General features: G+C 37.8%; 2 protein-coding genes across 4 annotated transcripts in view; both read right to left on the bottom strand.

The window, feature by feature from the left end:
• GRB14 (growth factor receptor bound protein 14) overlaps positions 1–36,389 on the bottom strand; it is a 58,039-nt gene extending 21,650 nt beyond the window's left edge. Inside the window, exons 1-3 of one of the 2 annotated variants that reach the window (XM_036387162.1) lie at positions 36,259–36,389; positions 34,489–34,621; positions 3,409–3,565 (exon numbers count right to left, since the gene is read on the bottom strand). In XM_036387162.1, the coding sequence (XP_036243055.1) occupies positions 3,409–3,565; positions 34,489–34,621; positions 36,259–36,389 (421 nt within the window). Of the gene's footprint in view, positions 1–3,408; positions 3,566–20,751; positions 20,838–34,488; positions 34,622–36,258 lie in introns of those variants that run through there. The other variant, XM_036387163.2, reaches the window with a different exon arrangement.
• Positions 36,390–50,006: 13,617 nt separating this feature from the next.
• On the bottom strand, positions 50,007–124,489 carry COBLL1 (cordon-bleu WH2 repeat protein like 1). 2 transcript variants are annotated; one of them, XM_054515472.1, is made up of 14 exons: positions 124,412–124,489; positions 84,218–84,397; positions 79,610–79,811; positions 78,504–78,732; positions 76,802–76,840; positions 75,819–75,913; positions 75,459–75,698; positions 68,362–68,506; positions 67,329–67,397; positions 61,826–62,084; positions 59,256–59,341; positions 56,314–57,926; positions 55,494–55,676; positions 50,007–52,780 (listed from the first exon to the last, which is right to left on the bottom strand). In XM_054515472.1, exons 1-14 carry the CDS (start codon positions 124,453–124,455, stop codon positions 52,694–52,696), a joined length of 3,471 nt encoding a protein of 1,156 aa, XP_054371447.1. In that variant the 5' UTR covers positions 124,456–124,489; the 3' UTR covers positions 50,007–52,693. The 2 variants fall into 2 exon arrangements, with proteins under 2 accessions (XP_054371447.1, XP_054371448.1); XM_054515473.1 differs by lacking the exon at positions 124,412–124,489 and adding an exon at positions 90,914–91,059.
• Positions 124,490–144,179: the final 19,690 nt, after the last annotated feature.

Below are 144,179 nucleotides of genomic sequence, written 5' to 3'. Positions count from 1 at the left end.
TCACAGGTAGTGCTTTATGAACCTTCCTAGCCTTCACAGACTACCTGAAAGAATGCAGAGCGAAATCAAAATGAGACTGAAAGATACTGATGTGCCTGGCCAAGGCACTGCCCTCTACTCAAAGAGGAGCCCTAGAAAATGTGTGTTCAGCTGCAGAAGCAAACAGAAAACTGTTTACAGCCAGCAGAAAAAATTCTCAGTATACAAGGAAAAATTTTCTGGATGAAGATAGTACTTCCTTTACAAAGGAGAGCAGTTATGGAAAACTGTTCTGTTTTCAGAGCCTGCCCTGCTCAGGGGAACTGCAGTGGAACTATGGGACTCAGCACCAAGGTACTTGGTGGTAGGGATGACATGGCATCATCCAAATTTAGGCACACTTCAGCTGCTTTCAATGATCTTAGACATTGTGAAAACCATTCAAGTTAAAAGAACACATACCAGAAATATATTGATTTATAGAGCTGCAGGAATTGCTGAACTTCAGATATTCAAAATAGAACCCCCACTACTGCAAAACTTGGGAGGTAGGGAAGAAAGCTGAGCTTCCTGGCTGCCAAGGCAGCAGCAGTGAGGGCACAACCATCCTCGGTGTTCAACAATAGAGCTCTGCACCCAAGGGCACATATGTTTGTGAAAAGTGAAATATAGAGACCGTGGGTTTATGCTTTGCTCTAGGTGGGAGTTTTGTTGGGATTTTTTCCTTTTTAAACGTTCTCAGCAGATACCTCCACACAGCAATGAAGGCACAATCCAGCAATGTAATTAATGTCTGTCTTGATTAAAAGTAGAACATTGTGCTCAGCTCACTAAGATTCATGCAATTATATCTAATTCAGGAGTATTCAGACAGCTGTTAGATTTTAAAGAAAATGTTCACTAATTGATGGATGAATTATTAATCCACATAATCCTGAAATTTACACAGACACACACATTTGCCCACAGCACTTCTCCTTTCAATACCAATTCCCCTAACTTATGAGATGAAAAGACTTTCCAAATTTACATGGGTAAAACATACAGCAGTAAGAAACAGAAAACAATCCCAAACTAACTCATCATTTGAAAAGTATTTGTTCAAACTACTCTTCCAGTGCTTAAGAATATACTTAAAGCAAGTCAAGATGAATACGTTAACTCTTTCTAACAAAACCGAATCTAATACAGCATCATTAAAGTAACTCCATTATTGTTCAGTACTCTAAAAATACAGAGGGGATATCTCAAATTGTTCCTTTCCTTGGCCAGTAATGTTGAATTGCCAACCTCATCATCTAGGAAACTATTTTACTTTTAAAATTAAGCATTCACCTTTTTCTAGAACTACACTGAAAGCAGCTGAGTAATTATAAGACTGCATGGTGAATGAAGGTCTTCAGCAATTTCAAGAATATCATAATATTAGGAAAATCAATTTCACTAATTATTTGATATTGAAATCTTCCAAGAAATTCTCCAGATTGAAGAAAACACACTACTTGTCAAAAAGTGTACTGTGCAAATACAGAAAGCTGGAGAAACAGTGCCACTATTGTTCTGGCATGGTTCTCAAAGGCATCTTCTTCAATAGTTACGACACTACTTGAACACCAGCTACACTACAGGAAACAGAAAACACTTCTGCTGTTTATATAGCACTGTTTTCTAAAGCCATTTTGCTACCTCTTCTTCTATAGCAGTCATTTTCAACCTCGACCCAGATTTAACTCTGGCCTTCCTCTGAGTTGGAAGCATCTCACAGCTGATACATTCAGTGCAAAAGGTTACAAATATCTTTGAAATTTTACAAAGCAAGAAAAGAAATTTGAAAAATGTTTGTGTCTGCCTTCATAGGATAAAGGAGTATAAAAGGGCAGAAAATAGTTTTAGCTTTTGTAGTTCATCCTTAAACAACAGCTGATAAAGATAATTGAGTCAGAGATGCACAGTCAAGTTTATTTTCAATAAATGCACACGGCTGGATTCCCTAGATACATCCAGAGAAAGAAAGGGACTCTAAGAATAGTTTTCAGCCATATTTAAATATCTGGGGGGGAAGGAGAGAGTGGTCAGGGAGAATGTGGGGGTGTTTGATTTTTGTTCCTGCTGTGTACATTTTTTTAAATCAACAGCACTGGGGTTACCAGGTACCAGCACAGTCTCTTTTGAGAATTAAGAACTCCATGGAGTTTTCTATATATTTTAGAATGCAGGAAGGCATCCAGAACATCCTCTTTTTCAAGCCACACTTTGCACTAGCAGATGGAACTGCCCTTGAAGTTGCAGAAGTACTACCTTTTTTAGCTCTAGTACAGTGCCAAAGTTCAAGAATAATATGGAAATTTTGAGTGATGTGAAATTATAACCATATTTCTTTGGCATTTGTCCTCTAGTAGATTTTTTTCTAACATAATTTCCTATCAGAAGCATACACAACACAGTACTGAAACACCGTGCTGTAAAAGCAAGTAAGATTGTCTAACTTGAGATTCAGTTCTATTACTTTCCAGCAGTGGGCTTCTAAACTCCTCTCTTGCTAAGGAAAGTCTTTCCTGTATTCTGCATTTTTTACATCTCTGCAAACATCCCCTTTCTCCCTAAAATGAATTTGCCTTATGTTTTTTATACTGCAAAAGTACACATATACACTTCAAAAAGGAACAGAGATCAGATGTTCTATTTTGAAACCACAGATTACACATTTTGAACTGTATAATAGAAAAAGAGAAGTTTTACTACACTAGAGGAACACTGAAAAAGTGAAAGAATTTCAGAACATCTTGCTACCAGCAACTTAAAATACTACACATAGCATTGCCTCAATGCAGCTCACTGGTCCTAAGTGGAAGTTTGGAGGAATGGTTTTGTTTTCCTTTTAAAGTAGCGCTGTCCCAGAGTTCACCATAAATCTAGCCAAAGTGAATGCAGTGAAGGAAAATACTGACAGCCCACTCTGATATTATTTCTGAAAACCAAATCCTATAGTAAAGATAAAATAGCACTGGGTAACCTCTTTCAGTCCCTGATGTCAGATATTTCACTCAGGTGTGTTAGGAACAAACAGGATTTTATTTCTGACAAAAATAACCCAAGTCTTTCTAGAGATAAGCAGGAAATACCAGCCATAAGAGAGAAAGAGCTGCCAGATAAAAACAAGGAAGAATTTTCAGTGAGAACTTTAACTGTTACTGTCTTCCAAATTATTCTTACAGAGGCAGATCAAGCAGTGTGAAGCAAATGTACCATGAAAAAAAATCTAGTTTATACCTATGCTTTCAAAAATAATCAGAAGCAACAACCCCAAAAATAAAAAATTCAGAAGAAACTTCCCATCATTTTGCTTCCAAGCCTTTCTATTAGAATTGTACTTCCATGTGAAAATGAAAACCAGACACCTTATTTACCATTATATACTATTAATCTTACCTAAACCTGTGTGGGTAAGTTGTTCAAAGAGAGTCCAGCTGTGGTCATCAACATAGTGGTTCTTCAATATCAAGAGCTGACACACATCCCTGGCTGTTATATCACTTGGTACTTCCAAAGCTCTGCTAGTATCATCTTCACTATACACTTTGATTACCTGCAATAAATACAAACTCTAAAATATCCGTAAGTTTAATCTTTGCTTCAGTTACTCCATGTATGTTGCTCTCTCAGCTTCATGACTGAGACAAGAACCCACACACACAGAGTGCAACATGAAAGGCAGCCACTCCTCTTTAGTGCAATGGCATCATTGAGAACAAAACAGCCAAGCAAAGAATATTCCACTACTAAATTTGGCCCCAGGATATCCCTTGCCACAGGACACTGGCCAGATTGGTACATTAGCTTAAAAAAATCATTAATGGAGAGATAAATAAATGCAGTGAAACTGTACATTCTTAATAAGCTGAAAAAGAAACCACACAGCATAAACAGTGAAACTCAAGAATTCTCCGACTGCAGAACTGTAGAAAGATTTGATAAAGGAGTTAGTTCAGAGAATGGCAATCAGACTCAAGATGCTCGCAGTTCTGTAGAGAGTAAAACAGGAGATGTTACAGAGTGGCTTCAAATTTTGACAAACAAGAACTGGAATTCTTGCACACACATCCTCAGTTTAAAGGGTGCCCAAGATGCTTTTAACTGACAAAATACTCCTCTCAGTTTATTGCATTTATCCATATTCATGAGAAAGCAAGACAAAACTCTCCTGAATTTTATGCACAAAACCTAAATACCATTGTAAATCCCTCATTAAACAGCAAGATACAAGTTCTCACTTTAAAGACAAACAAGCCTGTTACTGTCAGTCATTCCTAACAGCTGCCTTACCGAATACACGCTCATTTCAAGCATCTAATAAACAAGCAGGAATGTACTGTGCCCTAACTTGTCAAGGCAGCTCCCTCTCTGGTTTGTGCTGAAGTTGGTAGGAAAGTGAGCAGGAAACTCCAACTTGTATCTCCTACCACCTGCATCTTCCCACCAACAGTGGTTGGTTAATATTGCACCTAATCAATGTTCACAGGTCAAGAGTCCCATACAATATTCAGCCACCCTTGCCACAACACCAATCTTCAGGATATGGCAAACATTAAATTCATGCTCCTAAAGTGCTGAAAAACCTCTCCCTACATATGAATCAACTACCTCAAAGCTGAGACTCTCAAGGGAAATAGAAGTCTTCAGAGAAAGAAGATCCAATGTTTCCACAGGCCTAAGCCCAGTATTTCCATTTAATCAAAAAGGCAAAAAGACCACATTGCTACTGAATTTAATACTGCCAAAGCAGCCATGGGGGATGGCTGTGGTTGGTTTTGTAAGACATCTATGCTTTGGCAGTGTTCCCACTGCTAAGCAGGAGAGACCAGCAGCAATGCAGCCCGCTTGCAGCAGAGCCTGGCTCCACACACACAAAGTCCTACTCCAGTCACACAGAAATGATGTTTGGCCATTCAGGATAAACCAACATGAATTATTTAAATTCCTGCAATATTTACAATGATTCAAAGATGAAATCAAAAGATGTGTCTGGCAGGGTGCACTGTGAATGCAATGGAGGGCTGTAGGGGTGACTAGAGGAAACAGCATCCCATCACCTTAAAATAGGTCCTACTGTGGGCAGCACTGAAGGTCACAGACAGCTTCATTAGTCTGTCCAGCAAGTCTATGTCAGGCTGAACCTAAAGGATTTTACAGGCTGAAATGCCAGAAAGGAGAGAGACAGTGGAGAAGATGAAAGCAAAGGTAAGAATTGAAGTAACTTTCCAAGTATTGACAATTGTTTTAAGTCCCTTCCAGCTGAAATATTCTATTCTGTTTCCCAATATTCTTGCAATAAAGCCAGGGTGGGAATCCATGTGAGCATGCTGGCTAGGGACTCTATGGCACAGAGCAGCAACTGCAGTTTTCCCCAGGCACTCATCAAGTTCAGTGATATGCTTATTTTACAGCAAGAGCACGTACAGCCCATGCTGAGGCTCTTGACGGATATTTTAACAGAAATTCTTTTTAAAAGGGTTAAGAGTCGCAGTGCAGATGACTTCACTCTTATTGCTAGAGAAACAGAAAAAGAGTTTTTAAAATGCTGGAGACAGCAACACAAGTCATGATAATGAGCTGCCTGTGGCCATTCAGCTCAGGGAGTGGGAAGCCTTGGAAGTGGCCTTGGACTATTGGAGCTCAGCTAAAGCAAAACAAACAACACAACAAAAAAAAACAATGAGAAAAAACCCAGTTTATATTCTCTGTGAGTATTCTCAGTCAGTTTTCTCAGTATAGGGAAATAAATCCTGCTCAAGTCTAGGAGAAGAGATCACCCCAGCTCACAGCTACGATGGAGTACCTTACAAAACACAAATGCTGTGACCTTTTTCTCTTCCTTGCAAGGGATTCAGATGCAGCAGGAGACAAGAGTCACCTAATAGATACTCATCAACTTCTGTCACACATTTTGCTTAACAAATTGGTGTAAATCTCATCACTTAGAGTGATCTTTGAGCGGTTTTTTTAATTAGAAGTTGCTCAGTATGCACTTGGTGTTGTGTTTGAAGCAAGTCTCCTGTAAGATTGCTAGGAATGTACTTATTCCAAGAGGAGTGGATCAGATGAAAAAGGATAAATTCAAAATCCCATTTTTCCTTGGAAATATGTTGCAATACTTCTCTTCCTAGAAGTAGAAAATGCTTTGAGAATTAAAGGGTGGCAGAGTTATGCTAAAGATGCAGCTATGCTGACTTCCTACAGAAATGAGCAAGCTTGAGTGATACCTCTACTTTTATTAGTGGCTCTCACCATGTATTTGACTGGCCAGTCATCTCCACTTTTTTCCATTTTTTTTCCCCTGAAAAATCTGTCTGAGAAGTAGCACACAAGAAAAGAGCTGCTAATTGAGACCAAAGTCTCATTACAGTTTTCATACCCTACATTCTCAAACTTTGCTCCAAAGCAAGCTGTTTCACTTCCCTTGACTATACCTATTACTAGGCAGAAAAACTTGTCTCAGCAGCACTGAAATCTTCTTTCCGGTCTAGTTTATAAATACAAGGAGATTTTAGTTCTTCCCAAGGCTAGAAAAAGAAGCACCTCAATAGCTTATATTTAAGTCACTGGAAGTAAGAAATAAGCAGCTCCAAGATTTTCCTATAAGAGGAAAACTCCAAGCTCAGCATGACAAGCATTAATCATTTTCACTGCCTATGGGAGCAGGCAAGGAGGTACAGCATTCCTACATGTTCTCTTTCAGATTTTCAATATATTAAAAATCAGCCAAGACCCCAGAATTATGTGCAGTGTATCTTTATCCCTCCAAAAATTATTATTATAAGAAATGTTGCTTCAAAATGAAATATATTATTTTTCATATTTCACTAATCAAATTAACTCAGAATGTAAAATAAATGGTGAAAAATACAATCAAATATTTAACAAAGGAAAATAGAAAGAAGACCCTTGTTTTTACACGAAAAAGTAACCAGAAGAAGCAAAAAATCAGCAATTTTATAAAAGAATAAGTAAAAGAGCACATAAGGTAAGCAATGTGGGAGGAGGGAGGAGCAAGAGAAGCAAAGCTGGACTCTACTCCCCCGAGTCTTCTTCCCCACTCAACCGTCATCTCCACTACAATAATTAAATTAAGTGTTCATAGACTTTTAAGAGAGGGTGTCCAAGTCTGATTCTTCAGAATCTTCATGCCATCTGTTTCGGAAGTTCCAATCTGCAGAAACAGCACAAACATATGCCCTGCACTGAGGAATTTAAAATTTCAAACCAAAGTCCTAATGTGTGAAAAAAGCCAGGTAGAAACCCACAGAAAAAGAACCAATACCACACAGATTCCATATTTAGGTGCCTACACCAATATGACCTGACATTTATATGATTCTTAATGCTTCTGTTTAGCCATTGACACAGTGGGTAATGAGCACCTTTAAAAAAAAAAAAAGGGGCCACGTTTATTTATAAAGATAAAAGCCCCTAAATTTAGCTTATGATTTCTAAAATTATTCCCCCCTTTCCCCCAAATAAAACACTGCACATTTTTGTAATTACATTATCATTTCTGTTACATTTTTGTTAAATGCAGAATTATTGTATGCAAAACCAGGCTTTGAAAATTCTTACACTCCCAGGGTGTCACACTTCTCCTGAAATGCTGGCCTGATACTCTGCTAACCCCTCTCTATAGTTTAACAATCAGGCTTTTTGCCTGCAGCATTTGTTCTCCAACTCCCAACCCTTCTGCCTGCTAGACAAAATTTTTTGCTTATTGATATTGGCAAAGGGTAGAGGAATTTGGAGTGTATTTTAACTACAATGGAAGCGCTTGGAACTTCTAGCATTTTGAACTGGTTTATGACTTCTAGCAACAGTCTGTCTTGGTTTAGTATGAGTCAGCAAAATTCTGCATTCATAAAAATATTTAAGAAGTTAAGTCACAACTGTTGTTAGAAACAAATAGCATGTTAGTAAAGTTTACTGTGTTCTTTATCAGCTGTGAATGCAAGATAAAATGTCAGCTTCCAATATTTCCTCCAAAGGGAAGATTTCCAGGCCAAAAGGATTCAAGCAGTTTCCAGAAATTTACATCTGTCATTAAAACAAGGTGCATACAATGTCTAATTGTACACGTCTCGACTTCTCATTTGGAACACAGTATAGCTTCAAGAGGCAGAAGGAACACAGCTCCTATTTTCTGTCTTGCAATGAAACCAAAGTGCAAAGAAGGAAGAGCAAAGTCTAGGAAAATTGGTCTGCCTCTCCTTCCACAACCTAGAAGGACCTCATACTTTTTCCATAATTTAACTGTTTTTAAAAATGACATTTCAAAGAGCAAAACTAAGGTTAATTTCCAGCCTTTATTCCAATGTAAGATGACGGACAAGGTCAGTTACTCTAGCAATTAAAAAAATTTCTTGCCTCAAAACATAAAAAATTTTTTTAGACCTAAATATTCTTCTAGAAAGTATTTAAAAACTTGTTAAATTTCATGTTAAAAGTATGCCTATTTTATCAGTTAAAACAATTTCTACTTATGTTCTGTAATGTTCTTCTGTGGCAATGTGTTTACTATGGCACTATGGCAACTGTCTGTATGATGCAGACCACAGAGCCACTCCCCTACTTTAGACTCCTGGTAAAAACTCCACGCCCTGCCTAATCCCACCACCCATGACCATCCCAGGAATTAGAAAATTACACCAAAAATAGAAACTGAATAGCAATGCAAAGAAGTAACAAAAAATACTTTGTATTACGTACAGGCAAAAAGGTCCAATTCTTACTTTCAAAAGACATACTTGCCACCTGACTTTGGGCAAGTCAGCATTAGTGCCTCAGTTTTGCTTTAAACAACATGAGGCAGGGGAAGTGAAATCTGTTTCTGTACAGCAAGGTAACAGACTGAACTCATTAAGATTGGTAGAGAACTTATACCTCCTCACTTGACTGCTGCTTTAGATGTGTAAGTATGTTGTATTATAAAAAGGGAGGTTAAATTATGCAGATCTCCAAATCGTAATAGGCTATGCGTAAAAATATACCAGCGAAGTTCTTTCAAACAAAGGTTATGACAATCACATCATAATACTGGAAAAAATGGCAGAATGAGGACAATATGACTTGCAATCATGGCAAAGACAACGTCAGTAAAACTGAAGAGAAACAGAGTTTGAAAGACACAACAGGGAAGCTAAAATACAAATATCATTACTTAATCCTGAATTTGATGTATTCAATTTAACAATATTGGTCAACAGAAACAAAATGTAGTTAAAGATAGTAATAAAATAGTTACAGAAGATTTCATTTCCCTGCATACAAAAAGGCAAAGTCTAGAAAAAGCCACGTTCACGTGTTGGAAAATTAACTCATAATACAACTACTTTTAGAGCAGAAAATGAGAGTCTTGTAAACTATATGATAATTAAATGACACTTGGCCCAAAAAATTACAATAATTGAAGAATTAAATAGCAACAGCAACACTGTGAAGTTCAACATCCTGTAAGTAGGAATGGCAGTAACAAATAGATTAAAAGTGAAAGATCTATCACCATCAACAGCCATTACCACACAGGACCAAATCAGGAGTGAGAAATACAAAGAGATCTACAGAAGTAAAACCCACAATAAACTCCTTAAAAAGAATACACATTATTTATAAGGAAAGGTAGGGGTAGATCAAACAATTTGTTTAAATTGGGAGTCCCAAGTTAATCTACCTTACCAAATTTTTTTTCAAACTTTGGAGATTCCAGACAAAGACAGTGAAAGATACTTCAAATACAACTATTAAGATGTGTGTAAATAACTAGAAAGTTGTGCGGAAATTTAAATATTATCAGCAAAAATTTCAAATAATACCCTTCCATGGAACATCAGAAATGAAAGAAAATTAGCAGACTCACCAAATGATTAAGCTGTTGAAGGAGCACTTATACAAGATAAACACACCACAGAGAAGCTAAATCATTTATCTGCATTAATTATTCACAATAGGTATGGAACAGGTTCCCAGATCTAGTCTTTATAGGTGAAATAAAATTGTCTGTTTAAAATGGAAATAAACTGGAAATAAAAAGGCAAATAGTTAACAGGAGGTTATACAGTCTAGCATTTGAATTGCAAACCTCAGCTTATCCTAGCACCAGTGCAAAGGGAGGCTTAGGCTCCATCTATCACTTCATCTGCTTGCACTGAGTATAAAGTTCTGCTCAGACCTGAAAAAGTGGAAAAGCCCAAGGGCTACTGCAGCAGATTAACTTTGGGTATCGCGTTGCAAATTTGTGAGTCACCAGTGCCTACCACCAGGCAGCTAAGAAAGAATCTACTAACATTACCTAAATCTGTCTCTGCCTGGAAGGAAACCTACTCTTACATTTATGAAAACTTTTTTCCATTTTGTTCATTGCAATTCCTGAAGTGATTTAGACTAACCATCATAATTCTGAAAAATCTCAGTGGGGTAATGCAGTTTACAGTGACTGGTATCAATAACTTTTCCCAGGTCCTTCAAAAAAAAGAGCTGAAAATTAAACAATTTTGAAGAAATAGACTACAGAATAAAGGTAAACTTGGAATACACAGTTCATTTTTAGAATAGCCATCTATAGTCAAGTAATTTCAGGCTCTTACTCATATTAACCCTCTAAATCAGAATGGAAGAACCATGTTTTACTAGCCACAATAAAAATAAATCTTAGTTATTTTTCATTAAAATATTATTAATGCTAACTTTATACATTAACACCTGACACAAGGCTATTTGCAAAACTTCTTGGTGCAGGGAAAGGTAAATGGCTCCCTATTCCTGTCCTCTTAAGACTACCACTTAAAGACAGCCAATCCAGCAAAGGTTCCCTCTCATCTCCAGTGCACAGTATGCATGGATTTTCAACTAACCTAAACACAATACATGGATGATCAGGAAGGCAAGAGAGTTTTACACCTTCTGAGCCACTAAAAATAAATTAATTAATGGTTAAATTTCCATGAAACTTGGGTAAAATTCTATATACAAGGGAAAGTAATTTGAAAACTCAGCTGAGACCATAACATAATCCAACCACTGCGTAAATGTACACAGGTTATTCTCCCTTAAGCCAAGCATCACCACTTGGTCTTGGAATCACAATGCTCCTTCATAGAGTTCAGCTCATACAGTCCTCCTAACAGAGCTCAGTTGTTTTGGCTAAATGTACATGCTTTATGACCCATTATTTTCATTCAGATCTTCCTTATTATTTCTCATGAAATCCACAGAAGATTGCTAAAAAAACCAGCAAGGTACAAAAATCCCCTTGGTAATAGCTAAGAGTTTTTAACCCTCAAAACAAGCCCTTTCTGATAAAGGTTCAAAAATCTTTTTTTTTGACTGAAAGAGATTAATATTCAGACCAAACTTGATTATTCAGGTTAATAAAAGTGTACGTTCACATGAACTTTTCTTCATGAAAAGTTAATTCAGTGGAGCTGATCAGCGTATTAGCCTTATTAGTAAACTTATGGTATTACTATCTTCAGTCCTTTGTTTCCACACTGCCTGCAAACTCCTAGCTTTAAATAGATTCTATATATTTAATAGTAATATGCAGGTTTACATTTTACTACATACAAAAGCAATAAATAGAATGCACTTAGCATAGACAGATGGAAAACATACAGTTAGACTAACTGGATTTAAAAAGAGGGATGGAACAATCATACTGGTGAATTCAAAGAATCTGACTTAAGAAGGCACTTTAGTATTTCATTTTTTAAAAAAAAGTTTGTCAAACAGAAAATGAACAGAAAATGAGTCATGTCTGAAGACAGAGGAAGAAAGAAATTTAAATACTAAGCCACTAAAATATACTTCTGTTTTTTGTATTCTGCGTACAACGAAGATGAGGGCAAAATGTTATCAGCCTCATGTTTGTATAGCTTGTCCCTATTTATGTCAAGGCACTAACATTATTTAAATGAGGCTTTCTGTATTTAATAGTGCAGTTTGTCCAACATATCCTTCGCTTGTCAGAGATAAATAGAATGCTGTGTTCCAGCACAAGAGAAAGCAAATCTGTTACTGCCGCGTTCTGGCTGCAGTCTATGTTTCTGAAGAGATACCAGCTATAAAAAGAAGTACCTATTGTTTCTACCAGGTTTTTCACACCATGTTGCTGGTTTCTCAGTAGAGCAGATCTCTTGCAAAGCTGAGAAAGACCAAGTCTCTGAATAACACTGTTAAGAGACCAATTAGCTTCCTATTTCCTTTGCAGCAGTCCTGAAATAGATCTTTTAAATAAGAAAAAAAAAAAGGAGAACAGATTTTTTTCTTAAAACTCTCCTTCACTTTGGCCATTTTAAACAGAAGCTTTGGCTTGAACTGTAACACAGCTTAAAACAGAAGAATGCCTTTATCATCAACTATATCAGCTGTGTATTCCCCTGAATATATAGAATATATAGAGGAGAAAATCATGTAGACTCCAAGACAAAGCAAAGTTTAGATTTTTAGCTAAAGATACAGTTTGAAAATTTTCTCTGTATTTCTGAAGTGGTACAAGGAATGTCCAGACCAAATACGACAAAGGCCATGTAGAGTAACCTACGGTAATAAATGGTTGCTTTACGATGCTGAAATACTTTGCCACTTGGTATATGACAAAAAAACTTGCTTTGCTGGGTCAGTACTGTCATCAGTCCAGTACTGTCATCTCTGGGTATCTGTTTCTAGCCATCAGTGGAATGTAAGGGCAAAGTTTAACTGTTGTAGGATAGGTATTCTGACAGAAAATTTTATTTCTCAGCACTTCTGAACATTTTGTTTATTCACATAGCATTGTTCCCTCTGGCCAAAGCATAAAATCCAAATAAAGAGTAAATCCTGCAGTAAATGTAGTAAGTCTACTCAAACCATGTAAAACCTTCAACTATACACTATTGTGTTATTACAGATTTGTCAGCAGGCTTTGTTGGCAAATCCAAACCCATAAAGGAACAGAATAAAAGACAAAGGGCATCTAGGCATGGAAACCAGCTCCTGTGACTGTTGGCAAAAGTGTAATAGTCACCACGTGCAGCAGACTAAAAGAAGGGAACCAAATGAAAAGGAAGATAAATAAGTAGGTGATGTAGTTAAAAGGGGGTGATAATTTCAGAAATTTAGTCTATTTTGATTATGTTTACCTCTAATCATTTGTTCTAAAATGAAAATGAGATACATAGACTGAGCAGTCTTCAGTCCCACAGGAAAACAGAAGCCAGCAGCACATTTCCCATCTCTACGCTTGTTGTGATACCCTACATCAGAGGTCTGCTAGGTTGTCTGGCTGCTGCTTCGCTTGCCCACACACAAACCATGTTCATATTACCATAAATATATGCATTTTATTTCTGTATGATCATCCTACAAGTCTTGTCAAACAGATACCCAAAAAGATGGTGACAGACACCAATCCAACAAGTTACAATCAACAGGACCAAAGGAAAAATAACAACATTGAGGACTTGCATATGCAGCTGATGGGTATGATGAGCTATTGAAGCCTGGCTTTTGGGCCAATACAAGAAAAGCTGAGGGCTCCAATTGCTATTCGGTCTAGATATCATTTAATTGCTAACCTCTTGGAGAACAGGATTGACTAGCTCAGAAAAGCAGTCCAACTGGCCTTAAAAAAAAGCACAACACTATGTTAGGGCAAAGGTTGTCAGTAGAAATTATACAATAGGCAACAAGAGTGATGAAAAGACTGTGAAGAAATCATGCACTAAAGAATAGTGGGAGGAAAAAAAGAGGATTCCAGTAGAAAATAAAGGAAAAGCATTAAGGGTGTAAACTGAACACCTCTTCCCGGGTCTCAGTCCTTTATATGAATTTTAGTGGTGCCAAAAAAAAAGGTATCTGCAAAAACACCAATTGCAGGAAGCAGCAACTGCAGGGATGTGCAAAGCATGGGAAAGAAAGGAAAAAAAGATGTCTCTCCAAATTATCATTTTTGATGCCCAAGCATGAGTTTTGGTGAAGATATTGGTCAGCAGTCCAAGACAGCCATTTGGATCTGCCAGAAAAAGGAGATGAAATATGAGAACTATGATGAAATATGCAATACATGCCAAGAGCCTAACAACTCTGGGTGAAGAACGTGGATGTGTATTCTTGGAAAGTGCAACTTCAAGTTTGACTCGCTTTGCTTTGTACCGTTCCCAAGGCACCCATTATAAACTGTACTGCAGCAGAGTAAATCTGTTCTTATATAACTACTTTAAACTGTGAAAAACTGGTTGCCTTGAAATAATGTAAACATAAATAAAGGGTTGAAAGCAACTGAATATGGACAACTGCAAAACAGAAATTTTAGAAAGTCACTACTAATGGAGGAGACTTAGACAGACTGGAACTGGGCTAAACTTTCCAGTGTTACCACAGAATTGGATCAGTTGAGGCATTTTGATCTGTGGTGGGTTGACATTGTCTAGACACCTGGTGCTCGCCAAAGCCACTCTATCACTTCCCTCTTCACCTGGACAGAGGAGAGAAAATATAGCAAAAAGCTTGTGGGTCAAGGTAAGGATGGAGAGACATCGTTCACTAATTACCATCACAGGCTAAACAGACTCAACTAGGAGAGACCAGTTTTATTATCAATCAAACCACAAATAAAACTTAATCTTCTAACACATTTCCCTACCCCTCCGGTCTCCCCAAGTTCAATTTCACACCCAATTTTCTCTACCCCCTCCCTGACAGTGGTGCAGCAGGACAAGGAACACAGGTTGCAGTCAGTACATCACAGATTGTCTCTGCTGCTCCTGCCTCCTCAGGGGGAGGACTCCTCACACTCTGCACCTGCTCCAGCATGGGCTCTTCCCACAGATCCTGCCACAGCCTGTGCATTGTGGGCTTTCCACAGTCTCAGCCTGCCTCGGGCACTCACCTGCTGTGGCTTGGGTCCTCCAAGGGTCTGCAGGTGGGTCTGCACACCCCCATGGTCCCACACGGGGACAGATGTCTGACCATGTCAGCACCACCAGCTGTGGGGGAATCTCTGCTCCAGCGCCTGCAGCACCTCCTCCCTCTCCTCCACTGACCATGGTGTCTGCAGGGCTGTTCCTCTCACGTGTTCTCTCTCTTTCTTCTGTTCCAGCTCCACAACAACCTTTTTGCATTCTTAAATAAGTTATCCCAGAGGCACTACCACTGTTAATGATGGGGTCAGCCTAGGAGCCAGCTAGCATTGCCTCTATTGGACATAGAGGAAACTTTCTAGAAGCTTCCACAGAAGCCACCCATGTACAGCTCCCCTCCCCCTGTTACCAAAACCTTGCCATGCAAACCAAATACATGATTAAACAGTCATAACTTCTTTAGATCCTTAAGGCAGCTGTTGTTTTATTGGGCTGGTCTTGCCTCTGTTCCTGACCAACAGGCAGAAAAACAAGGAGTGAGGCAGAATGGGGCATGGGCAGTGCCTATAGCAACTGCATGAAAATGAGGAAGAAAGCAAGTCTAAATATGAATAATTCCTTGGTTCAATGTGATGAGTTTTCTTTGCATTCAGTGATGTAACTTCAGTTTATCAAAAGTAAAGAAAATTTCTAATTTTTCAGGCACTTGCTTATGCATGTGGAAAGTAACATGTAACAGACATAAAAGTAAGGGAAATTTGATCTTTTGCATAAGATTCACATCAACACCTTGTGTGCCATTTGTTGAGTTTCTCCCTTCACATACAGCAATGCAGCATAATCGGTATGGGGTTTACTTGAGCAAAAATAGCTATTCAGCAGTAGCTCTTGATACACTTCAAGGCCAGATAACACAGTCTGAAGGTCAAGTTCTGACTTCTTGAAGCCTAATTTATTCAAGAGGAGACTAAAGTACTAGAGCTAGAAAATGGCCAAGCACTTTCTTCAATTGATAAAAAAACTGGGTTTTTTCCAAAGGATTTCTGCCCACAGAAGAGGATTATGATCAGAGTAGGGCACTAAACACTGCCAATTTCCTTGGTTACTGTATGAAGAATGTTAGATGTTCAAAGAAAGCAAGAAGAAACTGAAAAAAACATATCAAAGATCTGTTCAAGAACTGAAGACAGAGAGGAGACAAAGTGCAACGTTAATTGTACCACTAAACCCTGTCAAACTATACAAAGGACAAGTAATGGCCAAGTGCATTAAACCACTGAGATTTTAAAGGACTTTTAAAAAGCTCAGTGCACTTAATACTCACCCTCTCATAGGCACATACACATATACATCTCTATCTACCCTTCATGGCAACTATGCAGCATAATGCTGTACATTTTAAATTTCAAGATCACTGATGGTTTTGTGTACAAAACACTCTAAAAAATCTGATTGCTTTTAGAGACTGGAATCCCAAAAGATAGAAAAAAACTCTGTTTCCCTGCCTGCACCTGAACCATAAGGACTGCTAAATTTAGTTCCATTTTGATTTCATTTATACATGTGGGATTATTTTTGCACACAATAAAAACAGAAGGAAGTTTTACTGGTTTCATGCTAGTCAAAGCAGGAACTATGACTGGTCAACCAATATATGACGACTTTACCAGAATCCATCTTTAAGTGCATGCTTGAATATAAGGAGTACATATTCAGTGCAAAAATTGGTCTAAAATTCTTTTCAAGAATAGTTTCAGATCTAGATTTATTTGGCCTACATCATAAAAAGGGGATGAGTGCTGCAATACCCTCCCTGGAGGAGGCTCTGTTTTTCTGGTTCAAAACCTTTATTCAATTTGTAACAAACTGCAGATAAAGAAGTAGCCTATTGTGATGTTTTATCCTAGTAATTTATGTCTAAGACATAATTCTGTACTGAATTTCTAGTCACACCCATTCTAATGATTTACCTGTGATTACCCCCATTATCTTCTCTCAGACCCCTCAATAATTCATTAAAGGAAATATACCATTTAAATAAAGACTTTAAATTAAAAAATTTCACCTCAACCACCACAGTTTTTCTGACCACTGCTCCTTAAGCCTTTAAAAGCCTTTAAAGCCCACTCAAGTCCATCTCCTACTCCCTCCATCTCCAAGAAACCTCTCAGCTGTCTTCAGAACTTTGCAGGATGCTATCCTTACATTACTGTATTATAGAAACATTTTATTACTGTATTATAGAATCAAGGAATCCTAGAAAGGCTTGGGCTGGAAAAGACTTTAAAGATCATCTAATTCCAGTCCTCCTGCCATGGAGACCTTCCACTAGACCAGATTGCTCAAAGCTCCAATCCAACCTGGTCTTGGATTATATTATTTATTATTGTATTTCTTTTATTTCTCTTACTGTATGAAAGACAAAAAGGGCACTGGCATTGTTTTTGTATTTTTAAATTACTATTTTTCAAACTGTCCTTATGAAGAGATGTTTCATACATGAATGCTTGGTTTGTATCCAGTAATTGTATAAAAGGTATCCTTTTAATGACACCATTATCATGTCACTTAAAGTGCCTTATGTAAAATTCCTGGATTAGCACACTGGCCTTTCATCTCAGGGGTCCAAACGCAAAACTGAAAAATTACTTTCATGCTCTTAGCCTTGCAGACAGACATTACTAATTCTCAGTACAATTTGGCTTAAGTGACCATTTTTCCTTGGGGGAGGGATAAGCATTGATTAAAGCAGCATGTGATTTTGGGCCAGAAAAATAGATGGAATAAAGATGCAAGAATATATTGAAATTTTCATGCCCAGTCCTAGATCTGAGCAATCTAAAATCACATCTTTCTTTTGTCATATTTCTTTCAATTAAAAGACACTATACAACCTCTATAAGAATTGCTGGAAATTATTAATCTGCAATACATATTGACTGTGTACACAATGCTTTTGAACATCATCTGACCTAGTGTGTTATGAAGTTCACAGCTGTTGTGGAAAAAAACTGCAAGTCTCTGTTTATACACCTTGCATACAACATCAAGTGCCTAAGTCTTCTCCTTACCATGTAACAAATCTAATAGAATTGTGTTTATATTGAAGAAATCTTTGGTCTTTGACTGTAAAACAATGTCTTGAATGCATTATAACCTTTCAAATCTAATTTTTAAGTACTTTTAGAAGAGTATGGAGTTATTCATACAAAAGATAAAATCATTTACTCTGACTTGGATTAAGTTTATGTCTAGTCAGTACAAACTATAAATCTGGTTGTGATAGCACTCAATATACATAATTCCCCATGTTCATTAAGCATGTGATTTTCCCATCTGTGTTACAAGACCCCTTGAAACCTAAACAAGACTCAGTAGCTTTAGTTAAAAATATATTACTTAAGAACAAAACACATCAACTGTGATAAGTACTTCACATCAGACTTCAAAAGAGAAAGTATAAAATAAGTTTGGACAAAGTATATTAGACATTTTGAATGAAAATGAGAAAACCTAAGTGCTCAAGAAGTTGGCAGAACAGATTAAGCACATTGACAATGCAAAATTTTACCTTTTGTGAGATGTGAAAATAAAGATTTGCAATTTTTGTAGTACTGTGATTAAACTAGACTTCTTACACAATTACCTATTCCATGGATTTAAGAATAATTCTTTGTAATGACTGACTCACTAAAAGAGTATTTCATGAGCTAATACTTAAGTTTCTCTTGACTATGCAGTGTTAATGTAAAAATCCTACTTTTCCAGGTCCTTCAAGTGCAACAAAAAGTAGAAATTACACCACTTTAAGGCAAAGGTTCTAATGTCCATGAGAAACACAAACAAATTTACACATGAACATATGTCAGCCACCCCTCACCAGCATGGCTCTTTCCTGCCCACCTTCCCTTCATGCAGTATTCTAGTTCTAGAAATTAAGGCATCGCTATAGAAATAACAAAGCCCCTTCTGTAGACAGAAAAGATACTTTCAGAAGGAATTCTACATGCCTAGATACAACTATCACAAGCTTTAACAAGCCTATTAAATTTGGCACACAGTGAGACCTCAGTGAGGACACATGCCTTCAAGAATTTTTCGAAACAGTGTGCAACCCAATATCTACCTACCTAAGGCAACACCCTATGCTGCTTCCTCCTACTGCTTCCATTAATTTTATTTTGGGCTTACAAAGTGCATAGATAAAGAGTAGTAAAGCCAATAACTGTTGGCAGCTAATTTGATAACAGCATGGAAAAAAATAAGAGAGAATGTGCAGAAAATTATCTTACTGTGAATTTGTCAAAAAACTTGTATTTTGTCAGAGAATTATTAACTTTCAACATAAAAAAAATAAATCCTCTGAAATATACACTACAGTTAAAACTGAGTTTCCCAGCCTTCTGAATGCTAGATTGAGTGAAGTTACACCTCTCCCCTCCCACACAGCACCAAGTACTGCTGTGTGCATACCACAGGAGTCTAACACAACTACACACTGAAAGAACAAAGACCTTCCTCTCCTTACATACAATTAACAAAACCCAGACAAAAATAAAATAACTATGACAACTCAAGATCTGAGCTCTAAAGGGGTGTTAGGGGGAGGAAGACAGGACTGGAAGGTAACCACAAGATTGAGAGAATGAGAGCTGAGAAGTTAAACCACAATTTTTAAAGGAGTATTTTTGAGAAGTGTAACAGAGATATTGCAAATTGTTAGATAAAACCATGTTGACACTGTGAACATCTTGCACATACCTAAATGTTAGAGTTTTCATACCAGAAAAATAGTATATTATCATGCTAGTGAGACAGTAGCATAATCTAATCTGCACCAATCAATCCCAATTATGCTCACAGGCTGCCCCTCCAACTCAAACAATGAAATAATATAGATGAATACCATTTATAACACAAATCAATAGAAGTTATGTGTTTATATACCTCTTTAGAGCCACCAGACTAATGCCATAAATATATGCTGCATTCCACATAAACTGCTCATGAGAACCATTTAATACTGTAGCAATATTTCAGCGAACTTTCATTTTTCACAATGCTGGTACATTAAAAAGCCACTGACTAACAGAAGAGTCTATTAACAATGAGTTAAGCACATTATGCAGCAATGAGGTTTTGAAAAATATCTCCACAATTACAAAATAAATCGAACTAATTAATAACTTACAACTTGTTTGAAATAACTTCTCATAAGTTAACATATCTGGCTCAGCAGAGAGTCATATTTCTGTACTTCATTTCCGTGTGTATTTTTAACTTCACAGATACCCCCAACGCATTGAGTTACACTAGGCAATCCTAGTGCACACAGATGTAATCATTTTGCACTGCTTACACTTTTTATTGAGATAACAAATAAAGGCAAGCAGCAGTGGCTATGGAAAAACACTGTCCAGTGTCACCCTGGTTCCCAAAATACATGATGGGCCATCCACTATAAAGGCATTAGCCAGAACAGGTCAGCAAAAGCACATTGTGTTTAAGGCTGATGCAAAACATGTGGAAGCAGACTCCAGTAATCCTTTGTTAAGAACAGTATCGCAGCCTTCAAAAGAGGCATATTTTAAAGCAATCATGACATTTTAAAAGCTACATTAATCTCTAAGAAAAATAATTTCCTCCACAAAGTACAAAATTATAGTTACAGAGAAAAGAGCACCAGTAAAAAAATTCAATTGTGGACACATATATATTTATAAGCAAACATATTTCACATAATGAAATCAAAAATTTCTACATTTATCAGAAAAGAAACATTATTATTACACTAGAGAAATTTAAGAAAAGGTGAAAAAATAAATACAGCCATGTTTAAACATTGTTATCAACCCATACTAATGTCAGAATTAAAAGACTGATTTAAATGCCATACCCTTTTCTGTAGAGTTATTGGCATAACTGCAGGCAATGTTACTCTTCTGGAAGACAAATTCATGTCTGCTTTTCACAGAACTTGCCAGCCTTCATCCAGGTGATAACACGAAGCAGAACAAAGTAGTTAGCAATATTTCTTGAAACCTAATTCCTCATAACTAAATATTGGGGAGTCAGCACAAAGACTCAGGCTCTAGTAAATGTCATTCCATTTATGTGAATTCAGTCCTACTCAAAGCCAATGACAGAACACACTGGGGTAGGACAAAATAGAAATCAACCAACCAAAGAGCTTGAAAACTTGTGTTCTGTCCTTGGAAATGCCCACACTATCTCTGGCAATAAAAATAAGCAGAACAACATGCATTTCTATCACTCAGAGCTTTGTCTTTACTGTCAAAACAAAACCAAATCATTAAAGACTGCATTCTAACACCTCACACTGAGTGGTTACAGTCTTGGGGCTTTTTCTCCGGCTTTTTCCAGGGAAAAAAATATTCTTCAGTGCTTCTGATCTTTGAACTCCAGACAAGTAACTGAGCACAAGAATAGATTTAATGAATCCATGGAGTTTAATGATATGATTCTTAACTACCTTTATTCAAAGCAGAAGCAAAACATCCCTTTTACTTTAAGTAATGCAATTACTACCTTTCCAATGCAACCAAGGCCTGAAATAATGATACATAAAATGTTACATGGAGTGACATTTAAGACTGTTTTACGAACCCAAGTTTTTGATCACCCCCATTCACATAATTATTTTATGTATCAAATATCTGCATAAAAAAATCTGTTTTCATTAACATGATATGACAAAGGGAATCTGGATTTTTTCTTTCCTCCTTTGTCAAAAAGGCAACATTTTGTATTGCTTAAATGATAAAGCAAGCTATAATTCTTTTTAAAGGTCTCATAATGCACTTAACAACAGAATTTTTTTTCTGCTTTTATGCAGCATGACTAAGCAAAATTCTTGTAGTAAACCAGATTATTAAACAGATGTTAGAACTGTGATATTGGGTATTTCTTTTATAACTCTTGACCAAGCAGTTCCTATTAGAAACATTGCTTTTTCATAGCTGAAGATTGCAGACATTTCAAAAAAATTATTAGTATTAAGCACTCACAGCTTCTTGAAGAATAACGTGTCAGATATGCAGGCTGCTGTATTTCATAGGCAGTCACTGCAAGCATATTTTGATTATACACCTGATGTATAGGTCCTAAAAGTATTCAGGACTGACTTGGTAAATATTACAATAATCCATACTAAATTTCACAAGAACATATTTATAGGGGTTTATTTTTCCCCCAGCGGAAATGAGCACAATCTGTATTAATCCCAAAGTATCTAGAAAAGAATCTCATCTCCAAGACATAAGAAACTGTACAAGGACGAGTTAAAAATAAACAATTTTATTTCATGGGATTTTCTGATTTGAGAGTTTTCCAGGTGGGAAATACATAACAAGTCTCTGGCACCCTGAGACACTTCAGAATCTATGAATTCAAAGCATCTCTTTTCACGCAAAATCACCCTTCTCAAATCCTAAAATCAGTAGTACCTAAATAAGTTCTGCTGATGAACAAGAGGAGCAAACACCATAAATACAAAAAATACAACTCCCTCCAAAAACTAAAACCTGCATTGCACTGGCATTTTACCCCCAGCTCTCAATCAGTAATAAAATACTGCCAAGGAATAGGAAGTAAAGATAAATATTTTCCTAAAATTTCAAAACCTGTTGTCCTTGACTGAGACACACAGGAAGGAAAAAAACTGGTAAGAAACTTATGCCAAGTCACAAAGATAATTTCTTTAGAGACAGACATTTGATCCTCGTTGTTAGCTTTAAAACAAGAGCTTCTAATAAAACCATATACCAATTAAAATACAGCAATGTTATTAAACAATTCATTGCCTTGCCTCATAATAAAGGTTCACTTTTAACTTTGATTCCTTTTACATTCAGTTTATAGCAGCAAGAGATCCATAGCAACTCATCTTTTAGGTTTAAGGTATTTATTTCATTTTATTTTTGTCCAACTCCAGTCCAAAATCTTTATGATTGTTTTGATAAAATAAAAAAGTACTTCTGAGATCAAGTTTAAAGTGTTACTTACGTAACATTTAGAATTAACATCCTTTTCTACTAGAGATAGCTATGATAAATGTCAAGTGTTTGCAATTAGGTTTTTACCTTTCAGGCACACAGTTTTTATTTCCTGTGGGAGCATGTTTTCAAAATTCTATAATATAGCTCCAAAATTTTGCTGTAAGAGCCAGGAAAAAACTTGTGGTACCAGAGCCTGATCCCACAGGCGTTTTACTCAAGGAATATTAGACATGCACATAATTGCAGCACCAGGACAAAAACTCTCTCTACTCTTTTTCCCTCGGATCTTATGAAAAAATGTTTGGGTAATAGCAGCTGTAGAACTTGCAGCATTGCATTAGTGACTTCACTGGGAAAGAAACAAAAATAGCCCAAGCCATTTTTCCTTACCCTTGGGTACTGAAGGTCCTTGGCTCTTGAAAGCATGTGCAGCTTTTTGCTCTATGAATAAAATTGACCCATTTGTCTGCAAGGTGAAGCAAAGGCTCATTTTCCTCAGTGCAATTATCTGTATTGTATCTTTTCCAATCAGATGAACAGACCAGACCCATTCAGAAAGTAACCAAAAAATTAAGTGTTGCATTTGACTTGGTAATAAAAATCCAATATTCAAATAATGATTAGGTTTAAAAAAAATATTACAGTAATTTATGTATACTAGTGAAAGTAAACATGGATGCATCCAAGAGTACTAAAGATAACATTAATTAAAATATTTTCTTTTTTTAAATTTCACAAACACACATTTAAGAAAATAAATGGAATAAAACACAACTTCTAAGTGCAAGCCTTGTAGAATCACTTCACTACGTCAAAGTCAAGAGGACTTCTATTGATAAATGTGAGATACAGAAAGGCTTTGAAAGCCAGATATGCCTTCAGATAAACATATGACCACTTCATTTTTTTTCCTACAGATAAAAGATTTTCCTTGTCCATGGCAGGTCTGCAAGGAATTTTGCTGGTGCTGGTAGACAGGAAGGAAATAAGATCCAGCTCACTTGCTGAAATGACTATGTTTATGCAGCTTTTCACTCCTATTTTTGTCACTAAGCTACCAGATACAGTTGTGAAAACATTGTGCAGATACTTTTTAGACACTTCAAAATATAAACCACTTCTACTTCTTGCCACTTAAGAAAGCGTGACTAAATGGAGTGGGCAAGAATTGAAATGCCCTTAGTAAATTAGTAACTCCAATAAGGGCTTTAGAAGAACACATGGAATAGAGATCTCCTGCTAGAAGAGGAAGGTCAGTGATGTCCTTAAGGCACTGAATACGGAGTCACAAGAGCTGATCTATTCCTAGCTCGGCCAGATATAATGCAGGAATGTGAGCATTTATACGTAACAAGAACAAATCACACTCAGCTTTTGCTTCTGTAGATAAAAAAGAAAAATCCAGATAATATAAATCCAGTAAGGTTTATAAAAAATTTTAATGCTATTTTTGGTACTTGTCTTTGAGCTAAGGCAGTAGTTTATTACACAAGACCAAGGTAAATCAGGTAAGTTATTCATGGTGCTATTTGCCCTTCCTTGTGAGAGCTCCTGTCTGCCTGGCACAGTCACTTTGTCTCTTTAGCAGAAGAGCCCTTTAATATGTGACCATAGAAACACACACAGCATGTTTTTTGCACAGGTACATTTACATACACTTGACAAATAACTACTTACTTTAAAACCACCCCACAAAAGAGAGGTTTCAAAGTGATTGAGGTGTTTTTTTTCTACTCATATAGTCTCTTACACAAAGAAAACTAATAGGTCATAGTCTTCACACAGAGCATAGAGTACATGCTCCTGGAGGCTCAATAAGGACTGGTGCAGATGCAGTTGCACTAACACAGACTGTATTACCTGTAAAGCAACACAGACATTACAATGCACCTAGGAAATCCACTAAGTATGAGCCACAGGGAACATAATGAAGATTTTCATCCTTGCCAATCTTCCTCACAAACCGGGGGGATCTTGAAGCATTGTTACACATGCTCCTTGCAAAGCTTTTCAGGTGCCTATTTTTGTGATCAATACGTCCAAGCCTGATAGAAAAGCACACTGATGAAGTTCTGTCAGCTGAGTTATTTTAGAAAACCCTCTTGCATGGGCTTATTTAAGAAAACCCTATTGCATGGGCTTCCCTCTCACTACATAGCAGTGAATTCTAGCAATTATGAGAATAAACTCTTGCGAACTTCCAGCCTGTTTCTCAACAGCTGATACCATTTCTGTGCCATTATCAAGAGCTTGCAGCTGTTCATAAACACCAAGTCTTAATGCAATCAGTAACAGGAGTTATCATAAGATAACTAATAAAAAAGGCTATTTATAGCCCAAGAATGCAGTAATTGAAAAATCCCATTCTGATCACAGGACAATCTCGTGTATATTGATTTCCTGTGGATATAATAGCAAGTGAAGAAGCTAAAAGACAGAGCTACCAGTATGCAGTATAAGCATATCAGAAACAGGCAGGAACACCTCATCAGTATCCTAATTAGAAGTACAGGCACACAACTAAGATAACCGATATATGTTTCTCTCTTGGGACTTCAGTATTAAATATCATGTACACTATTGGGCTAAAATATGAGCTGATTAGCTGCAAATGAATGTTCTGTGACTTGAAACAAGAGAAAAGTAACTTCACATTGTTACTAGAGCAGAGGTCTAATTTCTTCTCCCTCTTAATTTCTCCTCCCACAACTGCCCTTCTTGAAAGATTTTTGTTGGCCTGATTAGCTTTTTCTTTTTAAATATTCCCATTTGAGGTGACTCCCATCAGGACTATAACATGAGAGGCATGCTTAAATACTCTGGCTTGAAATTCTCCCTTTCTGTTCATTCCCAAATCAAAAGCAGTCATAAAAATGTGAATGCCTTTAGAAGTTGCAGCTTTAAATATGCTGAAGACAAACACGGAGAACATGGGCATTGGTCAGCTGTTATCTCTAACTTATCATTGCCAAGTGACATACAAGTGACATCTTCTTTGTAGGAATAAGCAACTGCTAGAAAAGTTTGGAAACTCTGAGCCCTGAAATCCCCAGCTGGAAGCTATATCAGTTACTGCCTCTGCACACACACAAAAAGAGATCACCATGAACTGTCCATAAGAGGATGCCCTTCCACTGCCTGGCCATTGTTGTTCCTGCTATACAAGCAGCAACAGACAGCTATTATCCTAAAGACTCTCATCTGAGTGATCTGCAGATGTTAAGACACAGATATAAGCTGTCCTCTACTACAGAGTGTGGTAGGAAGGGTGAGAGATCTCAGGGTTATTGACAGTTTCTATAAATTTCTTATGCAAGGGAAACTGAAAGCAGAGAGTGAAGCAGAGAGTGAAGCATGATATCAGCAGGCACCTGAAAAAACTGAGGAGTTATTTTCCTGTCCTGACAGTGACATCTCTAATTGATCCAGTTTTCATTACAACTCTAGCTTGATCTGTTAATTACACTTATCACAGAGTAAAGATTACCACTGCAAAGAGTTAAAAAGAGCATGAAGCAAAAATCACGGGGGAACAACCATACTGTATTAGTGGCTCTGGAATTATCATGTGAAAGAACAAGTAAGTCTTCACTTATCTACTGTAAATAGACACAACGAAATATGAATGTACAAAGAGTATTAAATTATTTTATCAATCACAAATATTCAATACTATTCTACATGGATGATCAAGTTAATTCCACCTAGTGAAAACTGACCGGGTTTAACAGTGGTGTTTTTATGGAGGCATGGGGCTTTTTTAATATAAAAGCTAAATTATACTTATTGTGCCAACATTTATGCACAGAAGTAGGATGGGAATATGCCTCTCCTTGTTTCTATAGTTCTCAAGCTCTTATTTGAAAAGATAATAACTCTCAGAACATCAGAAATGCAGTAATTCAAGGATAAGCTAAAACTGCACCAAAACCCCTAGGAAAAACTGATCTGAATTTGAGGGCCATTCTTCAGTTAATGCCCCAACACTAGATTAACAAAATTTTATGCTGATAAAATCATGAAAATTCAATCATCTAACACACTTTTTAGTACAGTAAGATGTATGATAAAGTACCTTGTATTTTATCCTTCTGTTGCACACCTTTTCATTCAAAAGGGGTTGTAAACCTTTATTAAGAATCATCTAAGTTGCCAACTTTACTAAAACTGTATAATTTAAGTAATTTAATTATTAATCATTGACTACCCTAGTCTCATTCAATGCAACTATAAACTGTTTATGATATAAAAATAGCAGTAGCTGATATAACACAGGTGTTTAAAATACTGGGCAATGACACCACAAAAGTAGACCAGAAAACAACAACAGAAGTTTTATAAGACCAGAAGAGAACATTGAGGAAAAACAAAATGGAGGAAAAAACCCTACAAAATACTAAAAGCTTCATCTAATTTCATGACTATTACTAAATACTATTCTGATTAATCTAGACTGTGTGTCCCAGGAAGTCAGAGGGGAATGTGTATCTGTTCTGATCAAACACAGTTCAGACAATGGTCCATAAAAGGAACATGCCAATAGTGTTCTGCTGTCACAATACTGACCTTTGCATGCCTCCTTAACACAGCCTCACTTACTGATAATGCCATCACTGAGAAGAAACCTCAAAAAAGATCTGTCAATAAAATATTTCTTTAATCATGGATCTGTCTATGGCAGGTATGGAGTGGCTACAAAATGACCTGAACTTTCCAGCTCTCCAGTCTAACCCTAAATAAAAGTACCTGTCCCTGGGAGCAATTATAAATAAAAACTGTGTTAGTATCCATCACATCTCATTTCCTTCTGAAAATTATGAGGATTCAAGCTCCATTCACAAGAGTTTAATCTTTTAATGTCAAATTCAATAAAACTGAATTATCAAAAGTGACTCAGCAGCATAAGAGAGTTCCCTGCAGTTTCACCTGGCTTTAACTGACAAGTCTCTTGCATATTCAAAGAAGTTGATAATGTTTGTATCATCATCTGCTCTAGACACAGAGACATGACAGGGCCAAAATACCAGGTAGTCAACACAGAATTCAAGAGATAAATATTAACGGTTCACTTCTTGGAAAAATCAAGGTTTCCAAATTTACAGAGGTTTTTCTAGACAAGTTATTAGCTCTACTACAACATCACAGAGGTTTCTTGTTCAAAATAGAACTTCCCAAATGGCAGTTTCCTGTATCGAGAAAATGGGCTTAAAAAAAAAGATAAGCAGCTTCAGGTTTGACTTTTAGGCTGATGAATCCAAAACAATCAAAATCCAAAGGATTGTTAAAACCATTTCAATCTGACAAACACTGGCAATATGTCTACCAAAATCTTTGACAGTACTGATGATTTTTTTTTATTTTATAGAAGTAAGAACTGTAAAACTTAAAGCCTAACACCTTCCTGATGTTACAAATTAAGCAAAAAGCTTGCAGAGGCAGTATCTTAGTAACCACAAAAGTTACTTGTTTTCTTGCCTATTAGAATGGGGGGAAAAGTGCTATTTTTGTGAAGTTAGAATGTTTACAGTCTTAATGTTTACAGTCTTTGTTTGAGTTGTTTTTGGACAGTAACAAAGTGAAAGGAAACACTGACGTGAAGTTTCACAGAAAGCAACTAATTTCAATGTAAAGAAGATAAAGTAAAATACAAAAAGAAACAAACAGGTGATTATTCTGAAGTTTCCCCAGGCTGATAAATCACACAGCACCTCCAGTATAAGCCAGGCAATACTCCTGATTGCTAAAAAAGAAACTGTCCAACCTTGCCTCCTGATTTTTACCTTTGTAGACAAGTGACTGTCACAGTGTTAAGATGACTGCTCAAAGTACAAAGGTACCTGCATTAAAATAGCAAGTTTTAATAGGGCTCTAAATAATTCCAATCTACTGCAATAAATCTTTCCTTGGTGGACAGGTACAACCATGTCAATGAAGAACAGAGCACAGGAACTGGAGCAGACCACCAAAAGAAACATCACCAAAAGGAATCCAACTGAATCCTTTTTGCAATCCTTATATTAGAGACTTCATTGAGCTCTTTAATTCAGTTCTGCACAAACTGTTTTTACTGTTAATCTATTAACTGGTTGGAAGGAGTTTTTCCTTTCCCTTCTGACTTTAAAATCCTAAGTCTTTTTTTGTGTAATTTAAGGGAAAGCCATGGGGAAAACTGATATATGTTTAGAGGCTGTAAAGAAGAAAAGATTTGAGAACTTATAAAGGAGGACATGTGCAATTGTCTCCAGCTTGGAAGGAAATCTGGTAAGAAACACACAGACTGGAATTATAGAGTAAATTCAAGTAATGCCTCTTTTGGTTGGAAAAGATGTCGCAACCCTTGGAAATTGATGGGAAATTTATGAATCACTGCATTTAAAAAAAAAAAAAAACCCTTTTTGTTTTTGCACTGTTTGAAAGTCAATAGTAAATAGATATTTCAGACAAAAAAATCTGTCATGAAAACATTTAAGTACCAAAGACTTAGCCCTGTATGTCTGCTAGTAGAATTATATGCAGTTTTGGAAAATGAGGCTCCAAAGCAGATACATTAGAAGACCCTGAATTATACCTGTAAAAAAAAATAATAAATGGTGCTCCAATTACAACAGTCAATGCTCAATAGTATTCATAAACTTAGAACAGTACAAATTTTTAAAAACTCTGCCCTTAAACATAAAGTTCCTGTTGGCTCTTCTTTGTCAGAGCTTTACATTAAAACCTTTATGAATACAAAAAGTAAAGTCAATTCCACTACAATCACATGTATTTGAGGTCTCCATACAACTGATTTCCTGGAAAGAACATTGTGGGAGTACATTTGGATTCTACATGATAAAAATATCTACTTGTTTAGAACATCAAGAAAGACAAAAGAGGCAAGGTAAAATTTCCGATTTTCTTCACCTTGAGATTTACTTGAGTTTTATTTTTGCACTTCTAATTTAATTTAAAGAAACAAGGCACTAATTACCTTGAACTACTTTTGTCATGAAACACTTTTTGGCTTATCCTTGAGCAGGGCAAGAGCTGACACTGCAGTGAAAATATTCAGGTTTTGTTTTCAGAAAGCAAAAAACTAAGCTTCCATAAAGCTACAGTAATGTCTTCTTAGTTCATTTTACCAAAGACAACAAGAACAGAATAAGTTTCCTTACAATTCATACTTTTCCCTACTAATATTTATTTTAATCATAATTAAAGCCAGAAGTGCAATGTTTTATATTTGCAGTTCCTTGTAATTTCTTAGAGAACACAAGCTTTGAGGCACAATTAGATTTTCCATGCAAGTTCATGGATTCCACCCAGAAGCAGCAGATGCTTGATTCCTCAGAGGAAGGCAACATTTCCCACCATCTACCAAACTGACCACACTGTGTTGACATGAGGGGAAAAATGGTATTTTCTTGGCCTATTCAGATAAAAATCTACTACCTGAAACATGAACTTCAGTTTATCTGAACACATTTCATAGAATCAGAGAATGACCCGGTTTGGAAGATACCTTTACAGTCACCCAGTCCAACCATCAACCCAAGCACCACCACTGTAACCTCTAAACCATCACCCAGCACCAGATGCAGATACCTCTGAAACAGGGATGGTGACTCCATGACCCCACTGGGCACCCTACTCTGATGCCTGCCCACCCTAGCAGGCATTTTTCAATTATCTAATCTGAATTTGCCCTGCCTCAGCTTAAGAACACTTCCATGTGTTCTCTCACTGCAGGCACTGTAGAAGAAGCCAGCCCCCACCTCACCCCAATCTCTTTTCAGGGAGCTGTAGAGAGCAATGAGGACCCTCCTGAGACTCCTTGGGACTAACCAAAGCCAGCTCCCTCAGCCACTCCTCACAAGACACATTCTCCAGTCCTTTCATGGGCCTTGTTGCCCTTCACTGGACACTCTCCAGTATCTCCATGTCCTTCTTCCAAGTGAGGAGCCCAGAAATGAACACAACACTCAAGGTATGGCCTCACCAGTCCCTGGCCCTGCAGGAATCACTATTCCTGATACAGGCCAGGATGCCCTTGACCTCCCTGGCCATCTGGGCACACACTGGCTCGTGGTCAGCTGCTGCCAACCAGCACCCCAAGGGCCTTTTCTGCTGGGCCAACTTTCCAGCCACTCTGTCCCCAGCCTGTAGCACTGCATGGGGCTGTTGTATCCGGAGTGCAGGACCAGCAGTTGGTCATGTTGAACCTCGTGTCCCTGGTCTGGCCCATCCATCCAGCCTGTCCAGGTCCCTCCACAGGGCCTTCCTGCCCTCCAGCAGATCAAAATCTGACCCAACTTCCATGGTCTTTGAATTTGCTAATGGTAGGCTCAATGCCCTCATTCAGACCATCAGTAAGGATGTCACACAAGACCAGGCCCAACGCTGATCCCTGGGGGACACCTCTAGTGACCGGACACCCGCTGGATGCAGCAGCACAATTCATTATCACTCTCTGGGCCTGGCCATGCAGACAGCTCCCAACCCAGGGAAGAGTGCACTTGTCCAAGCTGTGGGCTGCCAGCTTTTCTGCATTTTTTTTGGTGAAAGGGTTGTCAAGCACTGGAACAGGCTGTCCAGGGAGGCAGTAGAGTCACCATCTCTGGCAGGGCTCAAGACACTAATGGATGTGGCACTTGGTGCTATGGTTAATGCAACATGGTGGTGTTTAGTCAAAGGTTGGACCCAACAATCTTGGAAGTCTTTTCCAAACTTAATGATTCTGTGATTCAAAGATATAACACAAAACTCTTCCAAACTGCAAGGGGAGAAAAGAGATGGACAGCCATGTTGGTGAGGCAGACCAAATAATGTTCAGAGACATGGACATACCACTTCCCAAGCACAGAGGCAAATCACTATTCTGCTACATGGCTTTTACCAATTTGCTTTTATAAACTTATTTTCAGTGAGTCAACCCTACAAACATGCTGTTCAAGCAGCATGTTCAACGTTTTGAGAAGCTTACAATAAAAGATCATTAGAAGACAGTAAGAATTTCAGCTTAGAAAAACAAGAATTCAAAATAACATTAATAATCTATTTAGAAGTAGAAAGATTTTAGATGTCACAGGTGCTATGAATAAAAGAGAAGATATTCATGACAACTTCTTTCTTCTACAGAAGCAGAAAATCTTTTTTGGAGAGAAAAACAAGACAGAAGAGGCATCTTTTCTTTTTTTTCTTTTAGAAACACCCTTTTTGATAATAGCAATCTACAAGACATAAGTAGAAATTCACTCTGCAATTTTCCTGCCCTATGCTTGAAATTAAACGCAGAGAAGAAAAAGAAACTAAATCAAAAGCAAGCAATCTAAAAGAAGAATCACTGAAAACATATGTAGATCATCAGAGGAGAAAGAATTCTGGCAGCTGTCAACGCTATGCACAAAAAAAATTCTTAAGAGTAGCTGGTTTCTCTTAAGAGTTATGAACTATCAAAATGTAACAGTAATATTCATGAAATTTTTGTATACAGATACATATTTGCACACAGAGCTGCTACAAAGTTGACAAAATAAGGACAGGGGGTGGAAACACAACATTTCCAAGCACAGTTCCACAGCCACCTGTGGGAAGTCAAGTCACAGCCAGTTCACTTCTCTTTGCACACCTGCTTAGCATTCCTCTCTTTTAAAACCTGAGTAATTTTTTAACCTATTAGAAGACTTCAACCTGAATTTCAAGGATAAAAGTTTAATTTGACCATTGTCATTTCGCCCTAACTTTAATAATTTTAGATGAAGAATGCAACAACAGTCATGCTGAGTCGGAAAAATGGTCTGCTTGGCCAAGTATAATTTCTCCTTATAATTTCTCCTGTTTATGGCAGTGGCCATAAACAGACACCTAGGGGACACAAATCATACTCTTGTTAAAATGCCTCCACAAAAGTAACAGGAATATTTCTCTCCATTTTTCTGGTAGCTGAAAAACAGGTCAGGCCCTCCAACAGACACCAGCATTATGTTAGCTCACTTCTGTTAGGAAACCAGTTGTTCTTGTCCCTGCTTTTACCAGAAGCACTACATTATTAAATAAAAATCCAGGAGAAATTGAAGGACTGCAAGCAGAAATCATCACAAGAAGTACCTATGAACCTTTAGGAAGAAGCAGAAGTAAAGTCAGTGAAGATATGAACTTCAACTTCTGGAAGACTGGAGCTGATTTAACCAATTAAGCCGGTCGGTAATGTTAAATATGACTGGCCACAGAAGCAGTTGACCTTTGTGTGTTAAATCATACTTCCCAATTTCAAGTCCAAAGACTACCACAATGACTGCAATTTAGGCCTGCAACTAATTTAAACTATCTTTTTAAAAATGTGACTTTGAGTCCTTTTGTTTTTAAAGATAATATTACCAATTCAATGTTTTTCCTGCCTCTGCAGAGACAGTCAATGCTTCCACCTTGCCCAAGAAGATGAAACCAGAACAGTTTTATCCCACTGTGGTCAGATGCACCACATTCAGATGGACACTGGCCAGAATGCATCAGATTAGTATTGATATTGTAGGATAAGTACTAAAAGCAATACAAGTAGTCCAGAAAAACACCATAACTTACAGAGAGACACCATGGTGGACATGCGAAATATGGCAAGATCGAATCAGGGCAGTTTCCCAACGCATACAGGTTTTTCAGAAGTGAGGAGAAGGTTCCTCCTTAGGGTACTAGTCACAATTTGGCTAACAAAGTTCTCTGACAGGTACACAGAAACAGCTGTGGCAAGTTAGCTTCAGAAAAGTTAATACAACTACAAGAAACTTCAACTTCCAAGCATATTTTTCATGCAAATCTAAAAACGGAATAACCATTAAGGTTAAGTTCTTACACCTCCAATATCACCCTTAAAACTGTTAAAACAGGAATCATGCAGACCACCAAAACACCGAGTGTGAAGGAGGGAGTACTCTTAATCCCACAGATGTTCCTTGTCAGAACTCTTTCCAGTCTCAAGAAGAGCAAAGAGAATGAGACAGGTAAGCTTCCAAAGAGTGAAACTGATCTTCAACACCAGTAATCTCCAATAACTGGAAACTCTGTTTGAACAGTACTGCCAGGTCTTTCTGCCCACTCAGATCTTCCCTGGTTTACAGTTTAAGGTCGTTATGGAAATATAGTAACATCAGCCACACACAGATAAACACACATGCATATAACATATAGCCAGGTACACAGCATCTGCTCCTTCCCCATCCATTTAGGTTTTTCCCATTATCCTGGCAAAATCAGAACTTTAGAAAAGCTGTTCAGTGACTGTTAAAACCCTCTGTTCTGTAACACTGATGACAGTAATTGGAGGTGGGGAGGAAGGGAAAAAAGAAATTAACTTCTCATTTAAGGACATAAAATACTGCCTGCCTGCCCCTGGTTCCACTTAAATTGAAAAATCTGCAGAGCCACACATACACTCTATGAAAGAACAGTCATGTCTTAAGTCACAGATTCCAAAACCTCGTTTTCTACAATCATTGATGACCTACAGAAAAAATTTCACCAAATTACAGAAATATGAACACCTCTATTTCAATAAAATAATTTAATAGGTAACTGAGCTTTTCCTCAAGATTTCATTTAACCAATTTAGGAACTGTCAAACAATAATTTATAAATCTTACCTGCTTTTTTCTTGAAGTTGCCTTGGGCAACAGATTGGCTGACAAAACTGATGCAAACGGCGAGCAACACAGCTCAGGAAAAGGATTTGGAATCGATGGGCTCTCCAAAACACTGTCACCTTTCTTTTTTCTCCTATTTCAACAGAATACATAATATCAAGCAATAATTGTAACAGCTGCTGTTAAAATTGCAATATCCAACCACAATATATTAACTACTGAGGCACTAATACACGATGCTTCCTGGTTGCAGCAATTAGCTTTCTTTTTTGGAGTTATTTTATTTAATCAGTAGGCTGAATATATTAACATACAGTGCCTAACACTACTTGAAAGCAATCCAAGTATTCAGCTCTGAATATAAAGTTGTTTGAACATGCGTAAGTCTTTGCAGAGTAAGAGCAGAGATATATTTATATTGGCTTCTAAGGGCATTAGTAAATATTTTGTTGTCCCTCTGTTTATGCCATTCCCTATGTACACATATTACAACAGTAGATGCATGTAACTTCTCAGCAAAACTTTCCAAGTATACCACAACAGTATTTTAAACAAATGGAAACTTTTTTTTTTTAACTAGAATCGAATCAAAGTGACTGGCAAGAGAAAATAGTGCAAAGCAATCCATTCAATTCTGTTTTCAGTTAGTTTTGTATTGGCATCTCTGCAGCTCCATCATAAAATGAATGTCTCAGTTGTTGCTGTCTGCTGAAACAGACAGGTTTGTGTCAGAAGTATCACCAGCCAGCATTTGCAGGAGTAGGGAAGGTAATCACCACTGTACTTGCCTAAGAGCTCAGTTATGCACGGGTTTAAAGTATCACATTAATAATGTGGTTGTTTAGACTGCTGTGTATATTACAGTGCATGGTTTTCTCACATAAAATATTGAAGAGCACTTTGTCTACTTGATTTCATCTGAAAACCTGCACTCAAAGCACTTGCCAACATTTGCATCTGCCAACATATTACAAGAGTTTTCTACATGTGTGAGTTAATGCCCCCAAGCTTCATATTTTACTTTATTACCTTCTTTATTATCATTCCAGATTTCATATTTTAATTAGCACAAAGTGGGGAAAACCATCAGAATAAGGTTGCAATACAGAATGAAGATACTTCACTTAGGAAAAATCCTCATCAAACTGGTGAGGATTCATTTGAAGTGATATTTTGCTTTAGGAGGAGAAAAAAAATCCTGTATTGCAGTATTTTAAGATTTTGTAAACTTCAGTCTACCGAAACTCATCAGATGCTTCATGAAAAACCCAGCTCATATCTTCCTTTACTAAGAATAGAGACCAATGCCTTTAAGAAGAGCCTGAGAGGTAGCAAACGGGGTGCACACCGCTGACAGCGGCACTGCTCCCGGTGAAGCGGTTTTATCTCACCAACACTCGGAGAAAGACACTGCAGGGATAAAGTAGCTGCTGGCTCAGCCTGACAAGGCAGGCTCGGCACTGCCGGCTCCTTTCACCTCAGGCTGACAAACCTCAAAAATAAAAAGGGAGGTGGGGGGTGGGACACGCACGCATCCGCAGCGGCGGAAAGTGTCTGCAGGGCCGGGAAACAACTTTTGAGCTCCGGGGAAGCGCGGGCCGGTCCAGAGCCAGGCCGCCCCCCTCCTGCGCTTCGCCCCCTCCCCAGGCCGCCGCACCCCGGCCCCGCCAGCCCCGCGTCCCGCCCGCAGGGCGCCGCCCGCCCCCCGACGGCAGCGGCGGCCCTCGAGGGAGCGGCAGGGCGGCGGCGCCCGCCGGGCTCCGGCCTTACCTGTCGGGGGGCGAGGGCGGCGGGTCCCGCCCGGGGGGCCGGGGGAGCGGGCGGGGGGAGCCGCGGGGGCCGCCGCCAGCGGGCTCCGCCGCCCGCCCTGCGCCGGGCGCACCGGGCAGCGGGGCGGCCATCGGCGGCGGCGACGTCCTGGCGGGGCGGCACGGCGGCGAGCGGCCCCGGCGCTGCCGGGCGGAGGCTGCTCTCGCTCCCGCTGCGGAGGAGGGGGAGGCGACGGGGAGCGGGGGGAAGCGCCGCCCGGGCGGCACCGAGCGCCTTCCCCGGCACACGTGCGAGGGCGGCGGCGGCGGCGGGGGCGGGCGGCCGCCGGCTCCGCGCTGCGACGGGGAGGCAAGCGCGGGGCGGGCGGGGGCCGAGCGGCGCCCTTCGGCTGCTCCGCCAGGCCGGGCGGCGGAGCGGGGCGGGCCCGGCAGGTGCCCGGGCCCGGGACCCGAGGCCGCGGCGTGACCCGGCGGGGCCGGGGGCGGTGGGGCCCCGCCGAGCGGGCCCGGCCCCGGGCGCCGCTCACCCTGAGCCTCTGTGCCTTCGGCCGAGGGGGGCACCGCGGGCAGCGCGGTCCCGGCATGGCCCGGGACCTCCTGCCCCGCGCCGGGCAGCGGGCTCCAGCCGCGCACCGCCGGACCGGCCTGACACGCGACTCAGCGCCTGGCAAATCATTAACTGAACTGACACATCCCTCTGGGCATCGGGAATTTATGGACATGCCTTGGAGAAATAGGAAATGACCGAGGCCGGGCAACAGACCCGTCACCTTGTGCCAGAAAAGCGGCTCGTGAGGAGGCTGGGCTCCGGGCTGGGCCCAGCACCCACACCTAGCCCGGAGCACAGTGGATTGTGAAAAGGGTTTCCCTCGTGCCCAGGGCTGCTCCACAGCAGCTTGATCCCGCTCTGCTTTATGTACATAAATTCCTCTGTGGCAATTCCATGGCCGTCCTTATCAATGTTTGTCCGATTTCAAAATAAAAAAATCCCCCTTGCTGTATGAAGAGCAGTTTGATGGAACCAAGCAGAGTGGGTAGTAGTGTTTAGGTCAGTCAATCCGATAGTCAAAAACTGAAAGCCCCTGGTGAAGACAGCACCATGCAGAAACCCTCTGACTGTCCTTGGCATGGTCAGAGACAGTAACTGAGATCTGAGACTGGTAAAAATGTAGAATATTTTGAGGCAAATCCTTTGCTGTTTTCCTGAATCCACTGAAAAAAATCATCACACACAAGCCAAGATTTCAGTTCTGGAGAAAGATTTTTGTGTCATAGAAGCAATACTCGCAGTTTTCATTTTGGCTGAGTCACAGATGATTTTGCAGGACATTCATTTTCAATGAAATGAAGGATTCCTTGTCCTCTGAACAGCTCATTCTGTTACACTTACAGCAGAAGTCGAAGTCTGAGTTGATTAACAGTTCTTATATACAAAGTCTGGCAAATATATCAGGAATTTTATAGTGTCAGATAATTGACTGGATTTGCTTGTTTCTTGTAAGCAGCTATCCTTTTATAAAACTGCAGAGACAAGGCCACTGGGGTTTTTTTCCTAGTTGATTCACAGGCATAACTGTGACGTGTTAAACCTCATTGTCTTCAGAAGAATAGAAGGCAGGACAAATGGTATAGGTGCTCTAGGTAGAAGACTGAGATTGGAAAGAGATAAAAACCTGCAAGTGGCAATTGTATGCTGATATTCATCAGCATATAAAAAGTTCAGCCACAAAAAGAAAATATATTTTGATTTTTCACCTATTCTGTGCAATGTGTTACAGAACTGCAACCTGACATACATGGTGTGTTTTTGTGTCTTTGTCTTAGTCATGTAATTGTTTTAAAATGCCGGGCAAATAAAAACCACAATTAGAATGAATAACGGCAAATAAATACTTTATTTTTCAACATAACTTTGGTGGTAATCTAATTAGTTATGACAGCAGCAATGCCACTTCTAGAAAAAATCAATAAAAATGTCACACTATTATAATTTCACTTGCATGTTGTAAGAAACAAATTTACTTAAATTGTTTTTTTACATATCTCATAGTCTGTCCTGATGCTTGCTACTGTCAGTGCTTTCTCTGGGAATAGCATTGCATGAGGGAAATGCAGTCAATGGAATACTGAGGCACAGAAGGACCGATGTAAGTGTTCCAGTGTAGGCATTGCAAATGTTGCATGCATGAGAATGTGAAACTGAAGGTTCTCCAGCCTTACTGTCTCTCTTTGCAAACAACTGTAAGAATACAAATGGTTTCATGAGCTGGGCTAAAGATATCTGAGAGCATTTGACCTAGAATCTGTTCAAGTGTAACCTTTTTTAACTCCTTCTTTGAACAAGTACAAACCCAGTAATCTCTGAACAGTTAATAGAGTTGATATTAAAAGACTGGCAGATTTCTGCTGAGACCCAACACCAAAACATTTGTTGAGCTGTGTGACTTGGTTTCCTTTTCATGATAAATACACTTAAGCTGCCTAGTGTGGTTTTTTTTTGATAATTGCCATGCTTGTGCAGCACAGTTGTTCTTGTAAGATTTACCACTTCCCAGTGTCCTGGGCTGGCTATATGATGCTTGTATCCCCAGTTGTCTGCTCTGTTTATGTTGGATAATAAGTTTTGCACCTTTAAGACTGGTTCTGAGAGCAAAGGGGGGAGTGAGGACTAAACTAAATTTCTGTGTATTCTTCAATACTCAGTAGGCTTATTCCCTGTCTTTTAATTTTTACCTTTCTTAGTCATAATCACATCCAGGTGTTTATCAAGTAAAATTAAAATATATATTGAGAAAAATTGCAACAGATTCAAGCTATTCAGTATGCACGCCACTTCCAGAAAATCAAGCTCTCCAGTTCTCAAAAGCCTGTATGCTATTTAGAATCACAACACTTGATTAATGTGACAAAATTATGCCTTTAATTAGAGCAAACTCAATTATTACTGACAAAGTGGAGGTTCAAAAAATCCAAACTACCTCTGATTGTCTTCAAAAACTGTGGAAGATTTTTGTGGGTTTTTTTTTTTGTCCCCTTCCACACATTCTCCCTTGCTTTTATCAAAATACTCACAATATATGTATTATAGTTTTATCACATAAAGCTTCACTGTGCTAAGAGAACCAATAACCTACCTTTACACCATCATTTGTCGTAGCTGCAGTAGTAGAGAAAGGAATTATTTCTATTCAAGTACTAGATTGAAGCCACAGAAATAGCTCCTTTTTCCAGTGCAAGGCTACAACCAGGCATGTCTTGTCTCCCCATACATTTTCTCCAAAAGCCTCCCAAAATAAATTGCCTCAGCAGTAATGCTGAGGATCACCCTAAGAACACAAAGGATCACCCTAAGAAAAAAGTAATTTGTTCAGTAAAAATTGCATGTGCCAATTTATGTGTATTTATTATCTCAATGGACTTAAAATGTGTTGAACAAATGAACCTCATACAATGAGCTGTGCATTCTAGCTCCTTCTTGAGCATTTCAAAAGCCCATTTATAACTTTGAAAATGGGCTCAAGTACTACATGAGAGCCAAATTTACCCAGTGACCACAAGTGGAGATACCACTAGCTAACTTCCTGGCAGTAGTGCATAAGTCTTTGAAAAATATCTGTGGTTGAATGTTTTGTGAGGAGTCTTCCCTATTATTACAGCTTGAATTGAATGTTAAGTTTACAGTTATTGTTAAAATGAGTATCTTTTATTGCAGGTAAGGAAAAGGTTCCAAGGGATTAAATCACCACTACCACCAGTCTCAGTCATTTCCCCAAGCTGCTTTTCAACCTTATCTGAAACTCTGTACACAAACCACAGCAGAGTAAAAATCCAGTGTTTCCCCTGACTACATTCCCTTTTTCTGCACTTACTATCAAGAAGCAGATTTGCACTTGTTTTCTGTTGTTGTTTGGTTTTGGACTTTCTTTATCAATTTAAAAGCATGATTACTTTAGCAAACTTTTGTAACAAACTTGAGTAGAGAGATAGATTTTATTGCCAGCTTTGACAACAGTGTTTGCGATTTCAATAGCAAGTTCTGTGCTTCCCTGTGATAGCTCTGTCAGAACATCCCCCTGATGGAATTTTGCCTTGAACTGTAACACAAGATTGAAATGAAATCCTGTGCAGGTTTTTTTAGAATAAGAATGATACCCTTCAAATCTATCAAATTAAATCAAATCAAGAGCTTGTGATATCTGAAATGTTGTTGTAGCCAAGGGCAGATAATGAGGTTCAGGGCAGGGCTGACTGAGTGGCATGTAGTGCTTGTGAGCTGCAGGTCAGACATGTGACATGCTGGCTTCTGCTCCCTTGCACTAGGGCTGCATGAAATCAGTCACACAGAACGTCTCTAATAAACAATGCATTAGGTGATGCAATCCTCACTGGCCAACCTTGAACTGAGGCCTAAAGTTCCTTCCTAGAGAGAGCTGTAATAGCACAGGGTGAGTGTTGCATACGTGGGGGTTACAGTGGCTACATCTGCATCTAATGGTGGTTGGAGGCGGTGCGCTCCCTTCCAGAAATGCTGCAGCACTGTATTGTGTGCTTCATCGGCCCATAACTACCCCCATACCACAACAGCTACTGCACTAGATGTAATCTTCTGGAAGGGAATTGACAAGTGGACAACTTTAAACATCACATAAATTATTAACCATTTAGATAAATTAAACAGGCGATGTTTCACAACAACAGAGTACTGCTGATACTTTTTACAGCCCAATTTCTGGAACTCCACCTTACACAAAAAATGTAATTTCTGACTTCACATGCCTTCAGAGTACTGCACAAAAACATGTAATTATGGAAGGAAAGGCTGCAGGCAACTGTGCTATCTAGTATTCCATGTGTTTATCCAGCACATAGAAGTTTAGTTTCCGTAATGTGAGTTGTTGGGAAATCAGATTCAAGATCCTTTAACACTAGTCATTTTGTAGAGTGGGAAACAAAATACAAGCATTAAAAAAAAAAGAACCTAACCAAAACTAAAACAACAAAAAACCCCAACTCCCCCAAACAAACCCAAACCAACCACGAAAAAGATAAAAACAAGAAACGTAGAGCTAAAATGACTTTTCATAAACAGCCACACCACTCATAAGTCTCAGCCATTTCTGAGCTGCTGCCAAGGACACTGAAACAGTAGAACCAGACAAAGCACAGTAAGAGTCTCCAGATACATGCAAAAAGGAAGGCAAATGTAAACTTCTTTTGGTCTTAAAGAAACAACATACCTGGTCAGACTCAAGGTGTGCAGCACTCCAATTTTGTTAATAGAGTACAAGGCTGATGTGCACAATTGAAAGACAAAATGAATTCTGGTTTTGGAAGAATTGATGTAGAGATTTGTTTGCCTAAATGCAGACATTTCATACGAATTTAGATCCCTATTCTACCATGCCCTAAGATGGCACAGATTTCCTGTTCAGCCTATGTCACACAGGTCTGTCCTGTGGGGATGTTTCAGATATCACTGGGTATTAAATATGTCACCAGTCACTTGTATTTAGGTGCCTAAACTTCACTCATATTCTTTCTTTTCTGCTTCTGTAATATGCAGCTTGCAAAAAACTAGCCGTGGCTTTAAGAAACAAAGTCTAGGAACATCAGACATACTGCAGTGTGAAACTGGATTTTGAAAGCTTTCATCAGATCTAAGGAGATTTTCTCTAATTCTGGGAACAGTAAGAAATTTGAAATGTGTTCATATGCATATCGGCATACATGTGAGAGAAGGAGGAATTTTCTCTTCCAAAATCACTGGAATGATCTAGCCCAGATTTGCACCCCCAAATTTGCACCAGCCCTGGTTGAGCAAAGCAATTTCCAAATCAATCTACCTGTGCATGTGCAATTTAGAATGCCTTGAAAATGGGCTCTGAAGTGGAAAGCTCTGCTGAACCCTGATGATGGAGTCATTATATTTCTGCCAAATGACAGAAACCAAACAAATGCTCATCAGTCCAGCTGGAATTCTGGAGGTAGTGCCACTATATGATAACATACCTGCCACCATTTTAATACATCACCTGGTAGGACATTTAGCACTCTTTGGAATGAATTAATCACACAGAGAAGGTCATTTTCTCTGTCTCAAGAGTTATTCCAAGAAATCTATATTCAAGAAATGAGATATTCAACAAACCTTTGAAAAACCAACCTACCGTTCATATTTTAAAAGCATTGTGCTGACTACTTGAAGTTATTATATTAAATGGTTATTAATGCAAATCTCTGTAATTCAGGAACCCTATCTAACAATGCCAATCTCAGCACTTATTACAGACCTAATTATCACAACATCAGTGCACCTAACATTTTAATGTATTTATTCCCTTCATATGGATGAGTAAGTGTTTGCATCTTTATGTGCCTGAACAGGTTTAAAAATTAACCCTGGGAGGGTATTCAAAGTACCTGACTTTAGACAACTATATTGTGGTAGATTGGCCATCACAAAGGAGAGAAACAGAAGACTCCAGATGTCAACTAAAAAACACAGGGGGTTTAGCACAGACAACCATCCCAGAAAGACTTTTTGTTTCCTCTGGATTCATAGAAAACCTTAGGAGAACTGTCTTCCTACTTAAACATCTCTGTTTGCTGTTGAAAATTAGACAGTACAATTAATTTGCTAAGTGATTTTCTCAAAATCTAATGGAATTTGTGGCTCAGTAAGAAATGCAAACTCTGAGTCCAAAATTAGTACTCTAACAATCAGGCTGTCCTTCTTTGTATAATAAAGGATTCTTGTTTCTAAAAATAAAAAAAGGTAAAATGCAATAATACTTTGCCACTTCAAACAATAAATCAGCTTTAAATCTGGTCCAAAAAACATTTCCTTTGAGCTGGAGTAAAAAGTACCTTTTCCTTTGATTTCATGCTTATTGAAGCTGTGCTCTGGAGTTATTAAGTACCTACTAGAATTTAATTTTTTTTTTCTAAAAGTCATAATTTTACCATGACAAGTAGAACAATTTCATAACACTAAATGTAAGCAACTATCTATTTTGCTTTTGTGTAATTATGAAGGACACACTCACAATATATGAAAAACAACATAGAAGATAATTCCAGACAATTATGTTACACATAGTTTAACAGTCAAAAAGTCTTACAGATTTCCCTTCAGGGCGGGTAGGCAAGGGGAGAAAGAGAAAAATACTGGCTACTGAACAAGTTCATAAATAATTTGCACCTGATTTCAAAGAAATTTAATATTTGGTGTATCTGAAGTATTTGGAAAGAAGGAGTACAAGCTGAGATCATATCTAAAATTAAGAAAATTATTATAGCCACTCAGCCCTTTCAAATTCAACCTTCAGTGTTCTCCACATCCATAAATTTATCCCAACCCATTATACTTGTCTCAGAATTATAACTAAGAAAGCAGAATGCTTTTTCTTCTTTTTTTACCCTACTTGAACTTACTTTTTAAGACAGTGACAGTGAAGTTTTCAGACTTAAGTCCACTTGAGCTTTCATCCTCTCCATCAGGAAGAACTGCTGGACTAATGCATCCCCTTTCTATAATGTCTGGGTCTTTGTACATCCACACTACACTTGGTACACTTTCTTATGACTGGATTTCTGTGCTACTGGATCACTCAAGATGACATATCCATCCCACAGATGGGCTAAGCACACAGGCATAGTTCTGTCAAATTTGCCACAGCACACAACAAAGAGTCTGTAGTAGCTTTATGGTTTTTCTGTTCTCATTATGGGCTGTGGGAGGACAGACAGTAACTAATCTGGCAAAAAGCCTACTGGTAAAAGTTCAAACCATTGAAAGTCTCTTAAAGAATTTGAACTGACAAAGTGAATTTGAGGATTCTTCTTCCTGTGGTAGCTCTTCAAGGCCTCAAACCCATTTTAGCATTTTGTCAAGCCCTGGCCACGGAGCCAATACCACCTATTAATCATGTTAAAGCCAAGGGTGATACATGAAACTTACTGACTGATATACTGGACTTTGAGCAGTATATAACCAGCTTAACCAAATTCCAATTAACATTGCCAGCCTGCATGATTTTATTTGGAGAAGGTACTTTGCAGTGTAGCTGGAGGTAGCCCATTGAATATTGCATTTGATCCAAATGTAATTGCAGTTCAGCAATGGGTGAAGGGAGTTAATTCTTGCATGGGCTGAATTTTGCCTAATTGCAACTTGGATTTGGGCAAAAGCTGTATGAATTTCCATGGGGAGTAAGAAAGGTATATTTTAATATCTTTTATTATCCCAGTCCCTTCAGAACATTTCTCCTTTTGTTTATTTGGAGAGAAAAAACTACCATTAAGTGATTTGCTAAAATATTAAAGCTCCAGTTTGGCTGGCTCTCAAGCAAGAACGTAGGCTTCTATTATAACATATTGGGAGCTTTCAAAGCAAAGCAATTCATAATAAATTTATTCAAATTGACACATTTCTGGTTATAATGTCTTCATTATTTCTTCAGAGTTATGAAACATGAATTATATCACTGTAACCACAACACTAGTCAAGGAAATCTAATTTTCTGTGAAGTCTGTTTGAACAGTCATCATGTAGCTCAAGGCATACATTCAATTGGTTTTTTTTACTGTTCCTTATATTGGTGTTATTCCAAAGGCTATAGTAATATTATAACCTCATTGCATCTCATTCTAAAAAATATTCTTACTTGGCAGGTTCTAAAAATATACAGCAACATAAAAAATTAAAAATAATTACATTATTAAAATCTATTAGGCATACATTGAAGAGAAGTACCTTTCAGATTATTTGGTATATTTCAAACACTTTCTCTTTAAACAGTACATGGATTTTATCATCATAGCCAGCAAGCTAGCATATATTTTATTCAATTTAGATTAAAACTGAATTAAATTAACATGGCATAGAATTCCTGAATCATGAGATAAACATAAACCAAAAAAGAACTTTTTAAAGCAAAATAAAAAGGTTCTCCATAAGAACCTTTTCTGTCTTATACTTAATTTATTAAATTCTTTTAACAATAATGAAGTGAATTATAATTTAAAAAAATTAAAAACACAACAACAACAAAAAAAAAACCTCCTCTGATAGTCTCTTTTACAGTTTCCTAGGATGGAAAGATTTTTTTTCTCTCACTTTGCTGTCAGAAATGAAAGCCTTAGCTGCAATCATTAAAGGTCTGAATTTGAATTTTTCAGCAATCCAGAGAAATGAGAGCAGGTATTGTTATCATCATTATCATTATAAAGTTCTTTGTCTATGGATATTCTAACAAAGTTGCTGGTCAGCTGTTTGTCAGATGCCGTGCCAGTGATCTTATAGTAGATTAAAAAGAACAGCAAATTAAAATTATAACTTTGTGAACTCATTGCAGGTAAGTCCTCTATAAACTCAAGTGACTGGATGTGGTGCCTAGTGCTAGAAGCCGACACTGAAAAAGCTGCCAAAGCTAAAAATAAATTAATGGATTTGTTTGTAAATAGCTGGTAGGATCTTGTCTCCTAACACAGTCCTCTTTCCCTCTAGTCCTGTTTGTTAAGGCAGCTGTTGGACAACCTCAGAGAACTAAAACTCCCCTAGGCCTAGACCTCTCCAGCTTTCTGTATTTGGAGCAGAGATCCGAGGATGAATATTGAAGTCAAAATGACCCTTGATAAGACCTTGCTGGCCTGAACTACCAGTGAGCAGGATTGAGAACAGTGTACAAGATCCCTTCTGGAGTACTGGAAGGCAGTATCTGCTCTGCCACAAGTCAGACCAATTTAGATAGCTCTTTGAGTAACTGATTGAGTAAAAAGAGGCAAACTCAGCTTTATTCTATGAATGAATCTTTACAGACCTGCTATGGAACCTGTCCAAAACCAGCTCAAGCAGACACCCCCAGAAACAGTGTGTCAGTGTGTTATCTGCTAAAAAGTATCAGGAAAAGTGGAAGCCAAGAAGTTTACTGTTCCTAGAGAAGTTAGAAGTATGCATGTTTTATTTCCATTTTCTCTTACAAAGCACCTTTATTTGTATTATTTTTTGCTATGATCAGATATATGTGTATGTGTAGTTTCCATGAGGAGTCAGTCTGGACTTTGGTAAGTCTGGACCCTGTTTAAACAGTGTTGCTGTAGTGCTTACTGTGGAAGACTTCAGTGGAGGGCTGCCACCGGCAGCTTTTTCCAGCCTTCACCCCAGGGCCAACCAACAGCCCGTGTTCGGAACAGGAGCGAGGCAGTAGGTCCTCATTCCTGTGTGATGCTTTGGAGGTGAGGCAAAACTCGATTCCTCTGCACATGCAACCAACACCACGTTTGCTTCCTGGTCCTGCACAAGGTGGGAGAACAGCTGAAAGACAGTGCCTGCTTTTGGTGTAGGTTCCCTCACCATCTCTTTGTCTACCTCTGGCACATGATAGCATGGTCAAATGCTCTTGGTACACCTTGCTGCAAGGGAGTCGTGGATGTGCCCAAAGGGCCTCCCAAACATGAGAGGTGGTGTGGTGTTAGGCACTGTGGAGAACTCTTCTGAGTCTGCTGCATAGATCTGGGCAAGATACTCTAACCTGAAAAGTCTTCTGAAGTGCTTGGCAGCAGTCAGATAGGTCAGGTGAAGTATTGCCATTCTTTCCAGAGTTCAGGGAATTAATGCATTTCCAGTGTCTGGTGGCTGTATAAGGGAACAAAAACAATTTAACAGCTACTGCAATTCATTTTTATACTAGGATTCCATTTTTCAGGGAGTAATAGTGAGTATATATCAAATTGTTGACCCTTTGCAAGTGGGCTTCAACATAAATTAATTGTTGTGTTAAAAAAATGAGTTTTATGTTTACACTGCAATTTGTCCCTGAAATGGAGGCTCAATCAGAGTTTCAATGATTTACTAAAGATGTTTTAAACATAATGTCCAAACAATGCTACATAAATTAAACATGATGTAATTGAGTGTAACACTAAGTGGCTCATCACTGTTGATTCATGTGGAAATCACTGAAATTCTACTGTTCATTATGCATTCATTCAGTATTAATGTAGATACTATATGTGCTTCCATGGGGATTCTAGTGTTACTCAGCATTCATTAAGTTTTAATGTACCATTAAAATGGCATCAAAAGACCCATCTAAAAACACTGCCACAAAGGTAGTTCATTTAAAGACAGTTAAAGCAGCATGTTTCACTTAAATATTGCAATTCAAAGTAAGGTAACAATGAATCAGCAGAAACAGTTCAGGAAAAAATAGCATTTGATATCAAATGCTCTATTGCCTCCACCCAGCAATCCAGGCTAGAGTGTTTGAACTAAATGCCATACATTTGCCCTGTTCCAGATTTCTGGACAGCTGCTTGTATTTGTAGACAGAAGTTCTTATCATGCAAGTACATGGTCTTTAAGTTGAAATTAACAACTAAATATATATCATATCCTTAAGGTTTTAAGTTCTTTTGTTCACTGGCCAGAGGACTGAAAAATCACCTGTGTGGGGTGATCACATCTGTGAATAAATAGGATTCACAAGATTCTATTCAGGTCAATGTTTAGTGCTTTAGAAGCATGACACACAAACTTTTCTCAAACTTTGATCTTGTACAGAATAGGTATAGCCTGTAGATGACTTGCTATAGCAAAAGGAGACATTTAAAAAATAAATGTGTCTAAGAAAAAAAAAAATCCTCTTCCCAAGATATTGAGAGAAATAATGCATAGGTATGCTCAGACCTATATATTTGTTTTGGCAAACCTTGCTGATATATAATTAATAAAATGGCAAAAGTGTACAAGCCTCAAATGCCTATGGCACAAGTCCTGATGTTTTGTAAGGCTATGAGTGGCACAGAGAGCATGAATGGGGATTGACGAGTTAATATCTCTTCCACGAAAAGCATTGGAGAGGATAAAATTAGGCTAGCAAGTAGTTCACTACAAACAAAAAATTGTTTTTCAGACAGTGTATCATTAAGTTGAAGAACTCCATATCACACAGGAATGTGTCACTCTTCAAAACTTATGGGAGTTGAAAAATTAAGTTGCCAAGCTTTTGAACAAGACTATTTAAGACTATTAAATGCATAGAAATCATCTTCACTTTGGCATTCTCAGAGCTAAAAATTGCTGAAGGTTTAGCATACTTGGGGGTAAGTATTACTCTGTGTATTTTATAATGTTATGTTTCTCCCTAAGAATATACTTTTGATCATTGTCAAAAGCCAGAGAGCCAGCTAAATAAACCTTCAGTTTGACCCAGCATAACTATTCTTCCTTTATGCTCTAAAGCTAGAACAGTCTATTGCTTGAAGGTACAATGATTAATCACTTGCATTCATGTAGCAACTTTTGTGTTGAAATACAGTTATGTCATCCTAATCAGTTTTCCTTTTTTTTAATTTAACTTCCCATTCCTTTAATCTCTCTTCACGTGGTTTCCAAAGGTCTTGTTTTGTTCTCTCACCCAAATTGCCTTCCACTGTTAGATAAGCTATTTAAAGAGTCAGAATTCAATCTGAAATTCTGCTGCTTTTAACATCTTTATTTTTCACTTGGAGATTTGTTTGATTCCTGCTTATGTTGTTTTTCCCACTGATGATCAGGCAATTCACGTTTCACAAAACCTCCAAATTATGTTTTTAAAGTAATGTAATAGTTACACAAGACACACCTACTTCCTTTTCCTGACAATATGGTCCAGCAGACTCTTCCTTACACCTTTTCAACCTTTTATCTTACTTGGCAGGAAAGGCTATGTATTTTATGTCTATTGAACTTCCAAGCACACCTGACATTCTAAAATATTTTTTTTTACTTCAGAAATTTTCTTTTTAAAAACACAACAGCAGACAAAGTTTAAATAAAGTGAAAAAAAAGGTCTCTATTTACAGGTAGAGCCTTGCAGCCCATGTTCCCCAGACCTCCCTCTCTCATGGTTCCTTTTCCTGAGGAGCCAAGCCCCCAGTGAACTTGATACATAGAGCTTGTGCCTGTGTCTCATGGTAGCTTCTGTTAAAGCTCTTAAAACAGCTCACAGTAGAGCTCAGGCAGAGGTTATACAAATGTGTAAGAGATGGTCAAAACATGCTTAAAGAGCTGGGGCCACCAGCAGCTCAGCTGCCCTCTGACCATTCAAGAACCACCCTGGCACTAATGCTGCTCTTGAGAAGGGTTGGCAGCATGCTAATCCTTGACCATGAGGCACCCACCTGTGCAGCTGCCTGGGTGCCCAGCTTGCTCCCAGTCCTCTGCCATTTAAAAAGGAAGATTTGTGCCATCCACTTCTTCAACCTTTGCTTCACTTCCTTGTTTCACTTAGGTGCTGAGTTTAGAATTGCAGCAGCTTGGCATTCATAGCGTGGGGATTTCCTTTTTGGTACATGCACTTTGAAACTGCAGGTGGCCAAATACACTTCAGTTAGCAGAATGCAAGTGTTTAATTAGCTTTTAGCAATTGAAGCAATGGAATAATGTCTGCTGATCAGACCAATCATGCTGTTTAACCAAAGGTGACCAATTTCAGCTCCTGCATTCCATCTCCCCATTTAGTTCAAGTATTTAATTTAGAAAACTGCAATCAGCTTAACTACTTAAAATATTCTTTTTATTGTATTATTGATAAATCAGAGCTATAAAAAGCCTTAAGCAAATGTGAAAGAAATTCATTTTTTCTTTCTTTGCCACTTCAGATTAAATGTGACTATAGCCTGTTAGATTGTAGTCTTTCTTGCTTTCTTGGAGATCACATAGGGGGGAAAAAGGAAAAAGACATTAAACAGGCCGACACATATAGCTGACGGAAAACTATGAAAATCTGGGTCCAGCTATAGTTTATTAAATATTTTTTAACTAGAAATATTTTAACCATTAGTAAGTACTCTAGTGGTTAATGTACACCAGCACTAGCACACTGAGTACACTAGCACTTGCAAACAGCCACTGCTGGCCAGATTTTTTTTAATAGCTATTAGAGGTTCTAGAGCAGAAATGTTTTTATGGTTGAATAATGAATAAACACATCAAGTTTATCAACAAGAGTTTCTCTAATAGACTTTAATAAAAGAGTGTAAGAAAAAAAAGCATCTGTAGAAATACAATAGCAAGATTTAAAAATGTCTTACATATACATGTTGGAAGAAGAGGGAAAGAGAAAGTTTAGCTAAACAAAATTGCCAGCTAGTCACAAGTCTCATTGAAGAGTTTCACAGTATTATAGCATGTGTAGACATTTCAATTAGTTATCAAGCAAGTTCAGTTACACAAAGAAGAAACCCTAAAATTCAAGCAAGGTGGTTTTAATTTCTGTTACATAAGATATTTGCCTTCAGGAGTTCACATGAAAAGGGAGTTTATTTTTAATATATGGGACTAAGAAGCATACAGTAGTACAGTTTTGTTGTCAAAACTAAAGAAAAGAACAAAGTATGGTTATTTGAACTTTCCCCAAAATAAGAAATTGGACTATGTTGATTTGTTTGAAAAAGTGAAACATCATATATATTTGTATTAGCACAGATGAAGATTAAATTTATTTTAATAAATAACTTTGGTCACCTTGGCAGAGAATACCAACATTTGAAAAAAACCTCTAACTACCACACACCCAAAGTACAAGGAAAAGACCCTTTCACAATGCAACCCCTTCTCTGGCAGTTTAAGATCAGCATGGTGTATTGGAATGCCTAAAACACAGACTTCAAAAATCACAACGAGCACAGACTACAATCCAGGGAGCAAGTTACAATTTTCAAGGCTGTCCCTCAAGACACCGTGATATCCAGAATGTAAGTCCCAGTTAGAAACTAGAAAAGCCCCTATATCTCACTATTTTCAAGTGAAGGTTGAAACTTTCTTTTGCAGTCAGACCCTGAAACAGATCTTTTGAACTACCATGTGAGCTTCCCCCACCCTCAGAATGAACTCTTGATTGGAGGCAAGAACAAGGAAGTGGTAACACATTGGACGTGGTAACGCCATTGACTAGGGACTAAGATACAGGAGAGAAAACAGGAGAGAACAGCAATGAAAAAAAATGTTCTTCAGATCTCTTTATGAATTTCTATTTACTAAAACATTTCTTAAAGGGTTTCAGCATTAAGTTATACAACACCATAACTTGTAACTGGTAAATGACTCTGTACTAGGAAAGTAATTAGACCTCTTTGAGATTATTGCACAAAAACCTGGCAGCAAACAATTTGAAAATGCACATATAGATCAGTTTCTGAAACTGAGTTACATAAGGTTTCTAAAATACAACATATATATATAGTTAGAGAATAGAAACGAACTAAAATTGCTTAATTTTAAATCAAGTCCAGCACAAAAATATTTTAATATGGCAAATACCCCAGGACTTGCTGCATGCATCCACAATGTAGCTATTTCATCATGAGTGTGATCTTATTTCCACCCCTCCCCCAAAATGTATAATCTTGACAAAAAACTCAAAATAGATAAAATATAATGTCGAACATTTTCTTTTAATAGATATTCCTATTTTTGCATTTAATGCTTAATCTATAAATATGATATCTGACATAAGCATGATTTATGTGGTTTTGTGTGGTTTTAAGATTGAAATATATTAATAAGTTCAAAGCAGTTCATTTTTTAGTTATACTTCTAGTGAAAAAATATTCTATTTCATAAGGTATCAAAACTGGAATTTGTTTTTTATTAGTAAGTGACTCTAAGTTGATGGTTACTTAAAGATATAATTAGTTCACAAAAATTATTGCTTATCTGAGTGCTAGGTAAATACTATATACAGATATTTAAACAGTAGTAGAGAAACATCATGTCACACTACTGTTAAGAAAAGGTTATGAGTAGTACAAAAGTTTCCAATAATTTATGTTCTGATTTTTTTGTGTGTGTGCTACCAGAAAAAACAATTACAAGAAAATAAAAAAAAAAAATCCAAATATATATCCCAATTACTGTCTGCTAAAGGAACAAAAACATCAATTTTTTTTTAGACAGAAACAAAGTCTTGCATTGAATTAAGATTTCTACTAATTACAATTTTAATTTAATAAAGTAATATGGAGGCAGCATGTGGTATATTTAAGTTCATACAATCTGTTAAAGTAATACACAGTCGAAAATTAATTATTTAATCTAAACCTTTTAGGTCTCTTCCAATCTGTAATTTCAGCATAGTGCTACAAATTGTTTAGTCCAGACTAAAATCAAGAATCTTCAATTCTCATTCTATCATAAGCAAAGCTCACCTACACCTTGTCTTAAAACATTTTAGCAGCATAGTCAGCTTTATAAAGATAAAAAGGCAAAATATTACTATAATTTACATATTCTAATAATCTTTTCAAGGCATCAAATGACCCAGCTTGAAATTGTTATTACCGTTGACAAAAATATATTAACATATACTCGCATTTACACTTTCAAAAATTTGTAGTTAGTATTAAGTTGGCCTATGAAGCAGTAGTAAAGTGCAAAATATTTGGTATAATATCTAGGGATTAGCCTTAGCTTCTGTGGAATACAAAGGATTAAGCCTGGCTCTTCCATTGACAGCTATGGTGTTTGATGGAGGACCAACCTGGAGGCAGGGTGGGGGAAGAAAAAAAAAGAAAGAAAAAATATTAGAGAAATGTTAACCTATATTTCCAGATTTTCCTCTCTCTAATATGTTACACAAGGTTATTTCATTTACTGTTCTTCTCACTGCAATGGAAGACCTCCTAATGATTTCGTAAGCTTATATTCTAAGGAAGAGGAAACAGAAGACATTACTAAGAAACATATTTTATCCTGACTAAAAATTTCATGTATAATTATTCAAAAGACATAATTTTTAGTCCTTCTCCACATCTGGTTGCAAAGAAATACTTTTGAAAGCATCACTAAACCAAATGTTTTTATTAAATATTGAACAAACCTGATTTCTTACTAACTCTTCTAACAATTTATACCGTGGTAATGTTTCTTTTATCACAAGCAAACCGTAACTTTTAGCAGAGATAGCCAAAGCCTGATTTTCGGTGGAACTGCATAACCCAACAGCTCCAGCTGGAGTTAATGGGAGCTGTAGATGCTCCACAGCCATGAGAACCACATACCACAGCACACAGTTTACTAAACACAATAAAAACATTCTCAAGAGAAAAATCGTTAAAAAGAAACCTCACTTGACCCATTTTAAGTTAGTAATTACTGAGGGCCCTATTGAACAGGAAACACCAGCAACACAAAAGGCCACAGATCTCAGCACTGCATACTCACAACATATTAAGTAAAACAGAGGGTGAAAAATTAAAGAACTTGGCAAGCCGTGCCAGGATTTTATTTTTTAAATTGCTCTCAGAGCGGCAAGAAGAGAGATTATGATAAGAGGTAAAAAGAGAAGCAAGTACCTGACAGACATCTCTCATTGTTCAAATGGATCAGATTACTACTCCTTTTCCTGACTGCAGCACGATACTGGAAGCTATGAGGTGGATGCATTCTAGAAATCCTCTCAATTCTCAAAAGCACTTTTGGGTGCAAATAACTTATTGATACAAAATGCTTCATTTCTCTGCCCCACTACTGCCAGTTGTCCATGTTAAACATAAAATGAGACCATGTTTTTATTAAATTTGCTGTAGGCCAAAGAAATCTCTTTCTGCTGTCAGACATACCTGTACCAAAGCATATGCAATCTGAGAGCAAAAAGAACAGCATGTACAATTTTATGCTTGGCAAAACTTCAGTGAGTTCTTCACTGCATTTTGTTTGTGTTCCAGGGGTTTTTTTAAGCCTGGTTCAGATTTCTGTGCTGCAGAGTGCTCTTCTTTACAGTTACAGCTTCTTCATTATTATAATTTCTTCTTAAAAAGTACAGTCCTTTCATCACCCCAGTCTCAACATGTAATTTACTGACAAAGCTCATCTCCCACCCACAGAAGAGAAAGGGAGGGGAAAACCAATTTCAGTCATTATCTCTCTCCCCTTCCCCATGCCATTCTTGTACCTGACTGATAAAGACTATATGGGTCAACTCTACACTAAGAACATTTCTATTAAAAATAATGAATAAATAAATGAAGTGTCATATTATTCAGAATGTAATTATGCACTAGAAGAAAAAAAAATCCTAAAAATATATGCAAATAAAATCCAAACAGTATTTCTGGTAGAACAGATTTCACCTCTAACGGATTCTGAACAATACAGCATTTTCTTAATCTTATCCTGTTTTTAATATGATTACTGACATGTAGTTAAAAGCAATTCTACAGTGTATTATATACCATTTTTACTGACTAGAGATCAAACCCTACTTGAGCATGCTTGCAACTTTTCCAGGAAACTCAGTCTTCCTATTCACTGTAGAAATGATGGGAGATTTAACAAGCTTTAGAGAGGCTGTTGCACTGCTACACTGAAACAAAAACCTATGAAACAGAACGTTCCACTATCTGACCATTCACTGTGAGATTTTGACCCGAGGGAATCAGACTTCCATAAAACAAACAAAAAATGTCCCTTGTATCCACCTACCCCACAGGATTAGGTTATTTCAAGTGGAAAAGGGAAGGAAAAAAACCTTCTGAATTTCTTTGACCTTCTGCAATGAAAAATTATTCCTCAAAACAGAATGCAAATTACTAATGTGAAGTCAAGAAAACTTTGTGAAACTATGATTTTCTGGTTGCATACTTAAAGCAGTACAGATTTTAGAAATGCAGACTGTTTTACCCAATGAGAGATATCTAGGTTAATTTTAGGAGAGAAAGTTTTTAACCAGAGGGGGTAGGGGAAGATGGTCCTTCTCGGACTGCTGACAAAAGATTGAGAAATATCTTAGTTATGATGCCTAACAGATTAAGGACCTGATAAAGTGTAATAAATAAGAAAATTGTCTTCAGAAACGTGTGTTATCTGTCTGAAAAAGATTGTAGCCACTTCAAGTCTAGAACAAAGCTGTTCAGCAGGTTTTCTAAAGCCAAACCTTTTCAAACCATGTAAACACAAACAAATCAGATTTTATGGACAGGATACTTAATGATAACCTAGAATAACCTTCATTTCAGGAAGATTTTGATTACGTTCGTACTGTACGAAATTACAGACATTTGAAGCTCTGTGGGTGCATTCACCAGTTTATTCTGCAAAACTGACCCTCTTCCCCACCTCCCTTCCCATTGTTAAGAGACCTCTTGGCAGCAGTTTGTGCCAACACTAACTGCTTTTAGAATCAGGCATTAGTATGGTAATTCTGAAGGAAGTACCATGAGTTCTTTGTTTTGGATGCAATGATGAAAACTCACCCTTTTCAATTTGGCAGCAGCTTCTCCAGAGCGGATTGCAGCCAGCAGGCTCTGGTGGATCTGTTCGGGGTCAGCGCGCGGGAGCGTCATCACGGTTTGTCTCTTAGTGACAGGGCGTGGGTGGTCAGGGGAAGCACCTGACTGCGCCTGACTCTTCTGCTCACTATGCACATAGCTGTCTTTCTATAAAGGGAGGAATTGGAAGGAAAAGAAGCCAAAAAGTTTTCATCTGAATTAGTTATAAATGGAAATCTGAAACAACCTGGCACAAGGTTGCATAGCAAACTGCTGCCATTCTAGTGTTTGCTTGTTCAAGATTTCTGACATCAGCCACATTTCCAGCATAGCACATAGTTTCTTTCTCATGTAATTATGCTAGCAAAGCTTTATAGCTCCATTCAAGTGTGCTTGTGGCATGACCACTTGAAGCCAAATGGATCATATCACTCAGAATTAAATTTAAGAAACCAAGACATAGAACTATAAAGAACAAATTGTAAACACTCCAAACATAAAAATAAGTACTACACAGGATATATAACTATTTAATTTACAGTTCTTTAAAGTAGGGGATGCTAATTATGGCAGGAAATAATTATCTCCAATCATCTGAATGATGTTGCTTTCATTTTTAACATTCCCTGTATTCCTGCACTTCATTATAATGCTGTGCTGCTGGTGGACACCAGGGGGACAGGGTGTTTTCCCTGCACAAATACAGCACTTTCTGGCCAGGAAGCAGTTCAGAAACAAGCCTTTACGTTGGTTGCACTTAATGGCACTGGATCCACAGTCAATTTGTATTAGAAATAAAGTTTACCTTATCCATTAGACTATTTTGTGACCCCGCTGTTATGGTCTGTAAGGAAGGACTTTTCACTTCAGGCATGGAGGTAGCTGAGGAGAATCCAGCTGCCAAAGGGACAGAGGAGAATTCCACTGGAAATTCCTCTCTGGGCGCCTGGCTAGTGATCGTACGCGTCTTATTGAATGATTGTGACCTTTTGACGGCAGATGAGACAGCAAGAGCAAAAGGGGATGGTCTTGAGCTGGAGTATGGCTTTGGAACTGCAAAATTTCTGAGAGTTCTTAAATTCAGTGGTGCTGGAGGACAAGAGGGAACATTTAAAGGCTTATTGCTTTTAACAGGAGAAGTGGAAGATTCAATGATTTTTCCATCATCAACTTTTTCTTGATCTGCAGGAGGAGAGGGACTACTTGTTTTTTGTAAAGCCAAAGAAGTCAAATCAGGTGATGAGATTTTTTTACCCATCTCTGTATTCTTAACTTCATTTTGAATTGAATTAGGAGCACAAACTGTGCTTCTGGCAACTGCAGATGTCACATAGTGACCTGATGCTCTTCGCTGCATCTGCAGATAAAAAGAACTAGGCTTCATTGTAGGACTTAATGGACTTAATGCATTTGACTTGTCCTGAGTCTCAGAAGAAGCATTTGTATTATCCAAGTTTAGCTTCAGTGGGACAGGCTGCCTGAAAGACTCTCTTTCCATCTGGTTGCTCCCGGTAGCAATCTCACCTCCAGAGGTCACAGTATGCTCAGAAATGCTGTTCACTCTCTGCAGCAGACCATTTGCTGCTGCAGATTCATTTTGTGACCCAACCTGTAAAGGACCCACACTTTCTGACAGATGAGGAATTTCAGTTTGCACTATGACTTCTTTGGGGTCTTCCAAAGAAGATACCTCTTGATCCTTATGATCTGATAGAACTTCTGATTCCCAGCTCTTCATCATTTCTAAGAATTTTGGAGGCACTATCTTATAAGTAGTCATCCCAATTTTTGGTATGTAATCCCTTGTAATTTCATTAGCAGGTTTGGGTTTAGGTTTGGTGTCCGGTCTATAAAAAGGCTGACCTTTTACAGGAGAGTCATCTGGAGTTTCAGCAGTTGTTCCTGGTGAAGCAAAATCACTGCCATTTATATAGATGTGACTCTGGTCTTTTATTGGAATTACTTTTGTATGAGTAACTTCTTGTGTCTCAAGATTTTGTTCTACTGAAGTATCTTCACTCTCTTGATGCATTCCATGCATCACTTGAGCAAGGGAGTTGCTCTTATCTCTGTTGTGTTGAGGAATCAGTTCTCTAAATGTGGATGATTCAACAGCCTGAGGAACAGTAATTTCCTTCTGTGCAGTCCTTCCCAAATTGCTATCCAAAGTCTGGATTCCAACATCCTGAGTTTTTACTGTGTCCAAGCCAGTTGGATTTGTTTTGCCATCTTGCTTTTCTGAAACCAGTTGAGGATAATTCCTATGACTTACAGAGATGTCATTTTTACATGCCTGGCAGTTTGATAGTCTGTCAATTTCAAGCTTGTTATTCTCTTGAAAATCTACTGTTTTAATTTCGGCTGTCTGAAGTTCTTTCCCTTCTTCTGTTGTTGCAAGGAGTTTTGTATCACTGTGATCTTCAAGTTAAAGAAATATTCCAAAATTAATACAAATGCCAAAAAGATTCAAGCTTCCTTATTACATCATGAAGCTCTGCATCCAGTGTATTTAGTAACAATTACTAGCTTCTCACTGATGCTAATATTTTCCCTAACCCTTTTAAAGATATATTTATATTTGATTAATATAAATAATTGCATTCTAACTCAAGTATTCTTCCTTAATAAACAGCTTACAGATGCCATGCATCAACTTAGTAGAAAAACTATTCTAGAACAATTTGAAAACTGCTAATGAATTTTATACGCATCAGTGACTCAAGACCTCAAGGACTATTCAATATTGAGTTAGATGCATTTTTATTTAGTTCTACACATCTGTGGCTTCTGTTCTTAAATTTTAATGTTACAAATCTTGTCAAGTACACCTCATGTATTTGTACAAGGAAACAATTGAAAAACATATGGACAAGAGCAATTTGCCAAACCTATTTTTCCTACCTTTTAGCTGGTCTGATAATTCAATTTTCTACCTCTGGACTAAACGATGTGATCATCTCCCAAACACATGAATATTTTGGTCAAATTCTTTTAAACACAATATTGGTAAAAAATAGATTTTTCAGGAATAGTTCATATGGAGTGGTATTTTGTAGGGGGAAAAAAGCCTCATTCCATGTATGCTATAAAACGGTAGTTAAAATTTATATCACATATAAACAGGACTTGTGCTGTTATGATTTATTAACAGAGGTGCACTGAGTATAAAAGACTATAGAAGGCCTAATATATAAATCTGAAAATCAGTGTGACAAAAGAACAAAATAAATCAGTCAGGCCACTAAGTCCACAGAGAAATTTATGGCCCATTAGATGCACAGGATGTCGTAATTTTGTTTCAGATCAGTGTGCCACTTTCCGTTACTTGTGCTTAAAAATATTTGCAATTTTATGCAGAAAACTCACCCTAATTTCATAAGCAAGGAACAATTGATGGCTTCTTCTTCCCCAGTGGGATGTGGCAGCCATGTCACCCCATGTGGCAGGATTGCCTTTGTGTCCAGCCTTCCCCCTCCTCAGCACTGTCCCACCCACACCATCCTATAACAGCACAAGGCAGCTTTGACTACTGCTAAAACAAAAATATATTAAAAACAACCCCCAAAAAAACCCCAAAACTGCAGCCAATTCTTGTCACCTCATCTCAAAGAAAACACACTAGAGCTAGAGCAAGTGGAAAGAAAATAATCTGATTATAACAATCCAAGAGTTGACTATATAGCCGTTTCTTCAAAGGAATAGGAAAGTTCAAGCTTCAAGTATTAACAACAAGTAGGAACTACTCACCAACATTTTTATTTTGGTCTAAAATTTCAAGCTTCCTATCTGTTTGAAATCCAGCATCCTCACTGCTTATCTTAGTCTGTAGTCCTCTGCAAAGCACAACAGTACGTTAAATATGCTGGTATCATTCATTTCAGTAAACAGAAGGAATGATGCAAGAGAACTGGCAATATTCTCCAAACACAGATGGACAAAACAGAACCGCTCTGCCAAACACTGGAATACTCAACAGAATCAATTTAAAAAAAAAAAAAAAAAGAGTAAATGCTGCCATGATATTTTACCAAAATGACATGCAGCTCTACTTGCTTCTGTGTAAGCAGATGATCAGTCTTCCCTTGTCTTCTCCCCCTCCTTTTGTTTACATGTGCAGCTTGAACAACCCACTTTCCAACAGCAACTCCATTCCAGTGAAGCCACAATGGTTCTTCACTCATATAAAGTTTCCTGACACCCTCAATCTAAAATGTGTCCCTGACTTTGTTCCCGGCATGCTGCATGAGACACTGACTGAGTGTGAACACATGAACTGAGCAGTACAGACTTCTCAAAGTAGTCCCATTCAAGAAATACCTTGAGAACAGCAAAGAAACACACAGCCAACATGTTACTTGCAATCTAAACATCTTGGAAAACATGCAATATCTATTGTCCTTATTTCTCTTGGGACAAGAGAACTGCAAATGTTCTGAATAAAAACCTCATCTTTTTGGGTGTGGGGGGGACATATTAAGCCCTTGGCTTCAAAAGGTAAATGAAAAAGGCAAAAATACTTTAAAATTTATTGATAAAACATTATTAAAACGTCAAACTTTATTCAAGGTATTTTTATAATATGTAGTTAGAAATACTGGCATTATAAAGATTTCAAATTATTTGCCACATCAAATGCATTAGTTGTCAGAACCAGTGCTTTGAGCTGACACATCTGCTTTGAATCATTTAAGATGATAAATTTCTCAATAACCATCCATGCTTGTGCTGTCTGTGTAGTCCCAAACACACTTTAAGTGTCCCATGAACTGCTGAACAGGAGCATATGCTCTCAAAATTATTGCTAGAAGAAAGTTAAAGCTCAGTCCCTCTCTCTGTTCTCTTGCTTAGCTCCATTCCTTTTAACAGAGAAGGGTGACTGAGCTAAATCTATTAACAACAGGCTGAACTAGATTTTTAATAGGAATTAAAAAAAAATCAAATCAAAACCCACCAAATCCAAAAGCCACAAAACACCATGGAGTATCATTATAGAAATTAGTGATTTTGACTGGAATATTTTGCATGTATCCTAGGCTGTATTAAAAAGAAACACTTCTCAGAGTAACGAGATCTTATACATAAGATCAAAATTATCTAAAGTTTTCCAGAAAACTTGTCAGAGAAGCCCCACTCCTCATTTTGGAATCCCCAAGATATTTCAGGAAGCAACTGCCAACTCTAAAGCCAGAGTGCAGTACCTTCTACCTGATCATCACCAGACATGAAAGACATGAAAGGTCACTACCAATTCATAGGTTGGACGGGAAAGAAAAATCCCCTGGACAATTAGGCAAACTGGCCCAATAACACAGGCCTGACAAATTGCAAATTGAAGACAATTTATTAGATCCATAAAGAGGAGAAACACCCAAGCAACTGGGACAATATTCACCAGGACAGAGTATCAAAGATTTTTGCAAAGCCACATTTGGCCTTGGACTGACAAAAATGTCCCTTCAAAAACAAGTCAAACCTTCTTTACTACCTTGAAAGTTCTTGGCTACTAGGGCAGTCACACATTTTGGCTTCAGTACAATAATCGAAATAGTCCTTTCAATTTAATTTGGGAACAGTAGCCAGCTTAGTTGCCCCAGGGAACAGAGAAATAGTGAATTACATTAACACAATGGGACTTCTCTGGACAATCAACATTTATTTCAAGCAGGCACTAACTCATGTTGGAAACCTGCTGAGTCAGGTAGTTTAACAAACATGCTGAAGGGCAAAGGTACAGCATCACCAGAAGGGAAAAAGAGCGGTTAAGGAAACTAATGTGTTTATTCTTTAAAAAAGCTGAATTAACTTGTTTTCCTGAGAGCAAATGGATTGAGACAGGTCAAGACCACATATAAGGAAAAGAAAAAATAAAAATTAAAGCCAAAACAAATATGCAAGCAATAAGAATCATGCCCAAAAGAACAGAAATGGCTGATGTATCTGTTTTCCCCCATCTGCAAGAATGAATTGGTACATTTTTATTTAACTAATCAATCCAAATTTTTTTGCAGGCATTCTGCTCTAGTAAATACACTGGACATTTTAGAGCTGGGTTCAGCTTTTCTGGGCTCCAGCTGTTTGAGTAGTAAGGAAAAGGAAGATTAAACAGAACTGCAGAACACTTCATTGTCATTTTTGTTGAAAAGCTGCATGAATTACTGTGCACAGAAGAGCGCTACAATGAAAGCAAAGCATATTAAAGCTCATTCCTCTCTCACAATTCTCTATTCTGTGCTTCACAATGAAACAGCACTCTGTATTTTACTTGCCTCCCCCATTGTCCCCCCAATGCTCCTTCCTTTGTCACAAAACGTACTTACTTGCCATCTGTGCTCATATTTTCTTGTTTTTCTTCCTCGAAGCTTTGCGCGTTGTCTGTGGGAACACTGCCAGGAGCAGGAGCTGATGAAGCAGGATCATTTTTGTCATTTCCCAGTGATACCTCAGCAGAGCTGAAGGCTGCAGTAACCTCTCCTGTCCCAGGAGAGGTGTTGGTGCTTCCACTGTCCTCTCCCTGTTGCACACCTATCTCCTCCCTTTCATCAATCTCTTCCAGGTTGCATTCTGAGCTCCTTACATCTACAGACACAAAAGAAAGGAAAAGAAAGTAAAAATACCTCCAAACCAACAAAGCCCAAACCAACCCACAGCTCTCAATGCAGGTTGTAGATTAAAAGGGACTGTTCAAGGCAGCCTAAATAATTTGAAGAAGAAAAGCAGATTTTTTTTTTTTCATAATTCAGGTAAATTAAAAAAAAAAAATTAAAATTTAAGAGATCCATTCAATCTTCACAGAATTCGCTGTTTCTTTTCAATTCTCTCTCTTGACACAAGAATATGCTGATCACCGTGCTACTGTCCATCTAGTTCTGTATCTACTGTAAAACATTTTCCATATTTAACCCAAGTATTGAATTAGGATTGTTACATATATTTTCATTTATCTCATAACCCCAAATTTCATGGAGGTGGACAGTTGCTTTTACTCAGACTTCTCGTACTTCCATTAGCTCTCCAGTGAGTTTTAAAACACAGTTCCTCTATATCAGAGTAGGAATGTTCAAGAACTAAATAAAGGGTAACCGAAATACCAATTTTGTCCATGGTTTGAACAAGTTTCACCACCAGTATGAAAAATTTCCCATAACCATCCTAAGTGTATTAAAGTGTCTTGTGCAGTGCTTCATGTTACAGTACAAAAATAAAGTTCATAGAAAAGTGCTAATCATTAAAATGCTGCCATTTGGAGCCAGACAACAGTTCAACTAAAAGGTTGAGTTGCTGGATTAGGACACAGATAAATCAGTGTACTTGAATTAATAAATACACCTGACCAGGGTACTCCCATCAGCTTTGGGTGCATTCACACCTGTTAGGGACAAGCCTTGCACTTGGACAATTAGACTTCAGTCTAAGCAGCATCAGTAAATTTCCAAGTGTAAACCAAAGTCAACAAAGAAAACAAAAAGGAATACTGGAAAGTTGCAGATCCCAGAGTACCAAAAAAAAAACTTAGACTGACAAAAATGTTAGATTGACCTTTCTTAGTGGCTGGTATCCTAAAATGCTTCCAGTACCTCTAGAGAAGTACAGTGTTATAGAAAAATAATAAGATAATGTATGTATTGGACGAAGGCTCTGTACAAAACAGAAACTTTGGAGTTTACAATAAGGTCATTAGTCAAGAGTTCAGTAATACCAAAGATACTCATTCAGAGTTACAGAGAAACTACAAAAGCCAAATATTTTACTGTTTAATTCTTAGTTTTATATTGCAATCTTGTAATAGTGTTTTGTAGTTACAAATTAAGCAATGTGATCAACACATGCCATAGTGCTGAATGCAGAGGCAATTTAAAGCCCCAAGGAAAGAAAGGCAAGACTGCAAAGTGGTTCAGGTGAGCTCCTTTCCTGTGGATTTGGCACAGGTACATACAAATATGTCGCATTGGTATTACAGGGACTCCTACAGGTTTACTAGTCATAAGGGCCTTCTCTTCCTTTCATTGTCCATCAACCCCTTTTCCACCTAGGGAACGTTCATTCCCAGCAGCCTCATGCTTAGGGGAATCATTTTGGTGATGGCAGTATCATTTCATGTGTGACGAGTTAAATATATATCTGTCAAAATGAAAAAACAAAGCATAACAGAATGTGAGCAAACATTGAACTGGCTAAGATTATCCCACAGCCCTAACTGGCTCTCTAGAACATTGCCTCCTTCACTGGTGAGACCTATTATGCCATGGGCCTGAGCCATCACCAACAACAGGAACAAAGACTGAGATTTTCAGTCTAAATGCTCTATGGAAACCTGAATTAGACAACAAAGAAGAGCCAGGACTTCTGACAAGAGAAGTGGAAGCATTCTGGAGCTGCTATGGCTTTGTGCCCAGGCACTGCTGGCATTCTCTGCTGCTTTTCCTCTGGAGACGACTGTAACAAAGGCTGAGTTGTATCTATACTCCTGGGATGGAAACTTAGCTTGGGTTGGTAGGAGACATTCCTGACATTCCTGCTATGTGAAAGTCTGTTCTTTGCTGTGCTAGAAACACCCCCAAGCATTGGGGTCAACTAACCTGACCTACAAATGGATAATACTAAACAAAAACAGCCCTCACACTTCTTAAGAAATGCTCTACCTCATCTCTCAGCATAAGATCAGCCCTGCTTGCTAGTGGATTTTCATCTGTTACTGGGTCTGGTTCAGACCTGGGCCATCACTGCTGCAGGAGAATAAAACCTGAATACATTTGAACACAAACAACATTTAAAAGCCATCCTTCACTTACGTCATGCAGATAACTCCCATGGGGAGCACTTCAAATTCGGATTTGTCTCCAAACCCTCAGTCTATAGCTTTTGCATGCAACATGGAAGAACTTACAGCAATATTGGCTATATACTGTTGTCTTATTGCTTATACAACTTATCCGTAGTTCCATAGGTAACATAAATCACATTTCTACCTGCATATAGTTTATTCTCTGGGAACATTAGTCACTGGGCTTTAAGTAGCCCTAAATCAATATAGCTAGAGTGTGTCACTGTGAAGGTAGATCTATAGATGAGTACACACATCTATATACATATAAACACCCACACACCCCACTGATGACTGAGATACAAACTGCAAGTCTCCTTTGAGCAGTAAGAATACCCCATGCCCAGCAGAGAACAGGCTGGTGCTACTCTGTGAGCTCTCCTGCTCATAAGCACCAGAGCCTGAAAGCCTGACTACACCATGCAAATCTGCTCTTGACTCCACAGCCCCTAACAAGGTGCTTAAGAAATACTGTAACCAATAGGATTATATCAAGGGATTTGTTTGATGGAAAGTTTTCTAAAAATCTCTGATTTCAAAATTCACTTTGAACACTGTTTTACTGTCTTCCCTAGAAAAGTAAAGACTAATAATTAATTAAACTTTGGGAAGGTGAACAAAAATTATAATTGATAAAGAGAATTGTTGTTTATAATGCCTAATTACTTCTCTGTCAATGCTTATTCTAGTAGACATGTGTCTTCAAACTACTTTTGTCAAGGTACACAGTTTTTACACCATGGGAAAATTGTCATTTTACAAGGGAAATGTTGCCTATTCCATACTATATAATGTATATGGGTCTAAGTAGTGCATAGCTAAGAGACACCAAACCATTCGCAGTAGTTCATTTTAGGGCAAAAGGTAACACTGTATTTGCAGCTTAAGTTTTTTTGCTTATTTGCTGAAGTAACACTGCATAACAGAACCACTCTGGAATGACAGTCACAGCCAAACAAAAACTCACAATGCTTCCCAGATGCCTGACAAACAAAGCAATATTAATCCAAATGGAAGGAACTCCTGGGTTTTGGTGAAGTTAAAATTATGTCCAACCTTGCAATTTAGGTGATACTGAACTATTTTATCCATTTAAAAAAATACCCAAACACAGATAATTTTCAGACTAGGAATAGGACAAGTGTATTGCATCTGACTTTGGTGCAGGTTAAGTTTGTTTCTCCAGCATGAGGGCCTTTACTATAAGGAGCCTTTATACACAGGCCTCATGACAGTTTCAGAGATGCCACCAGAGAGCAGCACTATCCCATGAGAAAAAAAAAAAAGAGGCAATGAAGCTGTGCTATGTGACTTATATGTACATTAAAAAAAAACTGCACTACATTAAGTCTTCAGCAAAGGACACTGCATGAAGACACGAGGAAAACTAGAGACTGAAGATTGTCACTAACTGCAAAGGTAAATCCAAGGGCTCAACATAGACTGCCCTAAGCCCAGTAAAGATGATTGCCTTTTTCTATTTCTTTCCATTGCAGCTTAAATTAAAATATTTAATTACAGAACTCAAATGCCTCAAGCAGAAGTTTCTAAATCTAAAAAATAAACAAGCCATTTCTTTGAAGTTCAGGGTTGTTTATCTACACAGCACTTGTTAATTACAGTGATGGGAAAGGCAAAAATTCTAGCACAGATTAACAATCTTAAGATGGAAACAAGTAGAAGAAAACAAAAAAACTTGATTTAAAATCACAGTATGATGAACTTGCTCATCTTAGACCCATTGCATTTGGACAGACAGTTTTCAACACACAAAATTCAGTGCTAATAAACAAACCACACACTCAGATTTGATTATTCTCTTTCATCTGCTGCAACAGCTAAGACAAGGAAAGGTTACAACTTTGTGAGATCTTCAACCCCAGACTCCACAGTATAGGTTCACACTCCCATTTAGTACGTTACATATTGTTTCTACTTTATGTCTTTTTCAATAGTTTACATAAATTGCCCTAAACGCAAACCAAGCCCAAGTTTACTGATTACTGTTTTTTATTTTTCCCCCTTTGCCAGAGGCCTATCATCCTAGCAGGTGACTTTCAGCTCTTGTGGTACATTGTTTTACCACTCCAAACAATTTGACTGGCATACAGAATAAAACAGCTGGAAAACTACTTAAAAATACCTGTTAACTAGCATAGTAACTGAGTGCTTAGCCTTATATAATGACAGTAGCACTCCAAAGGCTTAGCATTTATATACTTGATTCTTAAAAAATTCATTGAAGAGTTATTTTTTTAGACTGCACTGGCACTGATTATTCTAAAAGCTTTTGCAAATTTTAGAAGACTCCTAGATGTTGTATACTGTAACTGAACCCCACAGTCTGGTGCTTACAAACAACAGTATTTCACAGTACAAACTGCATAAATTTAAAAAAGCATTATGTTCAACAGCTAAATAATTGTATTTTAAACAGATATACTTTCATAAATCACATTTTTCCCATAATACCCAACAAATAATTTAATGTATAAACAGCTATTTATGCATTCAGTTTGGATTTACAACTTATGTTTTCAAGGGCTGTTCAGATGTCAACCAAAAGCCAGGCACAGATTTGCTCCTGCCCCTATGTTATGCAGGTCAAGGGCAGCACAAGGCAGGGTTCTAAAAACAACACTGGGCTTGAGCTTTTGAAAAGCTTGTTATGAGGTACAAAAAAAATCACAGAAATTCTGCATAGTTCTTCTCTGTAACTTGTAAGGAAGGAGAGAAATCAGAGATAATGTTTAGTTTATTAAATCTAAAGCACAGATAGCAACACAAAATATATTGTATTTGTTTCTGTAGACAACAAAGGTAAAATATTCTTATTTTAGAAAGCCACATTTTTATTTCAAAGGAAAACTTAATTGATCTGAAGCACTAAAATTAGTTCTATACTTATGACACATCCATAGTATAGTAATTTATTGCTATGAATTAACATAACTTGCTAGGAAATAAATTTTATCAGTACTTTTGTAGAAACAACCAACCTTTTTCAGGCTGCATTTCAGTGGCTCTTCCTTCCACTTTAGTGAAGGCTGATTCTGTTGACTCTATTACTGCAAAAAGTGAAGCAACAACCTTTACCACCTCTCACTTTCAGCACCAGAAAAAGTTCTAATACAATGTTAGATTGTGGTCATACATACTAGTGACTTCTTCAATAAACTCCCCTGAAACAATTAGTTCTTGTTGACACATTTTCCAGATATTTTAATCTCAACCCTTAGGTATTTTTGAACCAGAAAACTGAATTTCTGATCAAATGGAAGAATTATAAAACATCAAGTGGACTTTCTCTAAGATTCTTCTAGTCAGTTCATTTGCTGTTGTATTCTCTCTGATCCAGAGTAGCTAATCTTTTCTCCCCACCCCAAGCAGTCCATCTGAGTAACATAAACACAATTCTATACTTAACCTAAATATAATTAATTTGGTATTGTCTGGGGTTTTTTTTCTGATCTGCATGCTCTAAATACCTCTCTTTCTCACACTTGTGGGAAAATAAGAGAAGATTGATGAGGAGCATTGTAAACACACTCAAGTGACTTGCAGTAGGGGTGCAAAACCCCACATATATGATATTAATTGCTTTTTAATCTTGTGTGTTTGACAAGTGGAACACCTGTGTTCAGATAACATAAGGCCTGTGATTAGACTTACAAGGCATCTTATGAGGCATGCTGGAGATTCCTGCCCTGCTGTGGGTAAGATCAAAGCACTGTGGCAAATACACCTGTGTGAATCCCTGACACAGAGGAAGGGAGCAGGTTTGGCAGCTATCTGGCATGGGCTGAGCTCTGTGGTGCTGATGTTCCCACTTGGGTTCCCACCTGGACACCTCTGCCTAGGCGCTGCTTCCAGGCTGCCCCGGCTGGTGAGGTAACATCAATAAACGCATCCTTGCATCTGCACTTTTGTGGTTGCTCACTTGAGGTTCTGATCTCATAAGGTGGCATTACCTTAATGTTTAGCCAGCTGTACTTTCTGTTGCCTTCCAATTAAACAGCATAAAAAGATTACCAGGCTCATTACTGCTTTCCCTTTGATCTTCTGGTGCTCTGGAGGGTGGCGAGGGTGCCTTGCGCTTCGTCCTGCGCAGCGAGGAGTTCACGGCAGCGGAGTCGCTGAGCGGCAGGGAACCTTTCCGCACCAACCCCACAGGGGCCTGCCGAGGGACACGGGGCAGGAAGATTATTAGCAATCAGTGGAAAACAGTGAAACAGCTCCAGTAATTATTCTCCAAAAGTATTTCTAATATTCATTTCGGAAAGAGAGAACATATTACCAAATGTATTGTGTTTTTCATCTTAATTCCTCCAATGAGTTGTTTTTAAAAAAAAAATATTTTCTCGAGTAATTGAATATATTCACAGATGTGCAACATAGAGCAATAGAAGAAAATCAGTTGTTGCATAGAGTCTAAAAGAGATTTTGAATTTTTTTATGCCCAAAGGCTATTCTACAAACACAAAATAAATCTTTTCTAAAAGTAGCTAAAATCATTGTGGAAAGAAGTTTCAACTACATCCTACCACAATGACATAACACAGTGTTTCCGTCTCCATTCTTTCAACACCAGTCCTAATTAGCCTGTATACATAATTAGTATTAATTTCTTTCCCTCCTTGAAATACTTGAACTTTCATAAAAATTTAGAAAATGCCTGATTTCAAAACTTATCAAGTACAACTGTCTTAGAATATTTAAGAAAGTTAAATTTAGTAAGTTGCAAAAAAAAGTTATAGTACCATCTGATGTTACAGCATAGTAATGCCCTCATTATTGTAGCAAAAGTAAAAAATCTTAATTCACAAATAATCAAAACAATTTAAAAATGGACAAAGGATACCTGCTGAAGACCTCATATTTTTATGATATAGCAGTCCAATTACATTTTAAGCTGTTTTTAGAAACACATTCTCTGTCTCGGAAAGACAGTGGTTGTAAATTTGCCTGCCATTCCTAACTACAGTTTGCCTTATGCTGAAGAAAATTATAATATCCACATCTATTAGATAGACAGTGTTCAGGATCCCAGCAATAAAGGAATGCAATTTTGGAACTGGACACAGCTGCCTGTTTCTGTAGTAATTCTGATTCCTATCACTCGTCCACTCAATAAAATAAAATCCTGAAGTGACATTCATTTCTGTCTAGGATCCACACAGTTGGGTGGGGGGGTCATCTCCAGAGAACTTCTCTGTGCTTCAATTAACCGGCCTGCTTCACAAAGCACAGTATCAAGGAACAGAGAAGGCATAAAGACACCCACATACTCTTGTTTCACTGACAATCCTTTCAAAAACATCAGACAATAGAATTGTTGACCGTGTCAATTTCCATGGGAAAAGATGCTTATGATTTAGAAAGCTACCACTGAACAAATATACAAAGATTCCACAGCGAGTGGGATATTAAAAGCTGCAGCATTTGGTTGTATATACAATCAAATCTACAAAGAAAATAACTACAACAAAACAGATACTGTCACAAGCTGTCGTCTGTCAGGGAGTGTTTGGCAGGTCCCATGAGACTGCAGTACAATACCTGAATGCATGAGCAGGGCTTTGAATGAAAAACTATCTTCTGAGCCACCCTGGGCACCGTCAGTCATCTGCTTTGTCCCACCCTGATATCAGGTACAACAGAGCCACAGATACTGCACTATAAGGAACACCACTGTCCCAAAAATGTACAAATAATTCTATCCACCACTCTAACGCCAGAGCAAGCACTCAAACCTTTTACAGCAAAGCAAGAGTCAGGGTTTAAGGGAGAAAACATAAAGCACAAGGTGAAATGTTCTTTTAAGAGCACCAAATGATAGGAACACAGCACTCCCAATTAAAAATACTTGCATGCTTGAGTAGTTTTTAAACAAGTAAATTTCTAGATTAAAATGTCACACAACAAAAAACACTTTACACTTTTATCATTTCTTATTCACAGTTCCAAAATAGTTCTTAAAAAGTAAAAATAATTGATAGTATTCAGCCTTTGAATTTATTCAGGAGGGGATATCAAATACAATATTATTTCCCCAAATGAGGTTTTTTTCTTGCTGAAGCATTTCCTCCTTACAGTTGGGCAGTTGTGTTTGTCTGCTCTCTGGCAGCTGTGCTGAGGCTGCAGCCCCTCAGCTCTGCACAAAGTCACATTTCCCTGTTCCAAGGTCTGCACCTGCTGTGCTGCATGCGGCTCCCTCAGCGACTCGGGTGGCTCCGGGCTCTGCGCAAGCTCACTCGCTGAGCAGATGTCACCAGAGTTCCCTCTGCACACAACAAGAGTGTGTGTGTGTGGGGACGGGAAATGTTCTCAGCATAAGAGCACAAATGCTACTAGAAGATTTTTATAAGCCTTTCTACTGCCCTTTGCATCCAAAGAAACAAACAATTTGCAAAGAGAGATTTCAAGTAAGTACTAAATGTTCCAGTTAAGGTTCAAGTGTTGAACAGATTTTCTCAGGAATTATTCAACATATGAATATTAAGAGCTTTCAAATCCTAACAAAGGCAGTAATGTGAAAATAGTACTTTAAACAGATGGAAAAAAATTAAAATTATGTTATTAAGACATATCTGACAAAGCTTTGGAATATACATCTGGGTGTTCATGTGTCATACCAACTGCCTATGATAACCAGTGCTTTATCAGTTACATTTAAATTAAAATTCTTGTTAGGATCACTAAAGTAATTAACTGTGTTTATGCAGAAACACCAGTGAACTCTGTTGTAACTTCTATAACACATGCAGGAGTTCTACTTTTAACACCATGCACCCTCTTCATCCTGCAACAAGCAAGGGTGGATATGAAAACTTTTTAATCTCAAATTAGACACCAAATTCCACCCCAAGCAAACACTAGTGGATGCCAGTGCTTCCTAAGTTCCAGCCTCCACAAGCAGTGGCAGACATAGTGCCTTGCCCTGCTTTTCATTTCGAAAAACGCAAATCAAGGTAATCAAGGCACAGTAATTTTGAAGCTGCAATGGAAGCAAAAAACCAAAAAGCATTTGGGAATGAATACAGTGGTAGTGGGGCATTTCAGTGTGCTGGAAAGCCTACCTCATACCAAGGATCACTAGAGAGAAATTTTCATATCACCACATCCTACCTCTTTTGCTCCATACACATCTATGTTTAACAGAGAAATATAGGTGAGTGTATCATATAGGGATAGCAAAGCACATTGCTACTCATATTTCCAATATTTCTTTCTTCCCTTTGTATATGCAGGCATATGTCCAAGGAGTAACAGCAAAAAATATGTATTTGCTCCTACAGTAACTCATGTACTCAATTTCTATTACATGGCTTAAGCTCCCCAAAACACTTAAACTTATCCTAAGTACTACAAAGGAAGTAATATACCTCTGACACATTGGAAAGAAAAGACATACAGAATATATTTGAAGAAACTCAGCTAGTGATATTCTGTCCAAACAACCAATATGACTATTTTCTCCTAGGATTTATCTTGCTGGTAAAGAGGCAAATACAATAAAGGAGTAAAGTTATGCATCTGATATACTGAAAAGTGGATGCATTCAACATTCATCACCAATTCTGAAACATTTCAGAATAATATCAGATTATCTTCATGCAAACTTCAGATAGTCCTGAGCACTCTCTACCCTGGCTCTACCCAAAACTTCCCTGCTGTCCATAGTGCTCAATGCATCATTGTCCAACTTCTTCTTTAAAGAGCTGACCATAAAGTGCAGGCAAGCCTCTGGCATAATTTCTTCAGCATGGAACTCACCCCTCACAGAAATCCTAACTAAGCTGTCCTGTGACAATGGCTAAAAAAAACTTTTCAGAAGTACTTTATGGTTTAGCTGCTTCCCACCCTTCACCCATCTTCTTCCTTTTCTTTTTTAAGAGGTAGCCTGGAGATTTAGATTTCTTTAGGAGCTAGGGTTGTGTAAGTAACAGCAATTTGCATTTCTAGAGTTGAGAAGTTCTATCCATTATTTTAAACTATAAAAGTTTTAATTAAAATTTTGCACTTGTTCCTACCCAAGCATACTTTACACATGCTGCTAACAAGTGTAAACAGGGTAAGGAGAGAAACATTAATGGGATAAAATGCCAGTGTATCAGTCTAGCTTTTATAAATAAAGCAGTAGGAAGAAAATCAGCTGTGGCATTTTGGGCATAAGCAAATACTTTTCTTTTAAAGAAGTGTTATTACTAGAAAATTGCAACCAGTATTATGAAAACTGTGAAGATACACACACTAAATTATACAACAACACTTTTTTGCAAAAACCCTTGAGAGTCCTCTTTACTTGCAAGTGTATTTAAACTTGCTAGTTCTAAACATACTTCTGACACAAGTCATCTTGCCCAGAACTAGAACTGACAAATAAATGAGAGATTTCAATATTAAAGACTAACATGCTCATTTCCCACTTGATTGAAATAGAAATTTGCTGGACAAACATTAACCATTTAAGCTTACTAGGCATCTTCCAAATCTCATGCAGGAAAAATAAGCAAATCATGCTATGTAATAACTTGTAAAAGGTACCCTGTCATCCACTGTACTATTTTCTCCCCTAAAAATAGTACCATGTCCCTAAAAACTAATTCTAATCACCTTGAAATGGAGACAGAAAAAGTTCCAAACCTCATATCAGAATATTAACTGCTCACACAAAGAGAAAGCAGTTTCTATTACGGAAAATTACTGGAGAAGCTGTAGGAGGTAAACATTAAAACCCTCTTTCATACTGTGAGAAACTGGACTACAATATGTTAAGAATTTGAAGAAAGACAACAGTGAGAACTCTGTTCCCTTAAAGTTGGCTCATTTCACTGTTGTCTGATGTTACTACTTTGACACATTTCTCTCAAACCGAGGCAGACAGTTCATCCTGTCACTGCCTCCCTGTGTGGTGGCTGGAGTACCTGCCTCTCTGCCCATTTTGGTGCCAACTTCAAGTTTGTTGAAGGTGGATTCAGTTCCATGATGTAGGTTGTTTATAAAGACATTTAACACTATTGGCTATACTACCAACTTCTTGGGAACTCCACATTACAAACAGTCTGACTTGAAGCCATTACCCCTACTGTTTGAACTGCAGCCACTTTTTGTCCTATCTTGTGTTTCATCTATCTGCTTTGTATCTCACTTTTTCAAGAAAAAAAATTTGAGGTAGACTGTGATGAACACCTTGCTAAAATAAAAGGTAGACAACTTCATCCTTTATCCTCGGATTTCTGCTTGCCACTAACTTACTAATTTCTTGCTCATGACATCTTCTGCCACTCTAGCACCAGGCTTGCTTTTGCATTCCTAAGAGAACCTCTGCATGTCCAAGAAGTATCTATGTATTTCTTTCTGGGAATTGTTCTGCCCCCTTTTATTTTTGAACTTGAGTTCTTTCAGTAGCAAATTTAAATAAGACTGAGTAAAAACATTTAAGTGTTTGTTTTTTTGTCTATTCCTATTCCCACTTAGGAGAATGGACTACTCTTGTACTGCAGGAAGGCTGTCTCTGAAAACGTCTCAGTACTCTTCCAAGCAGCAAGTTTATTCTCCAAGGAAGCCTCCCACGGGTTCCTTATCAGGAGTTCCCTGATCAAGTTGAGCAATAAGCCAAATTCATTCATTAGATGATAGGAAGGTAGATACCACAAAACAAAATATTTTACTTGATTTAATAAAATTCAAAGGAAGGAGCAAATATTTGTCCACATCTAAGTCCCAAGTGCTACATTTTCTGATAAATCACTGTGCAATCAAATCCAAATGAGCAAGAAGTCACCTTAAAAAAAGCAAGCCAAAGGCCTCCAAGTTTCAAGTGAGTTGCACAAAGTAGTACAGAATAGAAAATATGCACAAAAATATAACTTGATCTGGATGTCCTCTCTTTGTAAGCTATTCAACATCAGTCAGATCACTTTAGATCACTAAGAAATGTCAGCACAAAATAATAAATCTAAGCAGTTGAGTGACAGCCAAGCAGTCATACATTACTTTTAGACATAATAGGATATTAATCATTTAAAGCATGTTAACATTAACAAGTTATTTTTTAAAAAATTGAACTCAATTAAAAGAGAAACATGGTGGAGTAAAAAAAAAAAAAATCATTATTTTCTTATTCTCCCCAAAGGTTCCTTTTACTAAAATTCAGAAAGAAACCTTTATCTTCTTAAAATGATAAAGCTTTTCAGCAGGACACAATACACAAAAGCAGAACTTCTGTTAAACAGTGCTCTCTTGTGGTTCTGTGCATCAGTGAAAGACTAAATCATTGTATAAAGGTAGCCACAGTCTGAAATTTCTTGTCACCAAGTCTAACCCAAAATTAATCTCTCAGACTTGGATTTCATTTAGTTCTGCACTTAGTTTTTCTAGCATGTCAATAACCTCATATCCAAAGACCACCTTTAGATAATGTATTCAAAGCAAAGCAGGAAATTAAATTTAAAAATATAGATAACAAAAATTTTAACCTTGATCTTTTATTGGAATTCACAATTGACAATATGTGCAATACCAGGATGGCAGTTAATGCATCAATTCTCACAAATTCTATAGGCACAATTTCTGCATGTCATGGTGTATATATATATATATAGGTTACTCAAATATGTAGCCCAGGTCTCGTTGCTTAAACAAAATACTGCCCAATTTTTAAAATAAAAATCTTTAACTTGCTGGGAACAATATTTAGACTGCTCCCATGTCCACTTTTTTCAACAATATAGTGTAAAGAACAAATTATTCATTATCTCATGTAACTAAAATATTAAAAATTAACAGGAATAATTAACCCAAATTACTAGTTATAATAAAGTGAGACCACCTTCTCATATTTAAATATAGAAAGTATTCATCCAAAAGAACAAAAAGGTGCTTACAAGACCAATTTATACAAGAAGTCGGTGTTGCCTTTTCAAAATACGGCAGCTATTTTTGGTTATAAAGTTTAAAAGGAATGCATAATTCAATTTCTATAGTTATTTTCTAGCTAAAATTTTTTAAAGCAATAATTTCATTTTTATTTTCCATTTATTTCAAGCCTCATCATATTTAACAACAGGGTTATCAGGGTTATTATGTCTGTACTTTTAAAGAGAAGTGAAGCAAATGTAACTGACCTGTTCATTCCTATCAAAGCTGTTGGATTTCACAATTTCAGGTGCAGGTGTGCCCTGGGCTCGTGCGAGTTCCTGGGGAGTGCTCTGAGAGTTGGGCATGGGGGGCAGGGGAGCTCTCCGCTTCTTGGGCATTTCCGCCGGCAGAGTGCTGGAGTCGTACTGCTTGCTGACAGTGTTAGACCTCGTGATGAATGCTGGCCTTGGCTTGCTCATCAATGGAGTTGCTGGGGCACTGGCAGCCTTGAGGTGTGAGAAATAAAAAGAAACTCAAGTTGCATTTATTTTCTGGAAAATAACAGTATTGATTGCTCAATCTGAATGTGTTTCTAGAAGTTTTCCTTATGCAAAGTTACACCCTACTTGTTCTCTTTTCTTCTTGTTTCGTTGAAAAAAGCTGAAAAATCCTTTGTTTTCTTTCTCCTTCAGAACATCTATGTTTTCAGATTGGTAGGACCCTAAAATAGAAAACAATAGTTTTAGACATTATTTCATGCAGAGATTATTTCTGCTACGTTCTTACTATTTCATCATGTCATAAACATCCTGCAATGATACACCAAACACATCGTAAATCACCTATATTAATAATTTTTCTAGATGTGGCAAAATGAACAGTTTGCCTAGCATCCATATTCTTCCTCTCCTCAGAACTCAGGGCAGATGAGTTTCAGCTGCTCTTAATACTGGCACATAATCCAGCCCACCCCACTTGTCATATGCTATGGTTCATACACAAAGGTAGTAAAAGGGGAAAAGCAGATCAGACTTTTCAGCTCTCCATTCCTACTGGCTTAAATTGATGGCAAAGTGGCAAAGTGTGATGTGGGACAAACCAGGCCCCAGCCTACACATGGTGTAACTATGGAGAAAGATCACCCAAACACTCATTCAGTGTTTGAGTTGCAGTTACTATAATTGCGTGGCAGTTATAGTAACAACAGTGAAATCTATTCTCGTTATCTTGCAAAATTTATCCTCCTTAAATTGATTTATTCATACAAAGGATTTGTAAATCTCATGAATGACTTTTTTTAATTTTACTAGAATGAACTTTCTGAAAGAAATCTCATTGAATGCACATGTAATGAGCAACAGAAATCAGCAAGTCTGGTAAAAGTATCAACATAAACATGACCCTAAATTGAATAAATTGATCTAGGGTAAAAACTATACAAAAATACTTTCTATATAGCTGTGTATATCCAATTCTGCACTATCATTTGCAATATGCATTTAAGATAGGACAGAGATATTACTCATGTCACAGTTAAGCAGATGTAATAGGAGCAGGTGCTAATATCCCATAAGTGCTAAGTTTCACTGCCTATTTCAATAAATCATACCTTGAAAAGATGGTAAATTTAAATCAACTGGTGATGTGGCTACAGAAAGACAAAAAGAAAGACAGAAAATGTGAATCTGAATCAAGGCTGTAGTAACAAGATACAAACAGAGAAAGCCAAGCTGGACCTTCAACATTGGTGAAAAATTAACTGGGTACTTTGCAGAAGTAAAAGGATGTTCATCTTTACTGGCTAATACTTAAATCGTTCTAGAACTTGAGCCTGAAGACATGCAACACAGACTGCAACTGTGTACATAAGCAGGGAGGCTTCACTTATATTTCTGAAGCAAAGAGAAAAATCAGTATATAGAATAGTTTGCTCTGATTTGGATGGTTAGGCAGTCCAAACTTGGAAAACAAAGAGGAATATAAAATTAAAATATAATATTAATAAAATTTCAACTTAAATTCTATTAAGTAAAATATACACCTCACCATTTACTTCCATGAAGATAATGGAAAATTCAGAGCTTTGAACCTGCCTGCAAAATTGAGATGCTGAACTACTTCATATTAAGAGAACTGAAGAACATCTAAATTTCCTATCAGAGCACTGCTGTGTGGAAAGCATCTATGCCTCGTATGCCCACCTAAGGATTTTTGGCTCCTGCTTCAAGTAAAACACACATCATATCATGCAAAAAGCAGCTTTTCCAGTCTGTAGATGAAAGCAGTAAATAACCAGACAAAAAACAAATCATGCACTTGGGAGCACACACAGTCAAAGTAACACATTTTTGCAAATAAAAATATGTTGGTTTCCAGTGTGGAAGAGAAAGATATTTAATTTTTGTTTTCTCTATGGAAAAATGAAATACTGTCCAAATTTGTCATTCTGACCTTTAGCAAGTAAACTGAGAAAACTCCTGAAACTGTAACCACCAAACAGTAAGGTTACCATATTTAGGTAGAAAGAGGGGCAAAGACAAACAAAACCCCAACAAGCCCCACAAGTTTTAAGCAGAAATAAAATCAAGCAAATAAAACAGTGGTCAATACCAGAAGTGAGTCAATCAATATTATTGCTTTCCACATTGAGGTAAAATTTTCTGTGAGAAATGTCTGAAATGGAACAAACCACACTGCACAAAATTTTTAATTACAGTATAGTAAACCTGTCACCTGTTCAGATGAAGTTAAATTCTGGCCTAGGAATATCCGTACAAAATATTGGAAAGTTAGTACATTGTGTCCCTGCTGGACCAGAATTGAAAAGACAGTTATTATTCCTTCACAATCTATAAAATTAGCAAGCAGCACTTAGAAATAGACATAAAGACCATCTGAATACTCTAATGCTTTCAAGATTTTTAATTATTTAAAAGAAAATGAATTTTCTCTAACATTTGTTCTTTTCAGGTCATCATGATGTCGTGTAGGAGCTAAGGGAAGAAGGATGTTGTTGGGAGTTTTTGGGGAAGGTGTGAGGAAAGGAAAAGAAGACTTTACATTTAAGTGAGGATTTGTACTCAGCTAACTCTGCTGGTAGTGAACACTTGGTTAGAAAATAAAACTTTTATACAGAACTTCTGAAAACAAAAGTCCAGGTACACATGAGTCAGTTTCAATTTAGTGGAAAACCACTGAAATATATACTAAATTTCTAGAAAATATTTTCATAAGTAAAAAACTCAACAACATGTATACAATTATTAAGTAATTATCTTTTATATAACAGCAATTTACAAAAGTTATCTTACCTTGACTGACATCCATGGCATACAGTTCTCTTAGTCCAAGGTCATTAAGAGATTTTGTCATATCAAGGGGTTCTTGAGACTGGTAACTCCTCAGTAGCAGAGTATGTGAAGGATCAAACTCACATTTGCTGCAGATAATTGATATGAGTTCTTGAAGTGGTGAATGTGGACTAACTCTTACTACTGTTTTCTGTGTCTTCTTGTAGTTTATCACTACCCTTACTGTTTGCTAAAGAGAAGAAAAATCCAATAAATGCCAGCACCAAATCTGAAAGAAATGGCACTTTTACAACAGCCTCACAATAATCACCAGAATTCCACTGACAGCCAACTTGACCAGTGCTGCGGGTTCAGAAACCTTACAGAAGAAACTAAAAGCTATTTTTCTATTCCCTTCCATGCAAGAACAGGACACATTTAGCAGTTTTCTCCCTTAGCAGCAGGGTGTGTGCCTGGAGGGTTACACTGGGCAGCTGCAGAATCAGGCGATGCACCACAGGCGAGTGCCCGTGAACACGGGTGTAGGAGGAAAGCAGAAGGGCAGCAGAAGAGCCCTCCTGGCCCTCTGTAAGTGCTTTAGATAAATTAAAAGTCAGTATCCTTCTACACAACAACAAAGGTGGAAGGAAAATATTTCAGGCAACACACAGAAATTGGTTAAGTACTTCTTAAATCTCCTGCCCTCTTCAGGGTATATTAAAAAAAAGCCAAGAGAGAATAATATGTATTGAAGGAAATGAACATACAATCAGAAGGGTACATATATCACAGCATGACAGATGGTATAAGATGTTGATTTTCAGTTTGTTCAAGGACGTCCTCAGCCACACTTCATCTGCAGAATTTTTCAAGAGGCCAATGAAGCATGGGATTTCAAATAATATTGCATAATTTTCTTCTTTCAGCAGCAAAGAAATTTGCTGCAACAAATTGAGATGTATTCTACCTAAGAGAAGCTTATCAAAAATAGACTAAAGCATTTCACAGAGCTTCAAGGTGAGAGGATGAAAAATGGGAAACACTGAAACAAAAGGATGAGCTACCAGCTCAATTCTTGAATACAGCAGTAATTCTAATTTCTCAATATGCTTAATTTTAGTTCTCACCTCTGGTATAACTGGAGCACGTTTCCTCTTATCCATTTGTTTTGCCTTTACAATCACCTTGTCTACTTCAAGCATTCCCACTGGTGTGTTGGGTTTGAATTTAATCTGGGTATTTTCTGCTGATACCAACTCTATGGTATAACTTGATGGATTTAAATGATACTGTGCACAGAGAAAGATCAGCAAGTCCATCATGGGCTTCCTGTAAAAGACAAATGGAACTGTCACAACAGATGACAATTAAGCAGGCTATAACAAGATGTGCTGCTTAAACAAACATTTAATTCAAGTCATCCTTTCCCTTCCAAGACGAAATAATTACTGCTAGACACCAACTTTAAATATCTTCAACTTTAAAAAACACAATTAAAAAAAAAAGCCAACCCCCAGAAAAGCCGCTAAAAAGAAAATGAAAACCAGTTTGCACAAAAGTATGCCAAGTACTTGAACAGAGTGGGAACGTCTTGTTGTGTGAAGCTCTTCTTGAGGTCAACTGGAACATGTGGATTAGTTACCTCATTTGACATTTAGTGGGAACTTCTAACAGTGTTGATAAGTAGTTTGTTATTCATTAAGAACAGTTCTTTTGCAAAGCGTGGCATTTTTATATCAATTTTGAGTTCAACCAGGGACTTTATTTTCAGAAACTCTGTGCATTAGCCACTTGGAAGATGCAGGAGAAATGAAGTTTGAGAAAGTCACATTTTAAGCAGGTTGTGCATTAGGGATTCCAGAATTATCTAGGTGCTTAATACCAACAGCAATAACTAAGCCAAATAACAATATAGTAGGTAAATGCCATTTATTGAGAAGATCTGTGTGATGTAAGATGTCCTTCCCACAAAGGAGAATGGCCAACAGAATTTGTCAGATGTAGTCAGTACCTGTATGTCCTTGTTCCCTCAGTGCTTAATGAAGAACATGCAGAACAGGGTATTAAGATGGGCTGAGTATTTCCAGCTGCTACTGAAATACATTTAATAAAGTTGTACTATAAACAGAAATGTTATAGATGTTTAAATAGACCAAAAGTAAGGAGAATGTCCTAACTTTGCATGTTATGGAACTGAATTAGGTTATAGCACTATCAGATCATTCCTCAATTTTTTTTTTTTATTTGGGTAAGGACAATTTCATTGCGACACCCTCTGCATCTTTCAGTTACAACTATGAACAAGGAAATCCATCACCTGCTCTGTCTCACAAGGATATTATGAAAATAAAAGTCTGAAGCAATCAAATGGTATGTCGAAAAAATGCTGAATGTCTCTGAGAAAATTAATAAAGGGTTAGGCTGGTATGGCTTTATCAGAAATCTTAAATTCTAGATGTAATCTCATAACAGAGGCAAGTATTCTGGTAGCACAGCCAAATGTGGAAATAGCTTCTACAAAGAACCATCAGATGAAGTAGAATTCTAGATAACAAAGATCATGAATATATTTATTAAGCAGTAAGTTAAAGCAGACTTTTCATATGATACAGTTCTGTAAAAATAATTAAGAATGATTCAGTGTTAGAAGTTATTGTGAACACTGATTTTTTCGCCTTTGATTTACCCCAGAATATCATTCCCACTTCCCTTCATCTTAAAGGACAAATGTCCCATAAGCAAACTGTCTTCTAATTCTATCAGCAGGGCTGGACTTTCTGGTGCATATGTTGCACTTCCAGAAGATAACTGTTTGAAAGCTGACAGATATTTCCTTTCTAGAGGAAAACTTCTACCTGCTTAAGTGGCAGGAGAGCACTTGCCTCAGGAGACAAAGGCAGGAGGAACAATAAAATAAAAAACCCATACTCCAATGTGTGAAAAAGCAGTTATCAGATGGTCTGAAGAGGTATAGGAGAAAGCAATATACTCCCATGCTTTCATCTAGGTGATATATAACAGCCTGAGAAATACCATGCAAAATGAAGAATAATAACTGCTTCTCCCTTTTCACATTGCTAAACCAGAAAGTTTATTTCAATGCATCTCCTGTATATAGCACAACCTGCTTCAGTTACAAGACAGAAGGAGGGAATACTTTATTTCTTGTACTTCTAATCCCTAATAAAACAAGTACATGCATCTCACAGTAAGAAGAAAAGGGCTGCAAAGGCAAATCTCATCATTCCCCCATCTTGCTGGGGGCAGAGCAGGGCACGGCCAGGGAGGAGGGAGCCAGAGGAGGCTGCAGACACTGCTTCTGTAGTGACCTTTCTGCTTGCCAGTGTATCCAATAAGTTACCGGTTACCTTTTTTCTGGTGAATTTTTGTACACTGACTGGCTTTAAAAGCTGCAGTTCAGTTACTGGAGAGGAGTAAGAATATCAAAGACCACCAGAGCAAGAACTGACAAGCAAGGACCCCAGAAAGCCATCCTACAGAAACGCACCACAGGGGCACACCCTCAGGTTAACCAGAGTCACAGTAAGTGATCGGTAAGTGAGAATGATAAGTGAGAAACAGCTGCTAACAACAGATACATGCAAATTAGTACAGGAGAACAGTGATTCAGTGCAAAATTGCTCTCCAAAGGTACTTCCAGAAACAACCTGCTGACTGGAGGATGATGGACTTTCAAGTCCCCCCCACTCCACTGGAGGCAAGATATCTTCATCAGCAGCTTTAGAAAGATATTCCTTCAGCAATAAAAAAAAAAGCCAACAAGCTTTTCTTGTAACCATCTCCTCCAAAACTTGTAAAACTCTTTTTCCCTAAAGCCTTCAAGGATTAAAGGTGGAAGAATGCATATATCACAGTACATTTAACAGCTTCCATAATTAATGTTTAGCAAAGCACCAAGAAGAGGCCATCAGCTACCTCAGAGTACATAGTCTGCTTGTCCTCCTTTATCTAACTCAGTAAAATATTTATTTCCAACTTAAATTCATCAAATTACTCTAGGTTTTCTGGAAATCTCAAAGCATAAATGTATTTACATATTCCAACTTCTACATAATCAGGATTTTTATTTCACTAACACCTTGCTTTGGGCTACACAGCTCTTGCTACCCACTATGCCAAAGCAGGGAACAAACCAACCCACCTAATCTGATAAAGAAAAGTTTCTTCTGGTGGACCACAGAATTTGAGCACACAGCTGTTAAAACTCACCATTTTGCTCTTTCTACTATGAGATTTAAAAGGTGTTCTCTCCTCAAGACCTTCAGAGCTGCTCACCTCCAATTATGAATGACAAAAGAAGCAAAGTAACAATTATTCTGTTTATATCATTTCTAGAGGGGTTATGCCTATTTGATCATGATAAATAACTCCAAAGCCAGAGCAAAGCTAGAACAAGAGATAGTTTGAAATATACTTCACGGTGGACTGCAGGTCCTGCACATCTCCCTCATTCTGAGATGAGCCTAGCAGTGCTAATACTGGTTCTTATTTGCAAGACAGCAACTTATGAAATCAATCACATAGAGTACCTTGATTGAAAAATCCTGTAACTGTGGGACAATAAAACTGATTGGGAAATGAGTGCAATTCCTGATAAGCCTGTAAGGCCTGTCTTGAATACTGAGTAATTATACACAAGGCAATCTGACCAGGTGAAAATAGATGCAACATTCCTTTCTAGCACTTTGTTCTGAGCAAAGCATGAGAGAGGACCCATGGTACACATCACTCATCACTGGACAAAAGCAGCAAAAAGAACAAGCTCCTGACAGTGTACACATGGAGCCTCATGTCTAAGAAGGTTTAAAAACAGAGGAAGGCGTCATATTTACAGACTGCAATATTCCTTGCTATAAATGTGCTGAAAAAAACAGTATAAAGCATCAAGTACTCACATTATTTCAGAAAATTTCTTCTGAGAAATAAAATCTCACATTTAAGTTATCCTTAAAATCACAGAGTCAGGGGGAGGTGTAAAAAGACCCACTACAGCTCTGGGTGAACAAGCTGATATTTGATGTCTAAGCAACAACCTCATGAACTCCAGCAAATGACAGTGTGCAAACAGACTCAAGCCAGATTTCATCCCTCATTAAGAAGTAGGTATAAGCACACATTTACAGTACCTGGTTTGAATGAAGAAATAAGTCAGCCTGCTTGGTTTCTGTAGGACAGACATGGGCTATACACTAACACAAGGACAATATACAAATAGGTTGTCTTATTTCAGCTTAGGATAGCAACAAACTGCCATCTAAATTGCTGTGATACATACACAGCCTTGCACAGGACTCTTCTTAGCAGAGCAACATTTTAGGTCCCAGGATTTATGATTTCAGCTCACCAGTAAATGTGCAGGTCTTTCTGAACAAAAGGTGACCTAAGAGTTACATGCACAATCTAGCCTACCAATTAACAGTCTGAAATATGCATTTTAAACTAAAACCACCTTAAGGAAAACATAATTGTAAAAAGAAATCCAAAGCTGTAGCTATAAATTCTTTTTGAAGCATTACAGATTTTTTCTGGACTGATTGATTACATGTTTTTTGATGACTGCTAGTAGTCTACAGGTAGCAGAGCAAGTGCTGAACACATACCCAAATAGGATGAACAATCATGCATTTTACCAAATGTTTATAACCTGGATGAATCTTGGAGTAAACTTGAGCAAAAACTAATGTTAAACACAAATATCATTCTGTGTAACATACCTCCCATTCACTGTAGTGTACTTGATCACATCTCCCGGCAGGACCACTGATAATTCAATATCTTTATCGATTACATTCTCTTTCTGTTCCATGATGAGGTTGGTTGGCTCTGTGTTATCAAATGGAGAAACAGCAATGGATTTTGTTTCAGATGGAGGAGGTGGTGCCTTAGATTTTCTTCTGAAAAACAGATAAAAGTTAAAAATCAAGTATGCATTTATACATATGATTTCAAACTGACAAACTAACAAGTCTCAAAACAGTAACAAACAACATTTCATTATTTTCTAAAGTGCAATGAAGGGATAAGATATCTTAAATATACTATCAGCGGTGACAGAAGACAAAACAGGCTAAGGTATCCCTCACAAAAAAAAAAAGCACCCAATAAACATCAAGCCAAAAAGAATTCTTTAATGTACCATGAAAGAATAAATTATTTGGCTGCTTTTTCCTCCCTTGGGTTATGCAAAGATCCTATTTGTACATTCTCCAAAGAGATTTACTGGATTAGTATAAACAGAAATATTGCACTATGCAGTATGAAGCCAATTGTACTACCAGTGTGCTTAATACAGAATAGGTACTGGAGCAAATAGTGACAGTATTCCTCTCCAAATGTTTATTTTGGTTATTAAAATTATTCAAAGAAATCCTACCAGTTCTACAGTATTTAACTTCTATACAGTAATAACAGTATAACCAATTCTACTGTGTTTTAATATTTCCTGACATTTCACTCACAATATGCTTTCACATAATCCCCTCACCTATGATGATTTATTTCAATTTTCTCTATACCCTTTCCCATGTCAATGACCAGACAGTTTACATTTAAATACAAGGACTGATCACTAAATAAGCTGCACTTATTTCACTAAAAAAAGTTCTAAAACAGCATAAAATTCTCTATATCTCTTAACATAGGTATGTTACAGCAAATTCTGAATGCAGGACTCTCATGTCCTAAAACATCTAGTCCAATATCTCCCTTTATTTAAATAACTCTCCACAATTAACCAATATATTCAGAAGGAAAAGATACAATTAATTAAGAATTTAATCATTAGAAACAAGACCAAGACATAGTCAAGACACATTACCTCATGACAGATTTTGAATTTCTTATAAACGTTCTTGAATGGAGCCACATTACCAGGAAGTTAAAATACATTTCAACATAATACACAAAGGCTCCAAAAATATGCTTATCATTTAGATGGAGCTGTACCAAAGTTTGTTTATTTTAAACCTAAGGAAATAAATAAACCCCTACAATTGTTCTACAGAATTAAAACAAAAAGAACCTAGCATACAACTAGAAACACATGCCTTTCTTGAAAAAACAAAGTTTAAAGTCACTCACAATGAAGAGCAAACAAGGTCCAGAGCAGCATTGCAAAAAACAACTGTAACAAGGCTTCACATGACTGATCTGTTGCTGAAAGTGCTTAGAGTTTTGAACTTCAGAACTCTGTGCTGAATAATTAACTATTCACAGCCCCTCAGAGCTAATCGGGAGTACTCACAGCCTCCAAAACCATTGAATGGGGATCCACATTCAAAATGCATATCTCCTCTCTCAATTATTTAAATTAGTTTGGTGTGCTCTCTATGCAATTCATGATGTACAACATGAGCTGAAAATTTGACTTTGGTCTCTACAGCAGCTTGTCTGGGTTGTTTCATGATTACACAAACATTGCAAAATGTATAAAGCAAACTCCTTTGCATTCCTCCTCAGTTTCTTTGGGGTTTTTTTTGCAAGATTTTTAGCTTTCATGTAACTGCTAAATATAAATTTTTAGCAAGTGCAGAGCACCAATACAACTATTAGAAATAAATCAAATCCCACAAACATAAAAACTTACCCCATGACATTAATACCAAGAATTCCAACGTGATCTACTACTGCTTGTCCTCCCTTCTTTACTGTTTCTTACATCTTTAACTTCAAATGACTGTTAGAAGCTATTTATCACAGAGTTTACTCTTTGAAGAAGTGCCGCAGAAAGCTTTCTTTTCAGATGCTAGGGGACTCTATTTTCTATTAAGTAGACAAATGCAATTTTATCACTGGAACTCTCTTATCACCAGAGTACTTAATGACACATAGCAATAAATGTGGTTTATTCATACAGTGTCCAACTAAAACTGACCAAATACTCTTCTCAAAACGTGTGCAACAGTTGAAGTTCCATGTATTTATAAAGAACACACACACACACACACTCAGGCAGTCTAACAACACCGCTGAAGCCTCGCATGCCCCACTGGAGAGCCACGTACCCCACCCATTTCTAGGAAATCTGAATGTGCTTTATGGTTACTTATGCTTACCTCTCCCACCCCACACAAAGGAGGAAAAATCCCAAGTGTACTTTCTCAGAAGTCAGGCCAAGTTTTTGGCAACCTCTTATTAAACAACAGGGATCCCAATGCTTTCATTTTCTCTTCCCAGATGCCATGCTTTTGTTTCTTCAGTTCTCACTATTTCTCTCTTCTCTCCTTCTCAGCCCAAAGTACTTGCAATTGGTCTCATTGCTTTTTCATTATTTCAGCTTGTTTTTCTAGCTTGTCAGGGGAGCAGCTGCCTGACTGTCAGGCTGGGCTGCACTTCCAGCCCTAGAACTGGTGCTGGACAGCAAGAACAACTCAGGTGACCATGATTAAATACGCAGGTGATGGTGGAAATACACTTGTAGAGGTAGGTTTTACAGACAAACCCTCCTCTCCTGACTCTGCAATTCAAGAAGCCAATGAAAGTCATTTTCTCACCAAGGCATCTTCCACACATCATTTTATCCCAACACCAAAACTAACTCCAAGTCTATACCACCAATTCAAATACTTCACCACTGCAAGTCTTCAAGATCAAACACTACCTGTTAGGAAAAGTTTAGAGACAACTGCAGCATTACTATCTGATCTGCTCCTCATAGTCCAGCACATGATTGAAGTTGTCAAGGCAAGTCACTCCTATATATTTCAGGCATAATTATAGATGAAAAATACTTCAAAAATAAATTCTAGTCATCTTCACTAAATTATTACCACACACACATACATTTCTATACAAAATTTGGGGTGCCACTAAGTGCTTCAAAAAGTTTTTATTTTAAGTTAGACGTATGGTAGTACTCTAATATTTTCCCTTAACATTCAGCAGCCCAAATATTTGCTGTGCCAGCCCCAGAGCATCTATATAACATGACTACCAGCCTTGATACTGGGCTTTCATCTCAACATCAATATCACTGTTCGAGATACAATCTTTCTCTTTATTTCTACTACAAAAGCACCAGTTAGATGTTAAGATCAAAGTATGGATCAATGAGAGTCAAACAATGTCCATTCTTAGGTCATCCCTTCAAGCCAGGCTTATGATACATGTAGGATGATATAAAGGAAAAATATTTGCTGTATCTGCTCCAGAGAGAAATATGATCTTTCAGATTCTCAACTCATCCATTTAGTTATTTCTGGAAGAACATGAGGTCATATTGTACAAATATTGAGTCTAGCAGGTGGCTCAATAGGTACCAAAAAAAACCCCAAGTTCAGAAACAAATTTTAATTTCAATATCCAAGCAGCGGAACAAACATTAACAGTTTGTAAATCTTTTGTGGTAACAGGTTATTTTATAGGGCATATCTCTATACTAATTCCCTCGATTGAAAGGATACAGATATTGTAAATAATACTGGTATTTTAAAAATAATAGAGAAAAATAATACGGCATAAAATAAGGCACTGGGTATATAGCTCTCCCAACACAATAATTCATCAGCATACTGACATGGCAGTAGTAATGCTATGGGTGATGATAATACTAATATTACTAATTAAGTGATCTTTGAAGATTACCTCTACAGATTCACTCAGTGAGGTTCTGGCAAACATCTAACAAAACATCTGCAGATGCTCTCTTACTCATACCTTTATTCTGATATAAAGAAAGCAAAAAAAGTGAAATGCATTTTTACTCTCTTTCAATAAATAAAGTGGACCAAGAAGAGGAGGCATCCCTGGAATCAGGATGTTTTCAAAGATGTGAAAGAAAAAGTTTCCCAAGTCAATGGGATGTGTGGATTTACCCCCTAGCTAGCCTCATTGCTCTGAAGATTTTTTTTTTCAGTCTTATCCTAGAGAGAAATAAATCACAGGACTGGGATGGTAACCATGACAGTAAGGTGAAAGCTTAATGGAATCTCTGGATGTCTGGTTCACACTAAAAGCAAGAAAGCAGCAAATGAATCCTTCAGTTCCCTCCAGACAATTTGGAACAGACACTTGCCCCCTCTGATTATCTGTCCCCATGGCAGTGACAGTCTTGAAAACAGAAGTGACTGTACTTGAGCCATAATTCATTAAATGTTTTCTACCATTACAAGGAAAAAGAGGCAATTCTGAGACAACACAAATTGTATTATGGGCATGTTGTTAATTGTGCCCCTTTTAGCATTAAAGGGGCACTAACTCTGGTATAAACATATAATTTAATTAATTAAACAAGAAATTTAAACTTTTCTAGAAAAAAATATTAATTCATTGCCCTTCAAAGCTGAATCACAACTAATATTACAATGATCTATTCAAGCTCATTTAAAACTTATGAAAGACCCAACTCCTGAGAACAGAAAGCTGCTGACAGTGTTGTCTTGTACCATCCAACAAAACACAGTCAGCTCCCCTCTAGGCATAAGAATCACTTTGGTCTTAGGAAGAGAGCCAAAAGCTCAGAATCCTAGCAGGCAAGAGAGGATAAAAGAAAAAAAAAAAAAAAAAGAAAAAATACCTTCTCCTCTAAATTAGCATAAAGTTTATTATTATTATTGAGGGATTATAGAAATGTGTTCTGATACAAAAGTTTTGTTACAACACATTCTGTTGTGCCAAGAGAAGGACTTCTTTTACTCCTGGGTAAAAAATGAAGTGGAAAATTAGTTCCAATGACATTACTTCTAAAGAGGTTGAGAACTTAGACTCCTGAAGTAAATAGGGCAACACAAAATACAAGTACAAACCTGGCATGTCCATGTGTTACACACCTCCACAGAAAGCAGATACTTTTATCTATTTTTGCAACCTTTTCTCATAGTAAAAAATGCAAAAAAGTAACCTAGATTTGCTGCCAAAAGAAAGAACAAAACATCTGAATGGCATTCAAAACTATTAAAACCTTGTATGTCTCAGTTAGCCTTTATTATATTTACAGTTATGAAAACAGACTGACTGAAAAGAAGGAGAGCAAGGAAGAGAAAGCAGTAAATCTGTAACAGTAATTGAATAATATATAACTGGCTGAATAAACAGGAAAAGAAAACAAAGAGCAGCTTGATCTGAAAGGGGGAGCTTAACCTTTGATACACTAATAAATCTAACAAATACTTAAAACTCAAGAAAATGTATGCTACCTCCACTAAAAATAAACCCTCAAATCTTTATTAACAACTGCTAAAAAGGTTGCTCAAACAGCTGGTTTTCTTCCATGACTAGTAAGAAAGTTCAATTAAGGGCTTTCAAATGAAACAAAACCTGAATCTGTCCTTCTGGTCGTTACCCCCAGTCATGAAAGCAGGTAAAATGCCACTGTCTTTTCAAAGCCTGCAGATGAAGCACCTAGCTCTGCTTGTGGCTTTTCCAGCTGCTATTCTGAACATCAATAGAAGCAAGAATTGTCAATTATCTGAGCTTTGCTGCTGTTGCTTTTTTCTCCTGTTCAAAATAATGTTTTTGAAGTAACACTGGAGGCAGGGACTGGATAGATTTAGAGGCTGGGAAAGGTAAGGAACAGAAAAGCAGAGCTGCTCAGTTTCACAGCTGCCAGGAAAGAGGCTAATACAGACCCTTCCTTTTTCACTCACAGACATACATGCCTCAGATACAGGTATGTGGGTGTAGATGGGGTGGGTAACAGATGAAGTGCTGCAGGACAGCAGCTAAGAAGCTCTACACCAACAGGGAAGACAAAACCCAACCCCTCTCCTTTTACCTGCTGTAGAAGGCTGGGTTCAACTACAACAGTAGCACTTCACAGCTGAAAACTCAGATACAGGAAGAATAATTGAGAAAGCATAGCAATGCAACTTTAGAAAGCACTGCAATTTATTTTCATTTTTCCTGCAAATGCTTTGAATAGAACAAGCTTTCTCCCTTTTAGAAAGTTCTTTATTCACCAAAAACTTTCTCTTAGCAGTTATATCCTTTATCCACCTGGAGTTTGGTAACACTTAAAATCTTTTGTACATTCACATAACCCAAAATTAGGAGAATTTATTAAACTGAAGAACAGAGATGATGTTAAATATTGGAAGAGAATGGGACAGAGGAAAAGTTTCCTATCCTGAGCAAGATGAAATAGAAATATCTCTGTGTGTATGCACTTATACACAGATCCTACGAGACACATGGTGAACATATAGAGACTTCCACATTGACAACCAGGTCTGTCAGCAAATAAGGCACCCTTGCTCATTACAGGAAAGAAGGAGAAAAAATAGTTAAGTTTAGGCTGAGAAATTGTACTAAACCAAGCATTTTCTTCACTAGATTTCAAGAGAAGCATTTTGGCAGTTAGTATCCAGAAAATTTGATGTTAATATATGAAGACTATAGCTACAGTTCCCCAAACAGAAACTGAGCCTCTTGGGCCAACATCGCTTGCAAAACTAAGAAATGCTTTGAGCACCCACCTGCCACCAGATTTTCCTGCTCATCCTTTACAGCTGCCTCCTCAACATTCACTCTCCTGCCTGCATCTTCCTCAGAAAGCAAAGTGGAAAAACCCTTTACCTTCAGGAACAGGGTCACATTTACTACTTCCCCAAATGCCAGTGCTGCTGCTGGAGCCCCAACCTCATCTCAGGCACTCTGAGGGGCATGGGTGGTACAAAGCAGAGCCACAAGTCCCATCCCAGCTCCCTGCACAGCATAAACCCGACCAGCAGTTTTCACAGCCACCTCTGCAGCCACTGACAGCAGGAGCTCCCTCCCCTTTGTCCTATTTTAACTTTACCCCTCTCATTGGTTGGCAGCTCAGGGCCCCAAATGAATGCTCCTATTTTGTCTAAAAACTCATCCCCATCTACACACAAGAGCTGTCATTATCCCCTTTCTCTGCTTATATCTGCACACTCAAAATCCTCTGCATCCACTCCTCACTGGATTCTTGCAACAGGCAAGGAAGAAAGAAGGTATTTCTTTGAAGAAGATATTTCTTTGAAGAAACCTGGCTCCCTGCATGATGCCACCACCAAAGCTATTTTGGATAACCACTTCATTAGAAAGCCTCCGCACTTTCTGTAAAAATGTACAGGCCTTCAGCATTAAATGAGGAAAAAAATTCTTATTTATATAATAATGATTATAATCATCATCAGTGTGCTCTGGGGAATGTTAAGAAACTTTCCTAATGAATGCTTTGCTCTAACTACTATAATTCACTTCTATATTCACCCCTGCATCCTTTCCAACTTTCTCTACCACAGCCAGTTTACAGCCAATATACTTCACTGCTGAGTTTTTAACATGCTAACAGATGACACAGTGCCAGCAGCATACTGACTCCTACAAGAAGTTCAACTGAGCACTGCTTCTTAAATTCTTTCTTTGTTGCTGTAAGCAAAGTCCATCTTGGCATTGTGCAGCTATTTGGGAATTTAGTCAATTTAGGTACTACAAAATATTTTAATGCTTTCCATGACAAATAAAATCAGTATACAACTTACAAGGAACACACAGAATACACAGCAAGGACTTTACCATAATAAACACTAAAAGAATCAACTCTTACAAGGTATTACAAGCAACTAAATTTTAGATCAAAATCTCAAAATCTGATGCAAATCAAAGAAATCAGAAAAGCCTTACAGTCTGCATGAAACAACAGCATTTCTCACTTAAAATAATTTCAAAAACATCATTTGAGTTTCTAAGCACCAAATATCATTTTAAAATAAAATAGGCAAATTTTATTTTAAAATTAAAATAAAATTTTAATTAAAATAAATAAAAAATAAAATTTTAACTAAAATAAATAAAATCAGCTTATATACCCAGAAATTTACCACTAAAATTTCAGCAATCTGCCCACATGAATAAACACATCTTTACACACCCTCATCTCATAGCCAGAGACAGGATTTTAAAAACCTTTTGTAGAATTATTATGTACTTTGTCTGAAAAATTACAACAGACATTAATTTTTCTTCCTTCCTACAGGCCTATATTTAAGTTCTGGCAATTTATGTACTGCCCTACACCTGAATTCTGTGTACTGAAGATTTATGACTATTGGTAAATATTTTTGCCTCACAGCAGGTGTTAGGACAACACAACACAAATATTACTTCGAAGCCATTCTGCTCAGCCTCTGAACAAGGAGAAGGAAATATAATAGCTAAAATTGATTACACTACTTTTCTGCTTACCTCCAAGACAGCATAGGTGGTTGTTCCCCATTAATATCAGGTGAGTTTCCTTCAATAGCATATGGAGGTAGAAGGGAGGGTGTGTGTGTGTGCATGGCAAGCTCACTGTTGCTCCCTTCCGCTGCTGCTGACATCAGTAAGCCTACCTATTTATAATCCCACCACCTGACCAAACAGCCTTCAGAGTACATCTAGAGATTTGTACAGCCTGTAATCCCAACATATCTACTTCAGCCAATTCAAAAGAGAGTATTAAGTAGCTTTGTTATGTCTTCTGTGGCTTTAAACCATAAAAAGAATCCAATCCTTTTTTCCGCACCCCTTTTATTTGCACAAAATAAGTTTAATGGGAATTTTTAGAATTAGGACTAGTCCTTCCATCCATGCTTTTCAGCCTTCCCCAATTCTCTGGCTGTGAGATATCCAACTAAACACCTCAGGTAAGCATATTCTAGGGATTAATGGAATATTTAGACAACAGAGACAAACACCCATTTACATCCAGGTAATTTCATCATCAGTACTACCTACAAAATTATTGAAACTTAAGATTTTCATAAATCAATTTCACAAGCCAAGTACAATATTTATGCTATCACAAAACCAAAAACAACTCAGAAGTGTTTAAAGTAGGATAATTTACAGAAGCTTGACCTCATTGTCAATTAAAACCAGAAGCTGCTTAAAAGCAGCTTAAAAGCAATTCTTGATTCAGTTACCTCTTCCCAAAGTCAGCCCTAATGTATTCAGCCATGGGAGGGCTGCTTGCAGCTGAGTCTGCCCAGGGACTGGAAAGGAATGCAGTCAACAAACTCTTAGGGCAAGTGCTGTCATCACTGGCAACATCCTGCAGGTTTCTGTCATTGGCAAATGTTGCTTCCAGATCTGTATCAGGCCACAGTGTGTTTCGAAGTGGCTTGAGCAGTGCTTCGGTGAGAGGAAAACATCTGTGTGAATGCCTGTGTGCTGAGTAAACAACATTATTGACAGTTCCTTACCTAACCTTTCCTACCTGAGAAGTCCTATCACCAGCATCCATCCCACATTAATGCCAGACAAAACAGAAATGTAAGTCAGCTTTGCCTAAACGTGGGTAAGGTTGAAGGAAATAATTAGATGAATCAGCTGTGCTCCAAGTCAAATGCACTCTGCAACCAAACTTCAATAGTTAACAATAAAAGAATAAAGATCCTTTCACTTGATTGATAAGCTGGAGAGGGCAATAATGCAGATGCAGCCTGACTTGCAGGAAAGCTTTGGTGCATACAGGGTATCAGTGTGGGCTAAAACACCAACATATTGCCTGTGGCTGCTATGTCCCACACAGGACACAGTATTTGAGATACTCACTTGGAAGCTTTAATTATTATCTGGGTCTAAGGGCGACAGTTACAAATATACAATTAGTACTCACAGTACTAAATCCTCTGATTTTTTTTAGTCCTGCTGTTATCTTGTGGTTATTTTACATGCAGTTTATCTAGTTAGCAATATCCTCCCTATGGCTTTCGTAGATTAAGCAGTAAATTTATCACTGCTGAAAAATCATAGGGCTTTCATTCAGGGAGTGACCAACAGAATTGAATACTACTGACTACAAGCAAGTGTACAACATCTCAGATAACCTGATCATGGGAAACAGAAAGGTTTCCCATTTCTACAAGTACGTACCTGGCCATTTTCCCTTCATCTGACAGAGGTTACTTGTACATTTTCCCCAGTATCACTCAGCATAGATTCCTTGCTTTTTGGGGTTTTGTTTTTTTCTTTTAAGTTCCCAGAATACTTGTGGAAGGTAAAATTGTAAGAATATTAAAAGATGAAGAAGGAGGAGAGCTTACACAAGGTATTAAGAAAAAGAAGAAAACCACCATATAAAGGAATGGAATTATGGAATTTAAAAGTTTTGTTAGAATTTAGTTTAGAATTTTAAAGTGCTTTTCATTGTTTACATAAAGTATTTACTTAAATTACAAATCCTGGCATTGCTGTTTAAAAACAATTCCTAAACAAACATCAACTGAATAGTATCAGCAATGAAAGGCAATGTATGTGAATGCACCATAAACTGCAATTTATTTTATTTCTCATGTGTATACTTAAAAGAAGCAAAAGAATCTATGTATGACAGATTCTATTCTATATAGAATCTGCCATTCTATTTTGCTAAATAGAATGACAGTATAGGGCTAAATACAAAACACTTCTCAAAGAGGTCCCTGTACAGGCCACATTTGAGTGGCCTGTCCAGATCTTTCATGCTTTTCAATCCATAGGATTGTTTCCAAGACCAAAAAGTTAAGACTTGTATGTACTAGTGAGGAAAACAAACCAAAACTTTCCCACTATTCATTCTTAGATCTTTAATACTTTTAGATTCATCTGTCTGTGATTACCCAGAGCATTTAGTCCCTTTGCAATAGGGAGAAAAAAAAAAAAACCCAAACTACAACTCCAGAAGCTCAATGCACTGTTAGAACTCAATGGATGTGTATCAATAATGTATGTATGCAAAAGCTTCCCAGAATTATCTGGTTTTAAAAAAAACCAATAGGGATGTATCTCTGAAGCTGGGAACTTTCTGAACCTATTGTCTCTATTGTTATAAACAGAAGACCGTTTTTTAAAACTATCTGATATTTCATCTAACCCTGAAATAGTAATGATTATTTTTTTTAAATAATATCCATGAGAAACTGAAGTCTGAAAGCAGCAAGAATAGCAGGAAGCACAGACTACCAGGGTAAGAATGGCATTTTTCCAGATTAAACTCTTGCTTTATTAAATACTCTGTTTCTTCAGTTGCTTTGTACCTACTGAGCTGACATCTCATCTGTGATGGACCAACACAGTCAAGTCTCCAGGGAAAGGCAAATAGTTTTGTTAAATCAAAAAGAATTGGAGAAGAGAGCATAGACAAGAGGCTTCCAAATGGCTTGGAAACAGATCAAGAATTTCTTTTTCTTATGCAAGTCATACATCAGTGAGGAAAGTTAATCTTAGATTGTATCATCATTTAACAATAAGTGGGACTTAATTATTTTACCATTAGTGAACATTTGGTTTAATGATTTCATGCATCATCATTAGACAATTCTGCTGCACGTTCTCCTTTCATTTACTTGGAACAGTTAGAACATCACAAATTGGCACCTGGACAAAAGGTAAATGTAAGAACACAATGACATGGTCTCAGCTCTCATGTCCCATAAGTCATATCTCACCTTTGACCATCTCTATTGATTGTCTCTGAACCTTCTGTTTACATCATCCCTGTGGATATGGCAGAGACCAGAACCATGCACTGTATTGTCATTAGAGATTTATACACTGGCCAAATCCTGGTTTCCCTTTTGTTCTCTGTTCCTTTGCTAATGCGCATGGCAAACTGATTTGTAGTAAGTCTGTATAAAGTGAATCTAATCTCATTTTATTATCCATTTAGTTTTGAAAAACTTTTCTGCAAGTCTTCAGTCATAGCTCCTCTTATTACAATGAATAGTAACTTTTTACTGTCATCAAAGTGTTACCTTACTATTCAGCTGCTTTCCTAGATTATTAACATACTGAACTAGGAGTTCCAGCACAAATCCCTATGGAACTCCAAGATGGCATGGCCTCACCTTCCCCGCAGAACATTTCCCACCTCACTGTTCTTATTGGGGCAGATTATATAACCATACAAGGTTTACTGTTTTCTGCCATGTTTGCTTCATTTCCCAAAAAGCTTTGGGGTAGAGACCAGGAGAAGTCTTTTGAAGGACAAGCAGGACTGTACCAGCGGGCTTGTCCTCATATATTTGGTCAGCACAGTCCTTAGATTGTTTCCTCTTTCAACAGCCTTAAGACAGTTACATTGTAGATACACTGCTACATCAGAGTTCCTCATTTTATTCTAACTGTGCTTGTTGCATGAGTCTGCAGAGAAACAGATTTTTATTGTTAAATTCAGCCACCAAATTTAGTTTGTCCCAAATAAGACAAGAGCCCTCAACAAAGCTGTCCTAGCTGCTGTGCGAATCCAGAACAACAAAGAGAGTGTCTGCTCAAAAAACACCTGTGGACTAAAGGACAAGCCTGTATTTTGGGCGGCCTGTTGACAGTATTACTTTGATAAATTGGTGCCTGACCTTTTCACTTCTCTACCTCTATTACAACCTTTTATCCTCACTTTAATGTTATAGATCCAACTAACACAAAATGTAATATGTAAACACTAGCACATTTTTTGACCTTACTGAGTCATTATTTCATCACAGCTGCAAAGGATCCGCCTCACTATTCCAAAATTGTTTCAGTTTTCTCTTCTGTGCCAACTCTCCGTCCCACCCTTCCAAGAGCAAGTTCTGTACCTTTTTCCACCAGACCACAACCTTCTTCTCACCTATGGCTGCACTCGCATTACACCTACAAACATCCGACAATCAAGAATCCATATTTCTTGGTAAGTGCAAGGTAATACATGACAAATTCCTTCATTGTTAAGGTCAAAGAGAATCAGAAATCAAGGGACTTGGTATAGCTTGTGTACAGAGGAACATAAGGGTTAAGGTAAAAGTTGCAAAAGCTCCAGCATCTGATAAGCAAAATGCTTCAATTCATGCTCACTAGGTCAGAGAATAAGAGCATACTAATAGATGTTATCCAGAAGTTTTCTTCACTTAAAACCAAAAAAGAACTGTAAATTGCAAGACAATCCTCAACTTCTGAGTTTTGGTGATTCACACATACTTGAGAGAACATGACACTAAAATTAAGAGGTCATTAATCACCCAGAAATTATCATTTTGGGAAGTCAGCATCTCCTCCCCCCAGGTACACACGTTACAGAAATGTCTAAGTGAACCAAATACATCATTTAAGGAGTAAATGACATGTTACTACATGTTGCTAGGTAGTACTGACATGGGATTAATAAAAGATAAAAGTAAGAGACAACCAGGGTTATAAACTGGGGGATATTTTTTTCCAATATTTTTCATGTCAATTTGATATAGCTAGGTAACAGATGGTATATTATGTTTTTCCTGCCTTAACACAATTTAAAAACAAGTTACAGATGGCTATAATGAAATCCTCATTAACACACTTACATTTTCACAGTTCAGTATAGCAATAATGAAACTTTCAGGTCTGGAATTTCCTGTTGGTTAATTAGTGGTTAGGTTAATAGCCTGAGGAAGTGCACAACCCAAAAAGTTTCCTTATTTTTTTAATCATATAATTACTACATTCATATTTCTGGGAAAGCACTCAAGACAGATTTGATATCACAGTAAAGCTACCTTTACAGCTCTCCCTTGTTTTCTGAAACAACTGTATTATTTTATTTAGCAGAGCACGTGGGCAGAAAAGCCATGAACAGACTTAATTCAGCTGCTTCTGGGAAGTTTCAGCTTGTTTTTATTTTGAAGATACCAACTTAGAGAATTCTGCCAATACACATTACACCAAACACCCTCTACAGAAAAGCTAGGATCAACAACTATGGATCTATTGCTACAATGTTATTACAAGATCATTGATTAATGCTTAAATAATTACTTTTTTTTAATCCCAGTTTATAATCATCTACCAAAGCTTGCAATATGACATATGGTTAACAGCATACCATGATATCCCTACATCTCTGATCTAGAAAGAGGAAAAATAAAACAGAACCACCACAAATCTTGCACTCAGGTTGCTTCCACAAGTTAAGCTGCTGCCAGCTGTAAGTTGCGTTATTCAACAGTATGATTAAAATAGCAGTGAAAGATGTGGAATTCAGCACTGAAACCTCTCTGGATTTCAGTAACCACACACCAGTTACAAACTGGTACCACTGCCCTCATTACTGTGCTCCTTACCCTGAAAGGCAGAGGCTGCAGCCCAAGCCTTGCCCTGGCCCAGCCACACCTGCAGGCAGCCCACACCCACGCACGGTGCTACAGGACAAGGAACACGGTGGTGCCCTGGCACAACTAGGTTCCAAAATATTATTGAATGTTGTTGTTGATTTTTTTTTTCCTTTTTAACTGCCATCACCAAGAAACTGAATTGAGACATTGTCACACCCTTGTTACTAAGCGCAAATGGAAACAACCATCCAGCTCTTTGAAGTGCTGGAGCTTCAAAAGAGGACAGCCACTGCCAAACCATCATGGAAGCAACATAATGTGGAAAACCTGACTTGTAACTGAAGTTACATAATTAAAAAGAGACAGTATCCAAATATTTAAAAGTTGTAATGCTAAAAATATCTTTTAAGCCCAGCAAACTCACTTATGACAAAGAATGGCAGAGAAAGAGAATTTGGATTCTATAAGAAACACATCATCATCAGCGTTCTTGTTGTTGTTATTATTATTTTGCAGCCCTCCCATTTCTTCAAAACCTATTTTGACATTAAGGAGAATTGAAGCAATATTATTGTCCTTAACCAGCAGAAGTAGCGGCCATGTACTGCAAAGACTTTCTGGAACACTAAATATCACCACTGGCTTCAATAGTCAAGTACAGCCAGAAACCAACTGAAAAAACCCACAGTTTTTTAGAGATCTGAGAACTACAGCTGCAAACAGAATTACAGTGCTTACTTAAATCACTCCCAGAGGCCTAGAAAGCCAATAAAATATATAACAGACAAAATAAAGCTACTGCAATTATTTTCTTCTGGAAAAATCACATCTTTTAATTCAGAAACTTTCAGATCCAGTTTCACATAAAAGTTTCCATAATCATATCTACTCCTTGACAGAACAGTCTGTACTGTGACAGATCTTTCTATGGCAGTGAGAAAATTAGATGTAGCTTTAGTAAGAAGTTAAACAAGTTTCTTGTTTTGAATATTTACACACAGTATAATGTGGTTTTTATAAACCTGTAACTCTGGTCAAGTTCAGTAACACTCACTCATCTCCTTCCAAAAGAAAATGTTTAAAAAAATTGCAATGTTTCAATCCTAAACAGCAGTTTGTGAAGGAAGAACACCTTTGCTTCACCCAGCACTCTCTCACTTCATTCTTCAGAACAGTGCATCTAGTGTAACAGTTCTCTTAATATTTTGAATTTCCGTGCTTATCAGATGACAAAAAGAAAAAAAGAAAAGAAAATTGATAATTAACAGTTATAAATTTTGTCATGCAAGTTTCAGGTACTTCTTCAAAGTGAAGTAAACACAAGACAATGGAAAAAGTATACAGTTAATTGTACCACAAGGATAAATACTAAAACCTGTATAGAAAGTCCTCCCCTTTTTAATAATGACATCAAACAACTCATATAAGAGTTTTGTTTTACAGAAACCGAAACTCACTTAAAAGAGGGTCTTCATTCCAGAGGGGTAAGAAGTTGTCTGGGGAGCAAAAGACCATGGCTATCAAGATGGCACGTGGGAAGGAACATGCCTCAGGTTCCCTGCTACCCACAAGGCAGGAATGAGGAAGAACAATACAATGTTCCTTCTTACTTAACACACACACACACACACATATAAACCTTCTTAATTCAGATAAGCATCTATCTTTGGAATCAGTATCACAGACTGGGAGTGTATCACACCAGCTTCTGGAAGAGGCAGCTAATCATCTTTGGGGATTCTCTCTGTCTGTAGAAGAAAGCTCAAATCAACAAAGCCAAAAAAAAAAAAAGATAAGGAAATATGCCTTCCAAAATACAGACTTTATTCTAGATGAAGCAGAGATTATATGGTACCATTACAAAACAAGTTAAAATATCTCAAAAGAAGGTCAAATGTAACAGGTCAGCATGATTAAAATCTTCTTTGTACCAAAAAAAATTATTTAAAAGGCTCATTCAGTTTTGTCTGCTTCAAGCCCTAATTCTAGATTAATATTCAGAAGTGCAAGTGCATTCAGTCTCTATTACATGTGGTTTTGACCCAGCACAGAGTACGCCCATCCCAGCCATGAGCAGCCACAGATTGTCCAGGGGAATGCCATGGGAAATGGTATCAGAAGCTTTACTAAGGCCCAGGTAAGCAACATCCACTAGACCAGTACAATAAGCTGGTCAAGCAGAATCTACCTTTACCAAAACCATGCTGGCTGGGACAGATCCCCTGGTTGTCCTGTACATGCCACATGGTATCACTCCAGATAATCTGCTCCAAACCTTCCCTCATTGCATGGGGTGTTCAGCTCATTACACAGTGCCATTCTGCTTGTGCAGTATGCTCAGTGTAATTACATAGAAATGCTTAACAAAATTTTGTATACTAATAAATTCCAAATTCTTAAAAAGTTCTTTACATGATTGGACTATGCCCTTGATTTTCTACCTACCCAGGAAAGATTTAAAAGTGGAGGTGATACAAATATTCAAAGACTTCTATTTCTGTGTACTACAAACACTGAAATTCTACCAAATGTAAAAAAAAAAAAAAGAATATTAGAATATTTTTACTCAGTAGCAGTAATAGGCCCCTTATACCACAGCAAGTTCACCAATGTTTCTAGGAGTCTTGTCTTGATGTGCTGCTAGAAAAGCATTACCTTATTATGGTTACAGTCACAGAACATTTGGTCTGCTTTATCTGCATTATCTAGTTTTAAACTCAGGAATACAATATACCAAGTTTCTATGACTCAGTGTTTTACTGTAGCCCTGTAAACATTGCAAGCCTCCAGCAGAAAGGCACACAGTTACAGTAAGTGACTATTTCTGGCAATATTTTTTCCTATGCTATAAACATCAAACAGTCCAAGTTGGAGACAGCATATCCCAGAATTCAAGTAACAGAATGTATAAAATCTTTTTTTTCCTTGGGTTTTTTGATGTTTTCCTTTCCCCTTGTTGGCTGTGTGTACAATCCAAAATGTATCTTTTCATAAAGGTTCCTAGAGACAGAAATTTCAGAGGTGAGCTCTTGTGACTATTTTCTAAATTTTATTTTAAAGAAAGACATAAACAAAAGTAGCCATCAAAAGGTTATGGCAGGGCTTACAGCACAGTCATGGATTTCACTTTCTCAATAGCAAGTAGCAATTTTTTTTCCTAGTGAAAAGCCACTAGAAACACTAACAGGCTTTTACTTAAAATGCTGAAGACTAATGAGACTTTGATACAAGTATACAAGTTTTGAAATACATTTTATTAGGATACAATTACAGTTCTTTTGTGATCTTGGTACTGAAACAAACATTGTGCCAGGCAAAATTCTAATACAGGAAGGACTCAAGCGAGGACCTGTGATACAAAAGAACGTACATTTATGTGTACATTTCCAGGGTCTGTCTTCTGTTTTAAGGAGTAATCAGAATTGTCCATGATTTATACCTGAGGCATTTTAAAAACAAACCCCAAAATCTAAAGTACAATTAACTTGTTTCTTCTATTGCAATTTAGAGGAGCCTGAAGGACTTCTGCAATAACTAACTTTAATCACAGACACTTAAGTTTACACACTACCACTACCTCAGAAGCCTGATGTGCAGTAGAAAGACCAAACAAGTTTCCTAAATAAAGACAAGTAATCAGAAACTTCTCTGTCCCTGTTACTCACATCCACTTCTACTTTTGGTTGTTCCTATGTGGAAATCCAGACTTAGCAAAATGTGTATTTAACTGCAAGTATTATAGCACTCAAAACTGTTTGACAAAAATACAGTACAGTTTTTAACTGTTTCTTTGTAAGCTTTTTTGTTCGTTATCTTGCTTAGATACACACTGCATTATAATAAAAATAATAAATAAATAAAGCACAAGCCTGCTTGACAAAGAATGAAATCATCCTGACAACACTGAAAGAAGAAAACTGCATTTTTATCTCTCACTATTTAAGACTTCCCAGCTTTTACTACAAAACTTTCCAACAAACAGTACAACTACAAGTATGGACTGTAGCATCACATATTTCCACTGCTGGTTTTAAGATTCTGCAAGAACTCAGATACCATGTTCATACAGCTCTACTTAAAATTTACACACAAAATACGTTAATTTGGAAAAAGAAGCACGCAGTTTCCAAAAAAGACCAAGCATTACGTTTGTAATTAGGAGACTAATGTAAATGTAAGCACCTGCTTACCAGAAAAGCCCAGACACATTGAGTATATAGCTTGATACTTACCATGCTCTCACATTTTTCGCTTCTATTACTGGAAAATACAAAGTGAGGACGCTGAAGCCCAGAGGTGTCTCAGTAATGCCTGCTGAGGCTTGGCTAGCCCAGACTTGATCTGTCCCTTAGTCACTCCCCTGCCTCCGCACAGCGCGAGTGGCTCTGGGGCAGGCAGGGAACCCGGGCAGCGCCATCGGCCCAGCCGCACAGCGCGCGTCAGAACTGTCTTTCATTAAAATAAACACTTCTGCAGAGAGAAAATACTGAAAGCGTGGTCAAAGTGCTACAATAAAAACTTTCACAACACTGAGAGCACTGACTCAAATAAGTATCCAAACGCTAGGGAGTGGCAGGGCAGCCTTTGGGGTGTGGGGGAGAGGTGGTGGGCAGTGGCCATAAGCCCGGGGAATGCTGCTGAGGCTCTGCTGAGCAGGGATCTTACTGCTCCCACCCGGGCTGAAGGGCTGTTCTGCTGTCCCCTGGCAGAATAACAGTAAGAAAAATACAGACAGGTAAAACCCTGCCTTTCATTCAGAGATGTTACTAAACCTAAACTGGCTGTGAAGAAAGAAAGCTTTTCCTCTCCAAGATATGCCAAGCAGGTGCAGTGCTGAAAAGTTACTTCCTATGTGCTTGCTTGTTGTGAAATATCTTCCACATCATATTACTTTCTATATACGAAAACCAGTCTTAAACATCCAAGTACTTATCCCACCAAGATTTGAGCAACTCTTTAAAATGGTGCAAGGCAAAGCACTACTACTTCAAAGCATAACACTGCTTTTAAAAACAAAGTCTCTCTGACATCCTTCAGTTTAAGTCAACAAAAATGCAGACGTCTTGAATACAAAATAAAAATCAACAACTTCCATAAGCAGTGTTGTGTCTACCTAGACAATCTAATTTTAAAGTTAAACCATCTGCCTAGAAAACTGACTACCTGGAAATAAAATATTTGCATATGTAGCTTTGCTGGAACTGAATGAGACCAATTATCATAGTCCTTCAAGTTACTGCTGAGAAGTGACAAATTTGCTTTCCAGCTCCAGAGTGATCTTTCCTTTCCAATGACCAAACCAGGCATTGCTCAGTGATTTGATCCAGTAGGTAAATGAACTGGTATTGCTCAGAAATTCTCTTTCTGGTTCTTAATCTAAGCAGGTTTCAACAAGGACAAATAATGCTAAAGATAGGCAAAAAAAAGAGTGCTGTAGTATCCTGGTTAGACCAGGTCTGCAGCTAGGAGCACAGACATTTTGTAAGTTAACAAGTAACTTTCCCGCTGGGGATGAGGCAACAGAAACCAGTTGCTTTAACAGAAGCCATGAAAAAGAAAGCCACAGGGTGGCACTGCAAGTAGGCTGTATTTTGAAACTACTTGGGTGTTAATTCTTTTCCAGACAAATCAGAGCATATCTAATCCCATCTGTATAAAACAGGAGTGGCTCTGTAGTTTTTCTTCAAACGATGTCTTTTCCAGCAACAAATATCCCTGTAATACAAATCACATCATAGAAGAGGCACCTACTTCAGAAAGGTCAGGGTATTTTATAAATTAATAAAATGGTATTTAAGAGTATCAACACAAGAATGCTATTGTAAAGACAGGCTAGGAATTTATACCTATTTTGGGTTTGTCAGTTCATTCTGAAACAATTCAAGAAAAAAATTGTTTCCAAAGCATGTGCATTTTCATATATAAGCTGAAGAATTTTTTTCATACCATGACTTTTTATGAAGGCTGAGATGGCAAAATCTCAAACAGATCTCTCTCTGAAGAGGACAGTATTAACTTTAAAAAAAAGTATATGAAAAAGTCTCAACACAGCATTCAATACTATCATATGCTTTTAAGACACTTTCCTTCTCATATATAAAAGAATCGTACTTCATCTCATCCAAACTAGATGACTTAGTACAGTAGTATTTCAAAGCTAAACTTAGAAGTCTATTTAATCTGCTTTGTTGGCTGCTTCTCTCCCAAATTTCAAATCCCTGCCATTTGAGTTAAAGCAGAAACATTTGCAAAAAGTGCTATTCCTGTTCATTTAGTGAACTAACCAATTTTCAAAGGAGAGTTGGAGGTCATCCAGGATCAGAATTTACTTTCTACTTTCTAAAACAAAAAGTCCCTTCAAGGTATAAATTTGATATTTCAGTAGATTCTGAACTAACAGACATTACATGACTATGCACAACCATTTAGTTGCTGAAGTCTAGGTCAATTTAAGTTTTCAGTTTGAAAGTACAATCAGTAACAAAAAAAATAACAATATTGTATTTTTGTTGAGTTGCACCATAATATCAATTAGAACACCAATTCATCTGCTATGATTTTTCTTATTCCAGAGGACAAGAATTCTAAAAAAATAGCAAGTTTTAATTTTTTCACCTCAGGCAGAAGTTCAAGAGTGGACTGGCAATTATTCCAACTGCCAAGCCATTCTTTCTGCTAGGAGATTGCTCCCTGTATTTTTAAAACTGTTTGTATATGGAGATTATTTTGCTATTAGATAGCATAACAATAACATATGGGCAAAGAAATATGCCAATATAGCTGTGACTTGAACATTAGATAAGGCAGATGATTATGTAATAGTACAGATTGCCAAAGCTATATAAATTTGATTTGAGCACGTTTGCCTACTTTGCGGACTGATACTAAAGCACTCTGCATGCTAATAAAGGGTTTCTGCCTGACAAAGACTAAATTAAAAAGTTAGTGACCTTGAAAAAATAAATTAATTTTGGTACCAAAACATCACTGCCTAGTGTCAATATTGCTTAAAAATCATGTATTTAATACAAAAGAAATTAAGGCACCTCCCTCTCAAAAAAAACCCCAAAACAAAACAAAAAACACCAAAGAAACAAAACAAACCGCCAGCCAACCACAAAACTCAAGGGAAAATTCTTACTACTATCAAGATTTGTCTGTTATTATTTCCTTGCTTGGAATGGGAGAGCAAGGGCTTCTATTGAATTGTTGGTGTGTAGACACTGAGTAACTGTACTTCAACACTTCATATAATAACTTCCCAGTTCATCAGTTCAACATCAACTATGATACTGTTTACATATAACACTGCAAGGCCATGTGCTGAATGCAACTAATGGAAGCAAACTTCATCAATTCTAAATAAAGTAACTATTTAAGCAAAAAATAGACACACTGGATGCAATCTAATATGCTTCCAACAGACTACTCTGTGCCCCTCTATTGACACTTATGCCATTATTAATAGACAGCTAAATGAAAGTGGACAAATTTGGGAAGTAGGTACATTTTTCATCAAGGCCATATCCTTAAAAGTATGAACTTTGAGGAAGATGTGTCTTAGAAGATACATGGAAGTAACCAGCATGTCTTTTGTTTGAATTATGTTTTCTTCTGCTTTTCCTTATTTAAGGCACATTAGTGCTCATAGTTAATTTGTACATATTTTTCACAGCTTTGGAATAATGTTTCTGGACAGCAGAAACTAGCCAATGCACTAAGCTTTCCAAGTTGGACATTAGTAACTGGAATAGCACTTGGTCTCTGATGTACCATTACAAAATTTTCAGATCTAGATAACAGGTCACACACACATACAATCCCACCAAGGGAAAAAATAAAAAACAAATAGCCAAATTTTGACTCATAAAATCAAATACCAAAGAAAGGATTCTACCAATCCTAGTCCTGTTTCACCCAATGTGGAACAAAAACCCAAACAAATATAATCTATGTTTTCACATCTTGAGTATCTCAGAACTTCAAAGTTATTTATTTATGCAAATGACTAAATACTTCCCTTCATTTTTCAACTATCCTTGAAAAGAAGTATTCGTTCAAGAGCATAAAGGACAGAAAATAAATGGCTGTATAGCTCTTGTCACTGCAATGCCAGACATTGTCCAGTTCTTAAAAACTGTAGTATCACACAATTTAACTCTTCCTAAATCAATATTTAGTCCAAATTTCTGCACAACCCACAAGAATTTAGATAGAAGAAATTTTAAAAAGCCAAACAAAACTCTACACACAACTATTCCTAGCCAGCACTGTGAGGCAAATTCTTACATTCCCATGGAAAGTTAACAGGATGAGGAGCATGGCTCCATGCTCCCTTGAGGCCAGGCACAACTGAACTACTGGACAAAGAACAAGTTCTGGTCTCCATCACTTGCACATTCACAGCAATCATGGGAAATAATTTTCTCTGGGTCACTTGGCTACACAGCTGTGTGTGTGTCATTTGTTTTTAGAACACAAATATTTTCTTTTAAATGAACAACCAAGTACTACATGATAAAAAAAAAAAGAATCCAAAAGAGACAAAAATATCTGTCGGTATGGCATGCTTTACAGCAAAAGCTAACCACACATGCAAAGCCAGTTTTGTAATGTTCAGTGAAACCATCTTATGATTCTGCCAAATTAAAAACTTAAGACAGCTGACCCTTATCATCATAATCCTCCCAGGAGGAGCCCAAAACCTATGATGCAGCAGCCCCATCACACTTGGAAAAATCCTGTCCCAGTTTCTACCCCAATGTCATGACCACTTCTTTAACAGCTAAGGAGTGATGGTGGATGGAAAATTGATGCAATCATGTTACTGCCACTACCATAATACGTAAGTGGTTCTGTGTTCAAAGTTCAGCAACAAATAACATTTTTTGGACAAAGCTGGTCTAGTATTGAATCAGACATATTGATAGGGAGCAGAAAAATAGGATACAGCTTTGTCACTTAATTTATGTAAAGAGCCTCAAACAAGGCATGACCTGCTGCTAAGGGATACCAGAATTCACCTGTCAGATTAGGAGCTACAGTAGGTAAAGACAGAGGAAACTGAGTGATTCTCAAGCTGGTCCATCAGGCTCTCACCATGTTCCCAATCTAAGGACCAGCCATTGGCTACACAACCTCACTGGGTCCCACTGCTAATCAGGATGCAAATCACCAGACCACACCTTCTAAATACTCACCAGCAGCCTGGCTGAATCTCTTTGCTAAACAAAAAAAACCCTAACCTGGCTAAAAAATGGATGTTCTTCAAACACTTCACACCAGTGCACTATTTCTGTGCCTAAGGTTGCATGGTTTCCCAAGCTCACCATCATTTATATTCTCACAATTCCATTTTCTGCATATTTGCCAATGTGAAACAGGGTTTAATGAGGGATACCTCTGCCATGGTAACATTGCAGACTGTGTGAAACATTTTTTCATACTGTAAATATGACCCAACAGCCTTTAAAAATATTGAATGCCCTTAGCTTTATGGTGTCAAAGGTGGCTAATAAGGATATCAGGTGACTGTCAAAAGCAAAGAACAGTAACAATGACAAAAACTTCTGAGAAAATTGCAAGAAAAATTCTACAGCTAGGCCAAGCTGTCATTTCTCCCTATCTTTCTACAATTACATGACTGCATAACTTTATCACCACTGATGTTAAAGTGATTAAGCTAAGTGACTGGGTGAAGGAAACAACAGAAGAACAGAATAATTTAGGTTGGAGAATACCCTTAAAACCATGAAGTCCAATCATAAACTTAAAACTGCCAGGTTCTTCCCTTCTCCACTGGAGGGATGAAACTGCCTTCTCAGGTTGTCCACTCCTGTTCATATTATTGTATTTTATTTCTAAATAATAAAAAGACTAAATGCAACCATCTCTTCCATTTTGGCAAAAGTACATACCAGCTTAGTTGCCAAGGCATTCAGTTGGAGGCCATGGTACCCCACACCTTCTCTTATCATCGAAAATCTCATTATTTTATTGCCAAATTCAAATCTGAAACTCCCACTTAGGGAAGCTCAAGGGATGTAAATCATCTGCTTCCTTTCTTGGTATCCTGTGTCTCCAAACATGACACTGTTAGGTTCAAATCAGACATAATTAGGAAGCCTAGACATTTAAAGTGACATTAAGCAGACAACACTGGGGTCAAGCCTTTCAATTCTTTGATATGACAGCTTTATCTCTCATCAGTCTTGCTTATTTCCAACAAAATTACAATAACATAATACAAAGGAGAACCCTCACTGTTATTTCACTGAATTTGCTGTATATAATTAAGCTAAAAAGCATGAATGATCTCTTATACTTAGTATTATTTCAATATTGCTCTAACTGCAGCAGGAGTCCTTGCATCTGCTGACCAAATTAAAAGAGAACTCGGGGTGTATCAGCTGGGACTATGAAATGTTATGATGCAATGCAATTATTCTACTTACAATCAGTTAGTCAAAACAGTTCAGATCAACAAGAATTGATTCAGGCCAGGTCAGGGTATCTTCCAGAAAATACTGACATTTTCTGATGACAAAGCCAACATTTAACAATAGGAACCAGTGATATGCCTGACTCCTGTAGTTTAAAGCCTTAAGTGAAGCATCAGAGGTTCTATGAAAAACATTCTCCTTATGGTTTTTTAAAATCTTTTTCTTTATTTTTAATACTGAGTATCTTAGCATGTCAAAAGAGAAGTTTGTTCAGTGAAAGAATCCATTAGAATTTATCAGTTCCTTGTACTTAATTTCTTCTTGATATAATTCCCAGGATATCAGTTATTTTTCTGTTAATTGTAAGGTCAAAGAGGACCCCATGGAAGCAATAAGCAGCAGGAACTAAATAAACAGAAGACCGGATCTTTAATGCAAATGTGTTTCCTGGAGGAAAGGAGTAAATCAGAGCAGATAATGTAGTAAAGAAGCAGGAAAAAAAATGTAAAAAAATAAAAATCACATGTTCTGAAACAATCTGTTCAAAAGTTTTCCCCTGGAACATAAGCAGCTATTCAAAACCAGTGCCCTGCTGAGGAATTTACGTACTTGCCAAGGTTTAAGTTTCTAATCAAAAGCAACAGCTATTTGCTTTGTGGATGAAAAGTTGTAGCACTTGCTCAAAATTAAAATAAACCAAACAAGCAAACAAATCAAATTATTTTAAGGTACAATACAAGTGCAGTGTGAGAGTTGCCTGTGTGAGTGTGTAACCAAGACAAGCAGCCCAGGATACATCCCCCTTCATTACAAGTTTTAAGAAAAAGAATACTGGCAGTACAATTAAGAGGCCTTCAGAGTACTGAACCAGTTCAAATAATGCTTAATGCTTTTCAAATCCATCAGTTACAAGGTCACACAGGGTAATTCCACAGCATGTCTCCTGATAACCATGCTTCTGGCCTGTTAAAGAACCACATATTTATATGAACAGGTAGAATTTGAAGTTTATCTTTAATAACCTAAAACATCATCCTATTTAATAAACCACTGCTAAAGACACTAGGACATCTGATAACTGACAAACATGTTTTCAGAAATTAGTTTCTGGCCCCAGAAAAGGTTCCCCTTCACAGAAGTTTTTATCTCTCCATTTAATATCGCATCCTCCCAAGAACACCCAATATAACTTGATCAGTACTACAGGAACTCCTTGTGTTTCAAAAAAAGACTTCACACCTGATTAATTTCTACAACTGCTTAGTAAAGAAATGAGACATATTTAAGATTTTGAGACTTCTTCCTCCCCTGTGAAAAAACAGAAAGAAGGAGATTAGAGAGGCCTTACTTCTTTAAAAACACATCATTACTTGTTATTAGAATACAGTCAAATCCTAGTTTTAAATATAAAGTTATTTTATCAACATTTTTAATTAAAAAAATACTGAAAAGTGGGCACCATAAGGAATCAGGAATTATGAAAAAGAGATACCAATAGGTATCAAGATCCTAAACACAGCTGCCTACAGAGTTCCTGCAATATCCTTCCCTCACAGACCTTCAGTGAAATGTAGATAAAGTGATGGTACATAACAGAATAGTCATTATGAGCATCAAACTCTATGAAAACTATGCATTTGAAAAATGAATTTATGTTTCAGTACAAAGCACAACTGATATTAAAACAATATTAAGTTTATGCTGTGTCAATATTCTTTAAAGAGTGAATTATATCTACTTTCTCTTAGAGCACTGCACACCTGACTCACCTTTGCTGCCTTTCCCCTTTCTTTCTTTCTCTGTTCCTCTGCTTCCATCAGCAGCATGGTTTCCCATCTGGTTCATGCTCAGGATCCTCACTGCAGGGAGGCTAACTCTGCACTTGAGTACAAATGCTAAGAGGATGACAACACTCTACTAATTAGTGTAAACTGTTTCTGCCTAAGAAAAACTTACTTATATTTCCTAAATAACAATCTAGGCCATTCTACAGGGCACTACAGATCTACCACAGGTTGGAATAGATGATCTGCAAAGGTTGCTTCCAGGCCAAATAATTCTATGATTTCCCTGAAGACAAAAAATAAACTGGTAGAAATCAAAAGCAGAAAAGTATTTTGGCATACCTTCTTCCTGAGGAGGGAAAGTATAAGAGCATGTAGTGGTTGGAAGCATAACAACTATTAAATTTAAAAACAAAGGCAACATCATTCTAGCTGGCATTAAGAAACAGTAGAACCATACAAACAGAGCAAAGAAGTCCTTTAACAGATAATATGAGAACAAAGCAAAAATGGCTTAGGCTATCAAACAAAAATTTAAAGAGGCTACAAGTGAATGCAAAAAAAAAAAAACCAGCAAAGACATTGGCACAGGGAAAAAGCCACCTGACCATTTCCAGATGCCATGACTAACTGGACACAGCTTGAACCAAGAGGGTTTAACAGGCACCGGGGAAATACTTCACATCCTCCTCAGTAAAATCACCTTTGACTTAAATATAGTGAAGGGGTTTTCCACTTGTTCTAAGTAATCATAAAGAGGTAAAAATAACCTCATTCTGTTTGTCCTGTTGAATAGGGGATTAAAATAACTGGCAAGGCTTTAAGTCATGAGCTTGAGGTGGATTCACCAGGTCACAATTGGAAAGGGAGAACTGCCAGTCCTTGATAAGCACAGCAATCACCATTCTTTTATATACAGAACCACTCCAAGGGAGTACAGCTTCCTTAAACAGCAATAACAGCATATCCTTTGATTTATACAGCAGTCCTGCAGCAATACAACCAACATCCTGTTTTCATCTTAAAGTACAGCTGGGCACTTTGTCTACAGGCTTTATTTATCTGAGTCCCCATAGCTGAGTGCTTTGTCATTATAAGCAACAGCACCCTTCAACTTAGGAGCATTTTATCTTCCTGGTTCCTTCCTCATGAAAATTCTTACATGGTACCCACCTGACCTATAGAGCAAATAGAGCTTTACTGCAAACTTTGACACAATGTGACTTAAGTTTATAAATGTTAACTAAATACAGTAACACAATTCTCCCACCCAAAAAGTCACATAAAAAATCCACCCAAGAAATTTCAGACAAAAAAGGGTTTTCTTACTTCATGGATTTCAAAGGAAAGGACAAAAATATCTAAGCTGCCAGATCTCCTAAAGCCTGTAAAACACAAATTCCTGATATATGAAACCAACTCTGTAAGTTCATCCTGGATTTAGAAACTTTCCCTGAATAGAACAGCAAATCTCTGTAAAATGCCTAAAAGAATATATGTCTAAAACATTTGATCAGACATAGCATGGATTATTTAATAATTCTGTATCCTGTGTTATCACAACAGTCGGAGCCCTGACAGAAATGCAGTATTTTCCACATTCTTACCCATGAAAGTAACCAGCCAAATAGCATTTTGAATGATTTACATGCTCATACTCTGTAACCATGCAGTAACTGATGAACATGCCATTCACATGTTGTCACACTCTAGAAATAGAAAGACTAAGAGTGCTTAACTCTACCACTTTATTTGTTCAAAAGTTTCAGAAAAAAATTGTTGCTTATTGAATCACTAAGAACTTATAAAATGAGGAAACTTCTGCTAGCTATAAGACATCCACATCTTTTACCCATTTATCCTCAAGCAAGTGGTAAGTTGCATATCAGCACAATTTCAGTGAAAACAAAGAGGCAATTACTAGTACCAATACAGGGCAAACCTCTTATTTAGAAATTAATGGCCCTGATTCGAGAGCAATAGAGAACCTTGGATTTGTCTGGCCAGAAAACAGCCTGTGGCAGGGGCAAAGAACAGGCAAAATTACTGCAATGCTGTGCAGCAGAAGAAGCCAAAGTGACAAGAATGCAAATCAGAGTATCACCTTGAGTGTCTACTCCTGTCCTTAGTGGTAGGAGACAGGTCAGGGACAAGCTGCAGATAGTTCATTTGCTAAAAACTCCAGAATTTGTCATTATTTCCCCACAATTAACTGCAGCATATCAGTGCTTCACTTGTTGTCATAAAACTGAAGTTAGCAAGTGGAAAACCAGAGCAGTCAATCCGGATAACAAGTTCATGAGTAGCTATCCATGCAGATTATGGAAGCAGAACAAGACATAAATAAGGGAGCACTAAAACTCAGCTGCAAATCTGTGAACTTTTCCAAAGTTCACCCTCACCCTGCTGAGTGAAACTAAGTGTCAGTAACCTAAAGCACATCAACCTCCCCCAAGTACCACATTTTCTCTCTCCCAGTAAGTATGGGTTGAGGTTTGAATGCCTCCCAAAAGAGGAAATTCATGAAAAGAACTCTGGCTTTATATCGGAGAAGAGAGTGAAATTATGGCTAATGGCCATGCCACTGTTCTTTTGACACACATAAAATGACAATGATCAGAATTTTAGAAATTTTTATTACACAGATATAAAGTCACTAGCACAATGCTGTTAGCTTAAAGCAGAAAGGCTCTTTGGATGCAGAAATTCAAAGCTGACACTTCAAAAACATCACAAACTACAATACCCTAAGGTGACTACAAACAAACAAAAGCCTCGTCTAACATTAAAAACAGAAAAATGAACTACCCCAGACTTCTATGATTTGTTTACCAGCAATTCTTCTGACTGAAGAAGAGACTATGAAGTTGCAACAAACTGAATCTATCAGCTCAACAGCAGAAGCAAACCTACTCAGTTGAGACCAAGACACACAAATTTCCTTCTACCTGGAGACACCATAAGGGAGGGAGAGAAGTATGCTACTTCTGTCAATTATTCAAAATCCAAACAAAGAAACAAAAAATGGGGGGAAGAGGAAGAAATAATCTCCACATCCAGTGTCAGATCTTTAAATCAGCCTTTCTCACAGACCAAGTGACCAAGCCACTTCTTTCTTGCTGTCACTTCAATATTTAAGTAAAAGTATTTGTTAATCAAAGTCACTGGCAAATACAATGGTACACAATAGTGGTACAGCTACATCAGTTAGAGAATGTGACTCACATTTTCTGATGGATCTCATTTTATCATCAGAAGCCAAAAGTTTTTTAAGTTAAGTGACTGTTTATAATTCCAACCAATGCTATGCCGTGTTTAGCCATGCCCTTCCTTTTTGTCTTTGATAAAGGATCACATGGTCTTTTACAGACAGATGGGAGATCTTTCGACCATGTTGAGCATTTATTCACATGATACCACAAACTGACTCAAGGAAACAGTCAGTGTATGATTGAGATGTGAAATATGATGTGACAGGATGTGGGAAAGGCCACTACATTTCCAGATATCATTAAGCTTTAAAACTTATTTTTAAATGAAAGTTAAAACATTATAAAGTATTTCTAAACTTGGAGCTTTTTTTTTCAAGAGTCATAAGGACTCTTTGAATACTTAACCATTTTTCCCTACTGAGAGTATGTTGCTGGCAAATTAATTGCACTCTTTTCTCAATGAACTAGGGCAGCATTTCACAAAAGTGTTTCTATATTAAGTTGTTAAAGCTCTTCCAAGTAGCCCTGACAAACATTTTTACAAAATAAACAACTCACTGGACACATCATTTCCTACTGTCCATGTCCACCATGGGCAGGAAGAGGCAGCACCAGCCTGTCAGAGAATACACAGATTTCATTCAGGAAATGTGAAGCTGTTCTTCTCTAGTGGAGACAGAATGCAGGACAGATGCCTCTTATGCAGAGGGGCAGAGTGCTCACCAACACTACAGAGATCCTTCCACAAGAGCACTCAGGCTACCAAGCCATTTCAAAGACTCCATCTATAGGAGTAGGATGGTATAGGATGAAATCTCAGCATTTATGTTATGCGTCATTATTTCTATGTTATGTGTCATTATTTCCAAACAGCCTCAATTCTAACATAAAATCTTATTCTGGATTAAGTACTGGCAAGTAGTACTTAAAAAAAATTCCTGTAAACCTGTTAGCTGGCAGGCTTTATATATAACTATAAAAGCCAGGAAAATTTTGGGGTAAGTAAAAGCAGGAAGAAAACCTAACAACAGGAGCCCATAAGCAGTATCTTAAAGAACACCATCAGAAAAAAAAAAAACCAACAAGGACCAATTGATTTGTTTGAATATTTCTAAAACTTTATAGTACCACATCCCTATTTTTTTCTAAAATAAATCATTGTATACTTTTAAGGCTTCATCCAACATTTACAATTCATTGCATTTCTCTCCTTTATTAATTTAAGATTTATGGATAAAGATGTATTACAGCAGTGTATTTTGGGAGGAAGACTGGAAAGTTTGTAAGAATGTTTGGGCAGCAGAAATATAAGACCAGTCAAAGAAAGATGCTTAGAAATCAGACAGCAATTCCAACAGTTCAGACAGTGATGTCAGATCCTTATTACTTTTCCAAAATAAGCCTCTTCAAACTCTCTCTTACATCCCTCACTATCAACAACCAGCTCTGAAGAAGTGCTTATAATATGCTTTGGTTTTCCCTATCTTCTACATTTTCACCTTGCTTTTCTACAAAAGTGAACCAGCATTGCCTGGTGTATTGAGACTATCTCAACAATACCTAGGACAGGATAGGGGGAAGTTTGTGCCCTGCACTGCAAAAGAACTATCAAAACAAATCACAAAAATTATCTAGATTCCAAAATCCTCTGATCCCTGCACATATCACTTGGCAGAAAACCAGAGCCATCTCCCTACTCCAAGAAAAAGCCCCAGTCAATCATCAGGAAACAAGAGAGAAACATGAAGAAGCTGAAGGAGTAAAGACCCATCTGACCTATTTCCATCAGTTCATTTCTACAACAAATTCCTGATAATCTATCATTAAGATACCAAATTATATATATATATATATATATATATAATTCTGAGAAAGGACAGCATGTAATTCATTAATAAAATTACTGCTACTGGCGCAACAAAGTCATAGGTGAACTCTGACTTGCTTGAATAAAGAAAAAAAATTCCTATTTCATGTCTGTAGCTATCACTGCCAGCCTTGAGACCTCAGTTTCAAGTCCTGCAACGTCCAAGGCATTACTCAGCCATAGATAAGCAAACAGATGAGATCAGCAACTGCAAAGACAGTCAATGTCCCACTTCAAAATGCCACACAAAAGGGCCTGAGAAACCTTCTCCCCTTCAACAGTGTAGTGAAAAATATCCTCAATGCCTATATAAGTACAAGGGAATAAGAATGCAATGAGCTAGGTAAAACAGAATACACCATTTTTAAACACAGAAGCATATTTATAAAAAGAAGAATTTATAGTTTCAGGTGAAGATGGGGAAGAGGAATTAGATACAGGCAGAATGGGATAGAGGGGGGAAAAAAAATCATAGGAAAGACTAAGCTGCAAGGCCAGGCTTTTTCTAAATGTGAAGATTTAAAAGAATGCACAAAGCCAGAATGCTAAAAGATCCACTCAACTTGCTGGGTTCTTAACCCTCAGGCAAAAACAAAGTACATCGTTCTTTAGTAGAAGCTGTAGACTTAAAAACTTAAGACTGAGCAAAAAAGAACTTCCTCCAAGCAGTGAGTACTTTAAAAAGTGAATGAGGTAAATATAGCTCAAGGAGGGTGCCAAGGATGGAATTAGTGAGGCTGATTTGTAATGTGGGTGGAAGGAGAGAATCAAAATTGCAGGCAAGGGGAAGTAAGAGACCATGAATCAGAGACCAGCAGAGGATCCAGAAAAGCTTAGGTCTGGAGACTTCAGAGGGTAAATGGAAAAAGCAATAACTCTTCAGAAATGAAAATCAGGAACCTGGGAACAACTTTCAACATACAATGATACCTGATTTATGAGGAATTAAATATCCTGAAATTTAATCTTTTTTTAAATTAATATTTTAAAAATCAAAGACTGAATTGTGGCATGGGTTGAATTTCTGATTTCACACAAATGCCTTAAAATTATCAAAAAATCCACCTCTAGAAATTCCACCTACTACACTACTGTCATCAACTAACACATACCTTGTTTGTTTTACTAACTAAAGTAAAAAAACCCTTCCATCCATGCACATAATTTCCATGCTCTCAAAGCCAGAATGGTTACATTTTGAATTCTGCACATTATTTTTTAAAGAGAAGGACAGAATGTTGAAGTCCGTAGATACTAGTAAAGAAAGAGGTACTTCATCTTTGCCTCAAAGAGTTACACCCAGCAGAGAAGTTGTAAACGTTTTTTTCAACCTTGTTACTAATAAATATTTTGGCTCCTCTTTTTTTTAGATCAGAGACAAAGCATTATTCCTCCCACATAGAAAAAGCTTTCAACATTGCTGTAACAACAACAGTTAAACAAAAGCCAGCTCAGTAGATTATCCTGTACCTGCAATATTATGCCCAGTTATTCTGTCAGTCAAGTTTGACAGTACAGAAGGACTGAGCTAGGTTTTACAAAAGTCAAGAGCAATACAATGATACTTAAACAATTGGCAAACTAGTGAATGACAAAAAAATCACAAACCCAACTTGGCACACCATATTCTTCCCTAATACCCTTCAAATTACTTTGATAATTACATATAAAAGATTCTGGGCTAAAGTAACACTACTCTACTGATGGTGCCATTTCCTTGAACATTCTTATTTAACTCAACTCAGCAAAGATCCCAGCACATCAAATGGTGGGGGAGGGGGGACACGGATTGACAGAAAAGCCAAACAAAACAAGCAAACAGTCAAACTGAATGAAACAAAAAAAAATGTAATTTGTTTTGTGGAAAAAAAAAAGTAGAAGAAGCAGCTCCTCCAGACAGCTTTGTCAATTGTAAGTCTGCATTAAGGGCAGAGCTGAAAATGCTTATGCTCTTCCCACTGCATAACGTTTAAAAGTTACCTGTCAAACCCCAGGTATAGAAAATCTATCTGAAGGCCTGACATTAAAGTAAGGTAAAATACCAAAAGGGAAAACTAATCAACAGAAAACCAAGGCCCATAAAAACAAAAAAGAACATTGTTAAATCAATATATCAATAACTCAGGAATATTAGATAGAAAATTGATTTGATTTTAAAGAAAAATAAACATATTTCTAGTGCTCTGCTTTTGACACAGGATTGTCTTTTCCTTGTTGGAAGTTTTTCGTCTCTTTCTGTTGGAGGAAAATTCAAGCTCACTACATTTCTTGTTAAACATAGAGCAACAGTTTACAGTTTGCATTGTTTGGGAAGGAGAGATTTGTTTGTCTATTATTAAATAATAATATAAGATAAATAATATAATAAATAAGATTCAAACAAAGCTCTATTTCCAGAAGAGAAATAAAAATCAAAGAAGCAGGCAGAAAGTATTTTTAAAACACAGCTAAGAAAACTTCCAAGCTGTACTATTTCTTCAATGAGAACCTCTGCAGAGTTAAAGCTTGCAGCAAAACCAATGCTTTCTCACAGAAGAAAGCTTAAGCCCAGCTAAAAATATTCACATGCTCTATTTTCTTTAACTGAATATAGTAATCCTAACAACCATAGACACGCAGCAGAGTTGACATTAATACAAGTTCCCAAGGGAGATATTTCATAGATAGATTAGGGACTCATCCTTTAACTGCCTATGGCACTCTGATCATTTACAGCAACCACACAAATGCACATGCCCCTTCTGAAGTGGATAACCTCCTAGCAAATAAAAACAAATCCAGGAACTCTGAATTCTATAAGAATTCCCATGGTATTCCATTTCTGCATTAAAAAAAACATTTCTTAAGCCACGAAAAAAATGCAGTTATATCCATCAGTCTATCACATGAAGATTTTAAGTCCCAACACATCTACTGGAACTCCAGTTAGTGTTTAAATTTACTTCATAAAGAGCTGCATTTTTAGTTATGGGATCTTACCTCAGGAGAGAATTCAGGTGAAGCATCAAGTTTTTAATTGGTTGCTACAGCTCAGAACAGCATGGGTGATTTTCCCCCTTGAGCCCTCCATTGTTGCAAGCTGCACAGTCAGTTTCCTCCTCATTGTGCTAATGCTGGGCACAGCCACAGAACTCTACAGGAATCCAGGAGCCAACATCTCAGCTTCTTGTCATCCTCTAATGCCCTGACGTCAGCTCTTTTAGAGCTGCACACAGTGATAGTCGCAGTGAAGAGCAACTTCCTCAAATAGCAGACAGCTATGGGGACTTAACTTAGACTAGCAGGGCAGCTTCTGGGCAAGTGAGAGCCAGGTGAGAAGAAAAGAAAGTGCACAATCAGATCTGGTTTAACTTGCAAGCAGCTATAAAAGAGAACACCTGGCATTCCTTGTACCACCTACATTAACACAGCAACTCGTTATACTGACTTATTAATTTCTAGAAAAGAAGAATAAATATTTAGTTGAGCATGCTAACCTTGTTACAGCTCAAAGGGCTGGCTGAATAATCTGGCATCTGCTGTTCCCCAGCACACATAAAACTACAACAGTGGCAGCCCAGAACAGCAGTCCGGCTAGAAAATCCAGCATGCTCAGAAATTTTTTTCCAAGCTACAGTCGAGATAGTCAGAAATGGTACTGCACTTCATGAAGGGAGACCTCTTTAGGTGTTGCCAGATTACAGGACAAACAACTTGTTTGTGACTTTAAAATATTCCTACTCAATTATTTTGTCTGTCAGATGACAGAAGTCTGGTAAAGACTTTCAGTTTCCTCTGGGATCTAAGGTTTTGGTCTCCTACAATGGACTCTTCTTCTTCCACTCAGCACAGATGTGCCTACTCAAAACAAATAGTGATCTTCAGGTCTAGGAAAACACTGTGGTCCCATTTAAAGTAAATTAAAAAAAAAAAAATCCAGTAACTGCAGAAACAAAAGAACCTACCATAAGGTAACACCAAAACCCACCTTCCAGTCACAAGCACTTTTTCCCCTCAAATGCTTTTGATACTCATGATACTATGATGCTATGTAGCTCTCATTCTTCTTTTTCACAGGATACCAACACACTTGGACAAAGCTTGGAAATAACTCTGCTAATCTCTATTTGTGTATTACCCTCCTACACATTTTTTTCTCCCTAGTATCCGCATTCCACCCCCTAATGTTTTCTTGATCTCATTCCCACAGCAACACACTCCAACAGGGAACATTACCAGTAACTATTCCATATGCACCCAGCTATGACTTCAGACTTGACAAAGTTTGAGTAAACAGCTTTAAATACAACATTCAGTTAATGGCATCAGTGTCATTCCACTATTTGATGTTGCCTTGCTTAAGGCAGATACATTAAGAAGAACAACATAATCACCTCAAGAAGTGTTAAGTGTACATTTGGAACTCAGATGGCAAATTGGCCCCTGGAATGATTAGCATTCAAGTGGCTCCTGATGGGCATCCACCCACAAAGGAGATAACTCCCTGCTTCTAACACCCAGCAAGCTCTACAGTCTCAAATTCTCAAAATTCTTTCCATTTTGTTTTGCTCATTTACTTGGTCTTCATCAGGGTCATGTGGGTGAGAAGAACATGCTAAGTATTATCTTGAAGTCCCAGGTCTAAGAATGAAGCACATCTAAAATAGAACCATTAGACAGACCCACATCTAAGACAGACCCGCTTAGCAGCATGAGCACAAAAGGTCCTGTACTTCATGATAAACACGTGTATATAATGCACAGAGCAATGGAAACAGATAGTTCATTGCAAGAGAAAAACGTAGTTCCACCCTTACGTAAATTTCACCAAATTGAGCAAATTCAGACACGAACTCAAGTCCCCACACCCACTCTGGGGCTGTGGCTCAGGCACAGAATGCTTGATTTGAAGCTATTGCTACACTTGCTGTCCCTTCCCACACTCCACAACAGGAAGGACTTTCATCTATACTTGAACAAACCTGTGGCTATGTTGTGAGCTGACTCAAACGAACACTTGAAAGAGAAAGAGAAGGAAGAAAGCTCAAATCAGTATTCCAAGCTTGACACCAGACATTTGCCAAAACTGCGCCACAGCTGACGTCTCTGTAATGTGATTGAAATTATTTGATAAAAACTCAGTTACATGCAAGAGAAAAGGTAAATTTCTTGGGTTTTCTGAAAACATCTCTTACTACCGGACACAGCCCTGGAAATCATGTGAAAAAGACATTTCCCCTGTTCTCCTTACATTTTTCAACTACATCCACTACACCAAGCAACAGTGAATGGGAACCTGAAGCCACAGAGGAGAAGTGATTCTGGCACTAAGATAATCAAAGCTGTTTGGCCCCACCCCTTTCCCGACACAACCAGCTCCATCTTCAGCCCTGGAGAGCAGCTCCATCTCCTAAGCATGTTTTTGTTAGACACACAATGATAATGATAAAAACAAAGGGGGTTTGTTTGCTTGGGTAAAGCAGGTCAGAAGCTGTTATTCTGTATGTAAGCATACAGCTTTAAATATGGGAACAAATGAAATAACACAAAATTCTTAGAAACATTACAATTGAATTAAAGGTGGATCTCAACAGGAAGGCTAGTATTACAAAGGACATCAATATTACCAAAATTCACATTTGCTCCAATATTCTAATGGCATATTAAGCCATAATACAATTCTTCGGGGTAATATCCTGTGTCAAATAGTGACATCTACTTGTAATGAAAAAAAAGTATTTACTCCAGGTTACGGGACTGCTGTCCAGCAACAGTAGGAAAATTGTGTTCAGAAGGTAGGATACCAACTACAGCCACTCCTTTTTTTTTATTTATAAGTATTAAATCACACATTTTCCTACTTTTTCATAAAGCAAATTCAGCTCTGTGATGAACAGGAGCAGACTTTGTCAACTGGCCTGGCAGGAGCTCTGTGCCCTGAGTGCTGCTCAGAGTCAGGCTAAGATAGATGAGCTATAAAACTCCCTAACTGTCCAGCCAAGTTTCTCCTGCCAGCAGAAGAAACTGTGTGTCATGGCCAGCCACTTACTGGACACACCTCCTATTCATCATATTCCAAAATACTCCAGCCAGTTGCTGGGCACAGTCTCTATTCACTATATTAAAATCCAAAAGAAAAAAAAAATCCAGGAGAGGCCATTTTTTAAAAAATCTTTTCTTAGTTACCTTGAATGTATAAAGAGAATAACATGGGCATGTTTCTCAACAAATTCAGACAAATATTTTTGTCCACAACCGGTTTTAATAAACAATTTTTCAATAGGAAAGCATAATCCTGCACGCAAAAAAAAAAGATTCGACAGGATCCTTTCGCAAAGCTTGTCCCCATAGATCTGATAACAAAATTCTGTATTAAAGAGCCAGTGATCAAGTTATATAGGAGTTCCAAGCTTTAACTAACATCAGTTAGTTAAAACAAAACACTACCTTCTTAGCAGTTAGCATAAACAAACTTTCTCAGCTGTTTAGTTACCAGCAATTACTCCACAGAACTTCAAACAGTGATTTAAGAACACATTGGCTGGAAAAAGTTTTCAGCTGCAGATTAACAACATTTTCAACCTGGCTAAACAAGCGAAGAAGAAATGTAATGCAGTATATTACATCATTTGGTAATACATTTAAAGAAAAATGCTATTTCAACCAAAATTCTTCCCAGATTGCACAAATTTTCCTATCATCACAGAGTAGGAACAGTAACTGCATACTATTAAAAAATGTATCTGTGGACTACTTTCAGTAAAACTGGGAGTTGTCTTCTTTTCTGGTATATCCACGGTTTTTTTCCTCAAATCCAGCATTTCACGAGCAAATGAGACTATCTTATGGAAATAGTTAAGACTGTCAATAAAGGACTTTTGTAGCAAGAAAGGCATGGCAATTTGATTTTCTAAGTACTAAATTATATGTAAACAGCTGATAAAAGTCCTGAAAATCTCTCTGCAGGGCTAATGCAATGAGCAGTACTATTGGCTACATGTATCTCAAAACTGAGAAGTGGATGCTGGCAGATGCTTGAAGTCACATAAAGGGAACTTAGATGTCAAGCAGCAGCCAAAATTCACTATACCAAACAGCTTTATAGCAGGCAACAGGCCTGGAGGAACTGTCAGAATAGCCAAAGTTTTAATTGTGCCTTTTTGCTTGTTTTTAGGTTCACTTGCTCACAAGTAAAACTGAAGACTTTCAACACTGTTTTTGCCACCCCCTAACCTGGAAAAGAAACCTATTATCCTACACTCAGTCCTTCCAACTCTGCTGAAGTACTTAGAGTCTTTAAAATGCAGTAATTATCGATACTATAATTATACCTTCTACACTGATTAACAATATAAAGTCAATTTCTCAACAGCTCCATATAAATGTGGAATGGTGACAAGGCCTTAAATGAATAAATACCATTTATGAGTCCTCCATATTCACTACAGCCATGGCTTCAAACTGATTTCATTACTGCTGCAAATACTACAGTAAATTTCCATCATCTACACCTGTTTATCCTGTAGCCGCTTGGTGAGCAACCCAAGTAACCCATTTTTGCAAATAGTATGGAAGCTTCACAAAAACGTTCATGTTAAAAGATACACCCACCACGTATTTTGTCCATTCTATTTACAGATAACTTCAGCAGTCTTACCAGTGTTTTGATTCACTCCAGTTCCCAGTGAAGTCACTGAGTAAACTAATTTTCTTCAAACGTACCTGACTAGTTAAGGAAAATCCTCCTCCTCCCAATCTATAAGTGGGGTAGTTTTACGTAGGATTTAAAAAAATTTTCTTTAACGTTAGATTTTCTACTACAAGCAAAATAAAAACAAAGGGGCTTAACACGTAAAAAGAAACAAGCCAGCCCTTTTACTACTCCAAACAGATGCTGCTTGTTTATTTTCTTTTCCCCGGCGTCGGCAGTTCCCAGAGCACAGAGGAGGGCGCAGCCCTCCCAAAGCGCCGCCACTCTCACCCAGAGAGCTGGAAATTGACTCCGCACACCTAAGGATGCTCTGACCGGCAAGCGCTGACCTGCAGTGATTTGCCAGAGGCGCCGATCCCGGCAGGTCCCGCAGCCCGGCAGAGGCACCGGGACGGCAACGCCGGCGGGCGGGTTGCGGCTCGTCCCTGCGGGAACTGCCCGCGGCGCGGGGCCGGCGCTGCAGGCGCTGCTCAGCGGGGCACGGCCGGACGGGCAGGTTCCGCAGCCCCTGCCGGCAGCAGCGGCCGCGGTGCCGTCGAGGCAGCCGTTTAACGGCCGCGCCGCTCCATCTGCCCGCGTCCCGCCCGGGGCTTCCGCCGCTCCATCTGCCCGCGTCCCGCCCGGGGCTTCCGCCGCTCCATCTGCCCGCGTCCCGCCCGGGGCTTCCGCCTCCCGCCGCCGCAGGAGCCCCGGGCAGGGGCACCGGGAGCACGCCCGCCCCCGGCGCTGGGAGCCGCCTCTCGCCGCTGGCTGCGTCCCAAGCAACGCACCTCACAGCCGGACGCGCTCAGCCCCGGCCTCCCCGACCCGAGCTGCCCCCTCGCTCTCACCTCACCCAGCCCCGCGCACGGCCCGGCACGGCCCCGGCTGTCCCTTCGGAGCCGGGGGCGGCCGCACTCCCGCCCGCGCCGTGAGCTGTGCTTACCCGGAGGGCGGCGGGGCGGCCGCCGGCCGAGCGCGGCCGTCCATACCGGCGGCCAAGGGAGCGCAGGGCGGGCGCAAGCCGCGGACCCGCCCGCACAGCCGCGGCTCCCCGCCTCACCTGCTCGGGGCGGGCTGAGGAAGGCGGCCCAGCTCCGCAGCCCCCGGCACCGCCTCGCCCCCGAGCCCGGGCATTTCCCGCTGTTTACGGCGCGGACACTGGGCGCCTGCCCGGGGCGGCGGCCGCGGTCACGGCCTGCGCCAGGCTCCTACAGATCGCGGAACCACACCTTGGGCGTAGAGAAAAAAAACACAGAAGCAAGGAAAAAAAAAAAAAAAGGCAGCAAAACCCAACTTCGCGACCAGAAACTTGAAATGCAGAACCTTCCCCGCTCCGGCACGCACGGAGACAGAGATTCCCTGTTCCCGTCCCAGCGCCTCGCTCCCTCCCTTCCGCCCCCACACACCCGGCTGTCCCCACACACCCGGTTGTCCCTCCAGCTGCGGCCGGAGTGGGGACTCCGCTCGGCCACGGCCGCGGGCTGTCAGCGGCCAGCGGGGGCAGGGCCGCTCCTCTCGGCTGGAATTTTCCTCTCCCCGAGCGAAACGTCCCGGCGGCCGCCTCGGGCTCAGCCCTTTCCCATTCCAGCCACCAGGGCGCGAGGCAAAATCCCCACAGGTGGGGAGAACCAGGCGCGGAGCTCGGGGCCGGGACGCGGGCGGACCCCGCGGTGAAGAACCAAACTGCTCTGGCCGGCCATCGGGGCTGCGCTCCCTGTGCCCGCTGCCGAGCGCGCCCGGGACTCGGCTGAGCCCCACCGTGTCACGGGTGTCGAGCTCCCGCGGCCAGGAGTGGTTTCGGGCTGATCTGAAGTTTGCTCGCTGAGCATGACGGCACCTCAGCTTTTCTGTGCAGTAACAACTGAGCAGATCGGGCACTAATGCGCTGCACACCTGTGTCAGCACAGAGCGCCGTTCCTGCTGACCTGTGGGACTAGATGGCCTTGGCCAGTACATGCAAGTCTTTATACAGGTAATATTCTGCCCAGTGTTTAACCTAAGTTGAAAAATAGCCAGCGTCAAAGCATTTATACCTTTCTTTTTTCCTCAGTAGGAAAAAAATTAGAACGTTGCATTCAAGTCCTTTGTCTGACTAGTTCTAAGATTATATATCTGGAAAAATTAATATAATTGACCATTTCATGTTAATATTCTTCATAGCTAGTGTAATACTGTATATAGCATTGTAGAGATACTGTACTTTAATAACTTTGCCTTTCCCCTCATATGCCCTTCTCATCTGCAGTGTGCTTCTTCAATAAAGATTTTCTTCTGCCTTTTCACTGGAGACTAACCCTGAAGCCAGCTGTTTTGACAGACTCTAGAGGTTATTCACACCCAGAATAACCACATGCCATTATCAGGCACACCCTATTAATCTGTGTATGTTTCTTAAACCAAAAAATTAATCACTGGTGAGTCAGATGCATTTTCCGTGGTCCAGTTTTCAGAGGGGTAGTGTTCAATGAATTGATCCATCAAGGCTCTCCTGAGGACCTTATATAAGTTTTAGACCCTTTTCTCTTTTGACAGTCCACTTTCTATTTCCACACTCCTCAAATTGTTTGGCTACTTCCTAGGTTAGGATGAAGGTTGATAAATTCTTTTACATGTTGACTGTTCCTGCAATCAGGGCACGGTAAACTAATGCTACAAAGTGAATGCAGAAAGTACAAAAGAATTCTCTGCTTCCAACCAGCTACTTCTTGGGCAAAATCATTATGTGACAGCACCATCTGAACTAATGAAACTCCCACGCTGCAAAGGTGTGAGATGATTGAACAGTATAATGATGTTTCAGCTGAAGACCCTGTAGCTGATTGTGTATTACTTAGAATAATTACACGTGTTGGTGTCATGTCACCACCAATAAATAAGGAGGTGTTGTACCACTCCCTTTGTAATCTCATTTGGAAACCAATATATGCTATAGTCTAATTCTTTTGGCAAGTATTAATGCCACAAAGATTGCAATCTATTGAATAGCTCCTATATGCTCATAATAGAAACTCAGCAATGCTAGGCAGAAAAGTGACATTAGGGAAATAACATTAAAAAATTATTAGTGGTGACTGTTTCCAATAGAGCCTGGGAGATTACCTAAAAAAGAAGTTCACTGAATAATGCCAATGTCACTTTAAGAAGGGAGAGATTATGCTTATTGTCTTACACTACCACATGTCTTACTCTTATCTCAGTTGTTAGCTACACACATCTGAAATTCTGATCACAAGAAACATTGTAGGCTGTAAATTTGAGTGCCTGCAGGCCATGTTCTGCAGTGGCAGTTTTACAATAACTAGACTTAAAATAGATGGGGTTTGAGGTAGTGGATATACCATTTCTCTTCAGGGTCTCAGTTTTTAGAGACAGATTCTGTCCTATGGCACTTTGTTTCTTTATCAATAGAAAATCAGTTCAGTGTTCGAATTTCAAAATATGTTGACAGAATCAAATGCTATTTTTAACATTTTTCTATTTTTATAGTTTCCAACTTTGTCCTGAGCTGAAGACATTGTTCATACAAATCAATCATAACTCTCATACACAATAAACAGAAGGCTGCATCAGAGAATACCAAGTTAACACATTATTCATTGTCTCTTCTACTGAATAGACAAAGGAAAAAAAAAACCACAACAAAATCTTTCAAGTTCCCTAGATTTTTCAAGCTGATCCATGAAGATAGCATTGTAACAATTAATGAAGTGGTAGGTTATTAATTACACCGTTGCAATAATGTCATCTTTTGTCCATGGTTAGAGGTAAAACAATCATTTATCTGGAGGCATTAATCCATGTGGCAAGCTGCCACCAGCCACACTTGGTGAATGTACTCAGTGCTATTCTATGTTTAGTATAAATGTTTGCAGATTAATACCCAGTTCTGATTACTGTTAGCATAACCTTCAAATTTCGCAGGTAGAGAACTGCTAATGGCAACTGATATTTGAAGAAGTTCTGTCTTAGAGACAGGAAGTTCCAGGTATATTACTAACTATGGGATTTTTATACAAGTTAAATTACTAAAAACAAAGCCTTGCCTGTTCTAAAAAAGCAGCCATATCCCATGGCATTTTTCATAACAGTCAGAAGTTGTCCTAGATGGCTTCAGTACTTCTGGTTGCCCTCCTCTGTTCAAGAGGTTGCCAAAAATGTGAATACAAATATCTTTGAATGAAAGATGCTGTAGAAATGTAGTGGACAGTATTATTTTCAAAGAGGTATGCCCATTATTGCATAAGGTGAAAGCTTTTTGAAGTGTTAAATAGACCACAGGAACCTTACAATATTTTTTGGTATTGTAAAGGTCTGCTTACAAGGTCTTTTTAAATTTTTTAATGAGTAACAGGTTATAGTGACATTTTGTGATTTAAGGATGTTACCGGAATGCACTCCTAATGTGGTTTTGTAATTGAAAATCGTACTGTGTCACACTACAGTTGTTTTGAATAGTATTGTGCAAAGTAGGTGTCAAATAGATTATGGAATTGAAAGGTGTTTTCCTTTTTAAATTACTTTTCTGATGCATAACTAAATACAATAAAAAGCTGAGATATTTATACTATATGATTTATCATGTAGAGGAGACATGACAAAAAAATCAGGATTTTACCCTTCTACTATAAAAAATAAAGCAAGGAAATATTATATGATTCTTCATTTTGTTTAAATGAAAATTAGACCCATATGTAATTCCTTTTCCACAGAGCAGTCAATGAGCCTCCATTGTATCCTGCTGAACAGCTGCTGTTTCTGTGTTTGCATTCCACAATGGGGGTTAGGTTTGGGGAGCGTGCACACACATGCACATAGCTACTGAAAGCATTGCTCAGGCACAGGGACAGGTTTGGGAAGCCATTTAGGCTGTGCACTTAACTGAGGAGCTCTGTCCCCTTACACAGCACTGCTGAGGACACACCTCGAGTCCTGTGCTCTGTTCTGAACACCAAGAAACACATTTGAGGTGCTGGGGCGTATCCAGCTTTGGCCTGATAGACAAAGTAGAAAAAAGGCTACAAAAAACTACCCCATATACTTTCAGATATAGGACTAAGTAATTTCTGCCTTTCGTAGAAGGTTTTCTGAATAGTTAATACTACACACAATACTACCCCAAACAGTTTTTGCTCCTAATATGTGTATTACAGGCATTTACTTTCTTGGAGATATATTGTCCTTTTAGGTCATGTTTAAGACCTGCATAATGATACTATGATGTACTCTCATTACCACCACTGCATTTTCACTCTGATAGTATTTCTTTTTCACCTTTGGATTATGAAAGTAAATGTTTTACTGCTTACAAGTCATTATTTCCAAGTTATTTTGTTGCTGAGCAGTATTTTTGGGGATGCATTAAATAACAATTAGTGAAGTATTCATTTAGATTAATATTGGAGTTGAGTAATATTAGAAAGCTTCAGATGATGCTGATTAATGAGTGATATAAAGTGTAGAATCACATATGCTGTGAAGTATCCTTGCAAAGTTAGTGATCTTTTAAAACAGTTTTGTCTAATTCTTTCAAATCATGTTAGCCACATTAGTGGCAATAAAGGTAGATGAGAATTAATTTAAATGTCAATCTTAGCTGGGGTTTAGAAGAAACTACAAGTTCATTAAATTACTCTCATGCACTAAATTTCCACATTTTGAATGCACATATTGTGCAAAATCCTCAACACTGAAGTCTGCAAAGCCTAAACAGTAAAAAATATTTCTGAAGAAAATAATCTCTGGAAAGAAATATCTGTTCAATTGATTAGTAATTCATTAGCTTATGGCTTATTGTATCATCTATCATAACACTACAAAAAACAGAATCTCCTTTTTGTATTAGAAAAATACACTTAGATAGAAAGCGAACTGGGGATTTCTTCTACAGAGATAGAGAAAATGTAGCAATAGCTAAGCTATAAGCAGATGAGCTATCTTAGGTTCCAAAACCTATATTGCTATGGTTGTACTGTGTCATGAAAACAAGATATATTAGCCAAGGAGGAGCCTTATGCTGCACAAATATGCATCTCTTGGTTCTTAGCCAGCTTGCTCAGAACTAGCCTGGGTAACTTTAAAGCTCTCATGCTTTCTGGACAACCCCAGAGGTGCTACAGACATAGAGTGGAATTGAATGCCATGTGTTAAGATGCTTTGGAAGCATGGAGAGGGAGTTAAATGCTTCACTTGGATGATATGAACTGTGTACTTTGATTTGACAACTGAATTAATGGGGAGGAGAGAGGGAAGACACACTCCTCCTCTGGAATTCTAACAAGAAAGTGAAATTGCTCTGTATGCAGTGTGGTTATTCAGGTGTGCTTTAGGGACCTACAGCTGGAACAACTGCACTCCAAAGGGACACACACATCTGTTTTAAACACAAGATAGTACTGAGATGTTCAGCACAGACAAATCAAGGATCTTGCTCACATATGTGCACACAGTGAATTCTAAGGACCTGGAAGAATGTATTTTTTGGGAAAAAGCTTATCCCACCTTCCTATGCTGGCAGTTTCAAGAATACAACACTGCACCAAGTTATATTTAAGTCACATTGTAGGCACATATTCTGCTTCATAGATCCACAAATTATTAATGTGCTAAGCTGTGAGAAAGTTGGATTTTTTATCCCCAATAAACATTTGAATAGAAGTCATGAATATATACTTACCCAAAGGTTTCAGGGTACCTGACAGAGTTCACTAACCTTTTCAAACACACTGGACAGGAGTCCAAGGCTGTGTATTACAATTGAATGTGGCTTTAAGTCTAGTATAAGATTCATCATGGGGAGATGAAAGATTAGTTACAAAAATTCTTTGAGGTTTTAACGTGAAAATTATTACTGCTCTGAGTTGGAGAGCTTGCATAAATAATTTCAAGTAATTTCAAAGCCCAGCTTTGACTGCTTCTTTTCTGCAGTTTGCCATTGTCTCCTTGTAGAATTACCTCTTTAGTGAGCACTTATGTGTAGTCAACACAGCTTGTGCAGGCACGTCAAAGACAATTTTAAATTCACATATGCGCGAAGCGAAGCTCCAGCTAACAGCTCAGTTTCAGAGCCAGGTTTCTGGAGAATGTAGAAGTGAAATAATTTCTCTCCTTGGTTATGCTTAACAGCAGTACACAACAGCTCAAGGTACATTCTCTGTTTAGAATCCACCAGTATATTTATCACAATATCTGCCCTGTAAACAAAAAATGGTAATTAAACAGCAAAGCAGTCTTGCATATAGCAATATGCCCCTGGCGGCTAAGACTGAGAAAGCTGTCTTGCCTTTGTGAGATGTTGTATAAAAAAATAACTTGTATCCATACCTATTTGCTATTGATGTACCAAACTGCAGTGTATTTATTCAGCATCATTAAATGCTTCTAATTTAAGCAGTTAAGTTTTAGCTAAATTTAATTTTATGTAAGAAATGTTTGAAGCATTGTCTAGCACTAGTTTTCCCGTTTGTTTTTAATAGAGGGATTGTGCCATAGGTTGCACTCTTCCTGGCACCAGAGATGCTGTTCTTTCAATTTTCCTTCCTTCCAAATTGCTATGCTAAAATCACTGCTTACTATCCACTAAGTAAGGCATAGTTTGCAAAGTTTAATTTGTATCTTGCTACAATCAGGATGGAAGAAAAGCCTTAATCTAGTTTGGATTTGTTCTGTATACTGTGGCATAAAAATGAATATAATGATGCTTAGAATTCTCATGTGCTAATTACTACATATACAGGCAGCAATTTACATTGCTTTTTACTGTATATTAACATCTGTCAATTCACTCTAGTTAAGTATTGTGTACTAATCAGAAATGAAAGTTGCATGAAATTGTCCAAATATTTTCATTAAAAATAAAACAATAAATATATATATAAAAATAAAGCTAGATAGGCTCCATATGGAACCTGCAAAAGAAATGCCCTTAGCTCACCTAATCTGACTCAGGCATTAGGCCAGATTTAGAAGACTGTGCAATGTTTTATTCATAGCAGTATGACTGCACAATTAAAACATCGGAAGATTCAGCTTTTGAGTAGCTCATTAAAGGTATTTTTAAGCTTTTCCTTTGAAAGAAAAACCCAACTAAATACAACAAAAATATTTTGAATGCATCAGTCAGTCCCACTCCATGACCAATGGGTAGCTCTAGTATCATGCATTTGTGCCAGGAGATGTGAAATTGCCATTATCAATTCTAACTTGAGCTATAGGCCACTGAGCTGCTATAACAGCAGTATAGCTATTACTGACTTTGTGGAATGAGGCCAATGTTTTTCTCAGAAATAAAGGTTAGAAAATGAAAAGAGCACTCATTTTACCTCCCCTGTCTCTTCCTGGAGAAGACTGGGAAAGTTACAAGTAAAGAAATTCATCAAGAGTTCTTAAATACAAAGCACCATCTCTGTCTCAGGAAGTTCCTGAACCACAGAGTGCTTGATGATAGGAATATTTGTGGGAGTATATATGTTTTCCCTTCCTTTTCTAGTGTTCCTTCAACATCCATATTTTTGGACATTGCCTGAGAAAGGATACTAGGTTAGATAAGACATTCAGTCTGACACTGAGAGGCCATTCTCATGTTTTGTGGCTCTTTAGATAATTTGGAAGTCTGACTTTAAAACAGCAGGACCTCATTTTTTAATAAAGTTAAAGGAGTGCTATAGATGTGTGCTGTTCCTTTGAACATACTGCAATTATTATTTCAAGATTTTGCCTTCGGTCTTATTTTTTACATTGTAATGCACCACACCTTCCAAGCACTTAGGCATTCACAGAGCTGGTGAAGGCAGTTCTGTGGTGTTAGAAGGTAAATTACAGCTCTGCTGAATGACTTACTTGGGTATTGACTTTGGATGCTGTGTAAAGTGGCGATGCTGAATGGCCTCATTAACAACTCTAAGGCCCGTGTGCCTGAGAGATGGCACCAGGACAAGGAGACTTTTTATCTCTCTCTAGCAGTGTATGAAATGCTTATTGACTGGGCTGAACCTCAAAAGTCGGGCCATTATAGGCAAATACAAGTTCATGGGCTTCATTCCAGACTAAGATTCACAAAGATAAACATGTATATGCTAATTAACTCATCAGAGTGTATTTAGGGCAAACAGTTAAAGAGAAAAGACTGAAACAGAATTGAGCTGCTCAGATGCAGAATCAGGAGAAGGGGAAAGGAAGGGTAAATAGTCACCCTAAATAGTTTGTAATTTTTTTTTATTTTATGACTTATGAAACTGCATTTGAGAAATAAGCATTTGTAGACTCTGATCAAAATTATATTAATTTGAACTGAGTCACACAATCACATTTTAAGTGAACTCTTGTCTCCTGGTTTTACAGACAGAACCCTGCTGCATAACCTGTTTTAAGTAATTCAAGATGCATCTCAGAAAATCCTTGGCTCAAGGGCAGAAAATTTTGGAAACATTTAAAGTGAATGAAATAGAACGAGAAGATAAAGCTGCACAGTGGATCAGCAGCTACATTTCTGTGAGGGTAGAAGGAAATTGTTTTAAAACTTAGACTGTGCCTATCAATGTTAGAACAAAACATGACATTTTTCAACATAAAATGTAAAGACTGAAATGAAAGAGGGAATCAGCAGGTTAAAATGTCTGGCAAGGACAGATTGCATGGTTAAGGAACACAAAGGCATAGGAACAAATTCACAGCACAGGTGAGAGTAATGTCCTTGAGCTGGACACATGGTGAGGCTTGAATCCCCAAGTTACTCTGTCCTCTTTAGATCAGAGTGACTCTTAGGATAGATTGTATAACTATCATAATATTTATATAAGAAACAACAACAGCAGCAGCAATAACAACAATAATAACCTGTTCCTTTTCCAAATCACCATTTTTTCCACTTCATGTGCCACTGATGAAAAAAGTGACTGCTGAGTGCATAAAGAAAATTGCTGTTGAATTTTGCCACAACTTCATCCTTCTTCAAGACAGAAAGATCTTAATGCTAGTAGTCATCAAGATCTGTGCTCCAATGACTTTGATCAACAGTCCTCAGCAAATCAGATTTGTTATTGTCTCAATATATGAAAAAACCAGATGCAAGGCGATGCAGCTGGATCAAGTAGCTATCATTCCCATGTAAACTTGAAAGGTATTGAATGTGAATCTGAATTATGTATTTCAAACTGAAACAGCAGAAACTTCCAAACTTCTAATATCTAGACAACTGTAATTTCTGGTTGGAATTACTGAATATAAATTTTTTTCCCCCATATCTTTCAATAAAATAACATATTTTTACTCCTCCTTATGATAAAAACTGTATCTGTTACAAAAAAATAAGACAAAAAGTACACTCTAATTAATGAAGACTTAAACAAGTGATAATTAACCTGGATACAACTTATGCAGTTATGATGATGCTTCTGAATTGCAAATCAAACCAATATGTGTTCTGTTGAAAGCAAAGCAAACAAAAGTGAAATCTGTTCTATTCTAAGTCACATCACAGAAACTTGTAATGCTTCTCCAGTTAAACATAATAGAAATTACTCTTGGAAAACAACCAGAACCTCTTCTGCACTATTCTGCCAACTCACCAATTTAGAACAAACACACACCATGGTGAACTCCAGCCTACTGGCTTCAAGGACAAGATCAAGATCCTCTGTGGTTCCTAAGGATGCAAATTTACCTAATGTTTCAAAGTGCATGCAGAAGTCTTTTCATGGTTGCTGAAAGTCTGACTTTTCAAAGGCCACAGATATTGAAATCTCCTATTCCCTTTAAATTACACAAAATCAGGTAAAAGACTAGACTTAAGGATCACCTGGGGAATAATGAGGAAGAGGGAAATACCTTAAAATTATTTTAAATTCATAAGGGAGCTTTTAATTTTTTCTTTCTTCATTCTAATAAGTTTTATTATTGTGGACAACATCTACCTTGCTTTATATACAACAAAATACTATCTTTCATGCTTTTTATTTTATTAAGAATTTACATCCTAATGCTACATACAGCAGGTTTTTTCATGCATAGTTTGTGACTGAGACTATAACCAGAAAATTGTGCTTGTTCACCTGCACAAGGCAGACAGCTGGGAACTGCTGTCCTATCTTCTGAGTGAATTCGCACCAGGATGTCCATATGTGCAATGTATCTGATTGCCACTGATAAAAATTACTGATCAGTGCAAAGATCCCTCCTTACTGATGGCTTTCTCAATGTAATTTTTGAGCACATGCCACAGTTTACTCTAAGTTCAGAGAAAGACTTGAATCCCAATGCCAAAGGAGAAAGAAGCCAGGAGGTAGATTTCAGGCAGCAGTTTTGCAATGTATTAAAGTTGTACTGTTACAGATGTCCATTGTTCTAGTTTTAACTGTGTCTCTATTAACTTTGAATTAAATCATGAGATACATACTGAAAGTTACTTCTGTTTAAGAGCCCTAGAAATCTGGGGTTTATGATAAGAAAAAAAAGCCCTTTACAATCTTCAGCAAAATAGAATATGGGGGAGATAGTGAGGGCAGCATTCAGAATTCATTATCACAGTCACTGTGAAGAGAATCCTCTCTTAAGAGCTGTGGCAATTACATGTAGCTAAAAGACTAAAACACAAAAGCTGACCCTGATAACTGTGAAATCAAATATGATCAAAGTAAAAAAAGCACAGAAAAGATATCCAAGCTATTATACTTTTGCCAACTTATTGTAAAAGTTCCCATACCTTCTCAGTGATTTCTCACGGGCATCTCCTTGCAGCACCAACTCTTCTCCTTCTCCTTCTCCTTCTCCTTCTCCTTCTCCTTCTCCTTCTCCTTCTCCTTCTCCTTCTCCTTCTCCTTCTCCTTCTCCTTCTCCTTCTCCTTCTCCTTCTCCTTCTCCTTCTCCTTCTCCTTCTCCTTCTCCTTCTCCTTCTCCTTCTCCTTCTCCTTCTCCTTCTCCTTCTCCTTCTCCTTCTCCTAGCAAACCAACCCCATCCCTCTCCTCACCCACCTAACCCATTCTTTTGTAGCACTCTTCTTACTGGGCACAGCTGTGGCCTATTAAGGGCAGGCCTGTTCCTAATCTTTGGTGATTAGTACAGCTGCAACTCCTCAGGTGTGAGATTGCCTTCTGCACTAGTCTCTTACATTCTATCCCTCATTATATGACAGAGAACACTAGGAATCTGTAATGTGCTTAAGCCATAAGAACTTCACACTGATGCTGGAAAGAAGAAAGTGAAATAGTATTTCTTAAATCCTTCTATGCAACACAGCTTACCTCTTGTGTTTATCCAGCTAGAATACTTATCCAGCTTACTATCTTGTGTTTATCTGGCCTTTCCGGAGATCTCTCCAGGTTGCACCAGATAGCGGCAAGTACCACACATAGCAAAATGCCACAGCAGACTTCCATCTGATTAGAACTGTACCATTTCATTTGCAAAGTCTACTTCAGTTACAGATTAACAGAAAGGATTTAAATTATTGAAGGAGAAAATTAGTAGCTGGTATAAGAAAGGTAAGAAAAAAGCATGCTGGAAATTATAGGGGAACCACAGGACTTGATTATACTTGATATATAAAACTTGATTATGTTTTAGCTTTTACAAAGTTCATCATTTTTATATGAGAAGTCTCATCAAGACCAAATATACTTTCCAGAGATTTATTAACTTGTTCAGTGAAAAAACATAGATATTTAACTGAATTTTAAGTCAGCTCAAAGCCTCTGAAGTCAAGTCTCAAATTTACATAGTAGGCATGATGAAAAATATGACCTATTTGGAACAATGGAATTATAATCTAATCTATTTAACATTTATGGTTGCCACCATGGAACTGGCAGTAAAGGCATGGGAACTCATAGTAAAGACATGGGGTGCTAATGCCTTTCCCCTTTTTTGCTAGAAATCTCACTCCTCATCTGCTTCACCAGAGATCCTTCCTGAATAGTACCCATGTTTAATCTGCAATACATGAAACAGAAAAGATGGGTAGAATCCTTTGCCAAACTTAGAACAAACAACAAGTTCCAACAGCTCCTCCAGTCCTCCCTTTCACTACCCAAAGGCGTACAAAAGTCAGGTAGCTGTTGCAATTTAATCTCTTTAGCAACATTTGATCCAGCAATCCTAAGAGTATTTTTTTGTGTTCCCATATCTAAATACATGCATTAGGCACCATAAACCCAGTATTATAGAGCCCATTGTAAGGAAGGGTACGTTCTACAGAAAATTATCTGTGTCAGTCAGCAATAAAAGCTTTCCTGAATTTCTTCCACCTGGCACTCACAGTAACCTAGTCACTTCTCAAATAAGGCTCATAAACCTTTTACTGGAAGTGTGAATAAGCAGAAAGGTTTCAGTATTAAAAATATGATTAAAAGCAGCAAGTCTTAGCACACCATCTGCAGTGATCACACTCAAAAAATTATTATGTAAGTTCCACTAAGGAATAGTCAATGAGGTTTGTCAGAGAGCTGAGGAGAGTTCAGAGGAGAAAGCTGTGTCAAGCAGCTTGTGACAGTATAAAGAGACTACAGAAATATATGCATCCAAGGGGAGAGCTTTCAGGCAGTGGAAGTTGAAATATAGCATTCAGTCACTCTCAGTTTCATGAATACACACTAGCTTATTACATGAAAGGAAACTGCAGTTCTAGCAATTCTGTGTACGGCAATCCAGGTTCGTTTTCTGCCAAGGATGACCTCCTGACAAGCACCTTATTTTCATCTCAATGCCCTGGATTCTCAATTACATACTTCATATTCACTTTGACATAATGAATACAGACTTCCTAGAATATTGTCTGATAGTTTGTCCTAAGAGCAAATCCCCAAAAATAGAATGCCTGGTCTCAAGAAGAGGCAGAGACCTCTCCTGTTCCTTTCTCTCTGTTTCTTGAAAGTCTATTCTCAACTGTTAGACTGCTAACTTTCTAACAGTCATCTTCACTTCCAGAGGCATCCAAGGATCAACAGTTATATTATGAATAGGTTCTCAAGTGTTCTGTGCTTCAGCTTGTCTCTTGTGCAGACTAATACTGCTCTGCCAGTGTTTATTCAGCAGTTGCCATTGTCTGATACAATGGGCCTGGGTTACCATTTATCAGACTTGTTCTTCCAGCTAGTCTACATTCCTTGTCCTTGCCACTTCCAGGATTGGAGATACTTTATGAAGACACTTCCTGAGCCTGCCAAAGGGGCATGCTCCCCTCTTCAAAAACAAGAATCACTTTCATACTAAATTTAAAACTGAAACAAATGCTTTGAAAAATATTTGATTAATAGCCCTGATATAATTATCTTTTTCTTCTTACACTTCTCAGTTCCAAGAAAATAAAATATCACCTTTCTCCATTCTAGCTTGATTTCATTAGGTCTTTTCCAAAATTTTCATATTTGTAAATTTTGCCACTCTCTGCAAGTTAGATACAAGCTTTGTAGAATAGCTTTATTGAAAAGGAGTTTAAGCATTTTGCACTGTGCACAAACTATGTCTAAAAATTATTAAAATGCAAAGGGCTAGAAATTGACAACAATAATTTAAAACACTTTATAACTACAATGAAAAAGTAGTTCAGCTAGCAAAATGTATTTTTGCTTAGGAAAATCCCTGACCAGCTTTCACCACTCTTCTCACAACCACAGTTTTAATCTGTTTCATATGTACTCATCTAGAGGTTCTCAGAATCTTTACAGAAGACAGGTATGCTCAATAAAGCAATTATCATAAAGCTCCCGATTCATGCACCCGTAACTGAGACAACCATAAACAATCCTTTCATTATCAACTGGAGAGTAATGATGTACTGAACGGTATGAATGCCCTCTGCAGGTAGAACACAAAACCACTGTAATTCTGGACTTCATTTGAGTCTGCCTATTTAAGTGGGAGCTACATAAACAGGCCTACGCTAGTCCTTGTCAGCCTGCTCTGACATTGCCTGACAATTTTAAATGGAACAGTAGCATCTCCAGATACTGTTGACAGGCAGCTTTTAATCTATCACACACTATAGCAGTCACCAAGGCAGCCTGTGTCTATACTGCTGAATTAGACAGGAACATAGAGCCAGATCAAGCCCTGGTGTGGTTTGACTATACCAGATACTATTCTTTCCCATATCTTCTGTACAACGCTACCTATAAGGCTTTACCACTCACTGGAGGTGTTGTGCATCCTTCCCTTAATTCTAAATATTTGCATACATAAATTATGCCTAAAGCCAAAGCAGTGCTCTATTTTGTCCAGGGGACATCAAGGGCCAACTGATGCATACTGTGCACATAACCCATTCTGTACCATTTGGCCTCTGATCTAGAGACCAGTCCCCCCTCTCTAAAGCCTCAATAACCTAGTGCAAGAGCCAGGTTTTGAAATAATCAATACTGCATTTTCCTGAAAGGCCAGTTTAGTGTGGGGGATAGCATACGTTAGGTAGCACACAAGCAACAGGCGAAAAGAGCTTCCTGTTGAAGCTGTTATCAAAAGAGATGCTAAACCACCAGGCTTGTATAGGCCTGCTCTGAGCCTACTGCTGTCTTTGTCCACTGCATGTTGCCAGAGATTTCAGAGCCTGTGTCACAGCAATCTCCTATTCTTTACAGGAAAACAGCAGTCAGCAACAAGGGCATGCCCGCACTCTATGACCCTCAGCCCCATGATCTCCATCTCAGCATATTCATGCTGGTTTACTGACTGGCCAAGTCTACTGTGGATTAGATCAACAGAAATGTAAATATATGCACACAGTTTAAGAGAAGGATGATCTCATCCCTCAGCCAAAGATGAATGTGAATAAAACTGTTTGAAGACAATTATGAAACAAGGTTTTAAACACTGTCTTTATTGGAACAAGAAGACTGATGAACATCATGCGGAGCACAGTAAATGTCATATGCAACAAGAGTTAAAGCAACAAAAGCACTAACAATCAAAACCAGGAAAAGATGAGAGTGTGACAGAGAAAGATCTACAGCTATGCTTAACTCAGTCACCATCATTTTTATTATTCTCACAGGAGCTTATGACCTCTTTCATAAGAACATGTCCAAAACAGCTTGCCTTGGGGTACATTGGCTCTAATGGATGGCCTTGACTTCAGCTGCACATGAGCTGCAGCTCTAACTTCATGTGCAGTACAGAGTATTAGGTGTATTCAAAGACTCCAGATGTACAGACAAATTACCTGCTTGTACTTGTCCCTAACGCTGCCATGGAAGTTCAGGTAATTCATACAGTCCACAAAATCAGCACACACAATTACAATTCCTGTTTGTTTACTAAAAATTGAATAAATTACTTAAAATAAAAAATAGAAAATAAATAAATAAATAAATAAATAAATAAATAAAATAAAAATTTTTACTTAAATAAAAATGAATAAATTACTTAATTCCTGCAATTGAGAAAGCAGAGTGGTATTCTACATACAGGAGCCTCAGTTGCCAGTAGAATAAGAACTAAGAAACAGAAAACCATTTGATCAGCTTCAAGTTCAAACCATAGCATATGTAACTTCCAAACTGGATTATTGTGATGTGGCAGTTACAAAAATACTTTTCTTTTTCTGTCTATACCTACAGCTTACCAGTCAGGTCCATCAACATTGCTTTGGACTTTCTGGGTAGTCTAATTCATTCTCAGTTTATCAAACATCTTGAGTCACACATTTAAGTTCCATAAAAATTACATTGTACGTATGTGTACGCAATTCTGAATTGAATCCTGATGTACATTTCAGTTTTTTGGTGTTTTTTTTCTGCTGGAAATACAGCAGTCTCCATAGCTGACATCAGAAAACCTAACAGAGACATGCTTCTCGTGGATGCTGCAGATGTGCCAAGAACTAACCAAGGTGAGTGCAGATCAACTCTGAGAGCTGTGATTACTTGGAAATGCTTTTCTGAAGGTCCTGTATTGTTTCATTAGCATTAGGGTACCCTTAATGTAATACTGTATTAAGGTCCCTCCTTTAATGTGCAACCTAACAGAGAACAGATAAATCCTTACTTTTGCTCCCCTGACACATTTGTTGAAACACTAATGGAAAGATTATTTTTAAGATTAAGTGTATGACAATAGGCTTAGCAGCAAGAGACAAGACCAGTACCTTGTTTTATTTGCATGTTGTTTTGCAAGTTTTTCTTGTTTCTAAGCTGCATGTTCTGCTTTCCAAAGAATGCACAGGTGGTTTTCATTTTGTGTGTATGCCCATATAAAATTTCTACTTCCCAAAATCCAGTGTAGTGCACACGACTTGCATTTTCCTGGAAATTATGAAGCCCAAACTTTGTTACTTGTCATGGACTTCTCACATTCATTGTGAATTCTGTAGCTGTCTCCTCTGATATGCAAGTTAGCACTGAACACAACATGCCCTCCTGCACAAAATGCCACTGCCACTACACCACTTGTCACTTGTTTTATTTTTCATCAAATTTCTCTCTCCACTCCACTGTAACTACCTCAAGGCAGTTACTGCTAAGTTTTTAATATTCAAGCAAAACATCTTCATTAACTTGCCAATATATTCAATTAAAAATAGACTATATGCCTTGGGTGGGGCTTACACAGCTCCCAAGTTAGGTTCATCTTCACACTCTGTAACATAAACTGAACTGGGAATTTATGAAGGTGTCTGCACATGAAACATCCAAGAAAGCAGGGACTGTAAAGCTGCCAAGTTTCAAAGCACCTGGGCATACCATCCACAGAATCTGCAATATAGCATGTCAACAGGTTGTCACATCCATGGACTGAGAGTGAGCAGCATGGCAGAGTATGTTGAATTTACTGCAGTTTAACACAGGCCAACACTAATTTTCTGAATACAATATTTTGAATACAAACTGGATTTTCTGATTTGCAGAAAATTTTATGTTTAATGGACTGTGTGTAAAATTCCCAAGGCTCTTAAGATTACTGTGTATCATTGCAGCTAAACTTCAGTTCAAACAGAGAATTTTTCTATCTTTTAAAAGAAGTTAATAACCATCATCTGCATCTACTGTCAGCCCTCCAAATAGTATTACATTTATGCTTAAATCTACAAGACAATCTCAGTCTGATTATGAAAAAATCCAGAGTTTACAGATAAAGCTGTTAGCATTTGAACTGAAATGAAGTAATACAATAAGATAAAATTAAACCCAAAAATTATTGCTAGGAAAAAAACCCAAAACCCCAGTAAGAATTCAGAGACAGAATTCCACAAATTGATGGGTATTCTGTTCTTCTGTCCTTATTTATAGTTTCATTTAATGAAGAAATGTGTGTAATAGCCATTCTATAAACAACAAAAGCAAACACAAACAAATAAAAACAAATAAACAAAAATAAACAGAAAATGCACCACTCAATTCTGATGCAACTAATTTTCGAGCACCATCTGCTGGTCTGCTTCTAAAACAACAACCAAATTTCCCAATAGCTGGTAACACCTGGATAATCATCAGATCTCTATTGACTTATCTGTTACATATTTATCAAAAGCTCCCACAAGTCATGCACTGGCATCATACCAGAGCAAACAGCAGAATTCATGTAATTATGAATGGCTATAGAGAGAATGTGTTGAGAAGCATAAAATGCCTGAAGTTAAAAATGCATTCTGAATTCCCAGTTTACATCTAACTAAACAACAACAGGAACAATGTTGGGTTTTTTTTTGCTCTAGTTTTGAAAGCCTTAACCATCAGTTCAGAGTACTTGCGCGTTTTCAATGAAGTTCATTACGCAGTTCCAGGAGTCTCCTCTTTTGATGTCCTACTAAAATTTCAGGATGTTTTTCTTCTTGCATCCTGCTTTAGTTCCAAGATGTAAGCCCTTTTGGAAGCACCTTGCAAGTTTCACAGTCTTCCAAGGGAAAAAAATTACAATGGAATATGCATCTAAGGAAGAAATGCACTTTCATAAAAGAATGTGTGAACAGACTACCAGTAATTAATAATATAAAGTGGCATGCAACAGAACTCAGAATATCACAGAATAAATTCTGCTCCAAGAAGTCCAGACTTCTTTACTTTTACAGATTTAATATATACTGTTAAATAAATGAATGGGAGTCTGAGGACACCATTTGTCTCACACTGCAAGCCGACTAGAACTGTCACAGAAGTTTGGTGCCAACATATATCTTGCCACTAATTTAAAATGCTGGAAAACACTGTGTTATGATATTGTCTAATATTCTACCCCTTTCAGAATTTAATTTTAGGGATCTATCTCTTTAGGGATTTGTCTCTTCTCTGGAAGACAGCTAACTACATAGTTCAGGAAAGATAATAACCCTTTCGTGAAAACTCCTGTTATTTTAAGATCTCTATTATTCTATAGTAGGCTGATGATAAGAATATTAATGTAAAAAAAATTAGAAAATACTTTGTACTTCACACAGCAGAACAGTGAGCTGTGATATAAAAGGACCTGATTCAAAAGACAGACAATCCTTTCTGGGAAAAAATAAACCACAGAAAAACTAGAAAGAGAAGGAGCAAATAAGCAGAAGTGAATTTAAGCGACTGGAACATTGTTTGCATGTGATCATGTTTTATCATTTCTTTTCAATTATTCTTTTTTAATGTGAGTTCCTAGTCAAGTGACTTCTTCAGTAAAACACCATGGGACGATATTTGTATGTCACTCAGTAACGTATCACTTGCAATGTGATAAAAAAGAGCCTGAAACTTAGTGCTGCAGAAATATTCCTTTGTGACAGAAAAAGGCATGGTGACATAAAAAAGTTAGTGCTCAGTGTAAGGGAAAGATTTTTAAATGTACGTCCCTGTAATCATGTAGTTTTGTTGCTCGGTAGGGTATGTTCCATTTTTTTCCAAGCAGTCAGTTTAAGCTTTAAGATATTTGTCTTTTGTCCTCAAAGCTGTATTTCCTAATGGGTTGATAAGAAAGATGGCCAAAATTAGGCAGCTGTCACTCCATCCAATGTCACACAACCCCAGCTATGCCTCCTTTGATTAATTAATCGTTGTTCCACAAAGGCCAGAATGGCCCTGCGTTTGAACATATTCTGTATAATAAACAAGGTACTGCTTTTTCACAAGAGTTTTCAAGCAGCACTGCCAAAACTAGAATAACTGCTAACTACTTTGACGACTAATAAGGCATGTGACACCCATGTCCTTTCCTGAAGAGCCACAAAATGCAATGAACCAAACATTGAGAAGGTATCTTCTAAACCTTTTTTCCTCAAATATAACCAAAAGTAGCAGCAAAGGGACCACTCTTTCACCAAGTGATGTATTTATGTTATCCACTGATGACTGCAACAGGATAAAATGATAGAGAAACAGCAAAACATGACCATAGTATAATAACTACTGCTTGTGTTACTGCACCTAGGAGGCCCTGTCATCCCTTTGTATTCATACACTGTGCTAAGCAGTGTGTGAATACAAATAAAAATATGAGACAGCCCCTGCCTCTAGAAACAGAAGTCCCAGGAGGTGGTTACAACATCCCGCCATGCAATCCCAGGCTGGGCGCGCTTGGCGAGACAGCAAATCACCACTGTCAGCTGTCCTGCCTCCATCAAGACAAAGGACACTGCTGAAGAGTCTGACAAGTGTGTTGCTTGTGGCAGACATAAGCCACTCCCTGAAAGATAATTTACATGACCTCATCTCAATGCAGGTTTTATAGAATGGCATCTGTCATTTATTTTTATAGTGTCTTATAGTAATTTTCACTTGTTTTAAACTTTGTCTTTGGTTCATTACTTCTGTATTTGTATTAA

Source organism: Molothrus ater, chromosome 7, assembly GCF_012460135.2.
Source record: "Molothrus ater isolate BHLD 08-10-18 breed brown headed cowbird chromosome 7, BPBGC_Mater_1.1, whole genome shotgun sequence".
NCBI classification, from domain to species: domain Eukaryota; kingdom Metazoa; phylum Chordata; class Aves; order Passeriformes; family Icteridae; genus Molothrus; species Molothrus ater.
The sequence above is the reverse complement of the archived record's forward strand: the minus strand, read 5'-3'. Positions and strand labels throughout refer to the sequence as shown.

Coding starts and splice junctions, on each gene's coding strand:
- COBLL1 (XM_054515472.1), bottom strand. CDS start 124,455: ATGGACGGCCGCGCTCGGCCGGCGGCCGCCCCGCCGCCCTCCGG. Junction 84,398..124,411: donor GCCGCCCCGCCGCCCTCCGG/GTAAGCACAGCT, acceptor TCTGTTTTTCAG/AAGAAAATCTAAGGCACCAC. Junction 76,841..78,503: donor TGCCATGGATGTCAGTCAAG/GTAAGATAACTT, acceptor GTCTTTCTGTAG/CCACATCACCAGTTGATTTA.